The sequence below is a fragment of the Cibotium barometz genome, chromosome 12, assembly GCF_041138505.1.
Source record: "Cibotium barometz isolate CiBa-2024 chromosome 12, ASM4113850v1, whole genome shotgun sequence".
Classification (NCBI taxonomy): domain Eukaryota; kingdom Viridiplantae; phylum Streptophyta; class Polypodiopsida; order Cyatheales; family Cibotiaceae; genus Cibotium; species Cibotium barometz.
The window spans coordinates 61,073,939-61,218,117 of record NC_141057.1 but is presented as its reverse complement, the minus strand read 5'-3'; the positions used below and the strand labels follow the sequence as shown (position 1 = coordinate 61,218,117).

At 45.2% G+C, this 144,179-nt stretch overlaps 2 protein-coding genes across 2 annotated transcripts; both read right to left on the bottom strand.

The window, feature by feature from the left end:
• Positions 1-25,284: 25,284 nt before the first annotated feature.
• EMB2773 (PHD finger family protein) lies at positions 25,285-138,581 on the bottom strand. Its single transcript, XM_086806798.1, has 28 exons — positions 138,051-138,581; positions 137,763-137,875; positions 122,519-122,658; positions 121,759-121,867; positions 121,423-121,679; positions 113,927-114,034; positions 113,628-113,736; positions 113,431-113,533; positions 112,836-113,022; positions 112,278-112,706; positions 111,634-112,175; positions 111,340-111,550; positions 111,195-111,245; positions 100,677-100,835; positions 100,432-100,599; positions 94,299-94,598; positions 94,007-94,159; positions 93,709-93,878; positions 93,496-93,619; positions 91,871-92,032; positions 91,693-91,797; positions 91,244-91,477; positions 91,002-91,135; positions 90,624-90,908; positions 38,504-38,810; positions 38,295-38,387; positions 32,953-33,081; positions 25,285-25,888 (listed from the first exon to the last, which is right to left on the bottom strand). The coding sequence occupies exons 1-28, from the start codon at positions 138,260-138,262 to the stop codon at positions 25,544-25,546; spliced, it is 5,439 nt and encodes a 1,812-aa protein (XP_086662924.1). The 5' UTR covers positions 138,263-138,581; the 3' UTR covers positions 25,285-25,543.
• LOC147633647 (uncharacterized) lies at positions 40,556-42,483 on the bottom strand. The gene is made up of 3 exons (XM_086806799.1): positions 41,709-42,483; positions 41,304-41,625; positions 40,556-41,181 (listed from the first exon to the last, which is right to left on the bottom strand). Exons 1-3 carry the CDS (start codon positions 42,380-42,382, stop codon positions 40,930-40,932), a joined length of 1,248 nt encoding a protein of 415 aa, XP_086662925.1. The 5' UTR covers positions 42,383-42,483; the 3' UTR covers positions 40,556-40,929.
• Positions 138,582-144,179: the final 5,598 nt, after the last annotated feature.

The window sequence follows — 144,179 nt, the reverse complement described above, 5'->3', positions numbered from 1 at the left end:
ACTTGTCGTGGATGGGGGGATCTTGGCGGGATATTACTAGCTCAAGATACGACCCATCGCCCTGGATTACCCCTCAATCGCTCTTCTTGCACAAAATGCTGTTCATTTTACTATGGAGCATATAGACACTTGCATTTTTCAAGTGCATGCATTAGGCACTTATTTGTTTATACCTATGCACATACATATACACTTACTCTTGGCTTCACCAATTTCAACATCGACAACCAATCTGTACTACTCCATCATGTAGTTTTCTCAAAAACCTTCCAAATCTCTTATACTTCACAAGCCCTATTCATTGCCAAACTTAAGAAAGCTTAAGCATTAATTCAGCAATAACCCAACACTAAGGCCTCTACAACAACAACCCAATGATCTCTTCAGAAGTACGGCTGATCTTTAAATTTCCCCAGACTTTGATTTTCCATGCATAGGTCCAAGGACAGACCTACTTTAGGCGGGGGAGATGTTAACTGCATTTCCAATGGTAGCGGTTAACTGGGCAATTAGCTTAGGTGAGCCCACCAACATATTTTTCAAAGGCCATCTAAGCAAAGCAAGTGGTCGTCATTCATCAAGTTATTTCAAAAGGGTCACTTGTAATTTTTGAACCGGCCAAGGAGCATTGTAGAATGACCCTAGGGCTATTCTATTCTCCTTCTTCCATGGTAGAATGGCCTTGCCAATCTAGACAACTTTGTGCCATTCTAGAATGACCCTAGGGACACTAAAAATACCACTTTGTGCCATGGAAGATTGGCCATAGGGCATATCTAGATTGTCAAGAATTGTCCTAGGATAACTCTATACATTTTATGCATTGTAGATGCTCCTTGTGCCATGGTAGAATGGCACATGGGCCATTCTATGATCCTCATACAATGGTAGAATGCCCCTAGGGCCATTCTATACCACTTTGTGCCATGGTAGATTGGCCCTAGGGCCAATCCCTACATATTTTTGCCATGGTAGAATGGCCCTACAATATAGACCACTTGGTGCCATTCTAGAATAGCCCTAGGGCCACTCTATACCGTTGTAGCACTAGGGCCATTCTATTCTCCTTGTGCCATGGACAAATGACCCTAGCACTAATCTAGACCATGGTCTAATTGCCCTAGGGTGAATTCAAAACACCTAGTGCCATGGTAGAATGGTCTTAGGGCCAATCTAGATCACTTTGTGCAATTCTAGAATGGCCCTAAAGCCACTCGACCACTTTGTGCCATGGTAAAGATTGGCCCTAGGGTCAGTCTCTATAACTTTGTGCCATGGTAGAATGGCTCTACGCATAATCTAGACACCTTTGTGCCATTCCAGGGCCACTCTATAGTTTTTGTGCATTGTAGAATGGCCCTAGGGCTATTTGATCCTCCTTCTTCCATGGTAGAATGGACCTGCCTATCTAGACCACTTTGTGTCAATCTAGAATAACCCTAGGGCCACTAAATACCACTTTGTGCCATGGTAGATTGGCCCTAGGGCATATCCCAAAAACCTTCAGCCATGGTAGAATAGCCATAGAGCCAATCTAGACCACTTTGCGCCATATACAAATGGCCCTATGATTATTCTATGCTCCTTGTACCTTGGTAGAATGGCTCTGCGGGGCGGCCAATCTAAAACATGGTAGATTGGCACTAGGGAAAATCTAGACCACCTTTGCCATGGTAGAATGGCCATAGGGCCAATCTAGAGACCACCTTATGCCATTTGTGAATGGCCCTAGTGCCACTCTATACCACTTTGTGCCATGCTAATTTGGCCCTAGGGCGGCTAATCTCTACAACTTTGTGCCATGGTAGAATGGCCCTAGGGATAATCTAGACCACTTTGTGCCATTCTAGAAAGGCCCTAAGGCCACTCGATACTTTCTATGCATTGTAGACAATTTATGCTCATTCTTCCATGGTTGAATGACCCTAGGGCCATTCTATGCTACTAGTGCCATTTTAGAATGGCCTTAGGGCCAAGCAAGACCACTCTGTGCCATGATAAGTTAGCCCTAAGGCTGGCCCTAAGGCCAATCTAGACCAATGTGTGCCATGGTAAAATGGTCCTAGGGAAACTCTGTACATTTTATGCATTGTAGATGCTCCTTGATCCATGGTACAATGGCCCTTGGGCCATTCTATGATTGTTATGCAATGGTAGAATTGGTCTAGGGCCATTCTAGACCACTTTTTGCCATTCTAGACCACTTTGTGCCATGGTAGATTGGCCCTAGGACCAATCTCTATAACTTTGTGCCATGGTAGAATGGCCGTATGGCCAATATAGACCACTTTGTGCCATGGTAGATTGGCCCTAGGACCAATCTCTATAACTTTGTGCCATGGTAGAATGGCCGTATGGCCAATATAGACCACTTTGTGCCATTCTAAAATGGCCCTAGGGCCACTCTATACCTATGTACCACTAGGGCCATTCTATGCTCCTTGTGCCATGATAGAAGGGTTGTAGAGCTAATCTAGACCATGGTAGATTATCCCTAGGGCCAGTCTAGACCACCTTGTGCCATGATAGAATGGTCCTAGTAGGGACAATGTAAATCACTTTGAGCCATGGATAAATTGGCCCTAGGGCCAATCTATCCAACTTTGTGCCATGGTAAAATGGCCCCAAGGCTAATGTAGACCACTTTGTGCTATTCTAGAATGGCCCTAGTGCCACTCTATATCTTTTGTGCATCTTTTGCGCATGGTAGAATGGCCCTAGGGCCATTCTATGCTCTTTGTTCCATGGTAAAATGGACTAGGGCCAATCTAGACCATTGTGTATCATTTTTTATTGGCCCTAGGGCCACTTTATACCTTTTGTGTATTTTAGATTGGCCCTAGGGCCAATCTAGGGCCATTATGTGCTCCTTGTGCCATAGTGGAATGGCCTTGTGGCCAATCTAGACCACTTTGTGCCATGGTAGATTGGTCTTAGGGCCAATCTATACCACTTTGTGCCATGCTATAGTGGTCCTAGGGCCACTATATACATTTTGTGCATTGTAGATGCTCCTTTTGCCATGGTAGAATGGCCTTGTGGGCCTTTTTATGATATTTGTACAATGATAGAATGGCCTCAATACCACGTAGTTCCATGATAGATTGCTCCTAAGCCACTCTACACCTTTGTGCATTGTAGAATGTCCCTAGGGCCATTCCGTGCTACTTTTACGTATAGAAAAATGGCTCTAGGGCCATTCTATGCTACTTAGAATAGCCCTAGGGCCAATCTATACCTTTTGTGTATTGTAGAAGTGCCCTAGGGCCATTCTATACTCCTTGTGCAATGGTTGAACGGCCCTGGGCCCAATCTAGACCACTTTGTGCCATGCTAGAATTATCCTAGGGCCCATATAGACCATGGTAGAATGGCCCAAGGGTCACTCTATATCTACAGTCATTCTATGCTCCTTGTGTCATTATAGAATAGCCCTGAGGCAAATACAGACCATGGTAGATTGGCCTACGACCAATCTAGACCATGTTAGAATGGCCTGAGGGTTACTCTATACCTAGGGCTATTCTATGATCCTTATGCCATTATGGAATAGCCTTGAGGCTAGAATAGACCATGCTAGATTCGCCCTAGGACCAATCTAGACCACCTTGTGCCATAGTGGAAAGACCCTAGGTCCAATCTATACTACTTTGTGCCATTCTAGAATGTCCCTAGGGCCAATTTAAACCACTTTGTGCCATGGTAGACTAGCCCTAGAGCAAATCTCTATAGCTTTGTTCCATGGTAAAATGGTCTGAGGGCCAATCTACACCACTTTGTGCCAATCTAGAATGGCCCTAGGGCCACTCTATACCTTTTATGCATTGTAGAATGGCCGTAGGGACATTTTATACTGCTTTTGTCCCTAGGGCGAGTTTATCATGGCCTAAAGTATTCTTGATTGGCCCTAGGGCCATTCTACCATTGCACAAGTGGCATAGAATGGCCCTAGGGCCATTCAACCATGGAACAAAGAAATAGATTGGCCCTACAGCCATTTTAGCATGGCACAACGTAATCTAGATTTTCCTAGCATGGCACAAAGTGCTATAAAGTGGTCTAGATTGGCCCTAGGGCCAATGTACCATGGCAAGATGTGGTCTAGATTGGCCCCAAGTCCATTCCACCATGGCAAAAAAGTGGTTTACATTGTAATCGGGGCCATTCCCCATGGCAGAAAGTGGTTTACATTGTAATCGCGGCCATTCCCCCATGGCAGAAGGAGTTGGGCCAAAAGGTATAGACTAGCCCTAAGGCCAATATACCATGGCACAAAGTGGTCTAGATTGGCCCCAAGTGAATTCTACCAATGGAACAAGGAGCATAGAATGGCCTTAGGTCCAATATATCATGTAGAAAAGGTATAGAGTGCCACTAGGGCCCTTCTAGAGTAGTAAAACGTGGTCTATATTGGCCTTGGGGCCATTTCACCATGGCACAAAGTGGTGTAGATTGTACCCGGGGGCCATTTCCCCATGGCAAAAGGATCCAAAAATGACCCTAGGGCCATTCTAAAATAAACAAAAGGTATAGACTGTCCCTAGGGGCAATATACCATGGCACAGAGTGGTCTAGATTGGCCCCAGGTCAATTCTACCATTGAACAAGGAGCATAAAATGGCCCTAGGTCCATTCTACCATGTATAAAAGGTATAGAGTGGCACTAGGGCCACTCTAAAATAGCAAAACAGAGTCTATATTGGCCTTGGGGACATTTTACCATGGCACAAAGTTGCGGAGATTGTCCCCTAGGGCCAATCTACCATGCCCCAAAGTGGTCTAGATTGTCCCTACTAGGACGATTCTACCATGGCACAAGGTGGTCTAGATTGGCCCTAGGGCCAATCTACCATGGTCTAGATTAGCCCTAGGCCCCTTCAACCATGGCACAAGGAGAATATATTGGCCCTAGTGGTACAAAGGTGTCGAGTGGCCCTAGGGCTATTCTGGAATGACACAAAGTGGTCTAGATTAGGCCTAGGGCTGGCACAAAGTGGTCTACATTGGCCATAGGGCCATTCTACCATGGCACAAAGTTATAGAGATTGTACCTAGGGCCAATCTACCATGGCACAAAGTGGTCTAGAATCGCTCGGCCAATTCTATCATTGCATAACGATTATAGAATGGCCCAAGGGCCATTCTACCATGGATCAAGGAGAATCTAGAGTGCATAAAATGTATAGAGTTTCCCTAGGGCCATTCTACCATGGTACAAGGAGTATCTACAATGCATAAGATGTACAAAGTTGTCCTAGGACAATTCTTGCATGGTACAAAGTGGTCTAGATTGGCCCTAGGGCGAGTTTATCATGGTGCAAAGTGGTCTTAATTGGCCCTAGGGCCATTCTACCATTGCACATGTAGCATAGAATGGCCCTAGGGCCATTCAACCATGGAACAAGAAAATAGATTGGCCCTTCAGCCATTCTAGCATGGCACACCATAATCTAGATTGTCCCCATTCTACCATGGCACAAAGTTATAGAGATTGGGCATAGGGCAAGTCTTGAATGAAAAAAATTTCTTTAGAATGGCCCAAGGCCATTCCACCCATGGCACAAAGTGGTGTCGATTATCCCCTGGGCCATTCCACCATGGCACAAAGAGCACAAAATGGCCCTAGGGCCATTCTAAAATAAACAAAAGGTATAGAGTGGCCCTAAGGTCAATATACCAAGGCACAAAGTGGTCTAAGTTGGCCCCATGTCAACTATACTGTGGAACAAGGAGCACAAAATGGCCCTAGAGCCATTCTTAAATAAACAAAAGGTATAGAGTGGCCCTAGGGCCAATATACAAATGCACAAAGTGGTCTAGGTTATACCATGGAACAAGGAGCATAGAATGTCCCTAGGTCCATTCTACCATGCACAAAAAGTATAGAGTTACACTAGGGACATTCTAGAATAGCACAAAGTGGTCTAGATTGGCCTTGGGGACATTTTACCATGGCACAAAGTTGCAGAGATTGGCCCTAGCCTAGCACCATTCTACCATGCAACAAGGTGGTCTAGATTGGCCCTAGGGCCAATATAACATGGTATAGATTATCCCTAGGCCCCTTCAATCATGGCACAAGGAGCATGGAATGGCCCTAGTGGTACAAAGGTATAGAGTGACTCTAGGGCTATTCTAGAATGGGACAAAGGGGTCTCTCGATTGGCTCTAGGGCTATTCTAGAATGGGACAAAGGGGTCTCTCAATTAGCTCTAGGGCCATTCTACCATGGCACAAAGTTATAGATATTGGTCTTAGGGCCAATCTATCATGGCACAAAGTGGTCTAGAATGTCCCTAGTCCAATTCTTCCTTAGCATAAGGATAATAGAAAGGCCCAAGGGCCATTCTACCATGGATCACGGAGCATCTACAATGCATAAAATGTATACAATTTCCATAGGACCATTTTACCATGGCACATGGTGGTCTAGATTGACCTTAGGGCCAATTTATCATGGCATAGAGTGTACTTTGATTGGTTCTAAGGCCATTCTAAAATGGCACTAGTAGCATAGAATTGCTCTAGGGTCATTCAATCATGGAAGAAGGAGCATAGATTGTCTATAATGCATAGAAAGTATAAAGTGGTCCTAGGGCCACTCTAGAATGGCACAAAGCAGTCTAGATTGCCCCTAGGGCCATTCTACCATGGCATAAAGTTGTACATATTGGCCCTAGGGCCAAATTAGCATGGCACAAAGTGGTATAGTGTGACACTAGGGCCATTCTAGAATGGCATAAGGTGGTCTAGGTTGGCCCTACGACCATTTTACCGTGGCAAAAGGTGGTCTAGATTTACCCTAGCGCCAATCTACCATGGTCTAGACTGGCCAGAGGGCCATTCTACCATGATATAAGGGGCATAGAATGCTCATAGGGCCATTGTACAATGTAAAAGTTGGTGTAGAATTCCACTAGGGCCATTGCACATGACACAGAGAGGTCTAGATTTGCTCGAGGGCCATTCTAACATGGCACAAAGTGGTCTAGATTGGCCCTAGGGCCACTCTACCATGACTGAAGACTTTTGAGATAGGGCCAATCTACCATGGCGGGCAAGTGGTATTTAGTGGCCCTAGAGTCAATCTTAGATGACACAAAGTGATCTAGATTGGCAGGGCCATTCTACCATAGAAGAAGGAGCATAGAATAGACCTAGGGCCATTCTACAATGTGCAAAAAGTATACAATGGCCCTAGGGAAATTCTAGAATGGCACAAAGTTGTCTAGACTGTTTGTAGAGCCATTCTACCATGGCACAAAGTTGTAGAGATTAGCCCTAGTGCCAATCTACCATGGCACAAAGTGGTATAGAGTGGCCCTAGGGCCATTCTAGAATTGCACAGAGTGTTCTAGATTGGCACTAGGACCATTATACCATGGAACAAGGTGGTTTAGATTGGCCCTAGGTCCAATCTACCATGGCCTAGATTAGCCCTAGGGTTGTTCTACCATGGCAGAAGGAGCATAGAATGGCCTTAGTGGTACAACGATATTGAGTGGCCCTAGGGTGATTCTAGAATGGCACAAAGTGGTCTAGATTGGCCCTTCGCCTCGCCCACAGATATCCGGACAAGAGAATAAACCTTGGTTTGTTCCAAAACTGAACCTAGAAAAACTTCCCTCGCCTAGAAAGCACGGGCGATTCCTCCAGGATATTTTTATTCCAATGTAGTCACGAGCCTTAACTAACCAAACTGATCTGACCGAACCAGTAATCATATGGTCAGATCAAGGAAGAGACTTGCACTTGGATCATAGAGACCAACACTTTTTTCCTCGTCAAGAGGCACAGCCGTTGATTCTTTTCCATAGAATAAGGACTGTTTGGGATTTACTTCATCTATCATTGTAACATAACAGAATTGAGTCTCAGTTTAGGGATCCATTAGTCCATGGGTTAGCCAACTGCCCAACCACTGTAGTGATAGGATCTATTTAGGAATTTGGTTATATTTTAGCCCGTGTACCAAGGAAAAGAGTTCCCATGCCCCCTAGCCGGCGCTTCATGCAAACTTCAAGATAGTCACACCACTTACACACCCAATATGAAATTGCCTATTTCACAGATTCAGCTGTCTTTAAAATAATCTTTTAATAAAACCATAGTATCACTGATCATAATTCTCCAAAATATTCTAATTTCCAGTCACTCCTTCATCGGTGTACTTATGGCATCATTGGCAACCAGAACGCTCACCACCTGTCCACTCGGGGGCCTTTTCAATAGTTCTTAGATCATAATACCCGAAAATATATTCACTTATAAAAATCAAGATGGACTCTTCGTTGAAGATTAGCAAGATCAACCAACAGATCCATATAAAAGAGCCATGGACTCATTCGTTGAGGACCAGCAAGGTCAATCAACTAGATCCATGCCTGAGTTCAGAAAACAACTCTAACACCTTGTTCCATTTTCTTCCTCGATACACGTGTGGGTATCTTTGGCGATCCAGAGCCCGAGCACCGTATGGTCATCACCCTCTAGGATTCTTCATAGGTCACCTAGCGCTTCACTCATAGGCCGCTTCCTTGGTCCCTCATTCACCGTACTGGAAGCTCACCATCTAAATCGAACCGAGGCTGGTCAAGACCTCGGTCGACCTTGCTATGCGAGACGTCCTCCGTTGACTCTCCATCAGCTGTTGTAACTTCATCACTTTGGTCTCCACGACCTCATTCACAAGATGGTCAAAATACTTTCCCAATATTCTTGACATAAAACAGTCATTTAAAAACAGGTCATAAATGCAATTTCTAATGAACTCTCATTGTTCCACATCATTTCTCTTTATTTCACATTCTTCTATATCAATTCACATTGCTTAATCCACATTCAATCATATGTATCCCCGCCGTCCTTCATCCATTCTCATCCAATCACATTATATTACATCCCATCACATCTCATCCATTCTCATCTACCCATATTCACATCATGTCACATCACATCCATTCACAACTACCCTGATCCACATCACATCCATTCACATCACATCTCATCCATTCACATCTATCCCGATTCACATCACATCAATATCATTCATTCACATCTATCCCGATTCACATCACATCACATCTATTTCACATCACATCACATCTCATCTTATCATATCCATATCCACATCCATTTACATCACATCACATTCTTTCACATATCCTCACATCTCATTCTCATCTCTTCATTCATATCCACATCTATTTACATCACCTCACATCCCATCCACATTCATTTACATCACACCACATCTTATCACAACGTATTCTCATCTTATTCACATCGTATTTACATCTATTCACATTTAGTAACATTTTCTACTTTCGATAACCGATATGACTTTTTCTAAATTTATGCCAATTGCTTGGCCTAGTTAAAGGCACTTTTTCTCGATGGATATTTTCATATTCTTTCTCAAATTTCTCAAGTGAATTATATTCAATATTCTTCTTTTGAGTAAAAAATTCATGGGATTTACAAAAATCAATTATACCCATATTTCCCAATAATACTCAAAATTTCACTTTTGATGATTACTCATAATTTGAATTATGCTAAAAATTCCTCTTTTTTCCATTTAATTTCTTAGGTCGCAAATGTCATGGGAATTCCTCTTTTATCATAAAATAAATTTATCTAAAATTTCTCTTTTCTTTAATAAAATATCCATTATCTCAATTTTACCAAGAATTCCACTTTTACCATTTAAATGATTGAATTCCAAATGTCATGGAAATTAATCTTTTATCATTTAAATTTTCTCATGCATAAATTAAATTTATCTAAAATTTCTCTTCAAATTTAAATAAAAATATCCATTAATTCAAATATGCCAAGGATTCCACTTTTACTATTTAAATGATTGAATTCCAAATGTCATGGGAATTTCTCTTTTATCATTTGAACTTTCTCATGCATAAAATAAATTTATCTAAAATTTCTTCTTAAATAAAATATTCATTATTTTAATATACCAAAATTTCTCTTTTTCCATTACATGGATCTCTATTATCAATGGGAATTCCTCTTTTTGCATAAAAATAAAATTACCAAAATAACCTCTTTGGTTAATTATTTATTTATGTATAAACACTAAAAATTAGTTTTCCATGAATGTGATGAAAATCATTCTTTTAGCATAGGATGACCAATCCTAGAATATGGTAGAAAGTCCTCTTTTCACATTATATACAAAAATGGATTGGTAGAAAGTCCTCTTTTCACATTATGTACAAAAATGAATTATGTATTAATTTCTTAAAAATTTTACCATAGCTTCGCTCTACTATTACTGATAATTTTTAATATTTTTGAAAATAATAAAACTTTATAATACAATTATGATAGAATAACTATCATTGGACCTAAATCCAATATATAAAATTAAATCATAAGTTTACTATAATTTTATTAGCATAAAAGCATAAAAAAGCCATTTTCTAACCTCTAGCTTAACTAGCATAGAGTTTGATTTTTGAATTGAGAATTTATCAATGAGAAGCATCCATTTGAATGAGAATTAGTCATAGGAATGGCCATTCTTTTGGGAAGAGAGAGATATACATAAAAAGCATCCTAATTAAGCATAAATATAAACTTTTTGTGATTAATCATTAGAATTCTTTTGGGAAGAGAGAGATATACATAAAAAGCATCCTAATTAAGCATAAATATAAACTTTTTGTGATTAATCATTAGAATTCTTATAGAGAGCTTAATTTGCATTGAAAAATAATTCATTTGAAACTTCTTAAGCTTGAGAGAAGTTGAGAAGTGAAATCATTGAGAATATTAAAGAAAACCATGAAATTACATCTTACCTCTTGATTTTTCTTACTTCTTTATCTTGGAAGGAAGCCCCCAGCCAATCAATTGGTTTAGTGTGTTGAGAGGAAAGCTCCAAGGATTGTTGAAGAGAGAGAGAAGCTCCAATCTCTCCAAAAGTAGAGGATTTTTAAGGAATAATAGAAAAAATGCTTATTTTAATGTAATACTGGCATTATCTAGCTCATAGATGAGAATACAAAAGAATGAGGGTCTATTTATAGGTGAGGGAGGCCACTTAATGAGTCCAACTAAGTTCTAGAATTTTCCAGCTTCAGTTTGGCTGAATTTGGACAAGATTTGGACCAATTTAGCTCCCATTTTGATCTAGTTTGATTCAAGAGAGAGGAGAGATAAAAATATCTTAATATTTTTTAATTAAAAACCCTTCCACACATGTGAAGGAGGCACTCAAAGGTCTCCCCTTCCTTACCAAGGTGTCAAAAATTCATCATTCCTCCAAAATATCTCAATTTGTTTAGTAATATCTCATAATTTTTAACTAATAAACCTTGTACTCAGTCAACTCTTCATCTTATGTGAGCATTTACTCATTTTTGGGTATTTTCTTTTATTCATTGGATTTATCTCATCCCAACACTTGGATTAATCTTATTGGCTCATAGGAACCTTAATTGGACCATAATATAAAATTTTCAAAAATCTTGACCCTTAGGCTAAGGTCTTTTAAATCATTTTTTATTGATTCCTAATGCACTTTGGAGAATTTATTTTAAACTTCTGTTTCAGGGAAATATATTTTTGATATTTATAGAATTTTTATATCAAAAAATATCTCAATATTGAATTACCTCTCTCTAGGCCAAAACAGGGTAAAACAAGATCTTTCTTCTATTTCACAGAGGGGAATAATTAAGCGGTCTAGATTTGCTCGAGGGCCGTTCTACCATGGCACAAAGTGGTCTAGATTGGCCCTAGGGCCACTCTACCATGACTGAAGATTTTTGAATATTCCCTAGGGCCAATCTCCATGGCAGCAAGTGGTATTTAGTGACCCTAAAGTCATTCTAAGATGGCACAAAGTGATCTAGATTGGCAAGGCCCTTCTACCATACAAGAAGGAGCACAGAATATCCCTAGGACCATTCTATAATGTATAAAAAGTATACAGTGGCCCTAGGGAAATTCTAGAATGGCACAAAGTTGTCTAGATTGTCCGTAGAGACATTCTACCATGGCACAAAGTTGTAGAGATTAGCCCTAGTGCCAATTTACCATGGCACAAATTGGTATAGAGTGGCCGACGGGAACGTTTCCGATTCTTTAGCATGGATTATTATATGATAATCTTTGTTTGCTTTTTTACTGCTGACAACATTACGTGCAGGGGCAGGGTTCGAACCTGTAGTCTTCAGGTCATGAGCCTGACGAGTTGGCCAAAAGAAAAGGAAAGGAAAAAGATACTACATTTGAAAGAAAAATCAAAGGAAGAAGCTGAGAGAATCGTGGAATCCACTAGAAATGAGATCGAGTGGTCCTAGGGCCATTCTAGAATTGCACAAAGTGTTCTAGATTGGCCCTAGGACCATTCTACCATGGCACAAGGTGGTTTGGATTGGCCCCATGCCCAATCTACCATGGTCTAGATTAGCCCTAGGGTCGCTCTACCACCACAGCACAAGGAGCATAGAATGGCCTTAGTGGTACAATGATATCGAGTGGCCCTAGGGTGATTCTAGAATGGCAGAAAGTGGTCTAGATTGGCCCTAGGGCCATTCTACGATGGGACAAAGTTGTAGAGATTGGCTGTAAGGCTAATCTACCATGGAACAAAGTGGTCTAGCATGGCCCTACAGCCATTCTATCATTGCATAAGGATCATGGAATGGCCTAAGGGCCATTCTACAATGACACAAAGAGCATCTAAATGCACAAGATGTGTAGAGTTATCCTAGGACAATTTTAGCACGGCACAAAGTGCTCTAATTTGGCACTAGGGCAAATTTATGATGGCACAAAGTGGTCTTGATTGGCCCCAGGGACATTCCTTGATGGCACAAGTAGCATAGAAAGGCCTTGGGGCCATTCAACCATGGAACACATAGCATAGGTTGACCCTAGGGCCTTTCTACAATACACTAAAAGTATAGAGTGGCCCTAGGGCCATTCTAGCATTGCACAAAGTGGTCTAGATTGTCCCTAGGGCCATTCTACCATGGCACAAAGTTGTAGAGATTGGCCCTAGGTACAATCTAGAATGGCACAAAGTGGTATAAAGTGGCCATAGGGCTATTCTAGAATGGCACAAAGTGGGTAATGGCCCAAGGGCCATTCTACCATGGCAAAAGTTGGTGTAGATTAGTCCTAAGGCCATTCCTCCATGGCACAAGCTAGTTTAGATTGGTCATAAGGCCATTTTGCGATACATAAAATGTCCCTATGACCATTCTACAATGCATAAAAGGTATAAAGTGGCCCTAGGACCATTCTATATTGGTGCAAAGTTGTGTAGATTGGCCCTCAGGCCATTTTATCATGGAACAAAGCTATAGAGATTGGCTCTAGGGCCAATCTACCATGCATGGTACAAAGTGCTATAAATTGGCCCTAGGGACATTCTAGAATGGCACAACATAGTCTAGATTGGCCCTAGGGGCTTTCTACCATGGCATAAGGTGGTCTAGATTGGTCCTAGGCCGAATCTAGCATGGTCTATATTGGCCTTAAGGCTATTCTAGAATCGAATAAGAAGCGAATAGCCCTACGTATAGGGTGACCCTTAGGCCATTCTAACATGGTCTTGATTGGCCATAGGCCAATCTACCATGGTCTATATTTTCCTCATGGATATTCTATAACGGCACAAGGAGTATAGAATGGCCCTAGATATAGAATAACCCTCGGGCCATCATAACATGGTCTAGATTGGCCCTAGGACAATTCAGCATGGCACAAAGTGGTCTAGATTGGCCATTCCACCATTGCACAAGGAACATAGAATAGCCCTAGGGCACTTCTACAATACATAAAAGGTAAAGAGTGGCCATAGGGCTATTTTAACATGGAACAAGTAGCATATAATTTCCCTAGAGCCGTTTTTCTTGACACAAAAGCAGCACACACAGAACGGCCCTAGGGACATTCTAAAATGCACAAACGTATAGACTGGCCCTAGGGCCATTTTACAATGTCACAAAGTGGTCTAGATTATCCCTATGGCCATTCTACCATGGAATAATGTTTTAGAGATTGGCCCTACGGCCAATTTACCATGGCACAAAGTGGTATTGAGGCCATTTTATCATTGTACAAATATCATAAAATGGTCACAGGGCCATTCTACCATGGCAAAAGGAGCATCCACAATGCACAAAATGTATATAGTGCCCCTAGGACCATTCTAGCATGGCACAAAGGGGCATAGATTGGCACAAAGTTGTTTAGATTGTCCATAGGGCCATTCTACCATGGCACAGAGTTGAAGAGAGTGGTCGTTGGGGCCAATCTACCATTGAACAAGGTGGTATATAGAGTGGCCCTACGACCATTCTAGAATTGCACAAAGTGATCTAAATTGGCCTAGGGCTATTCTACCATGGCACAAGGTGGTTTAAATTGGTCGTAGGGCCGATCAACCATGGTCTACATTAGCCCCAGGGTCATTCTACCATGGCCTAAGGAGTATAGAATGGCCCTAGTGGTACAACAGTATAGAGTGGGACTAGGGCAATTTTAGAATGCCACAAAGTTGTCTAGATTGGCCCTAGGGCCATTATACCATGGCACAAACTTGTCTAGATTGGCCCTAGGGCCATTATACCATGGCACAAACTTGTAAAGATTGGATCTAGGCCCAATCTACCATGGCACAAAGTGGTCTAAAATGGCACTAGGGCCATTCTACCATTGTATAAGGATCAAAGAAAGGTCTAAATGCCATTCTACCATGGCATAAGGAGCATATAAAATGCATAAAATTTACAGAGTTGTCCTAGGATGACTAGGGCATGGCACAAAGGGGTCTAGATTGGCCCTAGGGAAAGTTTGTCATGGCACAAAGTGGTCTTGTTTGGCCATAGGGCCATTCTACCATTGCACAAGTAGCATAGAATGGCCCTAGGGCCATTCAATAATGGAACATGGAGCATAGATTGGCCCTAGAGCCATTCTAGAATGGCACAAAGTGGTCTAGATTATCTCTGGGGCCATTATACCATGGCACAAAGTTGTAGATATTGGGCCTAGGGACAATCTAGCATGGCACAAAGTGGTATAAAGTGGCCCTAGGGCCATTCTAGAATGGACACAATGGTCTAGATTGGCCCTAGGGCAATCTGCCATGGTAAAAAGTGGTCTAGATTAGCCCCAAGGCCACTCCACCATTGCACAAAGTGGCATAGATTGTCTTGAGGGCCATTCCACCATGGCACAAGGACCCTATAATGGCCCTAGGGCCCTTCTAAAATGCATACAAGGTATAGAGTGACCCTAGGGCCAATATACCATGGAACAGAGTGGTCTAGATTGGCCCCAGGTCAATTCTAGCATGGAACAAGGAGCATAGAATGGCACTAAGTCCATTCTACCGTGCATAAAAGGTATAGAGTGGCACTAGAACATTCTGGAATAACATAGTGGTCTAGATTAGTGTTGGGGCCATTTTACCATGGCACAAAGGTGTAGAGATTGGCCCTAGGTCCCTAGGTCCAATCTACCATGGCCCAAAGTGGTCTAGATTGGCCCTAGGACCATTCTACCATGGCACAAGGTGGTGTAGATTGGCCCTAGGGCTAATCTACCATGGTTTAGATTAGCCCTAGGACCCTTCAATCATGGTACAATAGGATGGCCCTAATGGTACAAAGGTATAGAGTGGCCCTCAGGTTATTCTAGAATGCACAAAGTGGTCTACATTGGCCCTAGGGCCATTCTGCAGTGGCACAAAGCTATAGAGATTGGTCCTAGGGCCAATCTACCATGGCATAAAGTGGTGTAGAATTGCCCTAGGGCCATTCTACCATTGTTTAAGGATCATAGAATGGCCAGAGGGCCATTTGACCATCGCTTAAGGAGCATTTATAGTGCATAAAATGTATAGAGTTGCCCTAGGACCATTTTACCATGGAGCACAATTGTCTAGATTGGCCTTAGGGCCAATTTAGCATGGCACATAGTGGTCTTGATTGGCCAAAAGGTCATTCTAAAATGGCACTAGTATGGCCCTAAGGCCATTCAACCATGGAAAAAGGAACAAGAAGTATAGAGTTGTAAGATTCCTCTCTTCAGCTGTTGAGGTGTAGAGGTGTAAGAACCTCCCCTTCTGTTCTACACCAACTTTTACATTATAGAATGGCCCTAGTGGAATTCTACACCAACTTTTACATTGTAGAATGGCCCTATGAGCATTCTATGCTTCTTGTATCATGGTAGAATGGCCTTTCGGCCAATCTAGACCATGGTAGATTGGCGCTAGGGAAAATCTAGACCACATTTTGCCATGGTAGAATGGCCATAGGGCCAATCTAGACAACCTTGTGCCATTCTAGAATGACCCTAGTGTCACTCTATACCACTTTGTGCCATGCTAATTCGGCCCTAGGGCCAGTATCTACAACTTTGTGCCATGGAAGAATGGCCCTAGGGACAATCTGGCAATTGACCATGCCACAAATTATAAAGATTGGTTGATTCTACCAATCTACCATGCCACAAAGTGGTTTGGAACAGCCCTAGGGCCATTCTTCCACTGCATAAAGATCATAGAATGGCCAAGGGACATTCTACCATGGCACAAGGAGCATTTACAGTGCATAAAATGTATAGAGTTTCCCTTGGACCATCCTACCATGGCACAAAGTGACATAGATTGTCCTTAGTGCCAATATATCATACAAAGGTCTTGATTTGCCCCAGGGCCATTCTACCTTAGCACTAGTAGTATAGAATGTCCCTAGGGCCATTCTAACCTAGAGGAAGGAGCATAGATTGTCCCTATGGCCATTCTACAATACATAGAAAGCATAGAGTGGCCCTAGGGGTATTCTAGAATGGCACAAGGTGGTCTAGATTGTCCCTAGGGCCATTGTACCATGGCACAAAGTTGTAGAGATTGGCCCTAAAGCCAAATTTGCATGGCACAAAGTGGTATAGAGTGCCACTAGGGCCATTCTAAAATGGCATACGGTGGTCAAGATTGGCACTACGACCATTCTACCATGGCAAAAGTGGTCTAGATTTATCCTAGCACCAATCTACCATGGTCTAGATTAGTTGCACAGGGCCATTCTACTATGGCACAAGGAGCATGGAATGCTCATACGGCCATTCTCATGGCACAAAGTGGTCTAAATTGGCCCAGGTCTATTCTACCATGGCACAAAGTGGTCTAGATTGGCCCTATCGCGATTCTACCATGGTAGAAGGTTTTTGAGATATTCCCTAGTGCCAATCCATCATGGCAAAAAGTGGTGTTTAGTGGCTCTCGGATCATTCTTAAATTACACAAAGTGGTATTTAGTGGCCCTCGGGTAATTCTAAAATGGCACAAAGTGGTCTAGATTAGCAAGGCCATTCTACCATGGAAGGAGCATACAATATCCCTAGGACCATTCTACAATGCACAAAAAGTATAGAGTAGCCCTAGGGACATTCTGGAATGACACAAAGTTGTCTAGATTATCCATAGAGCCATTATACCATGGCACAAAACTTGTAGACATTGGCCCTAGAGCCAATCTATCATGGCACAAAGTGTTATAGAGTGGCCATAGGGCCATTCTAGAATTGAAAAAAGTGGTCTAGATTGGCCCTAGGACCATTCTACCATGGCACAAGGTGGTTTGGATTAGCCCACGGGCCAATCAACCATGGTCTAGATTAGCCCTAGAGTCATTCTACCATGGCCCAAAGAGCATAGAATGGCTCTAGTGGTACAACAGTATAGAGTGGCCCTAGGGCGATTATAGAATAACACAAAGTGATCTAGATTGGTCATAGGGCCATTCTACCATGGCACAAATTGTTGAGATTTGTCATAAGGCATTACTACCATGGCACAAAGTGCTCTAGAATGGCCCTATGGCCATTCTACCATTGCATAGGTATCATGAAATGTCCCATGGGCCATTCTACCATGGCACAAGGAGCATCTAAAATGCACAAAATGTGTAGAGTTGTCCTAGGACAATTCTTGCATGGCCCAAAGTTGTCTAATTTGGAACTAGGGAAAATTTATCATGGCACAAAGTGGTCTTAATTGGCTCGAGGGCCATACTCCAATGGCACAAATAGCATAGAATGGCCCTAGGGCCATTCAACCATGGAACAAGGAGTATAGATTGGCCCTTGGGCCATTCTACAATACACAAAAAGTATAGAGTGGACCTAGGGCCATTCTAGCATGGCACAAAGTGGTCTAGATTGTCCCTAGGGCCATTCTACCATGGCACAAAGTTGTAGAGATTAGCCCTAGGTACAATCTAGCATATGGCACAAGTGGTAAGTGGTTGTAGGGCTATTCTAGAATGGCACACAGTGGGTAATGTCCCAAGGGCCATTGTAACATGGCACAAACTGGTGTGGATTGGCCCTAGATTAGCCCTAAGGCCATTCCACCATGGCACAAACTAGTGTGGATTGGCCCTAGGGCCATTATTCTATACACAAAAGCAGCATAAATTGTCCCTACGGCCATTCTACAATGCATAAAAGGTATAGAGTGGTCCTAGGGCCATTCTAGAATGGCACAAAGTGGTGTAGATTGACTGGCCCTAGGGCCATTCTACCATGGAAAAAAGTTGTAGAGATTGACCCCCCTAGGGCCAATCTACCATGGCATAAAGTGGTATAAATTGGCCCTAAGGACACTTTAGAATGGCACAAAGTAGTCTGGAGATTGACCCAAAGTTGTCTACATATTGTCCCATTTTATCATGGCACAAGGTGGTCTAGATTGGCCCTAGGGCCAATCTGCCATGGTATAGATTATCCCTACAGCCCTTCTTTCATGGCACAAGGAGAATAGAATGGCCCTAGTGGTACAAAGGTATAGAGTGGCCCTAGAACCAATCTAGAATGGCACAAAGTGGTCTAGATAGGACCTAGGGTCATTCTACCATGGCACAAAGTTATAGAGACAATGCCTTAGGGCCAATCTACCATGGCAAAAAGTGGTCTAGAATGGCCCTAGGGCCATTCTACCATTGCATAAGAATCATAGAATGGCCCAAGTGCCATTCTACCATGGCACAAGGAGCATCTACAGTGCATAAAATGTATAGAGTTTCCCTAAGACAATTTCTTTGCAAGAATCTGATCAAGAAGATCATGGACACTAGAACAGATCTTGGAACGAAGAGAAAGGCGATTGTGAAATCGTACTCTTTGGGAGTTCCCTGTAAAATGGAAGGACATCCCTTGACAGATGCAGCTTGGGAAACAGAGTTTCTATTTCGTAAGCGTTATCTCCTCAGTTTGTCATTAAGGACGATGATTCCTAAAGGGGGGAAAGTATGTTACAACCCTTACATGACGCGACAACATGTGGGACTTACACGTGTGACGCGTAGACACGAATACAAGGGATTTACAAGCCAGTAATGTGTGGGACACGCAGGCATTGTGTGGAAACCAATAGCAATATACTATTGCACATCATCGCTTATATTAATAAGTGTGAACGGGTAACGTTCGTGGGTGATGGTTTTAGGTTGAAGACCGAGTGATATGTAGCAGGGGGTACCAACGGGGACACAAGGGGCGCGTGAGTATGGTGTGTGATAGTGAAAGTACACACTAGACGCTCAAGGTCACTAATATATATTTTTGCTCTTTTTGAGTTCTTCTCTCTCACGTTTTTGTCAACAATTTCACAAACGGTCACTCCCAAAATTAGGGGAATACTTAAACATGTTTCATTATCACAGATGTTCAAAAAAGGTCTGTGATAGCCTAAAATTTTATAATACTCGAATCTATTATGTGATTATTGGCATAAAACTAGCACTCTAGTTTTCCATGGCGACTGGTTACTGATTCATAATACGATGCTTTCACTTGCAAGTTTTTGAATTCACAATAGCTTTGTTTTTTAAATATTTACCACAGAAATTAGTGCTTTCTCACTAGAAAAGCATTAAACGCTGACTAAAGCAAGGTTATTTACCTTACCTTCGAGAGGGATCTTATAGTTTGCGAAATGAGAATATATTGGAACTTCAAGTGGGGAAGAATATAAGATTTCTCTTCCCTTATCTTGGTAACTAAGAAATTCAATCTTTGATGCATATTTATAGTGAAAGAATATGAGGTTTTTCATTAGATGAGCATTTTTAATGAGAAATTTGGAAGAGTGAGAAATTGATAAATTAGAAAATAAATAAACAAATATATTCAAGCTTCAATATGTAAAAATTAAGTTCGGGATTTCTATGTGCACATATGCACCCCCCCACCTGCACATTAAGGTAAAAAAAATTAAAGAAAGAAAATAATAAAACTAGATTATGAAAACTTTGTTAGAAGAATTATTTCGAGATAAATTAATTAATGAGAATTATCTGTAAAATATATAAGGAGATATTTGTACATTGGCCTTGACCAAGGATAGGATGGTATGCACATTTAATTGAATGTAAGGGTGAATGGGTATATGAATAAAGTCTAAGGTTGAAGGTGAGTGCAATTGCCTTAGGATTAATTTTTAGAAGGAAAAATAGTAATTAATGTCGAGATAAGTAAAGCAAACTAATAGAAGACTCTAACCGTGCATGGACTTGTTAGTTAACTAGATGTATGGGTGGATGTATGTGAGGTGGTTGTGTGCATGAGAAAATTAATGGATGCATGTAGATTAAAGTGGAGTAAAGATATGATGGGCTACCAACTTAAGATGACTAAGGGTGTATGTAAGTCATGCAGCCACATTTTCAAGTATAAAATAACCCCCCCTTCATGAAAAAATCCAAGCATTTTTCTTGGAGGCTCGAATTTCAGTGTAGAACTTGTTAGATTATTCCTAGGTTACATTACCAAGTGCTAGAGTAGTTAATTGGGATATAAGAGGTAGGTTATTTAGATTTTGGACAACCTTGGGAAGAGCAAAAAAACTCAAGGAGTCTTAGACAAGAAAGAGACCAATTCTTTTGTCTAGTGGTCATTACAGAGTACCCTCAAGCTCGTTTTTGCAAGGTACAATATTCAAATGCTTAATAAATTGCAATTTCCTTATCATTTTACATTAAAAATAAGCAACTTTGATTAAAATAATTTTACAATGTAATTCATCTAGAGGTTCAATTCTTAAGAAATGTGAAAATGGTATCAAGGAAATTGAACTTCAAAAATCAAGATTGAAAGGATTTTAAGGGACGTTCAAGAAAGAGAAGTCTTTACGAATGACTTAAGTTACTTAGAGATTCTCAACATAGGGTAATGCCTAAATACGAGAACTAGACCAATAACCCTAGAATGATTCTTGTTTTTGTACAAAAAGGATCTTAGAGTGACTATCTTTGTACGCAAGGATCTTAAGCAAAGTTGATTGGATTAGTTATAGAATTCAAACTTGAAATGATCCCAAGAAGGGAAAAATCTTGAGAAGACCTTGCCAGGATATGTTGTGGCTAGAGGAACTCAAGTTGCTTAGAGTTTCGACTAGATTATCGTGTGGGTGCCATCCGATGCATCACATGAAGGCAGTCGTCCGAGACCTTGACCTCTCTTGGGCGAATGTGGATGTCCTCCTAGCACAATTAGTGTGAGGATAGGACGTGACTCTACGGTGAAACGGGCGGGGTAGTGATTGGCGGCTAAGCATGTGTGCTAGTACTGGACATACGTGGCTTCTGACACTGGCGCCTATAGTGTGCTTCTCAGATAGGTAATGACTAGTAGAAGTGACTCTTGGGATCATTTGGTGCTTGTATTGTGGTGGATGTGAGACATTGTAGGGCTCCTCCAATCATCATAGTGGTCCAAGAGCGTTTGAGCTCATTGGTGTGTATCGTCCTAATCTGAGGATCACGTTTGTGGTGCGAGGAGATTTATGATGATGAGGTGACTACTTGGGTATTTGTTATGTGATGTGTGACATGGACATGTGATATATGCATGATTTGAAAAGAACACTATGTTATATGTTCTCTTTTTAAAAGAGTGTTTTTATAAAGGAGAGTGTGTGTGTGAACTCTTGTTTTTAAGTAGTGTGTGAAAGTAAAGTGACAATTTTCAATTAGTAGGAGAATTTTTTTTGAATTTTATGTCTAAGTACCTTTTCCATTGATTGGTCTAGCGCGATTGTTATGGCCCCATCGTCTTGCATGATTGTTTTATGCTCGTAACATTCTCTCTCCTTTATTCTAAACCTCCAACTCATGTGTCGACGTGGTAACTAGTCGAAGCAACTCCTGAATCTCTCTGAACCGCTGTTTGAATCTCTAGATTAATCTTGTTCGAAGTGCAAATTGTTCTGGTTTTAATGAAACATACTCGCTTCACATGTAAGTAATATTTTTGCAAAAATCTTTCACCGTAAGGATCTAGAGACAAGCCAATCGACTGACCTTGACTGCAAGCTTAACTTATTTCTGAGCTATGCCATGACTCTCTCTCTCTCTCTCAAATCAAGCTATATCTGCAGCCACTACTCCTACATTCCATACCACAAGAGTCTCACTCGTTCAGGCATATGCAGACATAGATACACTTGGGGCTGCCTCAATGCAAAAGCGCCCGGCGCTTGTGTTCACAGCCACCACAAACGAGTTCATCGCACATAGCCACGAGCATCTCCTTGCTTGCTTCTTGCTTGCTTAAGGGATAGTTTTTTTTGTTCTTTACTAGGTACCTTGTAAATCTAGTAGCTTACAAGGTTCTAAATTTTTTTTAACACATTTACTAAACTCAATTTGGGAAAAGGGAAATAAGTTTTAACAAGACTATAGACCTTGTTTGGAGCATCACATATCAAATCAAATAAGACGCAACTTAGTGGTAGCATGCTTTGCATTGTTATCTATCTCTTGGACACATGTATGAAGCATAACCCTCTATGTTTGACCATCAGATGTTGGAGGAGCATCAAACTCATATTCAGTTGCATATTAAATTTCTTGAGAACAACTTACAAGAAGTGACTTGTGAACTTTGCACTGACAGTGTTCTCTAGCATATCATGTAATCTAAACAGCTTTTCCACAAACAACCAATCTAGTTGTGGAGTTATCAAGCTTCTTATAGGACTAAACTGCGCAATTTAGTCGAGCAATAGTTGTTATCCCAAGGAAGAAGCATTAGTGATTTTGGTGCGTAAAAAGAATAAGTCTATGGGGTTGTACATGTGTGTCGCAGCCGTGCATGCACGCGCGTGCGAGAGAGAGAGAATATATTATACTGTTGTGTGAGAAAAGTATGAAGTGAGGAAGCTTATAGAAAAAGCACCTTGTTTGTGTATGTGCACGTTTGAGTGAGTTTGATGAGTGAAACCGTTAATATGTATGAATAAGGCCGATAATCCTAAGGCATAAATATGATAGGTTAGAGAACTTTTATAGAGCTAAACTAATGCTGTTTTGGGCCTTAGACATGCTGGCTGAAAGAAAAGTGGTCACACTATTGACGCTTTGAAGCTGTGATAGGGGTATGAGGAAAAGAACAGTCTGGTAGAGTTATGAGGGAATGCCTGTGTCTCTGCTGTGTGGATCCAAGCTATGAACCGAAAGGGGAAGTGTAACTTGTTTTTTCAACGTCCAACACTGTTTTGGCAATGCTTTAAAGAGCTGGGCAACTTTGGTAGTGCTATAGCAAGCCGGAACTGGGTAGAACAAGTGATTAGAGCATGTATTGAGTATGGGAGAAATTCTCGATGCCCTAAGCCATTGAAGATTGTCTTGCTTCCAGGGCGATCAATTTGCACAAATCTTGCGATTTCTGGATACGGACTTGGCGCCCCATCAAAGCTTCCCTATGGATTCCCCACAGCACCCCAGTGTGTAACCTCCACAACCAGGTGGGCATCGACATCTCCCCAAAGCAGCAAATCGCCCCTGTTCTCTTGAGCATCTAGAGGACACCTCACTTCCGTGTGGTACATTACCTCATACTGGACCTCCTCTCATTGCTGCATTTGCCAAATCAAACGGCTTATCATGTACTTAGAAAATTGAGACGTCCAGACCAAGGTGGCCTGGAGCGTCATCATTCATCAACCCCCCCACATAGGGGCTGTGGGCATCATAGAGCTGGCAGTAGACCCCCGCTGTCATGGAAGAACTTTCTTGATCATGTTGCTGACCATACTACTTCTTGCAGCAGCCCCTGGACAACAGGCCTTCATTAAATCTTCTCTGGGGCCCCTATCCGCAAATTTGGCAGCTCTTTGAAGTCAACCGTGTGGCTAGTCTCTTCTAAGCCTTTGACCTTTTTCAGCCCATGGTATCTCAATCACCCCCCTCTCTCAACAACGAGCAGCTCTGTCAGCCCTTGGTTTGAACTCCAACAGCCTCCCATCCAGCAAAACCCTAGGCACGCGCACCCATGTTCTTTTGGACTGCCTGACCTTTGCCCCAACTGAATCGGTGAGCTTGTCAACCCTCTTCAAGTAGCTTCATATTCGACTCAGCCATTTCCCTGCAAAAGCAGATTCACAACCCCACCCCCCCCCCCCTCCCCGGGTCTAGATGGCCATCTTTGTCATTAGAGAGGATTGGCCACCTCTCCTTTGTGGTAGGCAACCACAGCCAACAACAACATCAACCCCTTCCCTCTTGAGGCCGTACACAACCCTTCATGGCAACTATGGCTTCGGGAAAGCCACCTTGGGCCCCTTAGTGGTTCTGGTGCAACCCCACTTCCCCATACTACCACCCTGTTTCTCCTTTCTCAAGTACCAGCACATTCAAATAGACAGCATCAATGGCACCTGCTAGAGCCGACCACCTGCAGGCCTGCGACATTTGACACACGACCCCCAGGGCTGAAGCCCCTTGCCGACTTCTGGAGGAGGCTATGGGATAGCTTCTGACGCCAGAAGGTCACCCTCTTTCTGTGGCTAGTCGCCTACAGGATCGTACCTGGCTTATGATTGCTAGTCGCCAAGTCAACAGCAGACAGTGCCATAACTGTCCAAGGACCAAGCGTCATTGTCTTTAGGATGCACAGCAGGTTTGGTGGCGGATCCTGGACCCACCCACATGTGAGGGGACTACAGCGTAGAGTAGCAATACAGTCCCCCGTGTGACTTTTTGCCCTCCCTCCCCCGATGTAGCTTCCCTCCAAGAGCGGCCAGCCACGGAGGAAGCGCACCCCCCCCCCCTTGCAGCGGCTTTTCTCTCTATTTCTGCTATATTGTATCAGATACTTCCTTTGAGGGTTGTAGTCCACCTACTTGTAGACGTTGATTTCTACTAATGAAGGACTAAATTAAATAAGCGTAATTATTTGTTCAACGTAGGATACAGTGACTGATGCAAGATTGAGTGACACCACAAAAGCAATTCCAGGACTGCAAAAACTGTTCATGTTATATATTCCAATATGTGAGGTTTACAAAGCAATTTTGCTGTAAAAACTGTGAATAGCATTCTATAGCAATCGTGTGTTACAAATTTACAGGAGAGCCCAAATAGCTCTTTCTGAAACTTCTCAATGGGATTTCCAGATTTGTACAAGTTATGTTACACAGGGAAGATTTCTAAACTATCTCAGCTATACCAACGTTTGTGCTCATAGACAGGCAAGACCTACATTACGAGTCATACTACAAGAACTGCTTTTTGCGAACTCGCCCAGTACTACTGCTCCGTCTGCGTCTTTTCACTTTACCATAGTGATTGTTGTCATCATCCTCATTATAATCATCATCAATAGCAGCATCATCATCACTATACCCATCATCCTCTTCCACAGACACAGTCTTACTGCCTATGGGTGCACTTTTCCTACGCACTGGTCGTAAATTAGGTACATGACCATTCCCTTGGATTTCCAGATCTTCCAGATGCTGCCCCCCAGAGGGAACAGAGGTCCGATTCCTTTTTCTTGATATGTTACTAGTATATGTAGAGTAGTCCATTGAATCTTCTTTCATCAACCTTTTGAAAGCCTGCTTGCAACAGCAGATATTACTGTCTCCTCAGAAACAAATCAAAACACGGTAGCACCAAAATGACCCAGGAATTTGAGCAAACAAAAAGCACCAAAAAGGATACATTATGCACAGAATGAAGTTGCAGACAAGGGTCGATTTAAAAAAAGCCATTATGTGCATCTTTGTGCTGCTCTTTTGTCAAAACAGCTTCAATCACCCTTCTTCCATCTCATACAGATAAAAGGGACATTGAGGAATTCACCATACTGACAACTTTTAGAATGTTTACTTGTGAGCTCTTCCACTTCACACAACACCCACACACACACTTTTTTTTTTTTGGTAAAACCAGTTGAAATTGCATTATATCATAAATGTACAAAAGGGTTTGACATCAAGAGGATGTCTAAACCCTAGAACTTAAAAACAATAGTAAAAAAGTTCTATGCAAGAACAGGGCAGTGCTCAAGAAAAGAGCCTATGCCCTATCCATCAGAAACAGTAAAAGAAAAGCTGAACACAAGAAACATCCAAATCTTCCTCATGTACGGCATCATATAAGGACTGCCGCAAAGAGGCTCGGAAGAACTCATAAGGGTGCTGAAGGGGTGAGTTTAGATATGCATGATTTCGCTGTAGCCAGAGGGTCCATAAGGCCCAGTATCTGATCCAATGGAAAAACAGAGATTACTGTGACAAAGAAGCTAATAACGTGCCAAACATCCAGAAAAACCTGTAGAACCTGTGTGCAGGAAATCTGAGAGATAAAAAATAGGAAGGTCTCTGGAATATGAACAAGACCACAATAAATGCAGAATACTCTCAGTAGTATGATGACATCTTGGACAAAGAGGAGAGGCAATCCTTCTTTGAGCCAATTTCACTCCCACTGGAAAAATACCGACAATGCATCTCCAAAGAAAGAGTCTCTGCTTCAATGGCATTTTCAGCTTCCATATCAATGTCAGTTTTCCTTTCCACCAAGCTAAAGACTTATCCAGATGCCAAAGAGAAATAGCATGATGAGCAATCCATGGAGGAGGTAATATCAATCGATAAGCCTGTATAGAAGTCAATAGATGCAAAGGCTGAGAGGATAATCTTGAACTTGAAGACTGAAGATGCCAATCTTGAAGCCTGTCTCTTACATCCAATGTTGGCATCCCAAGATTGTATTGTTGGCATGCTGCCGGAAAACAAAGAATTTGCCCTCGAGTATCTACCACGTCGTCAATGAACCGGATGCCCAACTTCATAAGATTGTAAGCTCTAATTGGTTGTTGTACAGCAAGGGGAGAGTAAAAAACAGCATTCCAATGTATGCTTTCCATTCGAAGCGAGGAAGCTATAGAAGCAGGATGGGGAGACCATTTGATGCGAGAGAGCACTTTCTTCCAATCCTGAATCAAGGAAGTAGAAAATGGACAACCAGGGATTTTACCTTGAAATTTGCCAAGTACTACTTCCGATGGATCAACTAACCAACGACCATAAGCATTTGTGCGCATCTGACCACACAAAATTGCCAACATGATAGACCAAGGCTGCTCTTGTTGAAAAAAGGTTTTGAGCATAGTGATCTTTCTTGCCAGCACATGAAATTTGATGCTTATAATATTCAAACCACCATGGATTCTTGGTGAGCAAAGCAGGTCCATTTTGAGCAACCTTAAAGCTTTTTTATGAAGCTTAGTTTTCCAAAAAATCTCCATGGCTTGAGACATAAAAGAAGAAAGATCTCGAGATGACCAATGTAAGAGAGGAAGGTAGAACTGGACATAAGCCAGAACAATGCACTGAACAATTCGAAGCCGTACATGCAATGGCCAAGTGGAGATCTTCCAATATTCTAATTTGTCTTTAATTTTGTTTAGCACCCAAGATATTTGTTGCTTATTTCTGATTTTCCAGCCAATGGGATAACCCAAATGTCTTACTATGCTTTCCGGATAAATAATCTGGCCGGGCCACAGGATAGCATGCCAGTCACAATGCTTGAGAGGTAAGAGTTTTGATTTCTGAAAATTAATTTTTAGACCAACTGCCAACCCGAAATCTGAAAGAGTATCCATCAATAGGCGATGCTCCAGAGGACTGTTCTTTGGCATGAAGAATGAATCATCTGCATAAGCCTGTGCAATGAAAGGCCGTGAACCAGAAATCTGAAGCCCCTCTAACTGTCTAGTATCAACCAGATGATCCATATAAAGAAGCAAAGGATGTGAAGCAATAGCATAGAACAAAGCACTGAGAGGGCATCCCTGTCGAACTGATCGTTCTAGAGTCCAAGACTCAGACAAATGTTTCCCTATAAAGCATTGAGCAGTGGAATCTGAGTAAAGCCAATATATGACATTAACTAGTTTTGGCCCAAAACCAAGTTTAGACATGATTTGAGAAACATAATCCCACTGTACCGTATCAAATGCCTTTGCCACATCCACCTGCATGACCAAGACATCTTGAGCAGAGTATTTTGCATATTCCATTGCAATGAGAGTATTGGAGATATTATCATGTATATGCCTTCTTGGAACAAAACCATATTGCCTGGGATGAAGTCCATCATGAAGGATATCCTTTATCCGATGTACCAACATTTTAGCAATAAGTTTATATATAACAGGCATCAAAGTGATAGGCCTCCAGTCATCCATTGTCTCACATAGAGGTTTTTTGGGCAGAAGCTTAACCAGACCATGCTTCCAAGCTGAGGGAAGATGTTGATGCTGCCAGGCTACATTAATGAGCTTCAAGATTGGACCCTTCAATTCATCACAGAGGGCTACAAAAAATTCAACCGTCAAACCATCCCAGCCTGGGGATTTATGTTTACCCAAATACTTGAGGGCTTCATCCAATTCAGTATCTGAAAAGGACATTTCCAACATTGAAGCTTTTTGCAAAGAAACAATAGGAGAAACAAGCTCAATAAATCTGCTCCGAGCCAATGCAGCCTGAGGTGTAGAAGAAGATGGTAGAGAAAAAAGAAGCTGAAAATGATCCAGACATTGTTTTTCTAGCTGCGATAAAGTCTGGGTCCAAAGACCATCGGGTTTCCTGACTCTCATGATAGATTGACTTTGTCTGTACGTGTGTAAATTTCGAAAGAAAGATTTCGAGGAGCAACCCTTATCTAACATAGGTTTAACTCTAGCCCTTGTCTGCTATTTGGAAAGCTTGCGTTTATCATTAGCATCAATTATGGAAGAAGCACAAGACAATGAATTCTGTTCACAAGCAGAAAGAGACCTTTGATGGCTAATCTGTACCAAAGACTGCTTGTATGATTTTGCCCACTGGATATGCTGTCTGGTTTCTGCCATGTACCATCTTCCATATTCCTTAATGACATTTTGAATATGATGTACAAAAGAGTTCCAAGCAAAATCCAGATCCTCCTGAGCATGGGATAACAATGGCTTACAAGCCAATCTGATCATTTGCTGGAATTTTTCATGAGAAAGATATAATTGATTAACCTGCAAATGTCTGACTAAAGAGAGCTGAATATCATCCAGAGGCATACCAAATGAAAGGTTGAGCCAAAGTGGAGTGTGATCATATAGTTGTTGAGAATAATCAATCCACATTTGACATGTATAATCATCATATTGCTGAGCATGAATAAGATACCATCTATCAAGCCTGGCCCAATATTCTGTAAAAGCATTATGATGATATGTGAATCCCAAAACCGAAGGTGAGTTGCTGTCCATAAATCTGCAGTATGAAGTGATGAAGTCATATGTTCCCATTGCTGGATTTCAGAGGGAAGCATATGGGATTTATGTGTGGTATTGTCCTTCCAGTGAGGAGAATTATTAAAGTCACCACAAAGTAGAGCATTTGAGGACCAAGGATATTGGTTTATGGAGTCCCACATTTGAGCTCTGGAAGCTGAAATTTGAGAGGCATACAAGGAGCCTATTTCAAAAATCTCTCCATTGATCATACATTGGATAATCATCCATCGGCCACAAAGATCATTCTGCAGATCATGTCTGGCTAAAATACACAACCTAGAGAATTGTCCAGATCCTGCATAAAATATATCATATCCTGAAAAGAACCCATGCTGGCCAGCAAAAGAATGCTGATTATGCTCTTACAGACACACAACATCTGGATGAGTATTATTTATATAATGCCATAGGAGCCTCCATTTATGCTGATTGCAGAGGCCCTGTATGTTATAAGAAAAACATTTAAGAGAAGTACGCATGAAAATATGTACAAGAGATGAGCAATCCTCAAAGAGAAAGGGAGGAATCAGGCCTCTGCCATTGCCACAAGGTCTTGCTGACCCTCAGAATCCAATTCCCTCACTAGATCATCTTCTTCACAAAGTGGAATACCCTTCTTAACTGCATTGACCCATGCCTTTGAGATGGGGCTGTCCGAAGAGGTAGAAGGTTGACCAGGAGATGGAGCAGAAGCATCCCAATTACGAGATTGGAGAGGTCTTTGTTTGAGAGGCACCGTCTTCTTTGCATTCTGCCAACCCTCGTGAGAAGATGAATTATTTTCCACTAGCTTGCTTTTTCCTTTATCCTTGTTTTGAGTTGAATTGGCTTGGTTCCCTGTATGAACTGAAGGCTTTGCTCCTTTAGCTTCGGTCTTTTCCACATAAGTCTTTTGACCTCCTTTAGTAGATGGCTGAGGAATGGCAGCTGGAGGAGGCGGATGAAGGATCGAGGGACACTCAGAAGCTAGATGCCCGAACTTGTGACAAGAGAAACAAGCTCCAGCAAAAATACCCCATTTCAAAGTAAAATATTTCTTTCCCAAATTAACACCCTCAATCTCAACTACAATAGAAGAGGGGGTTGGTCTATCAGTATCCCATAAGATGCAAAAACGATTTTTATTACCTGTGGGACGAGGGGGACAGATCACTTGTCCCAATGTCATTGCTAAACCTGGAAGCTCTGTTCTCATGTAATCTGGAAAATCAACGACTTCAACCCATACAGGGCAGTGATGTTTAATGAGATTCTGATAATCCTTATTAGGAAACCAAGGCATGATGTGTACCATTTGACGACCAAAAAATAAAGGGGACATTTCCAGCATCTTTTGTTTTGTCAATGCATCCACGAGATGAACTTCATAAAATCCTCTGGAGGCAAAATAGACTCCTTCTACATAGCATCCACCTAGGAGAGAATTCACCCATTGTCCCACATCATTAGCCGAGGGTATTTTACCTGGAAAAAAGATGATGACTACAGTTTGAAAGAGCTTCTTCAGAGGATGCACAAGAGAAGGCAACTTCATCTTGTAAGTGAGTTCCGGAGCAGGTAGTATCCATTCTCTTCTACTTTGTTGAAAATCCTCATTCAACATGTCAAACACATAGGAAGCATCTTCAGATGAAGGAGCTATGGGGGGCAGAGATTCCCTTGATTGTCTTTTAGGTTCAGGAGAAAGAGCTCTCTTGACATAATACTTGCTTGTTTCTGCCATCGAGACTATTCGATTCAGCAGGAAGACACAGATCAGAAAAAAAGGGGGACAGCGCTATTGGAATACTATCTTACACAGAAGGGAAAACAGAGACCTGTAGCGAGGCGCGCGCACACACACACACACACACACCGCACACACACACACACTCCTACACACGCAGACAGGTCGCGGAAGAGAGGAAGATAGGGCAGATTGACGATGAGAATACAGTGTTTCTGTGCGCTAAGAAGGGACCCTCAGAAGGTCGCGAAGAGGGCTGCAGGCCCGACACAGACCAAGAAGCAGGCGCGCCTTACCAGACGTGCTCACACACAAGGGGCGAGCAGGTCGAGCAGAACAGCAGGCGAGCAGGCGAGCCAGGCGAGCTCACACACCACCACACACACACACACCACTACATATACACACACACACACACACTTCAACACCCACACACACACACACACACACACACACACACACACACAAAATAGTGATGGGTGTTAGCATTTGATGATGTTCCTCCATCAGACCCCTCAAATGGGCATAAAATCTTGGACTCTCAACTTCTTTTTCCAACCACACAGAATCTTACCTCTTTTACACATCAGTAGAAGGGAGCGGCATTCCAAAGCCCAAAAAACATTGAACAATGTTTCTCATATGGGAAGAACCACAGTACTGTTAGGAACGAGTGCTGCATGGGTCCTGATTTAGAAATGGTTGTGGGCATTTCTGAAACGCCATTCCAATCTGGAAACGGCTGTTTCTGGTGACTTGAGCTTGTGTAAAACAGCCTCCAGTAGTACTTGATTACGGAAGGTATGCTTGTGCCCTCACGGATGCCCAAAGGGTAATAAGAGTCCCGTTATATTACGTACACAATCACGAGACCACCGTCGCATCTCACGATCCACTGCGGACTGCCACATCCTCATGCAGCCCACACACAGACAGCCCAAATCTTTTCATGACGAAGGGTAAAGGCTGTGTGCTCGTTAGACTGTGAGGCTGGCTCACAGTTACTGAATCTATCCCCTTCTAGATTGCTCATCAGGTTACAGCACAGAGCAGGCCATTAATAATCATATTTATTTTCTCTTTTAATTTTTCTTAAAACTCGTGATCAATTTTTATGTTAATCATTCATGACTTAAATGTATGAAAGATCAGCATGTTAAACAAAAAAGCTACGGGTGTTTGCATTTGATGATGTTCCTTAATCAGACCCCTCATACGGCCATGGAATCTAACTATGTGCATGCAAGATCTTTCCAAAGCATGATGATCCGGAACTGAAGATAGTGGAGCCAACAACAAGACAGGCTGTAGACTTGTGCCTATTCCTCATCTTTTCTCTGTGGAGATCCTATGATGCAATGGCAAGAGCACTATACTACATCAAACAAACCCGTGACATACAATCGGTATCTATTAGAGTTGAGTGCCACATTCATAATCTTTTCCTTTAAAAAATCTACTACTACTAAACAGACATGGAGTTTTCAACGACAAAAGTCGAACAATAAGCTGCCATAAACCAAAAGCATTTTGCCTTGACCCCCAACAGGCATGGAAATTTACACACAAAGAGACATCTATGAAAACAATAAGAAAATTGACTCTACCTGGTACTGCTCCAACATTTGCTTAATAGTTCTTGTAAAAGTTGTCGGGATTTCTTTGAAGTTAAAATCCTTCACATTTTGTTTGGACAAAGTCTCTCCTAGCTTGATAGGTTCTGTTGGAGTGAACGCCTGTTAAACAGTACCCCACATTTCTCTCTCTCTCTCTCTCTCTCTCTCTCTCTCTCTCTCTCTCTCTCAATATACACCCTATAGTAAATGCTGATGCATCAATGTGTACATGAGAAATCACATCCCATTTCAGTGCTCTGAGAATTGGAGCTGACACAATTGCTCTCTTTAGTTTCTCGTAAGACTCTTTACACTCATCAGTCCAAACAAAGACAATTAAAAGTTGGTATAGAGGATGGGCAATATCAGCGTACATGAATCGTTGATAGTAACCGACATGTCCCATAAATCTGTGTACTCCCTTAGCATTAGTTGGAGGTGGTAATTCCAAATTTATTTTGATTTTACTGTCATCAGTTTAAATACCATCCTTTGACACAACGTGTCCTAGGTTCACACCTAGCTTTACCATAAACTGACATTTTTCCGGAATCAAAGAGATCCTAATACCTTTCTGAGACAATCCAAATGTTCTTTCCAAAGAGATGCCACAGCTAGGTCATCCATAAAGATCTCGAGAAATTATATGAAGTAGTCTCTAAATGCTATACACATTAATCTTTGGAAGGTCACAAGGGTGTTGGTCCAACCAAAAGGCATTAACTTTATATGCAAAGGAGCCCCATTCTGTAATAAAAGCTGTCTTGCGTTGGTCTGTAGGGTCAATATGAACTTGCATATAGCCACCATCCAAGAAGTTGCAAGCTTCTTTTCCAACTACTCTTTCTAAAACATGTTCCATAATGGTCCTTTACACAGTTTCAACATTTTAATCGCGCTACCTTTCCACATAATGTAGCTGAGAGAGACCTCTCGGCCATACTCATTAGCCCTATGATATATATATTGGAGAGTGGTATACCATCTATTGGGGACTGATGCTCCTCTCATGTTTTACATTTCATGTTCCTTGTATTCCACGATGAGATTTTCATGGACATTTTTGTATCACTCCAGTGCGAGAGCTTTGTTTTGTTCTATTTTATTTCTATTTTCTTTTCTATTCAATGATGAGATATGCCATGGAGATTATTGTATCACTTTGTTCTCATAGGCCAATTGGGTTTAGTAGACGCTTAATACATCTATCTATCTATCTTTCTTTGTCTCTCGTTTGTGATCCCATAAGACGAAGCTATGCAAAGCCCCTCCCAGATCACTTGTGCACTGTTGCAAACACACCCCCCCCGGTGGGGGGCCCACGGCTTCTCGCGCTACGCCAAGTTTACCTGCGCTGCACACACATGGCTGTCGTCCCATGTTCATGCTGCACACCGCCACCTGTATGCCTTGTTCGACTGCGTTGCGTGCATTTGGCCGCCCATTGTTTGCACTACGCACCTTCGTTGCCAAGTATACTCTGCCCAACCCATCGCGCGCCTGTGACTGCCCCAATGTCACACTGCGTGCCTTCCCTGCCCAGTATACCCTTCAACCCATCGCACATGGCGTTCATCCCTCGCATTCTTTTCTTGAATTTCGTAAGTGCAGGTTCACAGCAATGACAAGATCAGCCAAGTGGAATGGATTGCAGGGAAAAATGACAGATACCTTGGGAACTGAATGCCCATGCTGACAATGGGAAGGTCACACGTGTGCTGGAAGCTCTTACTTGCATCAAGGAAATCTTGAGTCTCCAAGAGGATGCCACAAAAGGGAGACTGCCTCTAATGCAAGTAATTGAAAAACGGATTTCAAAGGAGTAATTGAAGCCATGAGAGTGGAATCGTCTGCCTCTAAGGAAAGCCTGACCAGTGGCCACCAATTAAGTGAGGCCAAATGCACAGAATCTAAACAAAAAATGGGGTAGCTCCAACAAGAGTTTGAGGAGCTTAAGACCTCTATGCAAGTAAAGGGGTTGGAGGAAGGTGGAGAAAAAGTGCAAAATGCGTTGGAAATGGATGTAAAACAATTAAAAGCTGGGCATGAATGCCCTATAAGAGATGACCGGTTTTAATATGTCTACCTCTATGGATGCATCTCAAGCCACCTCCACCAAGTCAAACCCCTCAAGCACCAACAGTTGGCACCCTTGTCAACCCAGAGCTAGAAACTACACGAGGAGTCTTTCACCAAATTTGAGTGTTTTGGCTACATAGGTGGACAGAAGGTGGTGGTTGTCTTTGACAATGGAAACACCAAGGATGTTATCACAAAACAGGCCACTGGACGCACTTGTTTTGAGCTGACCTCCATTGAAAGACAAATAACAAGGTTTGGCAAAGGAATCAATACATGAATCTGTTATGAAGCCCAAAATGCCACACTAGTGGTCTGGCAAGTGGAATTCAAGCATTTATTCTTGGTCACTCCCTTCATGGATGAGGACGCCACTAATTTTACCCATCTTGTCACAATTAAGGATGAAGCAGACATTTTGAAATTTCTGTGTGAACATTGTCTTCAAATGTACTTCAATAGACTAACATTCGAGCCAGTACTATGGATAAACACAACTTCTAATGGGAATACTCAGCCACCACACAGGAATCGCCCCCACACTCCTGCATGCGGCTTCTAAAAGCAGTTGTCCACAACTGAAATGCTTCCTCCCAAGGACATCAATCGTGTCTAGTGATGCACCTAATCAAGCAATATCCATCGTCGCATTGACATACTAGGCTGCAGGTATTCGCCCAATGATTCATGGCTACCAATGCAGTACAGAACTTTGCCAGCACAGCCAACGTAGAATTCTCCTACACATACAACCTTTCAAAAGCTCCCCCCCAGCCCCACACCCCCACATGGCTTCATATGGATCTGTAGGAATCCACAAAGCTTGAAGAGCACCCATACACATCATCACGATCAATACTTTCTTAGCCAAGAAAAAGAAAAACTTTATTTATGGTTTCCTTAGGCTTGAGTGAACCTTACAACCAAGACGATATCCCCTGCAAAACCGGCATCTACAATATGCTTACAGTCTGTTATGCATAATAGAAAGTATCCTCTAGCATTATAATGCCTTATTGAACGCATTGAGTAACACCTACATAGAGATCTATCCTTCTTGCACTTCAACTTTATTCAAGCATTGTGTAGTTATGTGGTCTTTGCTACCATATTTGAAGCACTTCCCTTCACACATATATTGCTCCTTCTCGGGTGTTAGCCCATAGTTAGGCCTTTTGTACCCACTCTTCTTCTCGAAGTTAGCTTCAGCTATAGACCCCATTTTTGGCATTATTTACATCTCTTTTAAGTGGCTGTCCGCCGCCAGTTTGCAGGTTTGGGACAGATTTGTCCTTCCCCTTTTTCATGTGGTCATGCTTCTCACTTTCCATCAACTTCTCTTGTAGTTGCTCGGTGGTACAAGGATGACAATTCTGAATGGGCATTTGGCGCAATCCGTACCTGGTGATAAATTCCGGCTTGCTGAAAATCACAGAGCTCATTGGCTGATCTAGCATATCGTTAAAGGAAACTTTTCCTTGATGGTGAGCTTGTTGAACGGCCACACAAGCGTATGCACCCGTCCTTCTTCTTGATCAAAAGAGCTCTGAATGGCAAGGAACTTGGCCTGACCAAACCTTCGGCAGCATCTCCTCCGTTGCTTGAGCTCTGTAAGCTCCATCTTGCACATCTTGTAAAGAGTCCTTAAGCGAGGCTCAGCACTTGGAAGTTGGAACAAGTTCAATGCACGCCATATGCTATCCTGTTTAATGGTGATATTAATGGTAAGTCTAACGAGATTGTGCTCAACCTTAACCAAGGGAATTACAGAAGATTGCATTTTGGACTTCTTTTGGATTGTTCAAATTCTTGGTGACGCCCGTTGGGTTGACATTTTGATCTTCAACAAATCCAAAGACGTGCATTAGCCCTATGGGTCATCCATGAAAACCAGTTGAAGCTTCACACCACAAACCACATAGGATTGAGTTGACCACTATGTTATGGCCAATACTAGCAAAGCCCAATCATCTTACATCAGCCTTAAGCCATTTTGACACGGTCTGTAAAAACAGCTTTTACTCAACAATATGGCAGTAGTTTAGGTATCTTATGTCTTCCACTTCTCGTTATATTCGATACCACTTTGGAAGGACACGTCTTACCTTGGATCCTTCAAAGTGAAGCCACTCTAACAGAGATTGAATGACCATTAGAGAGCCTATTAACCAATAAAAAACGTCCTATAGATGATATCAAGAACTAAGCTAGAAAGAACTTCACTTAAGTATAGCATAGCAAAGGCAACAGAGTCAAAAAACATCAAGAGGAAAACAAACAGCTTTATTTATTGCAAAAACTATATAAACATATGTTATGGTTGCTTTCCAAAGTGTCTCGAGCTTCAAAGCTACTAGAGGAGCAGTAGTAAAGATCGTGTAGCACAAAATCCATCAAAAGGAATATTGGAACTATCTTGAGCTTTGCATCCTGAGGTTTATCCCCGCAGTAGCACCCTTGCCTCCCGAAAGGGAGGTGCAGCATTTGAATCTAATAACTCCCATAGTGGAAACTGAAGGCATGTTATTCCAGTAACCTCCCTCACATTTATCTTGAGCTTCAAAGATAGGAGCAGAAAAACATGTAAAATATCAAATGCTTTTGACCTAATTTCATGAATTTTGCCATTTTTGGTGGTCTTGACTAGTGTAGACCAGTCTTGACCATGTTGATTAGACCTCTCGACATTGAAATTTGACTAGCATTTGACTTGCATTGACCAGCCTTCAACTTGGATTGAGCAGCCCTGGAAGAGAGTTCTATCAACATTTAACTAGCATTTGACAACAGCAAGCACTTGCTTTTGACGTCAGGATTGAAAAGCACGATCACTAAAAACAAAAGCATGCAAGAAGAGTTCTATATATTGCCCTGTGCTATTCTAGGAATAAAACCCTCTAAAAAGTAAGCACAAGATCCTCTTTCCCCAAGCACTAACCTTCTGATTTATTCTTCTTGAATTTGATTGACTGATTAAACTTGGGATCTTTCACTTGGTATTAATGCAGTTATTAGTAAAAGGTCTCTGCCTACTACGGTTCATGAGAGCTCACAAATAAAAGTATGGGGGTAGCCTGCCCAGTTCTTTGAGTCCAGAGCACACTGTATGCATATGCTTTATTTCTTTCGATTAAGAGACTGATAATTAGGTCTTGTGAGGCACTGCCTTCCACACGCATCTAAATAACTAGTGTGTGCCTCAAAGCAATACCAACAAGCGAGAGTTGAGATATAAACAATCAAAAAGCGTTTACCTGGCAGCGAGCATCACTCAGGTTGTAGACAATTTTCACATGACGCTTTAACCGCAACAACAATGCCAATGCAACTGCTGCTAGGCACTCGGCCTGAAAAAAACACATCTTTGTTCAAAAAATGAACTCCTTTGAATATCCATTAACCTGTTTGCAGCTACTCTAGCGCTGGCTACTGTGTAGATGAAATTAAAATGCACATTATTCACCTTCAGCTTTGAGACAGCGTCTTCTGGAATTCCATCAGTATCATCGACAACAATGCATTCTTCAGTTGTCTGAGGTTGTACTGCATCCAGGTTGTAGGCATTTTCACTCTCTTGTTGCCTTTGAGCTACCAAACATTCTGTAACTTGCTTTGCAACAACTCCAAGAGGACCCTCAAGTATTAATGTTTTAATATTTGATTCAACAGCACCTGCTCGGACTTGCACCATACGATTAATGGCATACACAAGATATAGAGGCTCGTCAGGTAAACTAAAAGGTAAGGAAGCAAGAACCTCTGTGCAGTACCTGAAAAGCCAAAGAAAAGATTAAGTTTTGACACTTTTAAAACTGCGAGCACACACACACGCACACTGCAGGTCGGCGCTCGGGTGAAGGGCTGCGTAGGTGGGCACGGTGGGTTAGGAAGGACAGGAGAGATCTGCAAACAGGCAGTGGAAGGCACTAGCAGCGCAGGTGGGAGCCAAGAGCAGGATGTCAACAGCACACAGCGGAAAAATATAAGCAGATGGTCGACGGGCGTTAAAAAACACCACTGGCGAGCGAAAAAGGCGCTCTGCCTGGCAAGGGCCTGTGGAGCCTAGCACTGCCTGCGGCTCAGCCGAGGTCCTTGCCCCCCCAGTCCACCCAGCCAGCACCTTATCATAAGGTCCGCCGGTATGGGTGACGCCAACAGGCGGAGGTGACTGAAACGGTGGTGCGATCCAGAGAGGGCGGAGTCGGCGCAAACAGGCAGAGTCGGCGCAGCTCACAGTAGCTCTGATACCAATTGTGACAATGGGGAGCCATGGGAGAGAGAAGAGAAAACAAAGGTTTAAGAGAGAGTGTTTGCACGACTCAATGCTTCATAGTTTGATTGATGAAAAAATGAAGTACAAGCCTTAGTTTTATAGGCTTTTCTTATACCAAACCATTTGACCCTTATTTAATGCATGCTTATCCACCCATAAGAGGTGGATCACATACAACTACACACTTAGCCTTTAAGCTCACACATGGCTACACACACATAAGCTCTGAAATAACACAACATGATCATCAACATAAAACCAGTCTATCTGAACCAAACTCGGGGCACTGGCATGCCAATTCAATATGGCAAAGTGCAGACTAAGGGGAGCCTTGCCAAACTCTGACAAGTGCCAGGCATTATGTCCCCCCAGCACAAAAAGCAGCTCCTAGGAGACAACGCCCCCAACCCCCACAATTGTGGTTTCAGTGCTGCCACTGCACGGCCTTCACCATGTCGAAATCTCTCCCCATGCACTAACAATCTGCTGGGGGCGTGAGTCCCTATTGTACCTATGTCCGAATTTCAAAACTCAGTCTTGTCACATGCCCCATTTGGGGCATAGATGTTGAGGAGACCCACATGGTCCTCCTCAAGACAAAGTAGAGCCCATTGTGATTGACCAGGCATGATCAACCACCTGGGCGAGGAGTTGGCTGCTAATAGAGAAACACCCTCCTCCCTGGTTCCCCTAGGGGCCAAAAGCTGGGGACCAAAAAGTGTGACTATGGAGAAAAGCTCCCCACACAGTGCATGGTCCTATCTGTCATCAAGTGATGCTCCTCGATCAGGAAAGCATATAGCACCCCCCTAGGAGGGCTCGCTAGAGTTCCTCGCACACCATCTTGGCCCCAATGCAAACAGTGCCACTGAGACCACAGAGTACCAAGAGACGATCCACATGGCTATGGAAGAAGTTTGTGGGATCTCCAAGACATCTCCTAGAGTGTGAGAAAGTAGAGGCTGGTTTTGATTCGAAATAGTTGAAGTCCATCTAGGGGTGTAAATGCTCCACGTGAGCCTGGTTGGGTAGAAAAGAAAATCTACTCGATGCTCGTGCTGGCCATAGTTGCCAGGCGTTTCAGAAACGGCAAGTATGAAACGGGTTTCATACGTTTTGAAACGTTTCATAAAAGATAAGAAACGGGTAAAAAAAGGTTTCATACAAAACAGAAAAAACATGTATATTTTTTACTTGAAATACACAAAAGAAAAAACTATTGGCATAACTTATAAGAGACCACATTGAATTCATTTCAATAAAAACAGAATACATGTAAGATATGATGATATCACAAATCACGTGGGTGATCACTGATGACTAAACAAAAATCAAAAGCATCACCACGTGGGTGATGATTCATGACTCAAAATCCAAGATCAAAATAAATAACATGTCCAAAGTTCAAACTAAATAACATGTCCAAATAAAATGATACTGGCAGCTGCTAGCTACCATCTGCATCCTCATCTGCATCTTCTGCCTCTGCAGCCTCACTCTCAAGGTCACTGCCGGTAGCCGAGTCCTCAAAGGCCTCATCCTCTAGAGGTGCAGGTGCACCACTAGTACTAGCCTCTCGAGAAGATCGTGTAGTGCGAGCCGGAGCCATGATCTCCTCATAGAGCATAGAATAGATGTCTCTCTCCTCCTGAGGAATGTCGGGAATCTCCTTGCACTTGGCGAGGCTCAATGGGATGACCCTTTTGTTCTAGCAATCGGAGATTGCAATGACAAAAGACAAGCCTCTCCAATTGTGCTGAGGACAGTCTATTTCTCTTTTTCGTGTGAAAAAGAGCCCATGTACTCCAGTTTCTCTCACAAGGCCCTGAACTGCAATCCTGGGAGAGAACTCTCAGTGCAATCCGTCTCTACATTGCACAAAAAAGAATGTTAAGTTGGAGTCAAAAAGAGAGTAGCATTTGAATGTAGATTTTGAAAGAATAGGACTCACGAGACAAAGATACAAGATTCAAGAATCAAGAAACCTTACCAAGTTGGGTGTCCCAATACCGTATTTCTCCCACCAAGACACTGGCTCCAACTGTGTCTCCCTGAGCAATGCAGTAGCTCGCCCAAACATATGGCTACCGTTGCGGTAAATGAGAAGCTCATCCTCGAGCTTTCTCATCAGTTGTATATCACCTCCCACTCCCACCAACTTGGTAATGTACTCGATCCATCCTGACTCTAGCTCCTCATTGAGGTATTGCTCCTCATTCCTCCAAAGGGGATGCAAAATGTGAGCAACAGCATGGATTGGCCTATGAAACCAATCCCAACGTCGATTCCAGATCTCCTTAATATCTTGAACTCTACATGTAACATGTGACATACATAAGAGATCAAGATTTATAAAATAACTCAAAGACTAAAGTTAAAGCCCAAGGGTGAGCACCTGTCACGCGACAAGGTAGTGAAATCATTGAGAGCTTCACCAATTCTGTCCATGAACTCATAAAGCAGCCCAATGGTACTTCCCTCCATGTCTGTGAGCCGAAGGACACTATACATGGACTGAAGTGCCTTCACAAGTCCCTCTGCATCCTGCCACCAAGTATCTCTCATGACCATACGAGAGAATGCTATAGACTTGGGCTCATCCTTGTCCTCCCATGCTGTCCATTCACGACACACAACAGTGCGTAATAAGCCATGTCGCACTCTCACTAGTCTCTCCACCACAATAAACATATATGCAAACCGAGTTTTGGAGGGCTTTAGAAGCTCAAGATCACTATTGGCCCTGTACATGCTCAAAACCTTTGGCCTCTTTGTGACAAAGTTCACCATGGTAGATGCAGCTGAAAATACATGGCTCACCCAATCAAGCTTTCCCACATCCTCAATCATCAAGTCAAGGCTGTGTGCTGCACAAGGTGTCCACACAATCTTGGGGAACTCCTCCTCTAACATCCTGCCCATGGATACACAATTGGACCCATTGTCCGTGATCACCTGCACAATGTTATCAGGCCCAATTTCATTGATTGCCTGGCGCATGTGGGACATAATGAACTCCCCTGTAACCACTATCCCTGGCACCGATGCATCTATGGCACGAATGAACATTGTGCCTTTGCAGGAGGACACAAGAATGTTGTACACATTTCTCTTCCGCGCATCTGTCCATCCATCACAAAGCAAAGTACAACCATACTTTGCCCAAGTGGCCTTGACAGGCTCCATCTCCATCTCCACAGCCAGTTGCTCCTTGCGAAGCTCAGTAGTGCGCAATGTCTCGTAGGAGGGGCCATCCCACTCACACCCAATGAGGGAGATAGCTCTCATTGCCTTCTTCCATCGAGGAGTCCTGACAATGTGGAAGGATAATCCACATTGAATAAACAACTTCATCAACTCCGCAGCCTTTTGCATCCCTGTCTGTACATGTCCTTTCTTGAGCACTGGAAGACTAGTTATTTTGGCTCGAGGTGCCGAGCTAGAATCACCTGCAACACCACCTGCAACCTCACCACTGGTATCTTCCTCTCTGATACTGCAAGTCCTCTTGGAGACACTTTGACGTGCTTCAGGCTCTCCCAGATTGGGGATATCCTCAAGGGGGATACCTAGCTGCATGGCCTTCCAAGCCTTGAGGCTATCATAGATTTCTTGTGGCACATGCTTACATGGCCCAATGCCGAAACCCTTTGTTTGTGAGAAATGTGCCTTCAACCTGGTGACACTGCCATGGTGCTTATCAGCACAAAAGTTGCATTTCCACTTTCCGGAGCCTGAGCCACCATATCTAGACTCGAAGGTCACATTGTTCCAAAGAGAATCACCTGTTCGAGGCATCCTACAAGACGAGGATAAATGCAGATTGTTGGCCCTGCAAGTGCGACACATAACATAAACTAATCTCAATAGAGCAAGGGTGGACCGTGGAAGATATGCCATAAATATTGATGGAAGAGAAAAAAGTGTGCTGTTTTGTGAGTTGTGCAGAGAAAACCAACTTAAAGCAAAACATGACATTACCCCTTTGGAAGACCTCCACAAGGAGGAAGGACACCAAGGAGCAGGGGGTCGACAGAAGCGATGGAAGGACAAGAAGGATGGCATGCAAATCGGCGAACTCACATGCGGCAGCCACTGGGAAGCGTGATAATCTGCGCCGTATGAATCCACGAAAGAAAACGTTTTTTAAGGTTTTTAAAAACTGCATGATGTATGAAACGCGTTTCATACTGTACGAAACGTTTCGAAATGTTTCGTACGTTTTGAAAGTGTATAAAACGCGTTTCTATGCAACACTGGTGCTGGCACGAGCTTCCCAGGGTGACCATTGTGTATATACTTCTTCCAAGACCCCTGTCTCAGCAGCGAAGTTGAAGTAGAAGAAGATGAACAACTGGACCTCTCAACAACTCGAAGGACTCAAGCTCCATCTCTTACCAAGCCAGCTAAATGGCCTCCTGAGAAGTGAATGGCCTAGCTCATAAAGGCGTCCTCCATCTAGTCGCATTCCCACTCCCACTCAGAAACCACACTGAGAGGAAAGGAGAAAAATCGGCACGCCAACATCTTTGACAGAGGAGCAAGAATGGTGGAGAACCAGGCACACTCAGGGAGGCGCCACTACCTCCGCCAAACAGCTGGCTTCTACAGGGAGGCACTTGAAGAAGGCAAAGTCCACCAAGTGTTCCATAATGCAAGGGGGAGCAGTCTCGGACATTGGGGACAGGGTGACACAAGGAGCACATGGCCGCCTCAATTTGGCTAGACTGCTGCCAAGATCTGATTCAGGGCTTGTGTGTGTTGCTTCTTTTAGGGGGGGGGGGGGGGGGGGAGGGGCGGCGGGGGGCGTTTGGCGGAGAGAAAAAAGGAAAGTTGTATTAACATCTAGAAATGCCAAAATGACCTACGAGACCAAAAGGTTACATCATGTCCATGAAATACATCATCATGGGGGTACTAGAAATAAAAAACCAAAGAAAGCAATAAGAGCCGAAATGTTAGATCTTATCCCAAAACAAAAAGTGTCCAACTCTCATATCACCCTAAAATATCCCGCATAGGACGCTGCAACATGGCACCCAATGTAGTAAAGCTAGGCCGGCCGCAGAAAGTCTTGTGGTGGCGGTAGATGATGGCTCCGATCCTCCTGTAGTGACGCGGGCGTGGGCAGGTACTACGAGGTCGAGGGCGCCGATATCTCCATAGCTCAATAGCTCTGTCTAGTGTCACTCCTCTCGGTCAAGCTTAGAGAGAGAGAGAGAGAGAGAGTTATACTAACGTCTACGGAAGACCCCAAAGGCCTATGAGACCAAAAGTAATACAATGGTACCATGCATATACTGAGCCATGGAAAACTAAAAGAAAAAGTAAAATGAAAACATCTGACAGTACATGTGATCAACAGATGATCTTGTGTAGAATGAGATATGCTGTGATCACCTAATGACGATACCCGCCTCGGCCAAAACCGATCTGATTGTGGAGTGAATGTCAGGCCTCTGTGATGGGTGTGACATGTCGGTGAAGAACCTCACGAATCCGTCTCTGTGTGGTGGAGGGTCCTCCTCTGTGGCTGCAATATGTAGGCATATGCTCACTTATGGTAGTGCTATGTGTGAACAGGGCTGACATCAAGTGTGAAAGGACACTTAACATATAATATTTTGTACTTCTATATTATATGGATGTAGCACACATGCAAGGGTTGACTTGCATTTTGTGGATACCACACTTTTGGCTCTCTCTCTCTCTCTCATTTCTGTGTGTGAGCTTCTCTACCCTGCACCTAACCCTAATGTGCAGGTTTGTGTGTGTGAGTGTGTGAGTCCAACACCCAACATTTGGTATCAGAGCTGGGAGCTGGCCCTGGAGTGGTGGCTGTGCAGAATCTGCTGAAAAAACTGCAAAATTCCGTCGACGCTGTGTTTTTTCCGTCAATTGCGAATTTCCGTCGACACTGTGTTTTTCCGTCGACGTCCGTCCGCCTGTTCCGTCCAGCTGCTCCACCATCCGGCCGCCAAATACGGGCGGCACTAGTGGGGAGCCCACCACCACCGCCCAGCTCGCGGGCGGCGCCGCCACCTACAGCCGCAGTTCTTCCATCGACGCCCGTCGTTCTTCCGTCAGCGCCCCAGCCGGCTGCCCAGAACGGCCGACGCTTACCACCGTTCCGTTCCGTTCCGGCGCTGCTGTCCTGTTCTGCCGGCGCTACTCCAGCGTAGTGTTCCGTCCAAGGGGTCCGTCTATTCCGTTACCCACGGCGCCCACGTCATCCTGCTCCATTCGAGCCAGCACGTCCACCCTCCCTGCGCCTCCGTCTGCTCCGTCCCGGCTGGTCCAGCCTAGCACAAGCACCGGGAGCCTGCGCCTGACTCGTCCGTCGCCTTTGTCCCGCCTGCTCGACAAGCGACTCCAGCGCCGTGATGCTCCCTCCTGCTGCTCGCCCGATACCTGCCGTCCTCACCTCACCGTCGCCCGTTACAGGCCATTCGCGTTCGCTAGCGACTCCAGTGCTGGTCTCTCGCTTGTCTGCCTACCTCTTCGCTAGCCAGCACCCGTCTGCTCCATCGTCGACTCCAGGCGCCCGCACTGGTCCAAGGCCGCCAGCGCACCTTCCTAACTATTCAAAAGCACCGTACTCGCTTGTGTCTCCCGCTTCTGGCTCGCTCGACTACTCAACATTCCGCCTGCTCGCCTGCCTGCCACCAGCACGCCTGCTCGACCCAACATATTGGTTTGACTCCCTCCAACGTCTCCACCTGCAACGACTGGCCACCTACAACGACACCTTGCCTGAAGGTATTTTTCTGTACAAATTTCTAGGTCAAATACAAAATCTGCAGCCATTGCAGGGCAGGTCATATGCCAATTTTGCAGACAATGAATCCTGTGCAAGTCAGATTGAAAAGAAAATTGCAGATGAAATTTGGGGGTTTTTGAAATTGAGGTCAAAATCAGCAAATTGAACCTCTTATTTGCAGAAATTTGGGGGTTTTCAAAATTGAGGTCAAAATTGGCAAATTGGAGCTCTTACATTTGCAGAAATTTGGGGCTTTTGTGAAAATTGGCCAATTAGATGCACATTGAAGCGATTGGAGTGCATAAAAATTGGGGATTTTCTGATTGGAGCATGTAATTGGGCATTACAACTGCGATTTGTCGCATATGTATACACATTGAGTGTAATTGGACAATTTGGTGCAGGTTTACACTTGCTTTGGTTTGCAGGCATACATTTGCACAGGACATTTGGTTGCCTGGCAGTGCACATTGGTGCTTGGTTTGCTTGCAGTTATACTTTGTTGACATGGCACAGAATGCTACGGATGTATTTGGTGTGCTCACCCAGGAGGACAAGCTGGATGGATCTAACTAGTCCCTCTGGAGTTTTATGATCCGTAATTTGCTGGTAGCCAAAGGGCTTTGGGACATCGTGTGTGGTGATGACACACGCCCACATACCATTCAGCCAGCCACGCCTCAAAGGGGAGGTGCTCAAAGAGCTCCTGATGTAGATCCTGCTCCCACACAAGAGCAGAAAAGATGGGACTCTAGAGATGCACAGGCCATGTCATTGATAGCCCTTTCAATGAAAAGGACTATTATTCCGCACATTCGTTCGTGCAAGACATCGAAGCTTGCATGGGACACATTGGAAGCAATGTATTAGGTACACAACGAGGCAAGGGTTGCCTACCTGAAGAGGCAATTGGATCTTCTTTCTATGGATGAGGGTGACTCCATGGCAGATCATCTCACCAAAGTGAAAGATTTGCAGGAACAATTGCTCAACATTGATGAGGTTATCCCAGACAGACAGATGGTCACCAACACTCTTCATTCTTTACCGCCTTCCTACTTGGGCTTTCACACCTCTCTCAACCTCTCAATGAGAGGAGGTGGTGATCCCGTCACTTTTGAAGAGCTCGTGGGTTTACTCTTGCAGGAAGAGCAAACAAGAGCAAACATATCGAGCAACCGTGGTGGAGAAAAGGCATTTACAGACAAGGATAAGGGTAAAGCAAAGAGCTTTAAGCATGGGGGACAACAGTCTAGCAAGGCTGGTCATGGACAGCCCTCTTCTAGTGGTGAAAAGTCTGACAAAAGGGATGCAAACAAGCCAAAAAAGAAGGGCAAATGTCACTACTGCCATAAGCCTGGACACTACATCAGTGAATGTAGGAAAAGGATTGCAAAAGAGAAAAAGAAAGAAGCAAGCAATGCAGTAGCAGACTCTTCGGATGACAAAGCACAGCAATCAGTTCATGTAATCCAGGAAGAGTACACTTTTTTGGTCACATGCACTAGTGACACACCAAGTGCTTCGGACACTGATATGTCTTGCATTGCATCTGACAGACAGAATGCATCATGGTATTTTGATAGTGGTGCTTCGAGCCACATCACTTCATGCAAAGATGTATTTCAGCACTTGGTTTATGCTTCAAATGGCCGCACTGTATCATACCACATATCCAGTAAAGGGAATTGGTAATGTCATACTTATTGCAGCCAATGGTGCCAATATATGTATGAAAAATGTATTGTATGTTCCAGGAATAAAGAAAAATCTGCTCTCCGTCTCAGCCATAAACGACCAAGGTTTAAAGGTTGAATTTGAAGATGGGAAGTGTTTGGTAAAAGACCCATCAAAGGGTTATGAAATAGTCACTTCTGGAACACGATACAAAGGCTTGTATAAGCTGGACAGCTATGACAAGCGCACTTATGATGCAAATACAGTGGCTGCCCACACTCCTGCTATGCATGATGCAGAGCTATGGCATGCTCGTTTTGGGCATGTAAATTTTCAGAGTTTGATGCTTTTGCAGAAGCATTATATGGTTGATAATATGCCGCCTCTTGAGTCTCCGCCAAGACATGTATGTGAGGGGTGTATTTTGGGAAAGATGCAACGAAAACCATTCCCCAAAGATGGAGCTGTTAGAGCTGAAAGTAAATTACAGCTCATACATGGTGATGTATGTGGTCCAATGCAGACACCATCCATAGGGGGGCATCTTTACTTCGTCACATTCATTGATGACTACTCCAGGTTTGCTTGGGCTTACCCTTTGAAAGCAAAAGAAGATGTGTTTACATGCTTTCGACACTTTGTAGCAATGGCTGAAAATATGTGTGCATGTAAAGTCCAAACACTCCGCTCAGATAGAGGTGGAGAATACATGTCAAATGCATTCAAGGATTATATGCTTCAAAAGGGCATCAAACACCAATGTACTGTGCCTTATACACCGCAGCAGAATGGTGTAGCTGAGAGGAAAAATAGATCTCTCATGGAGATGACAAGATGCATGGTGAAAGCACAAAAGTTGCCTCACAAATTCTGGATGGAAGCTATAATGTGTGCAACTCATGTGTTGAACAGGTGTCCAACAAAAGCTTTGAAAACCATAACACCATTTGAGGCTTGGTATAGCCGAAAGCCAACAGTGGATTATATGCGTACATTTGGGTGTTTGGCATATGCACATGTGCCAGAACAACTCCGAACAAAGCTTGATGACAAAGCAATTAAATGCATTTTTGTGGGCTACAGCAATGAAAGCAAAGGATACCGTCTTTATAATCCAACTACACGAAGGATTTTTGTGAGTAGAGATGTGGTATTTGCTGAAAATTCAGAACAGCCATTGGTAAGCTTGTATAAAAGCAATGATACAGGCTTACAGGACATGTTTGATGGACTTTTACCCATTGCAATTAGGGGGGATTCAGATCAGCCAACCCATACACAAGAAAATCCACATGTAGAACATGTGGAACAGCCAGCCATTCAGCCCCCTTCTGTGGAAGAAGTGGAAGATTTTGTCAGGGAAGAGCAAACAGCCATAGACACAACCAAGTCAGTGCCAAGATGGTTGCTGAAAACTTTGCAAGAAAGAAAACTTGCAGCTCCACTCACAGGTAGAACAAGGGCTAGTTCCAGCCATGCTTTGAATGTACATCGTGGAGAGTCTGCATTCGCAATGGGTGGTCTCTTTGATTCAGAAGAGCCTTCTTCTTATGAAGAAGCACATGAGAATGAGCATTGGTTGCAAGCTATGCAAGCTGAAATTTCTTCTATCATGAAGAATAATACATGGGATCTTGTGGAATTGCATGCTCATCTAACCAGCCAAGGTTATGAGAATAGTCCAGCTGAAAGCACATTGTATGTGAAGAAAACCGATGCCGATATTCTCATAGTCATCTTGTATGTAGATGACATGCTCATTACAGGTACTAGCAAAGCACAAATTTCAGATTTCAAATCTGATTTGAAAGCTGAATTTGATATGTCAGATTTGGGGCCTTTACACTACTATCTCGGCATACAGTTTATGCATACAGATGATGGCATTGTTATGCAGCAAACTAAGTACATAAAAAGTTTGCTAAAAAGGTTTCACATGGATGAATGTAAGCCCATTTCTACTCCGGTAGAACCAGGTGTACGGCTTACTATGCATGATATTGGAGAGCCTTTTGAGGCCGGCCTTTATAGCCAGGCAGTGGGATGCCTCATTTACTTGTGTAACACGAGGCCAGACATATCTTTTGGGGTGTCTTTGTTGAGCAAATTCATGCACAGCCCAGGCACAAAGCATTGGCAAGCAGTCAAACGCATTTTTCGTTATCTTAAGGGTACCCTGGATCTTGGTTTGTTCTATCCCGGGGGGGCAGCTTGCAGCTTTATGCATACAGTGATTCAGATTGGGCTGGTGATTACGATACAAGGCAATTCACCAGTGGGAATTGTTTTTTTCTTGGCAGTTCATGCATATCTTGGTTGAGTAAAAAGCAACCCACTGTTGCTACATCTACTTGTGAGGCTGAGTACAGGGCAGTCTTTACAGCTACAGTAGATTGTGTATGGTTGAGGAGACTATTGGCTGATCTTCGTGAGTGTCAGCAGACACCCACCACCATTCTCACTGATAGCCAGAGTGCTATGGCCGTGGCACGAAATCTAGTATTTCATGCACGTACCAAGCACATAGAGATTCATTATCACTATGTCAGAGAGAGGCTACATGCAGAGGAGATCAGTTTATCTTATTGCCCTACACAGGATAATGTTGCAGATCTATTCACAAAGGCTTTACCTCGAGAAAAGTTTGAAGCTTTCCGCAAAGCTTTGGGCTTACTCTCATACAGAGAGTGATCTGCTACCTTGTACAGGTTCACACTTCCACTGCAGGGGGGATTTGTAGGCATATGCTCACTTATGGTAGTGCTATGTGTGAACAGGGCTTAACCAAGGGCACTTTTTCCCATGTGGTTTTTTCCCTTGGACATAGTGTGAAAGGACACTCTAACATATAATATTTTGTACTTCTATATTATATGGATGTGGCACACATGCAAGGGTTGACTTGCATTTTGTGGATACCACACTTTTGGCTCTCTCTCTCTCTCTCATTTCTGTGTGCGAGCTTCTCTACCCTGCACCTAACCCTAATGTGCAGGTTTGTGTGTGTGAGTGTGTGAGTCCAACACCCAACACAATATACTCGGCCTCTGTAGTAGGATAAGGCAGTGCACTTCTGCATCCTGGATATCCATGACACCACCTCCTGTGAATGTAAACACATAACCGGTAGTAGACTTCCGGTTATCTGGATGACCGGCATAATCCAAATCCGTGTAACCATGCACTAATGCATCCTGTTTGCCAAAGCAAATGCACATATCCTGTGTGCCATTTAGGTATCTCATGACACCTTTCACTGCTTCCCAATGCTTCTTGCCAGGGTTGGCCATGTATCTAGAAACCACTCCCACTGCAAATGCAATGTCCGGCCTAGTAGCAACCATGGCATACATGAGACTGCCACAAGCTGAAGCATACGAAATCTTGGCCATATCAGCCCTGCTACTATCTGACTGTGGGCTGTCCATAGCACTGAGTTTCACATATGGAGGAAAAGGAGTACTAGTCTTCTTCCCCCCGTCCATATTGAACCTCTGCAAAACTTTGCCAATGTATTCCTTCTGAGACAAATACAACACATGCTGATTTCTGTCCCGAAGTATCCGCATACCCAAAATGTGATTTGCATCACCCAAATCCGTCATATCAAAGGTTTGATGCAGCCTCTTCTTCAAGGTATCCATCTCCTTACGAGATTCCCCGGCAATCAACATATCATCAACATACAAGATAAGGATCAATAGACTGCCATCCAAAGCTTTCTTGGTGTACAAGCAGTGATCTATGTCACTTCTCCTGAAATTCTGGGATTTCATGAATGTATCAAATTTGTGATACCATTCCCTTGGTGCCTGTTTGAGCCCATAAAGACTCTTTTTCAGCTTGCATACAAGCTTCTCCTTTCCACTCACTGCATAACCCTCTGGCTGTTGCATATATATCTCCTCATGGAGATCACCGTGAAGAAAAGCAGTCTTCACATCCATCTGAATCAAGTCCAGATCATCATGTGCAACCAAAGCTAACACAGCTCTAAGTGTGGTCATTTTGACCATTGGAGAGAAGATCTCCTCAAAGTCCACACCATATTCCTGCTTGAAGCCCTTAGCCACTAACCTGGCTTTGTATCTTGGCTTTGCATCTGGTGCAACTTTGAGCCTGTAAACCCACTTGCATGGTAAAACCTTCTTGCCTGCAGGCAAATGCACCAACTTCCATGTTCCATTTTTATGCAGAGAATCCATCTCTGACTTCATGGCACGCTCCCAAAGAGCCTTGTCTGCCCTCTGTAAAGCCTCCTTGTAACATGAGGGCTCCCCACAGTCAATGAGCATCAAGTAGTCAACCCCTGGAACAAACCTGTCAGGGGCTCTGGAGGGTCTTGTGGACCTCCGTACCCAATGACCATCATTTGCAGGTTGCCGTCCAGCCTGCATATCACCAATTGGTGGCTCGTGTTCCATGCCATAAGGCTGAAAAATCATGCCCGGTATCTCCTCTAACTGTGGTATATCCATAGGGATATCTTCTGCCATCTCTGGCTGTCCATTTGGACCATTTTCAGCACCATTTAAGGGCTGGTTTTGCTGCTGTAATGGCTGATTTACAGCCCTTGGTTGTTGTCCATGATGTCCATCATCATCAAAGATGGCTCTGCCAGGCTCCTGTTGCCTTGCAGGCTCCTTATACATGCATGTTTCATCAAAAATGACATCATTGCTGCGTATAATCTTTCTATTCACGGGATCCCAAAGTCTATACCCCATTTCACCTTTGTCACCATATCCTAGGAATATGCATTTGTGAGACTTAGGATCAAGTTTGGTGCGCATTTCCCTGCGTATGTGCACGTACGCAACGCAACCAAACACTCTCAAGTGCTTGTATGACGGAGGCTTCCCTGTCCATACTTCTTCTGGCACTTTCCCACCAAGCCTCGTGTTAGGTGACCTGTTTATAAGGTGGACGGCTGTCATAACAGCTTCAGCCCAAAAACCATGAGGTAATGCAGCATGTGACAACATAGAACGGACCTTCTCCTGAATAGTCCTGTTCATCCTCTCTGCTGTCCCGTTTTGTGGAGGATCATAAGGAGTAGAGAGCTCCCTCTTGATGCCTTTAGCATCACAAAAGTCCTGAAACTGTTTGGACATATACTCTCCACCATTGTCGGAACGCAAAGCCTTCAGTGTTTTGCCGGTTTGATTCTCAACAAGAGCAACAAACTTCTGAAACACTGAGAATGTATCGCTCTTCAAACGAAGAGGATAAACCCACACCTTGCGTGTGGCATCATCTATAAAAGACAAAGTATTTTGCCCCTCCCAAAGAAAGCTGAGGCATCTCACATACATCTGTATGCACAAGCTCTAACTGAGCATCTTTCTGTCCAAGAGCTTTCTTGTGGGGGCACTGGAGTTGCCTGCCATATATACAATGCTCACAAAACTGAAAACTTGAAAACATAGCTGGAGAGGAAAAAGCATTCGTCACCTGAGGAGGATTCTCACGAGGACAAGAATGAGGGCGAGGAAGAGGCCGATTTAGGACAGCACCTTAAATGTGCTCTGTTCCCCTTCCAAAGTACTGTACAGCAGTACTAAGTGCTCACCAATGATGTACCAAACCTGTACCGACAAGTACAGCAGCTGAAATTGAACCTTTTCCTCACTCAAATCAGTGTACAGCCATGCCAAAACTTGCACAAAGCTGTGCCAAATCTGTACCAGCAGGTACAGTAGCAATAAATGCTCTCCTGGCTGTCCAAATGAGTGAAAATCAGACTTTTACAGTCCCGAACACTGCATACAACAGTTCCGAACAGAAATTGGGCAAAAGCCCCTTGACTGCAAGCTGATTTCTGAGGATTCAAGGCATAAAAGTCTTGCCTGCTGCTTTGCCAACCTTAACAAGCATAAAATCTTGAAAAGCCCCTTGATTTAAGATCAATTGCTGATCATACATGGTACATTGACGCACATGGAGGAATCCAGAGTCTTCACGATGCTTCCCCCTGGCCACTTATACATCCAATACATGAAAGCCCCTTGATTTACAGGCACATTGAGTGCTTGACAAGCATCAACACATTGCCCAAAGCATCAAATGCGATTGCCTGCATGCAAATCAACTTAATCGGCACAAAAGCCCCTTGATTTGCACTGCAATTTGCTGCAATTTTGCCCGAATGTGCGATTTCTCACATCATACAGCATGTATGAGTGCTTAATTGCACAATTACATCAAAAGCCCCAAATTTCGACATCCAATTTCCTGCAAATTGATCAAGAATGTGACCAATGTCACCTAATTGTTGTCAATTTTGCTCAAAAATTAAGCAATTTGGCACCTGTACCTGCTCAATTGATGATTGTACTTGCTCAATTGCAAATCCCAAAAAAAAATTGAAGCAGAATACCTTGTAATTACTGATTTTTTGTTGCAGGAAAGGGGGGTTTGCTGAATTTGGTGCTGCTGCAGAAATCGTGATGCTGTTGCAGAAGGGGGGTGATGAATCTACTGTAGCTGTAGCTGATGTACGGATGACTGGCTGAGTAGCTCTCCTCAGCAGGCAGCGCAGTAGACGGTGCCTTGGAGAAGGTGACGTGGAGCTAAATTCTTGCCGAAGATGCCAGCGGGGTTCAAGGGGGGCCGGCCACAACGCGCTCGCCTTCGTAGAACAGGAAGACCACGAAACCATGGGTCAGACCGAGCGAGGCCAGCGGAGCCGAGGCGTCGGTCAGGTCCTGTAAGGCGGAGGCGGACGAGGCGTCCTTGGCCAGGAGCAGGGCCTGATTCCGCGAGATGATCTGCGCGGCCACCGGTTGAATGCGCTGGCCTCCTCGCTACCCCAGTTATCCTATGCTGTCGACCGACAAAGCTCTTACGGTATTTGCTTCATCACCATCAGCTGTCGCCCGTCAACGCCCTCTGCCTACATGTCCGCCTGAATTGGACGCCTGGCTGCTCAGCGCTGACACGCCTGGCTGCACGTTGACTCTTCGCCTTGTGCCTGGCTGTTGGCTATGGCGCTCCTATCGCGTATCAGCCCGAGCTTCTTACTCGTCCCAGATATGCTACCACGGCCTCTGCACCTGGTAGCGCTACACGCTTCTTGGACCAACGCCTCTTACTGTGCTATCTGGTGGACGCTGCTGCTGCTGCTGTAGGCGCCTGGTTGGCAGGTACAGTAGCGCTTTAGGCTTGGACATCAGCAGAGATGCACAAAGAATACGAGCCGAGTGTGCTGCACCGGAAAATGGCAAGCTCTAGGGCAAAGGGGGAGGATCAAGACAGCACTGGCTCTGATACCAGTTGAATGGGAGAAGAAGAATCCGGGTTAGAGTTCATGTGGGAGACATACACAGAGAAGCAAGGGAGAGAGAGAGAGAGAGAGAGTTGTGGGGATAAGTCAACTCATCAAGATGAGTGTGTGACTCCCCTATCACACATGTATATTGCACTAGTACACATAGTGCACTTAGTACATTAAAAGTACTAAGTGTACTATGTACTATAACTTATGGGCTTGTACACACTATAAGGGTGGAAATAATGCCTTTACCCCAACACAAACCTCTCTCAAGAAGGTTTCCTTGTGTCTATGGAGCTCAAGTAGGAAGAGGCCTAGGCAACGTTGGTCCTAAAAGTCAATGATCCTGGAGAGTGGACCAAATCCCTCACGAAATACACAGTGAAACCTCCCACGGATCTCATAGTATACAAGGTGGATATAAACGTTCGGTACAGTACGTTTCAAATGTGTTGAGTACGAGCACGAAAAGTACGTATCAAGATAAGATACGTTACGTACGTTCATATTTTTTTACCAAAAAAATTTTTTTTTTGAAAATCTGGAAATTGAGGAATTGGGAAAACTTGGAGAAATTGAAGACATCTGGGAAATTGGGGAGATTAAAAGAATGGGGGAAATTTGAAATATTAAAGATAATTTGGAAAATTCGGGGGAAATTGGAGAAATTGGAGGGACTCCGACAATGTTGAAGAAATTAGGGAAATTAGGCGATGGTGGTGAAATTGAGAGGAAAGAGAATTCAAGGAAACTGGAAAAAAAAAAGCGTAGCAAGACACTTGATGTTCAGGTCGTTAGCAATTTCTTTTCATTTTCAACCAAACAAGGGAGAGATTTTCTTTTATTTTTTCCATGCCCATACATAACATTCAGTCTGGTAAAGCATCGTATGGACCCATAAGCGTGCAGAATGCCACCTTGGGAGAGGAGTCCCTCACGAAGTTACAGAAGCCTGAAAGGGCAATGAACTTGGGATCAACGGAGAGGGCTCCACAAATGGGCTTGCGGCCGGGGGGGGGGGGGGGGGGGGGGGGGGGGGGGTGTGTGGAGAGGGGGTGGTGTGGGACTGTCGTGCTGCCTAGGGAGCAGTTGTCATGCCCATAACATCGGTACCTAAGCTTGCTTAAATCAGCTGTTGCAGGGTGAATGCTCATAACCAGTTTTTACATGTCGTATCCATAGGGTTGTCCCTCCCCCTACATTAAGGAGAGGGCGGAGGTAGACAAGGAGAAGGCAACGCATAAAAATGTTAGGCATAGAATGTTTCCAACATGTTCGGTACGAGTACAGGAAGTACGCATCAAGGTAAGGTACATTATAGTACGTTCCTCTTTTTTTATATATAAATAAAAAAATGAAACAATAGACAAGCAAGCAGTAACGACCCCCCCCCCCCAACTAGTCTGTCGCCCCCCTTCGAGCTTCCACTGAGCATGTGCCTCCCTCCACCATAGCCCCTATTTGCACACCATCGCCCTCCTTCCTGCCTCCACCACCCCCCCCAAACTAGCCTGTCGCCCCCGTTCGAGCTTCCACCAAGCATGTGCCTCCCTTCACCGTGGCCCCTCTTTGCCCACCCTCCCCCGCCCTCTTGCCTCCAGAGCACACCCCTCGCCCTCCTACCACCTACACGCACCCCTTGCCTTCTTGCCTCCAGCACTCCGACCTCCTTCACACAAGAAAAGAGCAATTAAAAAAAAACCACACAAAAGCACGAAAAGCTAAGACAAAGCTAGACCTATCAATTGAGGACAATTGTTTAATAAGTTGGAGGGATGTCACCGAAGCATCAAAATACACATTGCACACATGCAAAAACACAACGCCCAAAATAAATAAATAATCTAAAAGTTAAAAATTAGAAACTGTAGACGTAGCACTAATGACATGGCACTGCCATGAGGTAGGATAGTAGCGCAGGGCCACCTTACAGGCATGGAATGATGCGACTAGCTTTTGAAAAGCAAAAGACTAAAAGCTTTTTAAATACAAAAAAGAGGAGAGCTTTTATTATTAAAAAGATGCTTTTTGGGCTATAAGCAAGTTTTAAAGCGCTTTTCTCAACTGCTTTTGGGCAAGTTCTATAAATTCAGCTATTCTCTCATTGTTGAGACAAGTAAAAAGACATGAAATCTCTCTAGCTCTAAGAACTTGCACTCAAGACTCCTCCAAGGGGTTTTATCTAGTCTTCACCCCAGCAAGAGGACTCCATGGCAGCCGCAGCCGCAGCCGCTGCCGGCACCCTTTGCCATTTTCCGAAGCAGTCCTCCAGCCAGTGGCTTCTACAATATCATCACTTGTGGCTTCTTCTCTAGTGTGCTAGATTACCGGGAGCCGCCCATTACTCCAGGCAGCACTCATTCGCGAGCACTAAAAATCACATACACACATTTTCTTGGGCTCCGCTAAACCCAGATAAAGTTTGATTCATCGGTGTATCCCCCTCGAAGGCACCATGGTTCCGACCTTGCATCCAACTCCCTTAGAGGTGCATCTGGCTTCTCGATCACAGTTTGCTTCCCAGGACTCCAAAAGGAGTACCTTCCCCTCATTCGATTGATTGGCCAATCGATTGGACAGGTTCTAGAGACCCCGACTGCCGCTTCCGTGGTAGCCAGGGTAGCAGGAATCCCCACCATTCAGGTTTGCATAGCCTCTCCAGAGACTCTGCCCCAGTTCATTGCTAGGGAGCTCTCTTTCAGGCATGGCTTTGCTGCAGCAGATCTCGACCTAGGCCTTCGAGAGATCGGCTCTTTCTTGCAGAGGGCAGCCCAGGACCGGCTCATCTCGTTCCAGGAGCAGGAGTGAAGCACTTGCAGGAGAGAGTCGAGGATCAAGGGGGGATGTTGAAATGTCTGATCTTGAACCCTTAGTTTAAACAAACAGAAAGCATGAATCTTATGTCTAGGAGTACATTTATTTTCTTAAGGTCAATTGGTACTAAGGTCAAAGGTGCACAGATATCCGCTCAATTGACGAGAGAAGGGTGGATTTTTCGAGTACATTTATTTTCCTAAGCCCGCATAGAGATCCGGTCAATTGAGGAGAGAAGGGAGGATTTTAGGTACCATGCTATCACCTCTTTTTGGATCCAGGCAGGAGACAGGGTCACTAGGGAGTAGTGAAATGCCATCACCATCGGAGAGAGGGGGTCCCCAGGCAGAGTAGAGAAGGATAACACTCCCCCCCACCTCGCACCCACACCCCCCCCCCCTTCTTTGCCCACTAGATTAGAGGTGTCTTTGCATTGCATTCCGCTGCCCACAGTTGGGTCCTCATCCAAAAGGCTATAGAGGGGAGAGGTTTGCGATCTCCAAATCAGTTCGTCAGGAATGCCCTCTCGCCTCTTTCCTCTTCGCCAGATCAACAGCTCGCCCCCTTCTTCTGATCATTCAGAAGAAGCTCCTTTACTGGAGCACTGCATGTCTCTCCCTCCCCGGCCACGTGATTGTGGCTAACCAAGTGCTCATGGCTACCATGTGGTACATTACCTCTAACTGGGCATTAACCCAATCGTGTCTTGGACAGGTGCAGCGTCTGATCATGAACTTTCTATGGGCAAGGACATATGGCAAACCTGTGCAGGCCAAAGTGGCCTCAAGGGTGATTATCCACCTCGTCACCGGGGCGAGCTTGGCATCATTGATCCAGCTATTCAGAGCAAGCTGGTTGTGAAAGGCCTTCAGCCAGGTGGGCAGCCTTGGAAGGCTTTTCTCCTTGGATGGGTTTCACCCCGCACTCACGCTCTCAATGGACCATGGACCCTAGTGTGCGATGGATCTTAATGGGCAGAGGCCTCTTCTTGCAGTATCATTTCCTCTTTCGAGGACTGCTTTGCAGCCAGTTTGATCTAAGATTGGGGTCATCTCAAGCATGTCCTCTCCCAATTGTCCCGACCATAGTTGTCACAATACAAAAATATGATACCGTGCGGTACAATACCGTACGAGGATTTTTGGTACGATATGAAATTTTGGGATACCGTACAATAAAATACGGTTTTTTATTAACCCTTACAAACTACGGAGCTTCAAGCTTGAATATGAGGGAAGGTTGGGGAGGGAGTCGTCCACAATGCTTAAGGAACCAGAACATGGAGATATGTCTCTCCCGGTAGGATCTCCCAATTATCTCCAAAAAAGAGCCTGCATGGGTAATGAGATACCAAAGGTCTGCCAGTGTAGTGTTTATGACTAAGGGGCGGTCCTTGCACAGTTACGGGCAGTGCATCTAGGGTGATAGGTTTAGGGACTCCTCTGTAGATCAGAATGGCCCTATCCAAATCTTCTCCCTCGTACAAAACTCGAGGATCTGATTGTCTAGCCTACCTATACCAGGGATCTCCAAGTGATGTAGCAAGATTCTCTCATCCTACCAATCAGACCCAATGGAATACTGAGAACATAGAAACATGAGAGCAACATCAGCTCCGAGTAGATGGTATACCACTCTCCAAAATATCAAGCATGGGGCTAATGAGTATGGCCGAGAGGTCTCCCTCAACTATGTCGCGTGGAAAGGTAGCTCGATGGTGGTGGAGCGTGTCTTGGATTTGGAGCTGATGAGGTGATCATGGCCGACGGCCGGGGGGTCGGGGCGTCGGGAGTTAGGAACGAAGATGGCTTTCTATAGAGATCATCTTCTCCATACCACTGAGGACTGGTTCATCATACGCCCGAGATACCTGGACACACACCTCTCACGTGGCATTAGATGTGCTATTGGACAGATCCGCACGTCTTCCCACACCAGTTATTGATTGAGACTAGTAGATATGGACCACAAAGTTTTCTTGCAAAGGAATGCACCAATCTCTTGTGCAACATGGCGCCTGAGACAGAGGAGCACTATATATGCCATTATCTAGTCTACTTTGAGATCCGAGGGAGATTTCACTATCTCTTCAGAGAGGGTTTCAGACCCTTCTCCAGAGTGATGGACTTCACTGACCAAAGATGTATCAGACTTTTCTTATTGGAGCTATGCCGGCACCATAGTTGCCATGCATTTCATGAAACGTGTTTCATAAACATTTCATTCATTTCCCAGAAGTTTCATACAAACAAGGGAGGTACAGGCCCCAAAATTTATATGTTAAAAATATGTTGCCTTCCTTGCAAAACAGTATTAAACATGCATTATTTACACATTAAAACATGTTTACAAGCTAAAACTAAAGAATATGGGCAGTGGGTGACCCAGTTACAATGGGAACCCAATTTGAGTCACTACCCAATTGGCATAAATAAACTGGCAACACCAAGAATCAAGATGTGGATTCCATCATCAATAATGGCAACTACTCATTAATGGCACTCAAAGTGATCACAAAAAGTTTGAATCCTAAGCTAATACAAAAAAAAGTAAAATGAAGTATGAAATACACAAAGTAAAGCATGCTGATAGATGCAATCATGCATGACAAACAGTAAACTAGAGGAGCTTGATAGCCCCAAAGACTAGAGTCCTCAATCTGGAGTCTGGGCACTCAATCCTCAACATCCTCAATGTCCTCATCAGTAGTCTCCTCGGTAGACTCAACGTCACTCTCAGAAGAGGACGATGCTGCCTCAACTGCCGCACTCGTCTCAGCTGTTGCACTGGTACTAGCATCTCTTGATAATGCTGTTGTAGATGCTCGTGTGCCATGAGCAAGTGCCATCAACTCCTCATACAACATGGCATATATGTCACGCTCCTCATGAGGAATCTCTCGGACATCTTTCATCTTCTCAATGTCGATTTTATCGCCATTGGCCTAACGAGGCTCTATCGGATTACCAAACTACTCAATTAGGCAATGGCAATACACCAACCGCTCCAACTCGGCAGTAGACAACATGTTCCTTTTTTTTGTATGGAGGAGGACCCATGTGCTCCAGTTCCTCTAAGCAGGACCCGAACTGCAATCCTGTGAGAGGACTCGAAAGGCGAGGCGTTTCTGCGATTAAAATAAAGAAACTTTTACAGTACTAAGTATACTCATCATTGATTAATGTATTGTGTAAATAACAGACTTGTCTTTTAGAGTTGTACTCACCAAGTGAGGGCTACTGATCCCATACTTCTCCCACCATGAGACTGGCTAAAGCTGTCTCTCTCGCATGCATGTAGTCTCTCTACCAAATGTGTGGCTGGCATTCCGATACACTAGCCGCTTACCCTGCAAGCGTCTCATGAGCTCCACATCTCCTTCTATCCATTTCTAGCAATCTTGCCATCCATCTTCCAACTCTTCATTAATATACTAGGCTGAGCCTACACCACAGGTGCAATATGTGGGCAACGGCATGGATTGGTCTATGGAACCAATCCCATTGGTCGTTCCAAACCCATCGAATGCCCTCAACCCTGAAAATTAGCCATGAATGATCAAAGCTCTTAGTTAAAGCCTAAGAGCTTTAACTAAGAGCTTTGATCAACAAGAAGGCAACTAGCTGGAAGTTCAGTACATCTCATATGTCAAGAGAGTGCATCGGTTAAGAGCCTCTCCAATCCGGTCCATGAACTCGTACAACAAGGGTCCAAGAGTGCTGCCCTCCATGTCAGTGATGCGAAGAACACTGTAGATTGGTTGAAGAGCACTCAGTAAAGCCTATGCCTCCTTCCACGAACCTTCTTAAACCACTTTGCGTGCAAAAGCAACATCCTTCCGGTGCTCATGGTCCTCCCATCTCATCCACTCTTAACAGACCGCTATGCGCAAATGTCCCTGTTGGACTCTCACTACCCTGCAAACCTGGTTTGTGAGGGCTTTAGAAGATCAAGGTCACTATTGGCACAATACATTGCCAAGACCTTGGACCTCTTGGTAACGAACGTCACCAAGCTACGCGCACTGTAAAAGATGTCAGCAATCCACCTAATCTTGGCAAGATCCTCAATATGCAAGTCTAGGCTGTGGGATGCACATGGAGTCTACAATCTGTTGGAACTCATCCTCTAGCATCTGTCCCATAGAGACAAAGTTGCTACCATTGTCAGTGCCCACCTGCACTATGTTTTGTGGGCCTATCTCCATGATAGCCTCGCGGAGGTGTGACCATATAAACTCTCCTTTCACCATTGGCCTAGGCATAGATGCATCAATGGCACGCATAAACATAGCGCCTTGCAAGAGGACACCAAATTATTGTACACATTCCTCTTGTGTATATCTGACCACCCATCACATAGCATTGTTATACTTGCTCCAAGTGGCTTTTAATGACTCCATCTCCACCTCCACTGCTTATTGCTCTCTTCTGAGCTCTTTAGTGCGCAAGGCCTCATAGGAGGGTCCCTCCCACTCACATCCAATGCGGTTGATTGCCCTCATGGCCTTTTTCCATCGTGGTGTGTGCACAATGTGAAAAGACCAAGCGCATTGCATGAAAAGCCTAGTGAGTTCCCTAGTTGCATCTTTAATTGCATGCTTTGCTTGCTTCAATGCTTGCTCTCTTCAGAGAGGCTCTAGGTGCTACGGGCAAAGGGGTTCGTGTTGTTGTGGGAGTGGAACTACCAGCACCCCCGAATCCTTCTTGGCTCTGTGCATCTTCCTCTAAACCGTGTTCTCTTTGATGCATCACATGTATCCTCACTAGCCCCAATATCCTCGGGCACAGGCCCACAATCACGTCCTGCCAGTTGCTGTCTTTTCCATTCTTGTAACTCAGCTTTCATGTTTGCAGGCACAAGTTTGCATGCACCAATGCCTTCCCCGGTTAAACCTATCAAACACGGATTATACCCATCAAAAAAGCATTTCACTTTTGTGTGCCTGAACCACCATATTTAGATACAGGAGTGACATGGGCCCACATGGCATCCTTAGTGTGAGGCATCTTGACAAAGGCTGGGCTGGATTGGCACCCTGGCATGAAAACCCCCAAATTTCAAAATTTGTGTGTTTTCTGCAAAATCGAAGAAAAACAACACAAATCAGCTCAACCAACCTCAGAGATGCCAGACAGAGAACCTGGGAAGTGCGGGAGGAGCTGCTAGGGACTGATTTGTGCAAGGCTTGGGCTCCTTCAATTTGTTTCACAATAGCCTGTAGACATTTTATTTTTTTTAATCGTGCTCTCTGGATTAACAAACACTGAAATTCGTAGCTTTTCCCAGTTGCCATCAAGGAAACGTGTTTCAATGCAATGAAACGTTTCGTTTCATTCAGATGTGATGAAACGCATTTCATTGCAACTATGGCCAGCACAGGAAGGCGCTTCTACGCAGCAATTAACCCATGATCAGAGGACCATTACCAGACATTTTGCCGACTATTTCAGTGTTACTTTGCAGGTCACCACTCAACCCCATACTCCCTTACCATCTACACTGAGAGCCGTCTCTCGAGGAGTGACATGATCAGGCGCTACAGCTTAGAAGAGCCAGATGTCCGAGGCCAAGAGGAACCGACAGGAGATCTCATATGGACCGGAGGATACAGCTGATCATAGCCACGCACCAGCAAACGCCTACAAAGCACTTTATCTTGAATGAGATCGACCTCATGTTACAGGGTCCCATGCGGGAGTCTCTCTATCTCTCTCTCACCCACATTTCGCCCGCTTAATACCATTCGCCCGCCTGCACCACTGCGCCCCCTTTCTCTTCGCTTCTCTCTTCCCACCCGCCTTCTCTCTCTTCGCTTCTCTCTGCCTGCATTTCGGCCCCTTTCCCCACCCACATTTCGCCCCCTGCGCCCCCTTTCTCTTCGCTTCTCTCTTCCCACCCGCCTTCTCTCTCTTTGCTTCTCTCTGCCTGCATTTCGCCCCCTTTCCTCACCCACATTTCGCCCCCTGCACCCCCTTTCTCTTCGCTTCTCTCTTCCCACCCACCTTCTCTCTCTTCGCTTCTCTCTGCCTGCATTTCGGCCCCTTTCCCCACCCACATTTCGCCCCCTGCGCCCCCTTTCTCTTCGCTTCACTCTTCCCACCCACCTTCCCTCTCTTCGCTTCTCTCTACCTGCATTTCGCCCCCTTTCCTCACCCACATTTCGCCCCCTGCTCCCCCTTTCCCTTCGCTTCTCTCTTCCCACCCACCTTCTCTCTCTTCGCTTCTCTTTGCCTGCATTTCGGCCCCTTTCCCCACCCACATTTCGCCCCATGCGCCCCCTTTCTCTTCGCTTCTCTCTCTTCGCTTCTCTCTTCCCACCCACCTTCTCTCTCTTCGCTTCTCTCTGCCTGCATTTCGCCCCCTTTCCTCACCCACATTTCGCCCCCTGCGCCCCCTTTCTCTTCGCTTCTCTCTTCCCACCCACCTTCTCTCTCTTCGCTTCTCTCTGCCTGCATTTCGGCCCCTTTCCCCACCCACATTTCGCCCCCTACGCCCCCTTTCTCTTCGCTTCACTCTTCCCACCCACCTTCGCTCTCTTCGCTTCTCTCTACCTGCATTTCACCCCCTTTCCTCACCCACATTTCGCCCCCTGCGCCCCCTTTCCCTTCGCTTCTCTCTTCCCACCCACCTTCTCTCTCTTCGCTTCTCTTTGCCTGCATTTCGGCCCCTTTCCCCACCCACATTTCGCCCCATGCGCCCCCTTTCTCTTCGCTTCTCTCTTCCCACCCACCTTCTCTCTCTTCACTTCTCTCTGCCTGCATTTCGCCCCCTTTCCTCACCCACATTTCGCCCCCTGCGCCCCCTTTCTCTTCGCTTCTCTCTTCCCACCCACCTTCTCTCTCTTCGCTCCTCTCTGCCCGCATTTCGGCCCCTTTCCCCACCCACATTTCGCCCCCTGCGCCCCCTTTCTCTTCGCTTCTCTCTTCCCACCCACCTTCTCTCTCTTCGCTTCTCTCTGCAGCATTTCGCCCCCTTTCCCCACCCACATTTTGCCCCCCCTGCGCCCCCTTCTCTTCGCTTCTCTCTTCCCACCCGCCTCCTCTCTCTTCGCTTCTCTCTGCCTGCATTTCGCCCCCTTTCCTCACCCACATTTCGCCCCCTGCGTCCCCTTTCTCTTCGCTTCTCTCTTCCCACACACCTTCCCTCTCTTCACTTCTCTCTGCCTGCATTTCAGCCCCTTTCCCCATCCACATTTCGCCCCCACGCCCCCTTTCTCTTCGCTTCTCTCTCTTCGCATCTCTCTTCCCACCCACCTTCTCCCTCTTCGCTTCTCTTTGCCTGCATTTCGCCCCTTTTTCTCACCCACATTTCGCCCCCTACGCCCCCTTTCTCTTCGCTTCTCTCTTCCCACCCACCTTCTCTCTCTTCGCTTCTCTCTGCCTGCATTTCGGCCCCTTTCCCCACCCACATTTCGCCCCCTGCGCCCCCTTTCTCTTCGCTTCTCTCTCTTCCCACCCACCTTCTCTCTCTTCGCTTCTCTCTATCTGCATTTCGGCCCCTTTCCTCACCCACATTTCGCCCCCTGCGCCCCCTTTCTCTTCGCTTCTCTCTTCCCACCCACCTTCTCTCTCTTCGCTTCTCTCTGCCTGCATTTCGGCCACTTTCCCCACGCACATTTCGCCCCTTACGCCCCCTTTCTCTTCGCTTCTCTCTTCCCACCCACATTTCGCCCCCTGCGCCCCCTTTCTCTTCGCGTCTCTCTTCCCACGAACCTTCTCTCTCTTCGCTTCTCTCTGCCTACATCTCGCCCCCTTTCCCCACCCACATTTCGCCCTCTGCGCCCTCTTTCTCTTTGCTTCTCTCTTCCCACCCGCCTTCTCTCTCTTCGCTTCTCTCTGCCTGCATTTCGCCTGCTTTCCTCACCCACATTTCACCCCCTGCGCCCCCTTTCTCTTCGCTTCTCTCTTCCCACCCACCTTCTCTCTCTTCGCTTCTCTCTGACTGCATTTCGGCCCCTTTCCCCACCCACATTTCGCCCCCTGCCCCCCCTTTCTCTTCGCTTCTCTCTTCCCACCCACCTTCTCTCTCTTCGCTACTCTCTGCCTGCATTTCGCCCCCTTTCCTCACCCACATTTCGCCCCCTGCGCCCCCTTTCTCTTTGCTTCTCTCTTCCCACCCACCGTCTCTCTTCGCTTCTCTCTGCCTGCATTTCGGCCCCTTTCCCCACCCACATTTCGCCCCTTGCGCCCCCTTTCTCTTCGCTTCTCTCTTCCCACCCACCTTCTCTCTTCTCGCTTTCCTCACCCACATTTCGCCCCATTTCCCCACCCACATTTCACCCCCTACGCCCCCTTTCTCTTCGCTTCTCTCTTCCCACGCACCTTCTCTCTCTTCGCTTCTCTCTGCCTGCATTTCGCCCCCTGCGCCCCCTTTCTCTTCGCTTCTCTCCTCCCACCCACCTTCTCTCTCTTTGCTTCTCTCTGCCTGCATTTCGCCCCCTTTCCCCACCCACATCTCGCCCCCTACGCCCCCTTTCTCTTCGCTTCTCTCTTCCCACCCGCCTTCTCTCTCTTCGCTTCTCTCTGCCTGCATTCGCCCCCTTTCCCCACCCACATTTCGCCCCCTGCGCCCCCTTTCTCTTCGCTTCTCTCTTCCCACCCGCCTTCTCTCTCTTCGCTTCTCTCTGCCTGCATTCGCCCCCTTTCCCCACCCACATTTCGCCCCCTACGTCCCCTTTCTCTTCGCTTCTCTCTTCCCACCCACCTTCTCTCTCTTCGCTTCTCTCTGCCTGCATTTTGGCCCCTTCCCCACCCACATTTATCCCCCTGCGCCCCCTTTCTCTTCGCTTCTCTCTTCCCACCCACCTTCTCTCTCTTCACTTCTCTCTGCCTGCATTTCGGCCCCTTTCCCCACCCACATTTCGCCCCCTGCGCCCCCTTTCTCTCCGCTTCTCTCTTCCCACCCACCTTCTCTCTCTTCACTTCTCTCTGCCTGCATTTCGGCCCCTTTCCCCATCCACATTTCGCCCCCTGCGCCCCCTCTCTCTTCGCTTCTCTCTTCCCACCCACCTTCTCTCTCTTCGCTTCTCTCTACCTGCATTTCGGCCCCTTTTCCCACCCACATTTCGCCCCCTACGCCCCCTTTCTCTTCACTTCTCTCTTCCCACCCACCTTCTCTCTCTTCGCTTCTCTCCCCCTGCATTTCGCCCCCTTTCCTCACCCACATTTCGCCCCCTGCGCCCCCTCTCTTCGCTTCTCTCTTCCCACCCACCTTCACTCTCTTCACTTCTCTCTACCTGCATTTCGGCCCCTTTCCCCACCCACATTTCGCCCCCTGCGCCCCATTTCTCTTCCCTTCTCTCTCTTCGCTTCTCTCTTCCCACCCACCTTCTCTCTCTTCGCTTCTTTCTGCGTGCATTTCGCCCCCTTTCCTCACCCACATTTCGCCTCCTGCGCCCCCTTTCTCTTCGCTTCTTTCTTCCCACCCACCTTCTCTCTCTTCGCTTCTCTCTGCCTGCATTTCGACCCCTTTCCCCACCCACATTTTGCCCCCTGCGCCCCCTTTCTCTTCGCTTCTCTCTTCCCACCCACCTTCTCTCTCTTCGCTTCTCTCTGCCTGCATTTCGGCCCCTTTCCCACCCACATTTCGCCCCCTGCACTCCCTTTCTCTTCGCTTCTCTCTTCCCACCCACCTTCTCTCGCTTCGCTTCTCTCTACCTGTATTTCCTCACCCACCCACCCTTGCTCAGGCCACCAAGGCAGCAACATAACTCTCCCCTGCACATGTAGTAGCTGAGCATCTTGTAGATCGCATTTTTTGAGTCTCCCCCAAAGGGGAGAGGGTACCCTTGAGGGGGGACTCCTTCCACCAACAGCCCTCTCCTTTATCAGCAGCAACACATGGAAAGTAAGAAGTCTTTTGCCTCAGTCACCGCTTCACGACTACCGCCCATTCCTCCACCCGTGAGCAAGCCGACACCATGGGAAGCCTACCTCATGTAAGAACTGAAGAAACTCCAGGGAGAATTAGCAGCACTGAAACAGGAGACTATCAAGAAAGATGAACAAATCAACGAACTGAAAGTGAAAGTGCAAGTGCAAGCCATGAAGACGAAGCAAAACGAGAAGGACCCATACCTACAACACTACAAACAGAAACGACAAACCATGTTTCAAAGGTTAATTCAGTTAACTCACAAGATTTTGTTAAAGAAGTCATATCAGCGGTCAAAGAAAAGGAACGAATGGAAAGTAACAAAAAGGTAATCAGAGTCGGTGGTCTTCCTCAAGGCTGGGATAGGGCAAACATAGCTCAAGAGCTTCGAGAAGACTACATATTAGATACAGATGTACTTACAGCACAACTGAGCAAAGTAGTCCCCTTCGTGGACTTAGGAGACCCTATCTCTATTATAGTAAAGGGTACACAGGCAAAAGTCTCCTGTATGGACAACAATGAGAAAATAGCAGTGATGAAGCAAACAAGGTCTCTCCAAGGGACAAAGGTATGGATAGCTGATGAACTTACCCCGCTACAACTCAAGAACAAATCGGCAGAGCTGAATAAAGTTAAAGAAGCAAGAAAGAATGGCAAATGGGCAATATACAGAGGAGGACAAGCAATCATTAAAGAATTCCGTACCCCACCCCCCTCAAGAGCAAATCCATCCATGGATGAAATATAGCTATTTTTATTTTGAACCTCAATTTCGAACTCGATGCAATAGAACCCATTGTAATTTAAACTCTTAAGAGTCTTAAGAGTTCATTTTGAGTTATTTTTTTTCCAGTTTTATGCCTCTTTGGCATCGATACCCAGAGTGGAATGTAAATGCTCTCTCTCTCTCTCTCTCTCTCTCTCTCTCTCTCTCTCATCGATACCCAGAGTGGAATGTAAATGGATGTACCTGATCTGTCCCATAGGTCGGATTCGGCCTCCCATGGACGTTAATATAACTCTCTCTCTCTCTCTCTCTCTCTCTCTCTCTCTCTCTCTCTCTCTCTCTCTCTCTCTCTCTCTATCTATCTATCTATCTATCTATCTATCCAAAACTGTTGGTATGATGACGAATGTTGGGCCGCACGCTCCCGTCTTAAGCATGAGGTATGGATTGGGCAAATCACGAAGCGCCAAGCGCAACGGATTTCTCAACGGCTCACCCAACGCAAGAAACGGGAGTTCTATGCTCGGAAAGAGGATGAGTTATACCGACTTTTCTTAGGGCCGAACTGCAAAGAGGCATGGAGGAAACTCTGAGAACATCAACCTCCCACACCTATCACCTGCCTAGACACATGGCACTCCTATGCACGCTCCCTCTATCATATCCCCCATCAGCCACCCCTACCCCCACGACCAAACCCCCGCCCCACCACCTCCACCTTCTTCACAAAGGGCATGGTCCTCAAGGCCATTCGTAGACAAAATGGGTGAGCCCAAGATCATGATTCGTAGACAAAATGGGCGAGCCCAAGATCATGAGGGACTCACTACCGAGTACATCTCGCATGCCCATGATACCCTAGCGCCCCTACTAGCCTACATGTTCAATAGAGCCCTTTGTGAAGGATTTCCACCCTCTTGGTCCACCAACACCATCACCCCCATCCTCAAAGCCGGAGATCAACTTGATCCTAATAACTACAGGATGATCATGATTGGCCACACATTGGCCAAGCTCTATGTGATCAGTGCTAGAGGCGGAGCTCAGTTCATTTGCAGAGAGCCAGGGCTGCAGAGCCTCACGACACGCTGGCTTTCGGAGGAGCTACTCTACCCTTGACCACATCTTCACCCTCCGTGCCATCATCGAGGAGGGTAGAGCATGACACCAGAGGATTTACTGCTGCTATGTGGATTTCCGCAAAGCTTTTGATACTGTACCCCGAGCCCGCCTCTTACACCGTCTACAGGAGATCGGAGTCCCATCTGACATGGTTTGGAGCATCATCGCCCTCTATGAGTCCGTCACCGGACGAGCGAGAGCCCCAGGAGGTACATCACAAGAGATTTCCAGCCATTGGGGTGAAACAGGGCTGCCCTCTATCACCCACTCTTTTCGGCCTCTACATTGACGAGATCTCGAGCTTCATTGATGGATTAGGCGGGCCTGGTCCCACACTGGCAGGCATATTGATCCCCATACTACTTTATGCAAATGACATCGTCCTCCTCTCAGACTCAGCCGAAGCTTCATAGATAGTTGGATGCCTTACATGACTTTTGCACTCAACGGGACCTCTCTGTTAACCTTGGTAAAACCAAGGTAATGGTCTTCAATACCTCCCGTCCCGTCACATCCAGATTGAGCTTCACATATAAGGGGATCCTCTGGAGATTGTCTCATCCTATGTCTACCTTGGTGTCACTTTCAGTGGTCCACGCTTTACCATGCTTCCCGCAGCACATGCCAGAGTGACGCAGGGATATGCAACCTTGAGCTTACTTGAGCGGCAGTGCGAGCTTACTTGAGCGGCAGTGCTTCCAAGCACATTTCCAAGAGCCTAGGACGAAGAGCTGGCTTTTTGACACCCTCGTCACACCAACCTTGATGTATGGAGCAGCTTTCTAGGGGCCAGATTTATCCGATGAGGATTGGCAGCGAGTTGAGAGGCCCCAGGTCATGATGTTCTCCCGTATGATCTGAAGCAAACCATAAGTCCCACACCAGATTATCCAGGCAGAGTTTGCTGCAGCCCCGATGGTAGTGGAGAAACTCTTCGAGACAGTCACGTACCTTCATCGCATGAGTCACATGGATCCCCATAGTTACCCGAGGCTTGCCCTAGAGTCCTCCAGACAGCTAGCACTTGAAGGGCACTCTGGAGTATGGTATGCACTGGTTTCCACTTGGTTCTCAGTATACGGGCTCTGCATGGACCGCCTACCCCCCCTTCATTAGAGTTTGGACACCCCTTTTTTTCGGTTGTCTCACGAGGATACCAACCTGGTTATCCGGTCAGATCTTCTTAGCCTCTACACACATTGCACATGGATCACACCCCCAGAGCTCCCCACGAAGATGCACTTTTATAGAGACCACTTCCTCACTCTCACTGAGGATGGATTCTTCCAAGAGTCAGGCTACTTGAGTGTTCACATGTCCCATGCCATGCAGATTGCGATTGGCCAGATACGGGTTTCTTCCCACCGCCTCAGAGTGGAGATAGGTAGAGCTGAGCGCATCTTCAGAGCCGGGAAGCTCGTACGGACACCCAAAGAGGAGAGGATCTGCCCACTATGCCACACAGAGGTTGAGACGGAGGAGCATTACATATGCTGCTACCCAGTATACTATGAGATCCGTGGGAGGTTTCACTGTCTATTTCGTGAGGGATTCGGTCCACTCTCCACGATCATTGATTTCCAGGACCAGCGTTGCCTGGGCCTCTTCCTGCTTGAGCTGCGTAGACACAAGGACACCTTCTTGAAACACATGCCCCAGCCACCCCGCCCCGTCCCTCCGCAGCCAACCATCACCAGTTTCTTCCGGACCCAGGAGGTGGAGGAAACAGACATAGTGGATCTTGTGGAGCCTCCACGAGCTGCTCTGGACCTACCTCGCCGGAAAGGAGTTACCTCGGACCAAGCCTCTGCACTATAGCGTGCCCGACGCCCTCAACCCCCCCGTCGGCCACGATCACCTCATCAGCTCCAGATCCAGGACATGCTCCACCGCCATCGAGCTACCTTTCCACGTGACATAGCTCAGGGAGACCTCTCGGCCATACTCGTCAACCCCATGCTTGACATTTTGGAGAGTGGTATACCATCTACTCAGAGCTGGAGCTGATGTTGCTCCCATGTTTTTATGTTCTTAGTTTTCCATGGACAGTTTTGTATCACCCCAGTGAGATAGCTATATTTATGTTTTCATTCTGTTTTATTTTCCATTCCATGATGAGATATGCCATGGACATTATTGTACCACTTTGGTCTCAAAGGCCCATTGGGTCTTTAGTAGACGCTTAATATCTCTCTCTCTCTCTCTCTCTCTCTCTCTCTCTCTCTCTCTGCGTGTGTGTGTGTGTGTGGAGACAGCAAGAGCCTGAGCGCATCTTCAGAGCGAGGAAGCTCATACGGAGACCCAGAGAGGAGAGGATCTGGCGACTATGCCACACAAAGGTAAGACGGAGGAGCATTACATATGCTGCTACCCAATATACTATGAGATCCGCCGGAGGTTTCACTGTCTATTTCATGAGGATTTGGTCCACTCTCCAGGATGATTGACTTCCAGGACCAGCGTTCTATGTGGCTATCAATAAGAGGAACTATGGGGATGCGTTGGCTATTTGACGGGATATTATGGAGGCCATAAGTAGCTCCCAAGTGAAGGGTAAGGTGACTGCCATATCTCGCATCCTGTCCATAACACCACTTGCACTTAGAGTTAGCTCTAATAGATGACAAAGTGTAGCTGCCTATGAGGCTTGTGCTTTGTAGTTTAGATGCCAATGAGGGACGTGCTTTGTCACGACGAGCAGTGGTCATGTAGCTAGGCATGATCTACTACTAGATATAACCACTAGATCCTTGATAGAAAGTCTTTGGGAGGATAATCTTTGCACCTCACCAGTTTTCAAGAAAGATTTATGCAAGAGAGTCGCAAGAGGAGTGTTCATTGAGCACGGTGCTTGCTTTCTTAAAATGACCTAAACCGAGGTTTATTCTTATTTTATGGCATCAGCTTGACGACTCATGACTCACAAGTGATGGCACGTGCGGCCCCTAATATAGTTGTTATGGGTTGAGCTTCGGGAGAACTTGTGTGTGTGTGTGTGTGTGTGTGTGTGTGTGTGTGTGTGTGTGTGAGATATATATATATATATTCCATCCACAACAATTTTATTAAATTAACAATGTAAACATTCTATAGATTTATAATTTACTATAATCTTAATCAACTAGGAAATATTATTTTGATATTATTATTATATTGTTACTCTTATGTTACATTATTACTATTGATAACATTAATATATTAATTACTAAGAACAAAACTTGATATAATACTATTATTAAGTATTACTAAATTTATAACACAAGTATAATATACTAATCTTATTTTTATTATCTTATGAAGGCGCCTAGCTTTCTGTAGACTGAATGAAGAACTAAGCCCTATGCAAGCCTATTTATACTAACTAGGGGTTGGTCAAGTTGTCTGGTCATTTATTTAATAAAGTTTATATTTATTAATGACATTAAATGCTAAATAAATACCATAAAATATGAAAAAAATACCAGCTAAATCCTAGTAAATTCCCTAAGGCTTCTGGGATGTTCTAAATGATGCACAGGCATATGAATGCATATTATGCAGGATGCAGAGTGCTTTTTGATGCAAACCCTAAGGCTTCTACCGACTCTACCAGCATGAATGATTCTCTCCAAGTGGGTCAAGGGACTTGACTGACTGACTGACCCGCTAAGGCTGAGGAATGACCTACGTAGCTCGTGCCTGACTTATCTTGGACTGAGGATGTACAATGGGGTCACAGCATACGACAAATATCATCCTACTGGGTTCTAATAATGTACAAATGTTGCACTGCTGATGATGAGCCAGTTTGTCACCATGCACTGAGTGCACAGTGCATGTTACAAGATTGGGAGAGCACACGATCATGATGGACTCCTAACCGAGCACTTCTCTCATGCTAGGGACACGCTAGCCCCTTTACGGGTTCACATGTTTAACATGACTCTATGTGATGGCTTCCCCACCAGCCGGTCATCGAATACTATTGTACCTATCTTGAAAGCAGGTGACCCCATGGACCCCAACAACTACAGAACTATTATGATTGGTCACACCTTGGCCAAGATTAATGGTTCGATTTTGGAGCATGAGCTTAGTAGATGATCCGAGGAGCAGAGGCTTAGAGCACCGTGGCAGGTAGGCTTCAAGAGAGGGAACTCCACACTAGATCATATCTTTACACAACAGAGAATCATTCAGCGGGGGTGAGCTCACGGGCATCGGATATATGGCTGCTTTATGGATTTCCGCAAAGCTTTTGATACCATCCCACGGGCCAGACTAATCAGGAGACTCGAGAATATGGGAGTGCCAACAGAGATGCTTTAGGGGATCAATACACTCTATGAGTCAGTCACAAGTAGAGTACGGGCTCCAAGAGGTGATTCAGAGATCATACACAACACTATCGGGGTGAAGCAGGGCTGCCCCTTGTGTCCTACTCTATTTGGTCTATACATTAACGAGATCTTGGATTACATAGATAGACAAGGAGGACCAGGAGCACATTTAGCAGGAGTCCTGATACCGATCCTCTTGTATGTAGATGATATTGTTCTTATTTCTGATTCACCAAAGGGGCTGCAAAGGCATTTGGATGCATTACGGGCCTTTTGCGAGGACCAGGACCTCACTGTGAACCTTGGAAAGACCAAGGTCACGATCTATAACACCTCCTCACAGTAAATAAGTAGATCAGCAGTACAGTTTACATACAAAGGAGAGCATGTGGAGTATGTTACCTCATATGTATACCTTGGGATCACTTTTGCTGGACCTTAGTTCTCGATGCGGAAGGTGGCCAAAGCTAGATTGATGAGGGGATATGCAGCCGTTGGCTCGCTAGAGAGGCAATGCTCACAAGTACAATTTCAGGAGCCGAGGAGGAAGCTTTGGCTATTTCATACTCTCGTTACACCTGCACTACTATATGGTACCCCCATCTGGGATCCCAGCTTATACCATAGGAGGAGACGAGGAGAGGGCTGGCCGAGACAGATACAGAGGAGGTATATGATGGGTGGAAGCCGATGGAGAGGCCCCTAGTGAGTCGTGATGACGATCTCACACATGATTAGGAGTAAGCCATCAGTGCCACATGAGATTGTACAGGCAGAGATGGGGGCTACACCGATAGTGATAGAGGCTCTATTCCAAACAATGACATACTGGCACAGGCTATGGGAGCTTCCACTAGATAGATACCCCCGGCTAGCCCCGGAGTCCTCGAGACAGCTCACACTCGAGAGAGATACAAAGTGCTGGTATGCTCAGGTAGGCACTTGGTTTGGCATGCACGGTAAGCACATGTAGGCACTCCCCCCGTTCCGTTACAGCATAGAGGCCCTGTCATTTGCTCTTAGCCGCACAGAGTGGAACAAGGTTATCATGCACGACATTGTCAGACTACATACTTAGAGGACATGGAGTTCACTTAGTCGTCTGCTAGGGACGAAGATGGCCTTCTACAAAGATCACCTCCTATGCCTGACAGAGGATGGTTTCATCATTCACCCACGCTATAGGGACGCACACCTATCTTTTGGGGTGAGATGTGCGATCGGCCAGATTTGCACCTCGTGCCACCAACTGAGAGTGGAGACTGCCAGATATGGGCCCAAGGCTGCCGCACAAGAGGACAAGATATGCCAGCTCTTTCACACAGAGCTCGAGACAAAGGATCATTACATATGCCGATGCCCTGTATACCAAGAGACTTGGGGGAGGTTCCACTGCCTCTTCCGAGCTGGGTTCGAACACTTTCCAGGATCATGGACTTCTTGGATCAAAGATGCTTGGGACTTTTTCTCCTAGAGCTCTGCAGACACAGGGAGTCCTTAGTGAGATCCAGATTAATTGTACTTGCTCGAGAACTGGCATAGAGAGCCCTCACCGACTACTTCCATACCAACACTCCGAGGGCCGATCCACCCACCGTACCCGAAACACAGGCTGATGCTGCAGGAGCTTGACCGAGAGGTGTGACACTCGATAGAGCAACTGAGCTATGCAGAGCTCGGCGCCCCAAACCCCATGGCCACGCCACCACAGGAGGATCCGGGCCATCATCTCCCATCATCACAGGACCTTCTCGCGCCGGCTCAGTTTTACCACCTTGAGCACCATGTCACAGTGGCCCATGAGGGATGTTTTAGGGTGATATGAGAGCTCTCCGCTCATGTACCTAGATCAGATTTTATAGCTCTGGATTTTTGTTATATTTCTTTATTATTTTTTTGTACCCATGATGATGTACCTCATGGATATGATGTAACCTTTTGTTTTCATAAGTCATGTTGATCTTTTGAAGACGTTAATACAACTCTCTCTCTCTCTCTCTCTCTCTCTCTCTCTCTCTCTCATAAGTCATGTTAGCCTTTTGAAGACGTTAATACAACTTTCTTTCTTTCTTTCTCTCTCTCCCCCACAGTGCTATCACTCATCTGATTGTACCCCTCTTTAGTTTTGGTGCTCTTCCCCTATCTATTCTTTGAGGATTTACTTCAGTAATTTCAGCTTGCTATTAGCTTTCTTGTTCCACAGACAGCTTGTATCCGACCTTTGTATTGTAACATTTGTCTGCTAGGTCATTTTGGCCTTTTGAACACGTTAATATGACATTTCATTTCAGTTCTCAGGATGACAGAGTTTGCTGCACAGCACCCATGGAATTATAGGCACTCTTCCAAACAGTCACATAGGATAAGTGCCATGCCCCCCTGGAAACTCTCAAGGCTCACCCTACAGTCCTCCTAGCAGCTAGCAGCAGATGGGCACGAGTTATGGTATAGCCGAGTATGCATCTGTTTCAAAAGGCAAGGACTCCGGATGGATCGCCTCCCCCCACTCCAGTATGACCCGAACTCCCCGTTCATCAACCTCTTTCAGGATGACAGGAACCGGGTTATCACATATGATTTATTGGGACTATACATACAAGATACCTCGATCACAACACGTGAGGCACTTTCACACAAACGGTAGTACTACACAATATATACCTAGATGAATCCAAGAACATACCCAAATTCACTTTTTAGGAACATGCATGTTATATACTCATGGTAGTCAACCCATAAGACTATATAACTATCAACTCCATTATGCAAGGTATGGACTAGATACTACGACATCCCCACTAACGTCATCAGTGCCCAATAGTGGGTGTAGAACTCTGTATCAAGATATGCTCTCACACACACACTCCACACACACACACACACACACACACACACACACACACATAAGAGCATATATTGCTTTGCTTTTGTGGCTTTAAGGCCTTGCTTTTTGGCCTTGGAGCTTCTTTTCGAGAAAGCACCTTTCAGCTTTTTGGTCTGGCTCAATCTCCTCTTTCCAATGGCAACCTTGGCTCGCGGTCAACCCTGTTTAACTTTTTGCTTTTTCTTGCTTTTTGACCAAGAATGGTGCTTTTTCTTAATCAAACCTTATAGACCCTGTCCCCATGTCTTCTTCCACCTGTCTGGTGTCCAGGCATGGGTTTCATCATGTGAAATAGAGCAAGGAGGGCCAAATAGTTACAGCCTCCCGATTGCACTGTGGTTTTCCCCGTAGCAGTGCCGGCTCCACCATCGCACTGCCCTGCAATGCCAGTTACGAAGCCTCCGCCGCCCAACAACGCCAACGCCGCGCCGCCTGCTGCCCTTGAGTGCCGCACCGCCCAGTAACTCTGCGTGCCGCCTTCATCAACCGGAGCAACGCTGTTTTGGGCATCTAAATCTTTCCCATTTACACATACATCACCTGTGTTCCACGAATGCGATCTTGGTTACATTGGACTTGGAACTTGGACTTGGAGCTTGGACTTGGAATTGGGACTTGGGATTTGGGCTTGAATTTGGATCTAGACTTGGATTTGGATTTGATTTTGGATCTGGTACTAGCCAAGTAAGAGATACTTGTGGGTCATCCCCCTTGGTGTGCTCGGCATCAGAGATCTTGTGTCTCGACATCGACATCAACTTGGATATCCTACATCGGCATATCTGTTTATTTTGTATTCATTGATTGTATTGATCATGGCCAGTGAGCCCGTGGATTGTTCCTGAATAAAGTCCTGAAAGGGAGCGGGGAATGTTTCCCACTCAATGTAGTATACTGTGCAAGATCCCTGTACCGTTCTCTCTCTCTCTCTCATGTATTCACTTTGAGATGTATGATTGATCAGGCCAGAGTGAGGAAGAGAAAGCTCTATTGCTGCTTTGTGGATTTCCGCAAGGCATTTGACACAGTACCACGAGAGAGGCTCTTTCAGCGCCTGCAATCTCCTGGCATACCAGCAGATATGACATGGGGCATCTATGCATTATATGAGCAAGTTTTTGGGCGAGTCAGATGCCCAGGAGGTATGTCCGAGACTATTGCTAGCACCATTGGTGTGAAGCAAGGATGCCCACTTTCCCCCACGCTATTTGGGTTATACATGATGAGGTGGCTGACTTCATTACACGGGGAGGCGGAGATGGAGTTGATTTAGCAGGTACCTCAGTACACATTATGCTTTATGCTGATGATATTGTATTAGTGTCTGAGTCTCCAGGAGGTCTACAGCAACATCTACATGCACTCGATGATTTCAGCACACAGAGGGGTCTTACTGTGAACCTTGGGAAAACCAAGGTTATGGTCTTTCATACATCGAGACAGGGCAGGAGTCAGCTTGACATTCACTCTCGCAGGATGCCAGGTGGAGGTGGTGACATCATACGTGTACCTAGGGGTTACCTTCTCTGCAGCAGCCACACGCTTCACCATGGGTTCAGCAGCCAGAGCTAGATTGACACGGGGATATGCAGCATTGGCTATGCTAGAGAGACAGTGCCACCAGGCGCATTTTCAGGAGCCCCGGACGAAGGGGTGGCTATTTGACACAGTCACACCGACACTGATGTATGAAGCAACGGTATGGGCGCCAGGCCTTGCTACCCATTGCTGGAGACAGATAGAGAAACCACAGGCCTTCAGATGGCACACATGATACGAAGCAAACCGTCAGTACCTCATGACATTATCCGAGCAAAGTTTGTTGCGCCTCCTATGATGGTAAAGGCCATATTCCAAACTATATGCCTGCTAGACAGATTAAGAGAGATGCCACAGGACAGATTGTCATTCAGAGCTTTTGAGGCATCTAGACAGCTGGCTGAGGCAGGAGACAGAGGATCATGGTATGCAGAGGTCACACATTGGTTCTCACAGCATGGCCTAGACATGGATCATCTACCACCATTCCAGTATGACAAGGATGCACCACATATCGGTCTCTCTCACAGTGAGAGGAACAAAGTAGTGAGACAAGACCTATGGCAGCTCTATACACGAGAGACATGGATATCGCCTACACAGCCTCTTCCACCGAAGATGCTCTACTACAGAGATCACTTCATGAGTATCACTGATGATGGATTTATAGAGAGGCCTAGGTACATGGAGGGCTTTTTACCACACGGCTCCCGAGTAGCTATTGGTCAGCTTAGAGTTTCATCACATCGATTGGAGATCGAGACTAGCAGAGCAGCACGGATCCCCCGAGAGGAGAGGGTATGCAGATTGTGCAGAGAGGAGGTGGAGAGTGAGGAGCATTACGTATGCAGATGCAGAGCATATACAACCATGAGAGAGAGAGAGAAAGAGAGATCCCATTTTATTCAGAGAGCCACATTCCCTACGCAAGCTCTTTGAGGCAGCAGACCAGCGCATATTGGGGAGATTCATTCTAGACATACAGCGTCACAGAGAGACGTCATTACAGGCTCAAACAGCTCCATAGAGGGGACAACACACACAGATTACTACATTTTTTCAGAGATCCATCCCACTCCCAGCCCCTACACAACAGGGAATTACTCTCCAGAGAGCAGAGACACTCAGAGCCCGCAGGAGACAGAGGACACCTGGCTTTCGGACACCACGCCTATACCAGAGAGAGATGACAAAGATCAGAGCTCAGTTTCACAAAGAGGGTGCGGAGCGACTGGCTCGCTTCAGAGCACACCCAAGCATGTTCTTCAGGGAGCTCTGGACACCCCCTTCATTGATGTATACCATTTTATACCCCCAGTATGGTACAGGATGGAGCTAGCTAGGTTGCATATCATGATTGTATACTCCACGCATATAGCTTTGCATTCTCCTAGTAGTAGAGCTCCATCCCCTCCCCCACTCATTGTACTTATTGCACACCCAGATTCAACTTTTTAGTTCAGTACTTTTTCATTTTGTTGGGATGACACAAGATACCCCACACAGGTACACTGATTTGTCTCATAGGCCGAGCTCGGTCTTTCGAAAGACGTTAATAAAATCTCTCTCTCTCTCTCTCTCTCTCTCTCTATCTATCTATCTATCTATCTATCTATCTATCTATCTATCTATCTATATATATATATATATATATATATATATATATATATATATATATATATATATATATATATATATATAGGCCGAGCTCGGTCTTTCGAAAGACGTTAATAAAATCTCTCTCTCTCTCTCTCTCTCTCTCTCTCTCTCTCTCTCTCTCTCTCTCTCTCTCTCTCTATATATATATATATATATATATATATATATATATATATATATATATATATATATATATAGCCGCTGCTCCTTCATGTTCGCTGCCCACAGTGCGACTGCTGCACCATTGTTGTGCACCCCCCAGCTGGTCGACTCCACCCTCCGCCAACTCCCCCTCTCAATTCACTTCTCTCTGTTCGCCTGCTTCTCTCTCTTCGCTTCGCTTCTCTCTGTTCGCCCGCTTCTCTCTCTTCGCTTCGCTTCTCTCACTGCGCCCCCACAAGCTCTTCTCTTCTCTCTCCTCCCCAAAAGGACTCGGCCATCTCTCTCTCTCCTCATAGCCCCCTCCCGCCACTCTCTCTCTCTCTCTCATAGGAGAACTCGCATGCCACGAGTCTTACACGCGAGGAGAGAAGGCAAGAAGGCCTTCTATCGAGATGGTCGGGTCATCATTGATGGCCGGCCCATGGATTAGCGGTTTGGGGCCTATGGGACACAGACCAGGCCACTGACAGAGATACACATGGCAGTATGGAACTGTAATGGTTCCCTATGGGTGCAGCCTGGATGACTGGAGCATGTTATGGTAGGGAGAGACATCATACTTCTAACAGAGACACATCAGAGCCCAGAGAGAGGGCTACCTCGAGTAGAGGGATTCCAGTGGGAGTCAGCATACAGGAGGACCACACGCCAGGGTACCTCGATAGGGTCGGGGGGAATAGCAGTTCTATTCAGACGGGAGCTACAGGGGAGAGTGAGAGTGGTAGCACAGGATCCAGAGGCCAGATACATGTGGATCAGCTTACAGCTCTCACAGGACAGGGTTATATACATAGCTTTATGTTACTTTTCTCCATCAAGATCCTCCTATGTCATTACAGAGGACATGCCACAGGAGGAGACAGGAGCCTCGCCATACACTTGTCTGTCAGAGGAGATTATGCATTATTCTACACTAGGGGAAGTATTTCTTACGGGCGACTTCAATGCCCACACACAGAGTAGACAATGTGAGGTGTATGACTATGATGACATGGAGATCCTCCACCCTGTGGATCCAAAGGAGATAGGGGCTAGTCGGGCATCAGAGGACACTGGACCAGACAGAGGACATTATGGGGACCGCTTACTAGAGTTGGGAGCCAGGCATCGTCTCGTTATTTATAACGGGATGCTACAGTGGCCGGGATCAGGAGGGCTAACATGCTTCCCACATGGGGGTCATACACGGACCGGAGGCACAGTGGTAGACTACATTATGGGGTCTTTGGAGGCATCACAGCTTGTCACCTCATTCTCCATTCCACCTCGTCCTATTGGGGCAGATCATACATACTTGGCATTTTCACTAGCCAGATCACCACTATCACCAGCCCCCCACATACCGACGCCACACACTACCATCTACTTCACACATGACATGGCAGACATATACACTGGCAGAGTAGAGGATGGGCTCCTACTCATGGATCCCCTGCACCTATGGATACCATTACAGCCCAGCTGGTATCACTGCTACACACGGCTGCATTACAGAGCTTCCCACATCGTGCACACTCAGGAGAGCCTGCGAGACCTGGGACTATGCCCCAGAACAGATGGTATGATGACGAGTGCAGAGCCCTATACTCACGGCTCCGCATACAAAGAGCCTTGGGAGACATCACAGAGCAGGAGTCGAGGAGAGAGATGAGGAGACTTACTCGCCGCAAAAGGCGGGCCTTCGCAGAGATACAGGAGCTAGAGATCTTTCATTTCTTCATGAGTAGAGATAGCCCTGTCTCGTGGCGGCACTTCAGAGAGCCCCGGACACTGACACGCATTGCAGATCCACAGACATGGCACACATATGCAGAGGGCCTATACCACGCCCCATAGCAACCACCTATACCTCAGCCACATGAGCCTCGACCTACCACAGCTAGCTTCTTTACCCACTCAATGGTACAGGAAGCTATCCGCCGCCTACAGCATGGACGGGCCGCCGACCATATGGGCCTGCAGGGTGAGCATCTCATATATGCAATAGATTCTTTAGCTCCTTTTCTTGCACACCTATTTAACAGGGCACTAGCAGAGGGTTTGCCTGCGGAGTGGACGATGCACACCATTGTGCCGATTCACTCGATCCGAACAACTACAGGACGGTTATGGTTGGCCACGTGCTGGCCAAACTCTATGGTGCAGTGCTGGAGCAAGAGCTTAGCTTATATGCTGAGCGAGCAGGTTTACGCTCATCACGCAGGCAAGCTTCAGGAGAGCTTTCTCTACCACTGACCATGTATTCACTTTGAGATGTATGATTAATCAGGCCAGAGTGAGGAAGAGAAAGCTCTATTGTTGCTTTGTGGATTTCCGCAAGGCATTTAACACAGTACCACGAGAGAGGCTATTTCAGCGCCTGCAGTCTCTTGACATACCAGCAGATATGACATGGGGCATCTATGCATTATATGAGCAGGTTTTTGGGCGAGTCAGATGTCCAGGAGGTATGTCCGAGATTATTGCTGGAGGTCTAGAGAGGATGTGCTCACAGGTACAGTTTCAGGAGCCACGCACTAAGCTGTGGCTTTTTGACATGCTGGTCACATCGGCTATGCTATATGGAGTATAGATCTAGGGGCCTAGCCTAGATCGTCACAGTCGATCAAGACGCACATACGATGGATGGAGATCAATGGAGAGACCACTCGTGTCCATGATCTCCAGGATGATTCGGGGTAAGGCCTCGGTACCCCATGAGATTATCAGAGCCGAGATGGGAGCACCACCGATCGTAGTCGAGGCTCTTGCCAGATCAGTGTCCTTCATTCATAGCACCTGGGAGCTTCCCCGACACCGGTATGCATGACGTGCTTTAGAGTCCTCTCATCAGCTAGCCATGGAGGGAGGCACTTCATGTTGGTATGCGCAAATAGCATCCTGGTTTGAGCTCCACGGGTTCAGTTTAGACAGACTTCCACCCTTCCAATACTCTCTGGAGGCACCCTCTCTCACCTCGACACATTCTGAGATTAGTAGAGTCATCAGACACGACCTCATTCAGTTGGACACTAGGAGGACATGGCTAGAGCCCTCACAAGAGTTGGGGACGAAGATGGCTTTCTAAAGACACCATCTTCTGCGCACCACTAAGGATGGCTTTATACTTAGACCGAGCTACATGGATACCCATCTGTCTCATGGATTGAGGTGCGCCATTGGACAGATCCGCACCTCTTCAAATCAATTAGAGACAGAGACAGGTAGATTTAGAGGCATACCTCCAGGGGGCAGGATTTGTCAGATTTGTTGGATAGAGCTAGAGACGGAGGAGCACTACATCTATCGCTGCACAACATATTATGAGATTCGAGGGCGCTACCATTGCCTTTTCAAAGAGGGATTTGGACCATTGGCTAGAGTCATGGACTATTGTGATCAGTGATACTTGGGTTTTTATCTCCTGGAGATCTGCAGGCTCAGAGAATCCATTATCAGGAGCAGACACCCGACTGGCAGGGAGTCCACACACAGACAGATTAATGACCTCTTTAGAGGGACTACCCAGGAGGACACACAGCCGACAGCCCAACAGTGGGCACCCTGTGGGACTCTAGTTGAGATAGCTATCCAATTGGGCAGATCGAGACGCACGAGGGTTCGCGGATCCTCACATCGGAGACGGTGCCTACACCGAAGGGTTCAGAGCATCATTGCGAGGCATCGGGCTCGTCCGACCGGGCATCTCACTATGGCAGATATCCAGGCCATCCGGTAGAGACCCATGCTAGAGCTCCTAGGATGATTACCACTCCAGCCATATACTGTTGTACTCGCTGTCACTTTTGTACCCCCCCATATTCATGTATTCATGTATCCATGTACTCATGTACCCCATTTTGACTAGTAGCATTAGCTTCCCACTCTCCCTAGTTGCTACTTCCGGATGCTCCCTACTGATGTATTGTAGGGCTAGATACTTACCTTCAGTTCTTTCTTTTCTTTTCCATACAGTGTATCAGATGTCACATGGTTGTAACATTGATCTCATAGGTCACTTTGGCCTTTTGAAGATGTTAATATAACATTTCATTTCTCTCTGTGCCCAAGTGGTGATTGGCCAGCTCAGAGTGTCATCACACCAGCTTGAGATTGAGGCAGGTAGCGCAGCACGGATCCCCAGAGCAGAGAGGATATCCAGACTATGCCAGGAGGAGGTTGAGAGTGAGGAACATTATGTATGCAGATGCAAACAATATAGTGTCATTAGAGAGAGATAATACACCATCTTCAGTAGACATCCCTAACTCCCACAGATCATGGAGTCCGCAGACCAACGCAGATTTGGCCAGTTCTTGCTAGAGACACAGTGCCACAGAGAGAGACTGCTACGGACTCATACCACAGGGGAGAGGTGGGCGACAGCTCCAGCTCACTGATTTCTTCCAGAGATCTATCCCAATGCCTATTCTGACACGGGAGGGGGGTACAGTTCAACGCGTTGCGGACCTTCGAGCCAAACGGAGACCGAGAGCACCAGGCTACCAGACTCCCAGACTACATCAGAGGGAGATCACAGAGATACGGGCTCGACATCAGCACCATCTCCAGGAGCGGCTAGCTCACTTACACTCACACCCGGAGATCATGTTCCAAGGTATTTTTGCCTCGCCATCGCCTATGTATCACATATTACACCCCCATTATGGTACTGGTTGGAGCTAGACAGATCTGCATTGCATTCTAGCAATAGTGCTCCATCCATCACACCCCCCACTGGTTCAGTACTTTCATAGTTTATTTCATGTTCATTTTGTCCTTTTTTTTCTGGACATCCAGAAGACATTGACAGTTGTATATTGATTTGTCTCATAGGTCGAGTTCGGCCTCTAGAAGGCGTTAATACATCTCTCTCTCTCTCTCTCTCTCTCTCTCTCTCAGACACGTCGTTAAATCTGTCACAGCACGCCCTGCTGGGCTTACAGTGGTATCAGAGCAAGGATTTCTCTTGAAGAAACTTTCTTGGGGTGACAGAGCCATGTGGAGAGCAGAGGGAGACCAAGGGCCTAATGAAGGGAACAACTATGAGGCCAATACAGGACTTCAAGATAGTAACCAAGGCCGTCAATCTACTTCTCGTGAAACTACGGCCATGACATCAGCAGAGTACCGAGATTTTCAGCAGTATAGACAATTTTTTCAAGATGAAGAATTCCTAGCTTGGAGAGCCAAGAAGGAACAGGACCAAAGAAGGGCTCAAATATTTGAAGATTTCATCACGGATCGAGCCACCGAAGCCGAAGGAGTTAAACTACGAAAGCCTATCTTTGGGCCAAAGGAATCACCATTGTAGAAACATCCAGAGCCACCCGGTCTATTTCTCGTGGAGGAAACAGGAGGCTATCTCTAGGCCCACTCTCTCGGCTCCACATGGCGACCTGCTCAAGGGGATGCGCCCCCTGTCACACAATATTCCATGCACCACCCTTCACCTATTTAAAGAGGTGATCGCTTTTCAAAAATGCCAAAAGCAATCAGCAAAATGCATGCTTAAAAATATAATAATATTTTAAGCCTTCAAAGGGTTATTAAACCTTACAAACTTTAAAAATCCTTTTTGTCCCCTTTCACACTTGGGCTGGCCACCATATATGGGTTTCCTTTTCATATCCAAACTCATGCCTTTCACACTGACCATCCCGTGCCCGTGCCCACCTGCTTGTTGTCCAGAGGGAAAAACACAGGGTCGTAACAATCAACAATGATGTCTGGAAACTTGTACAAACATGCGACCAACCTATGTAGGTGTGCACGCAGCCATAGGCGGCTGTTTACAGCTCTGTCCAGCCCTGTGGGTTAGTGCTTAAGTCAAAAACAGCATGTAAGAAGGATGCTTCTCAGCCCAGCAGCCTCAGATATCAACGATCAGCACATGTGATCTTTCCTTCCAAGCGATCAGCTTTAAAACCCGCTAGCAGAAGGTGACGTTCTGGCGGTGGTAGACAATGCGCACAGGTGCAGGCTGCATAGAAAGTGCGTGTCTTTCAAAAGCTTGATGATGGTGATGATAATGATGAAGATGGTCTTCACACACTCGGCAATCTCCTTCATGATGCTACAAGAGAGGTTCAAGCCTTTTTATACTTGAAGAGGGCTGTGCTTCTTGCCAAAAGCTTAACCAAGCTTTTGCTTTTGCCTTTCTCCCTTTGCTTTCCACTTTATAATAAAATATTACTCAACTTTTGTCAAAGTTCTTTAACTTTACTTTTCTAACTTCAGGGCCTTGCTTTTTGGCCCTAGAGCTGTTTTTTGAAAAAGCGACTTATAGCTTTTTGGTCCGGCTCAGTCTCCTCTTGCCATTGGTGCCCTTGGCTCGCAATCATGCCAGTTTGACCTTTTGCTTTTCCTGCTTTTGAACTAAGCCTGGTGCTTTTTCTTGAGCAAACCTAATGGTCCATGTCCCCATGCCTTCTTCCACCTGTCTGGTGTCTGGGCAAGGGTTGCATCATATGACATAGAGCTCGCCTGGGCCAAATAGTTACACTTTCAAAGCTATGCATGAGAAAGAGAGCATGAGAGAAATGAAGTCTTTGTCTATTGTATAAGGTACAGAGACTCAAGACGGAGAGAGAGGAAGAGGAGTTTTAAATTTTAATGTTTGATGCACACTGTGACATGTGTAAAAGTTTCAAACTGAGAAAGAGAGAGAGAGAGAGAGAGAGAGAGAGAGAGAGAAGAGAGGGAAAAGTGACCACGCTTGTTGCCTTGCCTCACAAAGATGGAGTCCAAGTTTGAAGACAAGTGAGTAGCCCACCTGTGAGTCATGACTCAAGCTATCAAGCATGCAACATGCACAGGCCAAGTAAGTATGCTGGTAGGCCTAAGGCAACAAGCTATAGCAAGTACACTCATACACGGGCAAGCCTGAGGCGACAGCACTGAGCAGGTACATGATGTCGCAGGTATGCGGGCGGGTACACGAGCAGGCATGAGGCTAGGGCAGGTATGATTTTTCCTTTTTTTCATTTATCAAACCTCAATATCGTTCCACGTGGGGGGGGCGGCAACCAGGAGTTCCATTTCACCATTCCCCCCACGATCCACGCGTTCCCCCAACTCTTATGACTAGGAGGCGTTCCCCTCCTGCGTTCCGCCCATTTTGGGCACCTTTGCCATGGAGGAATGCATTCCACCGTTCCCGCGGGGGGGGGGGGGGGGGGGGGGGAGGGGGGCATTCCCCTGCTAATCTCACTGGAGCGCTATGTTCCTCATGCAGATAAAGGCAAGAGGAGCGCCGACATTGGTGAGGAGGATGTTCATCACGATTCACAGCAAAAGAACCCAAGAGTTCAAGGTAGTAGACAAATCTACAAAATTTGAGAACTACCATGGCAGGTATGACTCCACCAAAGCTTTATCTTTCATCTCCCAGTTTAAGGTTGCCTTTCATGAGGGAGAATTCACCCAGGGATCAAAGCTTAGACATGTTGGCATATATTTGAAAGAGATTGTCACACATTGGTAGTTGGCCGAGAAGCTTTCCAGCAACACCATTGCCAATCTCAAGAATGACTACAACCAAGTGAGAATAATGCGTCAGACATCCTTTCGCACATTTTTTGGTATCTCTAAGTATTTGGTTATGCCACAAGAATAAGGAGGAGCATCTGATAACTTGAGGAAATACAAGCTCACGATTAATGGAAAAAGAGTGAATTCATCCTCTTCTCGGAGATTCACCATCTTGGACACAGTGTCTAAAGATGCGTGCAAATGGATCCTGCAAAGATCCAAGCCATTAAGGATTGGCCAGTACTAAAATCCATACATGAAGTTGGCACTTTCTTTAGTTTATGCTCATTTTACATGAGGTTCATATTTCATTTTGCAATGATTGCCTCGCCATTGCATGAACTTACTAGGAAACGGGCTGTGTTTAGATGGTTTTGATGCTTTCTTTAAGCTCAAGAATGCCATTACATCAAGACCAACTTTGATGATTCCCGATTTACAAAAGCCACTTAGTGTTGAACGTGATGCATGTGGCAATTGCATAAAAGTTGTCCTAAATCAAGAAGATGTCGTTCCATATGAGAGCAGAAAGTTGCATGATGCCAAGCTTCCTCTTGGCGTCTATGAGAAAAAACTATCGGCTATAATTCATGTTTGTACAATATGGAAACAATACTGTTGGGAGCTGAATTTACAATCAAGACCGAAAGCAAGGCTTGCGGTGTTTTCTAACGCAAACTAAGCTTTCCGATAACCATATGAGAATAACCGATTTCCTCTCCATGTTTCATTTTCAGATTTTGCACACCCCTGGCAAGAAGAATGTGGTTGCAAATACTTACCAAGAAAGCCATTTGTGGCTACAATATCAATTGCCTCATATCAAGACTTATCTAGGATGCGAGACATCTATCATTTGGAGAGCCATTGCCACTGATTTTTTCCGATCCCTCCTTACAAGTGGCCCATTATCCCCACAAGTGATGGACGCGCGTGAGAGGGTCTGGTGGCACACGAAAGAGGTGGTCCCCCCCGCTCTCTGGACCTGCTTATTGACTCCCTCCACATCAGAGGAGCTAGCGGAACGGCTCTCCCTAGGGGCAAATGCCCGAGGGCGGTTCCTTCTTTCTTCATCATTGGGATCTCATGGAAGGCAGCCTTCGAGCAACCTTCAATGAGATTATGATCACAAGCGCCATGCCAGAGAGGCTTTCAGAGGCTCTAATACACTTGATTCCCAAGGAGGGTGGTGACAGATTCGAGATCCGGCAGCGGAGACCCATCACCCTCCTTGGAACCGCCTACAAGATCTTGGCCAAGGCCATCAGCTGGAGACTTCAACCTTCCTCCTTGACTTGATTCATGACACTCAAAGAGGTTTTGTCAAGATCGGAGCATTATGAAAAACATCTTCACTTTTTGGGAGGCGACAACTTCGGCAAGGATGCGGCAATAGGACCTCATTGTGCTCCTCCTAGACTTTGAGAAAGCTTATGGTAGAGTTGGTCGGGGTTCCCGGTGGAGTGGATCCGTGGTGTTTCAAGACTTTACTCAAGCCTCTCACAGTCAGGTTCTCATCCAGGGAGCCCAAGGTGATAGATTCCCACTTTCTCACTCGATCCGGCACACTCGATCCGGCAGGGGTGTCCTGTGGCACCTTACCTTGTCCTATTCAATGCCAAAGCCATGAGTAGTTTTTTGTCAGCTTAGGTGACGAGGCTCTAGGGATTGTGTCTCCCCCTCCGTGCTCAGGAGGAGCTGCTGGACTCAAAGTTTGCATGATGACATAGGAGCATACCTATCCGGAGATGTGGGGAATCTCCAGGGATTCGTTGAGGCGATCGAAGTCTTTTGTCGTGCATCAGGAGTGCAGATCAACTGGCACAAGTCGTGTGGTTTTTGGGTAGGCTCTGCACCCGCCTCGACTTGGCGCCCAGTTGAGGCTTTCCAGTGGATCCCTACGGACACTCCAGACCGCTATCTGGAATGCCTGGTGGGCATCGATATCTCCCCGGAGCAACAACTCACTCCTCTTCTTCTGAGCATTCGGGAGAAGCATTTGTACTGGAGTTCTGCGAGGCTCTACTTAGCTGGTGGAGTGGTGGTGGCGATTCGCGAACCAGGCCCTTCTTGCCACAATGTGGTACATTACTTCTTGTTTGGGCCTTCTCCCGAGCATGCATTGGTCAAGTACAGCGATTGATCCGGAACTTCTTGTGGGCCGGCAGTGATGGGAGGCCCGCTGGGCCAAGGTGGCCTAGAGAGTAATCATTAAGCCGTGACATAGAGGGGGCCTAGGCATCAATGACCCCACCAATTAGAGCCACGCCCTACTGGGCAACCTGATTGTTAGAGCACTCCTAGGTGGTGAGCCTTGGAAGGACTTCCTCTTGGCCCGGATTTCGGCCCGTACTCCAAGCCTAGGGGGCCCCTTGCCGTAGAGCACCAGATGGATCTTCACAAAGATGCGAGCCCGCGGATTTAGGCCAGCTTTTGAGGAGAGATTTGCAATCAGCCTATTCCGGGCTTGGAATCACCTCAGGCTGGCCCTTAGGCAATTAGCTTTGCTAGCCTCGGAGGAGCATCTTCAACAGCCCCTGATCTGGAACCCCTTGATCCGTTTACCGAGTGGCCATATGTTGGGGGCCCTACGTCACATATCATGGGGAACGTTCAGCATAGGACCTGCCAGGTCCCTTGGACATTAGCTTGCACACAAACAACTTCTCCCGGAGTCTCAGGAGAGAGGCCTCGCAGGGATCCGAGGTAGAGACAGACTCAACCTCGACATCGACTCTGCTATTCCCCAAGAGTGGATGGCCCCTATCCCAAACCTGACCCACCCCCCCTCCCCCTCCCCCCCAAATCTGAGAGACTAGTTCAATGGATCTTGTACCTTCATAAGCTCCCTTCAGGCAGCCAACGACCAAGTTCGGAAAATTCATGGTAGCAGTACAAGGATCAAAAAGAGGCAATAGAAACAAGAACAAGAGTACCACTTATACCATCATCTATCATGAGGAGAGTTTGTTTTGAGACTTACACAAGGAAAGAGAGTGATGAAGGGCCCCAAGTCCCAACATCAAACTTGCGAACAACAGATGAGATAAACTTGTTCCGCGAAACACGACTACCACGAATAAGCTTGTATGTGCGACTTATCCCTGACTTGGCAGATAATGCCAAAGTTGCTTCAAACTTGCTTCTTGAGTTACTGGAAGTTTTTACTGTGATTGATGTCTGGAAGGAGCTGGCAGCACCAGATTCGATAAATTTGAATGAAAGCTGAAGCCCATCCCCCAACCGACTTTCAAAAAAGGAAGGGTACCTACGACGAAAATTCAGTCGTAAGAAAGGACAAATCATGTAAAAGCACGAGCAAATGATAAACGCCCAGTAATATAACAAGAAAATTACATACTTCTCATTCATTTGAGTTAAGAGTCGGTGAGCAAGCTTCGAGTTTGACTCTTGCTGATCCACTTCAAGAGCTATTAAATGTGGTACACACGTCATCGGGTGAACTAAACCCTGACGCAAAACAATCTCAACCACCTATAAAACCGAGTCTTTCAGTCAACACATAAAGACTATGAGCTGTTCTCCAGCCACAATTTGTTGCCCCACTGCTGTAACCAAAAACGTCAAGTAAAGAATTCTAACCTTGACTGCAGCCTGCCGGACCTGATCACTGATCTCCAAGCACTGTTCTAAAATATGTTCCCAGTGCAGCTGAATGATGCCTCCACAAATGTTACTATCGCCTGCTCCAGCTGCCACTGGCACAACACCCAACTCATGCCTATTTCTATTTGGCATGTCATTTCCAGCTTCATCGACTCCCATTTTTTCTTCAACATCAGCTAGATAGTCATAAAAGTTCCTCAATGATTGTATCTATAAGGCAAGTCAGAAATCTGAGTTTCAAACGTCGCATGGCTTTTGTGACTTATCATCGCATGAAGCAAAGTTGTAGTGAACCGGTCTATACAAAGGTAAGTTTTTATACATAACCTAAATAAGCAAGCAAATTTTGTTCCGGCTACACCTCTGTATGTCACTGTCTTTCACAAACTTGATGTATTGACCAAACTTATGCCAAACAATGTTACCTTAATGCGTGAATCAGCAGTAGAAGAGAGAGTAGCCTCTATCATTTTTCCCATGTCTTTTTCCATCATAAACTCTGGCCTTGCAATGAAGAAGAATCCTAAAGCCTGCAGAATTAACATTTACAAGTATAAACCAAGAAGTGTTTCAAGATGATAATAAGCACAAGCCTTGTCTTACCTGTAACGAGCGAGCCTTGACATCAAAATCATCTGATAAAAGATAATGCTTATATAGAGAGAGCAGCTGCTCCATGGTTGTCTCCTTATCATCCATAGAATCTATCATATCGGCACCATATCGTGCTAGCAGACCAAGGCAAAATAAGCAGCGCAGCACATTCTGCCAGCAGAACAGGAAAAATTTGTCAAGTATTTTTGATAGCTCAAAACAACAAGGCCTGAACTGCATTTTAGAAATCAGAAATGAGTATCTTACTAAATTAACTGTACATGTACACTGAAACACCCAACACACTAAACATCTCAGGCAGTAACGCAGGGCCGCCTTCCTCATGCAAGGTGAATCCAGCATGGCTTGGCACTACAAGCCCCCATCTTGCCCCCCACCCCCCACCCCCCCCCACACACCTCCTCCTCCTCTCAGGCTGCAGATAACCCCTTGCGGTGCCTGTGGCTTTGTGAGAACTGCCCCTTGGCCCGCATTCAGTGAGAGATGGCAGAATGACACTGGCAGGAGCCCAAAGCCCCACCGGAGCACCCCTGCTTCTCTTTCTTCAAGTACTCCATCCAATTGGGCCACAACACACTCAGTCCCAACAGATTAATGGCACTCCCACCACAGTCGCTCCTTGAAGCGTCCTGTCAGGACTATGGTCCTACGGAAGTCGAACCCTAGCATAAGTTAATAGCTTTCGGAGTCTCGAGAGTATTATTAGTGCTAGCGGGGTTCAGGGGTTAATGGGCGTTAGGGTTTACTTAAGAGCCGTGCTAACTTAGATGTGTACACACATCGACCAAACCCTAACGCCCATTAACCCCTGAACCCCGCTAGCACTAATAATACTCTCGAGACTCCGAAAGCTATTAACTTATGCTAGGGTTCGACTTCCGTAGGACCATAGTCCTGACACGTCCATGGTATTCCCCCACCCTCTTACTTCTGAAACAGGCTCTGGAATAGCTTCCGGCCATGAAAGAAGCCCATAGGAGCCTCAGAGTGGGCACCTAGCTTGCCGGCCGCCCTTCACCTATGGCTAGTGAGGCAATCCTTGTGAGACACAACGGCGTTCCCAAAGGCACAATAGATTAAATGGTGGATTCTACTCTTCACTTCCGTCCCAGACTATCGCTTGGGGGACCTTCCCATGGGCCGTGGAGGTGGTCCCTGCTCTATGCTGCCAGGAGATTTGCAATGGTCTAGCGCTTTGGCTCACTCATTTTCGGATCACTGCTATGACCGCCAATGCAATTCCAGTGGCACCGTGGACCCCATGCCCACACTAATCCACAGTGGGAGCTTATCACAGCAACATAGCCTGGCCAAACGCTCCATCTGCACCGACCTTATCCACACACAACAAGTAACCTGGAGTGTTTATTGCACAACTCAAAGCTTACGCAGCAACGCAGGGTCCACACAAGGCATGGCTTAACACTACAGGCTCCTACACACACACACACACACACACACACACCCTTTTCAAGAAAACACTCCTTTTTGCCTACATTGTGTCGTAGTCCACATGCACAGGGATGTTCTTTTCTTTACTGATTGAATGAAAAAAAAAAAAAAAGAGCCTACACATCAAGGTCAAAACAAACGAAAGTGTTTAGTATTCTTACAGGCTTCTCTGAAGCTCCAAAATGACTTTTACGCCAACTATCTAGCAATTTAAAGAATTTTTGAACCAGGAATTCAAAAGAGGAAAGTCCTTTTGCGGCAACCTTCCCCAGTGAACACAGACACCTGCAAAAAAGTGGAAGTATCAAGTTATGGTGACTACATATAGATGCACTGCAGTTGGAAACAGACATGCGAAGATCCAGGAACATTACTTGATACACGCATGAACAACAGTAAGGAAAGAATAGCGAACTATCAGCTGTCTCAAGTCCCTCTCCAATTCTTCCACAAAATTCAAAGGGGGCCTACGTAGCAAGGGTAGAACTGTGTCTATTACAAACACAATACTCTGAAGTAATTGAGCAACATCTCTGTTGTCAATCTGCTCACCCAAAAAACATTAGATAGTCAGCAATCAACTGAATCTGAAACCAGCAACCTCCTGGGAAAATGACAGTGATGTTTCTAATTTGACTGATAGCTTTACCAATTCAAAAAAGTACACCTGACCTGTGTCTTCAGATAAGTCTGCAAAGTTACTGCATAGCGTGATGGATCAGCAGCAGGGGCACAAAGGGTTGGATCGACCATGCAAAAGGAATGCAAAGCAAGAACATATGGTAAAGCCCGTGTTTCAGCTTCCTCACTATTTCCCTCCTCAGCCTGCAAAAAACAAAACAAAAAAAAAAAGGGAAGAAAATGCCAAGTGAGAAAATCAAAACCAAACCTACCAGCATAACAAGTGCCTGCAAAACCCCCACCAACCACTCCCATCATATCAAAGAGAATAGAGTAAACTTGCCTTCAGAATATTCTCTATTAAGCATTTGCACATCAACTCACAGCGATTTCTCACAGTAGCTTGAGATACCAAGCTTGTAGCAGAATTTCTGGCAGTTTGAGGAACAAAGTCCAATGCCAAACTCCTCTTTATAATAGTGACCATTGCTTGAGGGTTTTGCAGACATTTGAGCACATCAACTAACTGCTGTGCACGCTCCGATATTTCAGAAGGAACACTACTACTATCTCCATTATGAAAAGCATGCTGATTAGCTGGTTCCTCAAACCATAACTCATAGAATGTTCTACATACAAGATCCTGTGCAGAAAAATGAGAACATCAGCTGCAGCATGCATTGCAAAGACTATGGCTTCCTATTTGTTTCACAAATTGGATTGAAGCATCATTTACAACAGCCTTGAATATTAAATTGTTGCAGTAACAAGTTTGTTTCGACTATGTTCCACAGGAGTGGGGAAACATATAAAGGGCCATCCATCTGAGCCTCACAAGGACTTGGTGGGTACAGTTCAATACAAATTCCCATCCAATTATGGACTGCTTTGGATTTAATACACAGAGTTTTGGAGATCCATTTAAGGGGGCGCAATAGTAAGAATGGGTATTTCTTACGTGATTTTTTTGAGATTGTGTTCATCAAAGGAGTTCTTGAAAACAGCATGCGCACAAAAACTCTCAATGAGAGATTTTCCAACAGGTGCTTGTAGAGGAAGAGTACTTCATCCAGAGATGCTCCATTGGGTGCTTTGTGGGGAGATAGAATTCCAGATTCTTGTGTTGACAAGGCATAAGCTTTAAGATGGAAGTCAGAATGGAATATCTCAACCTTGGGTGAGAGAAGACTGGAGTTTGTCGATTCTTTCTTAAGTGCCTATCTGAGGACTGTTGCACTCTTAGTGGGTAAGACTGTGACACCTCTCTCCCAAGATTATGTTCCAACTGTGCAGATAGGAAGAATTGCAGTCATCTAGACACAGACAGGCAGAGACAAAAGATCTCTATACACAGCATTTCAAAAGACATTGTAAACCATCATTATATCCCTCAGCAACTGTACAAAAAATCTGCTCGTAGATTACAAATGGCTGCCCCAAGTCTTGGTGGGAACACTAACCCAAATCTTTATATAAGGCTAAGGGGACAAATAAATGACTTTATTAGTGTGTGCATAATTCAACCATAATGGACACTCGTGGAATGCTCTCTTAAAAAAGGCTTTAGTTAATTCCTTAATGTATGCCTCAAAAGCATACAGATTGGCCAGCTTTGTACTCTTATCACCTGAGCCTTCTCAATTAGCTCAATCTCTTTGACCATCTTTTGCCCCACTAAATGCCGCCTAAAATACTTGCTGGCTTCTCTTGCTCGTTTCTACAAGGCATGTCACTTGCACACCTTATTGGTATACAAGTGACATGGCATTCTTAGCATTCAAATGCATTAAACATGGCATTCAAGCACTAAGCATGGCATTCAAGTATTAAGCAAGAACTTTGGGCAGCCGACAGGTGTGTACACAGCAGCCGACCAAAGCATTTGCAACAGCCGACTGGTAATAGTCAGTCGTGGAGATAATTCTGCATGCTGACTGGTAATAGTCAGCCGACCAAAGCTTTTCTCTAGCAGCCGACTCATTATCATATGTAGTCGTAGAGATAATTCTGCAGGCCGATAGCATTTACACAGCCCGACCAGCATTAAACTAACCTATAAAAGCATGAAGCATCATTCAGTCCAGGGTATCTCCAGCGTTTTGGTGGTCTTCAGCCCAAGGCTACGAGAAGTGTGGAGTAGCAGCAGTTCAGCATTCATAAGGCAGGCATAGTAGCAGTCAGCATACAGTCATCTCCTGCCTCCTTCATAGAGGAAAGCCAGCATCCCAAAGGGTGAACCTCAGCATTGGAGAAAGGAACATTCATCATCATCATCATTCAGCATCTCTCTCTCATCAAAAGAATGATATTTATCTAGGACAGGCATAGATCTATTTATAGATCTTCATTGTAACCATTGCATTAAATATAGCTGCATTGAATTGCATTGACGCCATTGTCTATCTCTTAAGTATAATTAAGTGAAGTTTAGTTAAGCCTACGGTTGTTTACTACGGTCAATCCCTCGCATGTCACAAGTCAACATGGCTTTTTTGTTGGAAGGCGTGTTTTGGTGAGCACGTTATTTGTTACGTCCCGACAAGCCTAGGGTTAGGGTTAGAGATAGGGCTAGGGATGTGGATGTGGATGTGGATGTGGATGTGGATGTGGATGTGGATTAACACAAATTAGGTCTATGAAACCTCGTTAGGGTTTCGATTCTAGGTCAGTTGATCCTTAGGCGTAGTCTATGGAGACCTTGCATTGGTTTCAGAGCCTAAGATCTGACAAGTGCTAGAAACCAAGGCATGGAGGATGTACAAGACAGTACCCCCATGCTTGTCCAATTGTTGATCGAACGCCCTGTGTTGGGATGTCATTCAGTGTTTTGTCCCCAGTAACATGGGTAACCTGCTCTATCCTTTCCTTTCCCTTCTGTGCAATGGGTGGGTCAAGGGAAGATCACAAAACCCTCCTTCTTTACCTTTATTCTTTCACGAATTTCGTTCCCTTTCATGACCCTTTGTTCTACCACATCCCCCCCATTCCATGAACTTTTGTTCCTTTCACTCCCGGAGTGGGCGCGAAGCTTTCCCGGCTTTACATGTTTCGACTAGGGAAGTCTTTATATGACCTTCAAATTTTTGGGGCTAAATTTGGCAAGAAAGCCATGGGACCTTAGCATGTATGTGCAAAGGTCACAAAAAGAGAGAAAAGCACCTACGGTGTGTGTAGGACAGTAGCCCTGAAGCGCACAAAGCCTACGCTTTTTTTTACTTGTGATGTTCCTATGGGCACGCACATTTAGTGTACACCGGAGATCTATGGAGTAATTCCGTAAAGTAATCCAGCACTTGTTGGCCCAAGGGAGCTAGAGTTACACACAAAAGCAAGCACGTACACAGTACACCAAGATGGTGATGGATAGAGAGATGCAAAGCTGTGGATTGCATTGGAATGTGACCCACAATACAAATAAACATAAAATAGGTGGGTGTCCTTTCACACCAAGTATGCTAGGGAAAAAAAACCAAAAGAAAAAAAAGCCTCTGGTTATGCCCTATTCACATGTGGCACTACAACCAAGTAATACAATCTGTAGTGGCAATGTGAACCTGTACAAGGTTGGTAGCAGATCACTTTCTGTAGGAGAGTAAGCCCAAAGCTTTGCAGAAAGCTTTAAACTTCTCTCAAGGCACCGCCTTTGTGAACATATCTGCAACATTATCCTGTGTAGAGCTGATCTCACATACATGTATCTTCTCCCTAACATAATGATAATGAATCTCGATGTGCTTAGTGTGTGCATCAAACATTGGGTTTCGTGCCACTGCTACAGTACTCTAATTGTCAGTGACTATGGAAGTGGGTGTTGTTGACACTCACTCCCATAGTGTGTGCATCAAACATTGGGTTTCGTGCCACTGCTACAGTACTCTAACTGTCAGTGACTATGGGAGTGGGTGTTGGTTGATCTTCGTGCCACTGCTACAGTACTCTAACTGTCAGTGACTATGGGAGTGGGTGTTGTTGACACTCACGAAGATCAACCATTAATCTCCTCAACCATACACAATCTATTGTGGCTATAAATGCTGCCCTGTACTCAGCCTCACAAGTAGATGTAGCAACAGTGGGTTGCTTTTTGCTCAACCATGATATGCATGAATTCCCCAAAAAGAAACAATTCCCACTAATGGATTGCTGTGTGTCATAGTCACCAGCCCAGTCTGAATCACTGTAAGCATGTAACTGCAAGCTGCCTCCCCTAGATATACCAAAGCAAAAGCTAGGGTGCCCTGAAGATAGCGGAAGTTCCACTTCACTGCTTGCCAATGCTTTGTACCCGGGCTACGCATAAATTTGCTACTCTGGGAAACGCCAAACTGAATATCCGGGCATATGTTGCATAAGTATATGAGGCAGCCTACTGCTTGGCTATAAACACTCATATCAAAAGGCTCTCCAACATCATACATGCTCAATTTGAGCCCTGGTTCCATTGGAGTAGAGATAGACTTACAATCCTAAAATCCAAACTTGTGCAACAGCTTCTTAATGTAGTTTGGTTACTGACACCAAGAAAGTGTTCAGGGACACAGCAAGAAGGCAAGGGGACAAAGTGGACCAGATGCGCAGATCTTCATCAAATTTGGAGTGGAATTGGAGAACACGGCAAGGTTTTCAGTAAAAAAGTTGCCTAGGAGGGAAGGATGACAAATTTGGGAGTCCATGTGGAGACAAAAGGATGATGATAGTCATCCACGGTCAGAAGATGGGATCCCGTCGTCAAGTTTAGCAAAAGGGTATGTCATGTGCATGACATGGACATGCTAATCTACTTGCTAATATTTAATAGACAACAAAAAAACACAAATAAATTAGGGCTAGCCAAGCTCATGTGTATGCAGAAGGACCCCAGCTTTACAAGAAGGCTGTCGACTATAGCTATTGTAGGTGGCCGATGTAAGTGCTCCTAGGGCTTGCCAAGAATGTACACCTTTTTGTACTATATTAATGTATAGAAACTGAGTTATCTCTCTCTCTCTTTTCTTCATCTTCTACTTGCATTTTGTATCAAGCATGTTCCAAGAAAGGTGTTTAGGACTGAAAGAAGACTCCCAGAGCTTCCGCAAGTGACAAATGGGTAGCCAATGCAATAACACATCTAATTGTGGCCACACGAGAAGTGGGTGCAAAAGTCTCATCATAATCAATGTCCTTTTTCTAGGCATACCCTTTGGCCACAAGCCTAGCCTTATACCTATCAATGGTAGGCATATGTTGAGGATGCATGTGTTAAATTCGTCTAATACTGCTGCCTAACGAGAGGTATGATCAGGGATTAGACATGGCACTGCGATGTGCATGTGACATCCCCTCTTGCTGATGACAAGAATCCAACTTTTTGTGTTTTTGACTTTGGATGACTGTCATCATCCCTTGACTGCTGTGGGATTCCAACTTCGTCATACTTCTTCCCTGGCACCTTAATTGAATCTCCTGTTTAGCCTCCTTACACTCCATGATTGTGCATCTGTTCCAATGTTGTCCCCTTGCATGCATACCCTTGTCCCTGAACGCACTGACTTATGATTGATAACAGAGGTTGATCAAGGTACCGAACTGAGGCGGCTGCTCCTATTCCCGGGAAGCCATTGAGGTAGTCCTTTGAGGACATAACTTCCCTAGGCTAAATGCTAAGGATTCACCTAATGCATGCCTAACCTTTCTGATGCTTCTTAACTGCTTGCGTTTACTTTGCTTGGACCTGTACACCCCTTATGACAATGCCCTTGCGGCGCAAGTATGACGCCCCTGGGATGGAGGTTGGTCCTTGCGCGATGAAGGTAGGGCGGGTGTGGCTTACCAGTCCTTGCAGGACTACTAGTCCAGGTATGGGAACTTTACATATTCTGATGTGAAGCTGTGGGACTTGCAATGCTTGGTGATGTGGGTGCACCTGATGCTCTGATACAAATGCGACATAGCAGAAGTCTTCATGCCTTGACATTAATGCAAAATGCATGAGAGCAGAGGAGAGAGAGAGAGAGAGAGAGAGAGGGAGACAGGTTTTCCAGTATATGTATTATGAAAATTGGACTTCCACAGCTGCCCTACGTGGACATCTTTTTGTACAAAACCTTGCACTTATATAGCTCCATCTTGATAAAAAACACCTGGAATCTTGGACAATAACCTGGTGCCCAAAAAGCATCAAAACTGAGGTATAAAAAAAGTGCTTCGGACAAGATGAGCGTTCCTTGCAAAAACCTTATGAATAATAACTCCACTAAGCTACGTTTCTATTGCATTTGCTTGTGGATCCACCAAAAGTAGTCTTTCTCAACCTACTTCACAAAAGAGATAGTACAGAGGCACAGAAAAAGCTTCCTATTAAAAAAAACGGACAAGACACTCCAGGTTATCCTTAAATGTTTTAAGTAGCATTGGACATAAAAGAACTGTTTCCTGCCTTTTTTTCCACTTTCCAGTACATTTGAGGAAGGATGCCAACAGAAAATGAGATCTCTCACCTGTATACTGGTTTCTTCATCATTGATACGAGATACAATGCGGACACAAGCATCTGTCGCTTTGGCAAAATCACACCTCGAAATGCATAGATCACGGATAATTTTAATCACGCGCTTACGAACACTCACACCAGTGTCCATAATACGCTCTGCTATCTTCTCAAAATACTGCACACACATGGTTATGATGTTATCAATCACAAAAAATTCTGAAAATCTTTCCAGTACTAATGATTTGTGTTTACTTTTACAGCAACATCTGGATGAGATGTTATATGCCTCCCAACAAGCTCCATCGCAGCTTCCCGTACAGATATAGCAGAGTCCAAAAACCTGCCTTCAACCGCCCGTTGCACTCGCTCATCACCTAAGACTCCAGGGTCTACTTCCACAATTGCACTCACCTGAAAGCCAATTATAGAGCACACAAAAAAAAGGCATATGGATGTTGGAAAGCATATCAAGTAACATAAGTAGTTATTTTGATGACATGGTAACCTGAGCCATCATAATCCCACCTTGAGTTTTGTTTGCAACCAAAACCAAAACCAAAAAAAAAAAAAAAGGAGAACTTCAACAGCTCAATTGGCATAAATGTAAATCACAAAATAAAAACAGCAGGTTGTCCTCCATGATTTGTTGATCAAGGGAAAGTAAGAGATCTCCAAATTATGCACTAGAGTATGGTCTTTTGCTTAAATGTAGTTTTGTGGAAAGTGAATGGTAAAAAGGAAAAAGGGAAGTCAGATGGAGTAGTCACATTGATTATATGGGTGATCACATGGTTTGCACTAGTCACTACATCCAGATGGGATCTAGAAGGTCCTATGGAGGGCTATATAATCATGCAATGGCTCTTGGTTATACAAGAGCATGATCAACAGGATGATTTGATGCTTTGAATTCCCTACTAATTATTGCCCCTTGCTTCATTTATTAGCTTTTTAGCTATAATTAGTCCCTAGCTATTATTTATAAGCCCACGACCAATCCACACCTCATCCTACTAGCACCATTGGCCTACATGTGAACCCTCCACGTCCCCATGCCCTACTAAGCCCTAACCCTAGCCTAGCACACGCCCCTTACCTTGGGTTAACCTAACCCTAGGCCGATTGAGACGTAACACTATCATTCCCAAAACGGACAATATATTTCTTATCGGCTTATCATTCCCAAATGGATGGACAAAGTGAGGCTGAAATTTTAAATGCGTTGGATCAACGTAAATCTTATGTAGAATGCAAGAAGACTTTGTAGCAAAAGTATTTGCCATTGGACTTTGCACAACATGATGCATTGTTCCACACGCAAGGCACCTCTTAACATTGTATCAAGAAAGGTGATATTTCCATCCATCCCTGGGACAAACGATGAAATGTTTGCTATGGATGAGTATGTACCTCATTTGGATGATGCCTTTGGAAATTACAAACAGCCATGGAAAACTCATCTTAGGAAGGGACCTACTAAGGAGGGAATAACCCCAAAACTTGCCAATAAGTATGCCCCCTTCAAAGTGATCGACAAAATCAATGATGTCTCATTTTATTTAGCATTGCCCATCATTGGAATGTCTACAATGTGTTTCATGTAAGTCTTTATGCGCCAAATTGCAACAACATGACCTTGTAATATTTCAAAACTATCTTGCCATGGATGCAAAATGATGGGATGAAGTCCACCTCAAGGACTACCCAAAACTTCTTAAAAACCTATCAAGTGGCTTTTCATTTGAGCCCAATTGTTTCAAAACCAAGGAAGACATAATTATTCGGGTCGTTTGTGATCCTTATGTTTGGTAGCTTAGTCATCATGACTTGAGAATTACACCCAGCTACATGCCTTTTTCCAGATGAGACCATGTCAATTCGCTAAACCTGAGCCTATGCGGTTGTGCCTCAACATTTGTGTGAGCTCAGTTAGAAATCTCTATGTTATGTACCTATAGCTAATCCTCGGATTATCCAAAGGGTTGAGGAGCCCTGGGATTAGGAGATAACACACTGATACAATGGGCTAAGGTTTAGAATTACTCAAACTAGACTACTAGCTATCCATAGAAGGTTAGCTACTTATAGCGGTAGTTATCACTATATAAGTGATGCCGTGGGTTATAATTTGTGAGTTAGTTGTGCTGCGTCCAGCGCACTTCTGATGGGTCTGTGCCTGGACCAGAGTTTCTACTCCTGCTATAGGCATGGCAAATCGCAGACAGTCTTGCCAAGGGTCCCTATGGGCAGGCACTAGTGGTATAGAACACTAGAGCTGACTGGCATATATATGTGGACTAGGACCTTAGCCCCTGGCTCGGGGGTGGATCGAAGTACTGAGCCTACGGTTGGGTGGATCGAAGTACTGAGCCTACGGTTGGGTGGTGAGCTTGCCTACACTCCTACTCCTATTATTTGGTTTTCTCTAACCTTGTGTTGGACTTTGTTCAGGAGATCTTGGTTGGACAAGCCTAGGAGGCCTCTTACACTTGGTATCAAAGCGACCTAAACGCAAAGTCTACAAAGGTTTGTGTGTCTTTCATGGTTTATCTTGCATCGGGGTTCCCACGTATTTCTCTCAGCACCACATTTGATTTTGTCACATGAGATGTATGCTTTCTAGGGTTACTGCAAGCAAGGTCACCACGAAACATTTCATAGCTGAAACGTTTTGCTATCGAAACGATCTCTTTTGGAATGAAACGTTTCAAATGTGGATGGGTGCACAATGAAACGGTAGATCGAAACGATATATGCATGACAATATGAAAATATATTGCTATAATATCACCATTGAAGAAAGGAGAGCAAAAGAGACATAAAAGAAGGGAAGTGAAAGGCTTAAAAATATAGAGAGAGGCTAAACCATAGAAAAAATCACAACTTCCTGTTCCACATGAAACGAAATGGTTTCAGTGATGTGCACGAAACGTTTCAACACCGAAAAGTGAAACGAGTTTCAAGGCCACCGAAACGAGATTCATGGTGACCATGACTGCAAGGTAGGCGTATGTGGATTCTGAGAGAGGGGGGAAAACAGGAGACTCATGCGTATGAAGAATGTGCAGAAATTTCTGAGAACTCTTGTTTACCCTGGTCGACTCTTTGAAGGCTGTGTTGTTTAGTGTTTTGTGCCTAGACATGTAAAGCAACATGGGGGTTGTACTCAGCCTGCGCACCAGACAGCAGGGCTGTAGCGCATGACGGGACATGGGCTGGTTGCGCAGCCACATGGTGGATCACTAGGAACAGCACATGACCCATAGGCACAGCATAACAGACGGCTGAAGGTGCAGAAGCATGGTGACAGGGTTGCACAACAGCAATAGCAGCAGAATCAGATGGCGCAACAGGATAGCCATCCTGTTAACATAGTACACAAGGCTGGATAGCGCAGCAGAACAGAGAGAGACAGAGAGAAGGGACCAGGCGGCCAGTTTTTTCCTTTAAAAACTTAAAAACAGAAAGCATGCTGTTTTCTTATTAAGGCAACCTTCTAAATAACATACTTGGCCATTTTTATGGAGTTCTAGAAAGGGGCGCCAAGATTTAAAGGGAAAAACATTCTCAGGTTTTTTTTTTTTTAAGCTTGGGCCACTACCTATTCAAAAGGGCACATAGTCCTTCTTAAACCATCAAACCTTGGACCTTCCTTACGTTTGGCGAGGGACAGAACAGCCAGACCTCTAGAGGTTGGCGTCCTCCTTCATAAGGTCTTTTGGCTATATTTTCTGCACTTTCTCCTTCCCAACTCCATATCCAAGCTTCTGGAGTTTGGTGCCCTCCTTCATGAGGCCTATTGGGTGGATTTTCTGCACTTTCTCCTTCCCAACTCCATATCCAAGCTTGCTAGTGTGTTTTTCAAGCTCCCAAGAGTGTTTCCAAGTGGTGTTCACTCTGTCACACACTTTCAATGACTGAAATTCAGCAAAACAACTCTTATATTTGCTGTAATTTCTGGTCTTTTGTTGAAACCCCTAATTTCAGCCTTCCTTTCTCAAGTTGAACCATAGGGAAAGTTTTATCCCGGGTTCCTTTCATCCTTTTGAAGACTTTTGTCGCGAAGGATCGCGACAGATTTAAGATTTCAACACTCCAAACACTTCCATCACGAAGACTTCCGTTGTCATCAACTCTATTTGTAATTCGTAAGCTTTGATGCTTGAATATGGAAGCAAGTAGCAGGAGGGCGGAGCAGGACTCCATGTTCACATACCCTATGTAGTGTTTCTTTGTCCTACATGCACTCTTACAAATTGTTGCTATCATGTGTTGGTGGAACAATAGAAAGCAGATGGTAGGGAACATGGACACTTGAGAGGGTAGTGTGAGTTGCAAGTCTACACCGACAACCACATTGTTTACAATACTGTATTCATAGCCCATGACTCTATGTACTTGATTCTCCCAAGATCAATATACTTTATTTGAGGGAGGGGTCTGCCGTTCTGGCTCTTTGTGCGTCTCTTGTCAATTCAGAAAATTACTTCTTCTATTGGGCATGTAAGAAAATTACTTCTTCTATTGGGCATGTAGTCCATCAAATCTTGGTGTATTGATTAGCATTGTGTTCAACCAAGTTACAGTTACCTGCACTTCTTTACCCACAAATGCGGCCTCCGCTTCTATTTGGGGTCCCATGTCCCCTATTTCAATACCCACAGTGACTGCCATATCCACAGAAGTGAAATTATCTGTGGCACAATCATCAAACATAAAGAGAGCTGGATGATCTTTGCGCTGTCCCCATGCTTTACATACCACCCTCTCTTTGTTGTCATGCTTTGTATTCCCTTGTACATCGGGAACGGCATGCACATTTAGCTCTGGTTGCTTCTCTTTTTCCTTCTTCTTACATTGCGGGCATTCCCTAAACATGTGATCTTTGCTACCACATGAGAGGGATTTACCCTCCTTGGAATATTGCTCCCTTTGCTCAGGAGTGATTCTAAAGTTGTACTTTTTCTAAGAGGCATCCTTTGGTTGCATATTTTCAGCCTTCCCACCACTCTTTACATCATTCAACACGTTGTCCACTCTTTTGCAGGTTATGACCAGCCCTCTCTTTGCCTTTGAACAGATAGTTTCCTTTACCAAACGCTGCAATTTATGCTCCAAATGCTTGGTGGCAAGAGCAACTGCTATATAGTCCTGCGAGGTAGTATTGTGGTGAGTACCAAGACCGGACTTGTTGACCAGCTGAAGTCCAAACTTGAACTTCCTTTTCTTCTCAGTCTCACCCACGAGCAAGAATGGCGAGACCTCCAAGTATATCTTCCAAAACTTGTTTACATATATGCTTGCACGGACTCATTGTCCTTCTGCTCAATCTTATCCCATTTGCTCATGATCTTCTCCATGGCATTGGGAGGCAAGAATTGTGCATAAAATCTCTCTTTAAATTCCTCCCATGTTTGAACGGGACTCCAAGAGAGCTTTTCCGAAGCAATGGGCAGCCAAGACCTTTAGAAACATGCTTACAGGCGAATCTTGAGAATTCCTCATCACTAAAGGCAATGTCAGACTAGGCTACAAAAGCCATTGCGTTGCTTGTATCATAATCTCTATGATAGGCTTCAAACTTCATAGATTTGTCACCTGCTTTAAATCCTTTAAGCCTCTTGGCATGGCTTCCAACTTTCTCTTCCCCTTATCAAATTGGGCAACAAACGGTGCATGCATCAGACCCTGACGAGAAACATGCAGTATGGAGGCATGTGCTCTATGCAACAGTGACCCGTGCAAAACTGGAGATTTGGTGAGGGGCAATGCAGGGGAACTTTGTGTGAAAGAACCCCCGCATGGGGAGATAGGCAATGCTATGTCTCGCAGGGTCAAGTCTTATGTGCACAAAGATGAGGCTTCCGTGACTTCCAAGCAAGCCTCCACTCTGCTTGGGTTAAGAAAAGAAATGGATGTACATGGCAAAAAGTGATAGGCATTTTAGCCGCCACGCTTTGCCTATGGAATTGGCTAGAGATGAGCCCCGTCATGGGCTGGAATTTGTGCATAATGTTGGGACAGCCAAAGCTGATTATGTATCACGTGCCGCTCATGCCACCGAGTATACCCATGGTGAATGAGTCTCATGCAAGTATTGGGAGGCCGCCGCATATAAGGTAATTGAGGGCTACCTCTCGGGGATTCATACCCAATTCCTTCGCCATAGAATCCATAGTGTGTGCCACCATAGACTCGGCCCTTGTGGCCTCCATGAGCTTCTGAACCTGCCAATTATCATAGAGCATCTTGAGCTCTTCTTCCTTGGCATACAACTACCTTTTGACATGCTCAATCTCTGCTTTCAATACATTTGGGTCATCCTCTTGCATCTTCTCTTTACCTCGAGAAGGCTGTCCCACATGTATTTGCTCCTCCATATGCTTATTTTGCCCAAAGCTAGAGGCATGAGTTGGTCCACTTGCATGCTAGCCATGTGAACTAGCCCCTTGACGACTTTGGGCATGGCTGTCCATAGTGTTAAACGGCTGTCCACACGGAGCCCAGTGCCCAATCGATCTTTTCCCCACTGAGAACAAGGAAACAACCATGCTCCGATACCACTAAAGCTACACCGGTTAGGTGTGAACATCCTTGGGCACTATCTCATGAGCAATATGCACGTCACACTTAATATGTAAAAGCCAAATTGCACATAACAACTGAATGATACATCAAGCGGCACAGCAAGTACATCAAGGTTTCCAGCAAGTACAACTAGTACAAGGCTACAAGCGGTACAACATGTACTGTAGGGTTTCCAACAAGTACAGTAGGTGGTACAGCAAGTACAATAGGGCTTCCAGCAAGGTCAGAAGGTAGTACAAGCAGTACTAGGGTTCCCAGCAGATATAGTAGGTACAGTAGAGTTCCCAGCAGTACCGAGGTACAGTAGGATTCCCAACAGGTACAGTAGGTACCAGCAATACAGTAGGTACAGTAGGTAGAATTGGGTTCCCAATAGTATAGCAGGTACAATAGGGTTCCCAACAGGTACAGTAGGAAGAATAGGGTTGCCAGCAAGTGCAGCAAGTACAGAGGTATAGTAGGTGCCCACAGCAAGTACAAGTACGCACAGCAGTGGGTAAGAGGAAATCCTGTGTGAGAGAGAGAGAGAGAGAGAGAGAGTCGACTTGCAAAAAGATAGCCAAGGAGAGAGAGAGGCGCCAGCTGCAATAATAATGAGAGAAATGAAAAGGGGAGCCAAATAATCGAGGGAGAGGTTGGTGGAAGGGGCTGAAGGAATAGGAAACATGGCACCCTCCCAATGGGCACCTCCATAAAGGTGCCCCCTCATTAAAAAGTCCCACACAGAGGTTTTAATGGGATAAAAGGGTGCCCAAGGGTTGGACAAGCCATACCTTCGTCCTTGGGCCGCCCCGAACACTGGCCAATGCCCAACTTAAAAGAATGTGAAAGGCTAAGGTTATAAAGTCTTTGAGAAATAAACAAAGGTCTAAATGAATACTTACCACCACCTGTTCACATGCCACAAACCATGTCAAAATACAAGGCATTTGCACAGTTCACCAATGGGCTTCCCCTACCCGTGAACTAGGCACGTCATAGTAGACTCGTCATAGCAGGCAGTCACAAAAACAAGTCACGCGAAAACAATTCAAGCAAGCAAAGATGCGTGCATATGCATTATGCAATGGATATATCTCCCATTCTTGGAACCTGTAAATAGCAAGTCTTCCCGAGCACGGAACTAGCTCAGTGGGAAGCCTAAACTCAGATCCTTGACAATGGGTTCCACATCCTCGCCACACTACAGGTGACACGAGGCCTCACCTCCCATAGGTGACGTGAGACCTCGCCTCACTATAGGGGACATGAAGCTCCCTGGCCTCCCATACCTTGGCACGAAATAGGGAAAGACCACTTGGGCGGCCAAATGGTGATAGAAAGACACGCTTGCTTTTGTGTTTAGGATTGCTCTAATACCAACTGTAAGACCCATCAAGATCTCCCTAAACACAAACAACCAAATTAGTACCAAACTAGCTAACCTCCCAACCAAAGATTCCATCCGGAATCACCTCCGAGCCAGATCTATTGTTCTGCTCTTCATAGACCAAGCCAGTCACCTCAGCAAGACCGCCTATGAATCGCCAAGTCCATGGTAGGATCATGACTACTCTAGTCTAGGATCAAACCAATAGTCAAGAGAGATAATAATAAACCCATAAGTCACTTATATAGTGACTATTGTTGTATAATTAACCATCCAGTCACAAATAGCCAGTAACCATAGATTTACTAATAATCCACCTTAGCCACCCGTATCAACCTGCTTTCCCTAATCCCAAGGCTCCTCTAACCTTGCCAGATAAGGCCACTAATCCCAAGGATTAGCGTTAGGTACACAAGACTTCACGTCTTAGAATCCCCACAATGTACCTGAGGTCCCCTACATGCTCCAAAGAACGGTTATATATCAAAATATCATCTAAGAATACCACAACACATTTCCCCAAACAATCCCAAAACAGATCGTTCATCATGTACTAAAAAGTAGCAGGAGCATTTGTGAGCCCAGAAAGCAATACGAGAAACTCGTAATGACCATATCAGATTCAAAAACCCAACTTAAAGACATCCTCCCCGACTATCCGGATCTGATGATAACCCGTACGCAAATCAATCTTCATAAAATACTTGGCCCCTGGAGCCTATCTATGAAATCTTAAAGACATCCTCCCCGACTATCCGGATCTGATGATAACCCGTACGCAAATCAATCTTCATAAAATACTTGGCCCCTGGAGCCTATCTATCAAATCGTCCGCTCTAGGAAGGGGATATCTATCCATGTAAAAGAAGAGAAGTACAAAGCCTACTCCTCGTTGTTTTATCCCACGCCAAACATAAGGAAGTTTCAAGGTTTGATGGTTTAAGAGGGACTATGTGATGGTTTAAGAGGGACTATGTGATGGTTAAAGAGGGACTATGTGCTCTATTAAATAGGTGGCCACCCAAGCTTTTTTTTTTTTTGTAACTTAAAATGCTTTTTCACTTTAAAAACTGAGCGCCCCTTCCATAAGTGGCCAAGCTATTAGTTTTAGAAGGATTCTCTAAAACAAACAGGGTGCTTTCTGCGTTCCCTTTTTAAAGAAAACCCCAAAAATATTAGTTGCTGTTTCTGGCCTGCTTTGCATCAGCGTTCAGAGCCTTGTGGCGGCCTCCTCTGCCAGCGTACGGCAAGTCTGCTGGCCGCCTCTTCCTCTGCCCCTGCCCCTGCCCTGACCCCACTTGATGACGGCCTGGTGTGACTCTCTCTCTGCTGTGCTAACCAGCCCTCTGTGCTGCGGGCCTGGCTGGTTATGTTGCACCAGGTGCTGCCTGCTGCTGCCCAACCTAGCCATGCCATGATTCTGCACCAGCAATCAGGTTGTCTAGCTGCATATACATCAACCAGGAAGTAACCCTAGAAAGCATACATCTTGACGAGTCAAAAAATCAACTATGGTGCTGAGAGAAATACCTGGGAATCCCAATGCAAGATAAACCACGAAAGACACACAAACCTTTGTAGACTCCGTCCATGTTTAGGTCGCTCTGATGCCTCCCAGGCCTATCCAACCCACATTGCCTAAATACATCCCTACAGAAGATTCGAAAAAACCAAAAAAAAAGGGGTGTAGGCAAGCTCACCACCCAACCGTAGGATCAATACTTCAATCCACCCCCGGGCCAGGGGCTAATGTTCCACTCCACAGATACATGCCAGTCAGCACTAGCGTCCCATACCACCAGTGCCTGCCCATACGGGCCCTCGGCAAGGCTATCAGTGTTCTGCCATGCCCACAGCAAGAGTAGAAACTCTGGTCCAGGCACACACCCATCAGAGGTGCACCGCACTGACTCCCAAATAATAACCCAAGGCATCACTTATATAGAGATAACTGTCGTTATAAATAGTTGACCTGCTATAGATAGCCGGTAGCCTAGTTTATTAATGAACCTTAGCCCACTGTATTTGCCTGCTATCTCCTAATCCCAGGGCCCCCTAACCCTCCTGGATTACGCCTGCTAATCCGAGGATTAGCTCTAGGTACATCAAAGCGGGGGACATCTTTCAGTGAAGTTTATAAAAGTTTAGTTCTCTTTGATAGTTGAGTGGTGTTTTTCTAGTAATTTCTAGGAGTCATATGTGAAAACATATCTGGATAAATATATGCATCTCCGCAATGAACAAATTCATGCACACACGCATACATTTATATAGAGATAGATACATAGGTAGATATGGATATATAGAAACATTGGTGGTTTTTCCAAACAACCTTCTGGCTTATTCCCAAGGTTTTATCATCTAGTTTATCAGTAGCTCGAGGACTTGAAGCAACTAACTATGTTCTTGAGCCCTGCAGGAGAGGTAAGTAGGGCTGTGAATCTTGTTTCTATTTGCATAAAGTTGGTATCTTTGGTTGGATTTTGTTGTAGGGTTGTTTATGATCAACCCTTGAGCTGCATATACCATGTGCCAAATTTACTGCTCTAACTCAATAAAAGTGAAGCTTATGAATGACACCTGATCTAGCTAGAGGGGTGTTCTCTTATAACCAGTAGTTTTAGGAGATATGTTTTTAGGAAGATAATTGCAGGATGCATTCTACATAAAAGATCAGAAGCCAGTCCATTGTTTCTGTCATTAATTGGTTTCTAGTTCGAACCCCACCCCCCCAAGAACAAGCACACAAAAAAAGAAGAAGAAGAAGAAGAAGAAGAAAGAAAGAAAAGAAAAGAAAAGAAAAGAGGCCTTACTGCCCTTAAGGCTTTTGCACGAGGTGTAGGCGAATTTTCCTGTAGACTAACCTGGAAATTTTAAAAAGAAATAACAGATTGTTACAAATTGCATTTCATCTCTTGTGCACAACACCAACATAGCAAGCCATGAGCCAAAATGTACCAGCAGCCTCTCAAGAATTCTGTCAAAACCACGAGCTAAAGGTCTTTGTTGACCCAGCACAGCAGAAATCCTTACAACCACTTCTCTTGTAAAAGGAGTGGGTACAATCCCTCTTCTATGATGGGAACTTTGCCACGTCCATCTTCCATGATAGTAAGCAAGATTTTGTTCGCCTTGACTATCATCTCGATACCATTGCCATAGGTAGAAACTGCAAACAAGAAGATTTAGCTCTGCTTGTATGCTTCATTCTAGATCTACAGAAGATTTTAGACACCTGAAAAGAAAGCTCACCGCCTTGCATATGCAGCCATACTATCACTTGCAGCAGCTTCGTCTAGATAGTTTAATAGCATCTGCTGAAGAATAGCATCTCCTGTCTTTGGAACAGTAATATCTTCAGGACTTCTGGACTCAATGACCCCTTTGTTTTTATACCTTAGCTTACCATCGGCAGCCTTCTCTTTCAAAAATGCCTCAAGAGAAACAAGTTGCCTTTTACAAAGACAACAATGGCAAAGCCAGCCACGACCAATAAAATCATGACCTGTAACTCCAACACAATCACCATGAAACCGACGGTGACAATTATCACAAGGAACAATAAGCTTGGAGCCTTTTCCACTACCACACACCACGCAAGTTTCCTTGAGTGCACCACAGTCAATATCTGGGCCTTGTGTCTCCTGAAAAACCCACAGTGTATCTCTGCTACATGCAATTGCATCTTGCTTTAGACGAGCTGCAATATGACCGAGAAGCTCAATTGCTGTGGAACGCACAGCAGCATCTTTGGACTTCAGGCCTGCCGAGCCAAACAGAAGTACACAGAGCACCTGCACAGCAGAACTGAAATTATGTGCATTGGCTAATCACACTGAATGCAATTTCTGATGCATGCATACTTGTGCAATATTGAAACAGAGAGTAATATATACCTGCAGCAAAACATTTGCAGCTGGAAATTCAGGTGCGTTTAGTGTTGTCAATAAATCAGTGACTAAATTCTCCACCAAGCACCTAACATCTGCCCCTTCCTGAGCTTTTGGCATGGTCCAACGTTGCAAAACATTTCTCCAAAAGTAAGTACTGGCATCCATGGCCGGATCAACACTCTTGAGTGCATTATTTGATCCATCATTAGCATCTGAACCAGTATTAGGGGCAGGACCTTCCAAAGCCTCTGGAAGACATACACTACATTGAACCAGTTGAAGTATCAAGGCCGTTAACATTTGAATCTGCTTTGATTCTTCATCAGGTAAATGATAAGCCCGGAGGTTCCTCTTTGAAGAAGGAAGTTTCCAAAGTAAAGAAAGAATCTCATCCAATATTACTGTCCGATGCTGCGGGTAGCAAGAAAACATCTGTAAAAATGAAAGAGTCAATCAAGAGGCTGGCATTCTGCTGAGCTTGCAGTAGAATTCATGCATCATCGAAATGGAAAAAAACCTTCTATCACGAAGCTCTGTGCAAATTTCAATGTTATATATTACCATACAGGCAACACCTATTGCCTTCAACTGTAGAAGCTGTATGTTTTCCACACCAAAAGTTGCTAGAACAGTCTTGATTAACTGAAGAACGCTACTGTCCATTAATCGCTCAGTGGATAGTAATTCCTTCATTGAACCAAGAATACTGCACAGTTTCTGCAACACACTGGACACAGGACCTGCGACCCTGCAACATACAAATCTCTTGGTTCTTAGATACTGAGTACCCTCACCCAAGCTCACCCAACTCCTCAGCAAGATGTTACAGCAGCATACTTATGAACCCAAGGCAAAAAAACTAACAAAAGTTTCCAAGGGGCTTGCCCAACAACCCCAACCCCCCCCCCCACACGCGCACCTCCACCCTACCCCTCCCCTCTCTCCTGGGGTCTTGCAGACTTTACCTCTTTGTGAGGTGTGATATCTATTTCTTCATTCAGATATACTTTCTCTTAACTAAAGGACGGATCTTGCTTTCAAAAAGAATCCAGGGGACTTCTTTGCTCCCTATCAGATTCATCAAAGAAAACGAATGGGAAATCCAAATCAAGAAAAAGAGATCAACAAGCTAGTTTTACCAGGAGTGGCAGCTTACTTATTGATATTAGATCTCTTGATCCTTTGCCCTTTACTCTTGCGACGTCCTTTCTTCGCTGACCCAGTTCTATTTTCGATATCAATTTCTTCGTCCTCCAGGTCTGCTTAAGCACCGCAAGTCATAATGTGTCTATGATCTGCAATAGTACTCCACAAGCAAGACATAAAATGCACTATTGAGGTAGATTGCCTCACCATCTTCCATTTCACCACCCTTGTGAAGTTTTCTATACAAAGGATCGTAAACCGTAAAGATGCTGTGCACAATCTGATACCGAGAAAACTCAACAATTCTATCTATAATCTGCCAACAGGATATACATGTAGGGCTAGCTAATCAGTGGAACCCCAAATTTTAAAGAAATACCAACTGGCACAGCTTTCACAATAATATATTCAAAACTATCCAATGCTAAGTAGAAACCTGGCAACAGCAAAAAAACTGTGAGAGGCCTTATCAGTTACTAAAAACAAAACCAAACAAAAGAGCCTACCTCCTCCTTATAAACTTGTTTTGGCATGCCCGGATGTGTCATGATAATTAAAGAGGTCTGGACAGCCTCCAATGCGGATGATATGATTACAAAGTTTTCAGAGTCACTCTGGAAGTAAATTACATAAAACATCAGGAAACTTTAAAAAATCTAATTTGCTGTCAATGTATCGAATAGCTACCAACACAGAAGACACAGCATGGCATATACACACTGCCAAGTATTTACTGACTAGATAGTTAACAATAATAAAGTTGAGTTTCCAACTTGTATAAGTAGAATAAGCACTCACATTTCATTAGGTGCTGCTAACCACAAGGGCTGTTGCCTTGACCAATCAATTATCATCTAAACGCTCCAAAAAGATACTGGTATTGTACTCCTTTAGTTCAACTAAACGATATCCTACAATATTCCACACTAAACTCCTCCAGATTTTCTTCACAGTAGATATTTGGTAGTTGTATCACGAGTATTTGGCACCTTGTAGCAGCCTCATTTCGAGAGCAAGTTAGAGCCCAGTTCTTTCCTGTAGGAATTTCTAAAAGGAAACTTGTGCAATTGGCAACTTGTATGACTCACTTCTAAAAGGATTTTGATAAGCCCAGATAATCCATTTAATTGCTAGCCTAACAGTTATCAAGCTCATGTCTAGATGTTCAGCCCTCCAACTTCCTTACGGGAAGAAAATATGTCCCATTTGACCTTAAATTTTCCTAGAGATGAAGTCTTTTCCCCAGAGAAAATTTTGAGTGATTTTGAGACTACTTGAGAAAGCCTCCAATAAGAGAAGAGATGACTGTGGAGATAAGGTAATGGTTGAGAACCAACACCCTACGTGCAAAGTTATGTTGCATTTATCACCCAAAGCCATTTTTGATGCATGGAGACTTCAAATCCCACAGAAATTCTAAGAAGCCTGAATAACACAGAGTGGATATCGTGATTTAAGTGAAGTGCGAGCTGTGAATACCCCCCCCCCCCTGCACGCCTTCGCTATCTCCTCCCCCCTCCCACTGTCGCCCTGGACCCTTGCGACCCCCCCCCTCCCTGCCAGCCACCGCCCCCTCTCCTCCCCTCTGCCTGTGCACTGCCTTCTTCCCTCCACCTTCTCTCTCGCCTGCACACTGCCCCCCCTCCCACTGTCGCCTTGGACCCTTGCGACACCCCCCTCCCTGCCAGCCACCGCCCCCTCTCCTCCCCTCTGCCTGCACACTGCCCCTTCTTCCCTCCACCTTCTCTCTCGCCTGCACACTGCCCCCCCTCCCTCACCTCTCACTTGCACCCCCTGCCAGAGTCTCCCTCTGCGTCTTGCCCTTGGCCATCCCCATCTCCCCCCTCTTTTTCCCCCTTTTTTCTCCGCCACCCGTCCGCCTCACCCTGGTTCTTTTTGCTTTTCCTCCTGGCTCCCCTTTTCCCATTCTCGCCTCTCCTCTTTAGTGCTTCTCAAGGCAGGTTTTCAGTTCTCGGGCAGCATTTTCTTCCGGCAAGTTTCGGCCCCTTCTAGTCTACAACCCCCAAAAGGATCCAAGGCAGCCGCTCCATCATCCCTGACCGAGGCCTCCGTCCCTTGCCTATCCTTTTCAAAAGCGGACCTCCAGCTCCTCGCTTCAACAGTCGCATCCTTAGAGGGCCCCACTTTGGTATGCAAGATTGTTAGTAGCCACCCAACGCCCACACAGCTCAGGGATCTTTTACAGGCTAGCCTCCTTAGTGCACCTAGAAAGATTACTGAAATTTGTGAAGTTTGACACATATCAAGGAGAATATAATGCATCAAAGGCACTTGCTTTTATTGCCCAGTTTGATATTGCTTTCAGTGATGAGGATTTCACTCAGAAATCCATGATCCAGCATGTAAGCATGTTCATGAAAGGCACTGCTGCACATTGGTGGCTCACGGAGAAGCTCTCACCGAATCCTATTAGATCATGGGAAGAGTTCAAGGAGAGGTTCTATGCTCAATTCTTGCCTCCCAATGCATTGAATGAGATAACAATGAAGTGGGATTGGGTGAAGCAAAATGAGGGAGGATCGGTAAATGCATATGTACAAAAATTTTGGAAAGTGCTTTTGGAGGTGTCTCCATTTATGCATGTCACCGAGGCGCAAAGGAAGAGAAGGTTTCAATCGGGATTGCAACCCGTGTACAAAGCGGGACTACAAATGTATCCTGATCATACCTTACACCAACTAATCGCAGCCGCCACCGCCACCGAGCAATTGGAACTCAAGCTGAGTCGATCCAACAAGGCTAAACCCTCGTTTCAAGGCAAAGAGAGGGCTGTCCAAAACCTGCAAAATAATGGACAGCCACCTAAAAAGGACCAAAACCAAGATAAAAATGGTCCAAAGGTTGGAAATAACACTACCAAGAAGCGTCCCTTCAAACTGAGAGACTATGGTCTCACTCCGGAGCTGAAAAAGCAGTATATGAGTGAGGGCAAATGCTTTACTTGTGGTAGCACCGAGCATATCACATGCTCAAACAAGAAGAAGCGTGATAATGCAAATGCATCAAAGCCTAATGTGCATATGGTTCCGGATGTGCAGGGCAACACTTCACATGATAGCAAAGACAGGGTTGTATGTAAGGCTTGGGGACAACTCAAGGATCAGCCCGCTTTGTTCATGTTTGATGATTGTGCATCTGAAAATTTCATATCCACACAAATGGCAGTTGCTTTGGGTATTGAAGTGGAGGACATGGGTCCTCATATTGAAGCAGGGGCTGCCTTTGTTGGTAGAGATTGTGCATCTGAAAATTTCATATCCACACAGATGGCAGTTGCTTTGGGTATTGAAGTGGAGGACATGGGTCCTCATATTGAAGCAGGGGCTGCCTTTGTTGGTAGAGAAGTACAAGTCATGCCTATTTTTGGCAAGTTGCGCATACACATTCAAGGCTATGTGGATCATGAGGATTTTCTTGTGGCGCCTTTGAATGGTTGTAATGTATTGCTTAGAAAGCCTTGGCACACGTATTGATCCGTGCAAGGCTTACAAGACCAACAGGATCACCTTCATGCATAAAGGCCGAGAGCATGTAACTGATGGTGGTGAAGAGGGAGATACCATTCCCCTTGTCTCTCATGTACAAATTAAGAAAGTAATGAAAAAGAGTGTTTTTGCGTACTTGATTTTTGTACGACATCGTGCTAAGGAAAATAATGTACATGTAAACACTCTTAGTAATGATAGGCTGAAATTTTTGCAAGAGCACAATGATGATGAGTTACCAAATGAGTTGCCACCTGTACGACCGGAAGATCATCGCATTGATCTTGTGCAGGGTAGCTCACCACCTCATAGGCCAGCCTATCATGTAAGTGCATCTCAAAAAGAGGAGATCATAAAGCAGGTGAATGAGCTTCTTGAGAAGGGTTTGGTTCAGCCAAGCTCTTCCCCATATTGTTCACCCGTCCTCTTGGTTCAAAAGAAGGATGGATCCTTTCGTATGTGTGTGGATTATAGAGCTTTGAATAAGCTTACCATCAAGAATCGGTTTCCGATTCCACGCATAGATAACATCCTTGACAAGTTGGATGGATCGGCATGCTTTAGCCGAATTGATCTCAAGAGTGGGTATCATCAAGTGCGTGTAGTGCCTGAGGATGTACACAAAACTGCTTCCAGGACAGCATTTGGGCTTTATGAGTATCTTGTTATGCCTTTTGGTCTTACAAATGCCCCGGCAACATTCAATAGAATGATGGATCGTATATTCCGTGGGTACAAAAAATTTACAGGTGTCTTCTTTGATGACATCCTAGTCTTCTCTGTTGGAAATAAGTGCACACTAGGTGTACTATTTCTCTAGTCTAGTTTCAATTCAGTCTTTACGTCTTGAGTCTAGTGCCATGTGGCACCTCTACATTTATCCCATAAGTGAGTCTACTCAATCTTGTACTTCTCACCTATAAATCGTAGGTGTCACATCAATGAATGTATCAATCTTGTGTCTTGTCTACACTCATCTCAAGGTATGTCTATGCTTTGTGTTTCCTTCTAGTCTGGCTCTCATTTCAGTTTCAGTTTATCTTTGTCTCTCCCCCATTTTTCCTACATGGTATCAGAGCAGGTTTGTTCGCCCTCAAGCTTCCTTTGCATCTACGCCTGCCCTCAGGCGCTTGGTTCGGTTCTCTTGCTCATGGCTCAACGGTTGACCACGTGGATTCGCCTACATTATTGGCGCACTTCACGCCGTTGCTCAGCGGTCTTCCTTGGCTACTGCCGAAATTCACACCACACCTGTTGTTTTTTGCCTAGCGCCCATTGCCACCAATTCATCTGGCTTGGCCTGCTGTTGATGGCTGCTGTGAGGGCCGCCGCTTTCACACCAACTCACTACGCTACCTATGTATGGGCTCAACCATTTTTTTCTGCCCGCCATACCAAACTGCCCGTCTTCTCATTCTTGCTGCTGCGGGGGTTCATCATGGTGCTGCCGCCTCTCTACTTGAGCTTACCGACATGTCTTCTAGTACTGCACATGCAGCAGCTACCCACGCACTCTCTTCTTCATCAACATGCCTTCTCAAGACGTGGACCTCCTGGACATTCAACTCATGCAACAACTCGTCATTTTTGGATCTCTGGTCTTCTCGACATCAGCTCAACACCTCCTTTTGTGAAGGTAAACTCCAATGCTGATTTTGGACCTGATTTGCAACATCTGTGCAAAAGGCATTTTCCCCTTTGTTATTTCCCATTTTCTCTTCATCTTCACATGTGGACCAGCCAGACCTGCAGCAGCAAATTTAAAGCAGAAATCAAGTGTATGTTGTGTTCTATTTTTAGTCTACTCTCTATTTCTTTTATTTTTAAAAAAAAAAAGAAGAAGAAGAAGAAAAAAAGAAAAAAAGAAAAAAAAAAGAGAGAGTTCTGAATTTCATTTACTTCTCTATCTTGTACAGGATTAGACACTGCCAAATCTGGTAAGACCTTCCCATCTCTCTCATAATTGTCTATGTTTTCATGCTATCTACCACCATTGATCACCAATGATGTAGATCATGGGATAATATCCTGTCTATTTGTCTACATGGACTCATCTTTGTCCCTATCCAAGAGGCACCCCTGCATTACCCACTCTAGCAGGAGGATTGACCTTGAGGAGGGATTATCTATCAAGGTCCATCTCTCTGTCTATCTACAATCAGTCAGTCTCTCTGTCTATGTGTCTATCCTGTGTGTCTATCCTGTCACATGTCTTTGACACTCTATCTATCAGTCTATATGCCTCTCTTTTGTGGATTAGCTACCCACATTCTCTTGGCATTTTTTTGTCTATGTCCCCATTTATCTTCTATTTGTCAGTCTCTCTCATGTCTATCTGAAAGTCTCTCTCTCTCTGGGACCACTCTACTGGCTGATTCTCTCTCTCTCTGTCTGTCTATGATCCACTCTTGTCCCTACCCTTGTGGACCCATATGAGGATATCACTTGAGGAGGGGTGTCTCAGGATCTTTGTCTGTCACGTCTTCTGTCTTGTCTCTCAGTCTATCTAGTCTCTCTGTCTTGGTTTTATCTTTTGTCATGTCATAGTCTTGTTTTTTTGTCTTCCTCCTAGTGTCCACTTAAGGAGGGTGTTGGAAATAAGTGCACACTAGGTGTACTATTTCTCTAGTCTAGTTTCAGTTCAGTCTTTGTGTCTTGAGTCTAGTGCCATGTGGCACCTCTACATTTATCCCATAAGTGAGTCTACTCAATCTTGTACTTCTCACCTATAAATTGTAGGTGTCACATCAATGAATGTATCAATCTTGTGTCTTGTCTACACTCATCTCAACGTATGTCTATGCTTTGTGTTTCCTTCTAGTCTGGCTCTCATTTCAGATTCAGTTTATCTTTGTCTCTCCCCCATTTTTCCTACATTCAAGAAGAGCATAAAGCTCATTTGGCCATTGTTTTTGAAGAGCTCCGTAAGCATAAACTCTTCATAAATGCAAAGAAGAGTGAGTTCTTCTTGTCAGAGATACATTATCTTGGGCATATTGTGTCCAAAGATGGAGTGCGGATGGATCCTGCAAAGATTGATGCAATTCGGAATTGGCCCGAATTGAGTTTAGTGCATGAGATCCATAGTTTTCTTGGATTATGCTCTTACTATCGCAGGTTCATTCGGCACTTTGCATGGATTGATTCTTCTTTGCATGATTTGACAAAGAAGAAGGCCGTGTTCAAATGAAGTAATGTAGAGAGGGATGCATTCCTCAAATTGAAAGATGCAACTACTCATGGTCCAGTGTTGATCATTCCGGATTTGCAAAAGCCTTTTAGTGTGGAATGTGATGCATCTGGAAATTGCATAGGAGCTGTCCTTAATCAAGAGAGACATACCGTGGCTTATGAGAACCGTAGATTGCATGATAGAGAGCTATCTGTTGGCATTTATGAGAAAGAGCTCTTGGTTGTAATTCATGCACTTACTATATGGAAACATTACCTTCTTGGGACTGATTTCACTGTGAAGACAGATCACCAGAGTTTGAGGTATTTTCTTACCCAAACTAAGTTGTCAGAGAAGCATATGATGGCACATCAAGAGAGCTCAAAGCAGCGAAGCCATCGAAGGCACCCACACTCTGTCCACGGAGTCCATTAGTACCATCTGGCTCAACATCATTCATACCCTCCCGGGCAATGGGTGAAGCTTCAGGGTGGTTTTGATCATATGCGGAAGCATCAAGAAGCCTTCTTGAGACTCTGGCGACCTAATCCTTTTCTCACAGACAGTGGTCGTGAGCCCACTTGGCACTACAGACCACTTGTGTAGTTATCCCTTAGCCTTCTCCTCATAGAGCGGCCAGCCAGAGAAGAAGTGCATCCTTCCCCCTTATTTTGTTCTTTGATCCTCGCTTCGTACATGGAGGCGGGTTTGTATCTAACCTTTGAGGCTGTTTTTTGTTAAATAATAGAAAGATCTTTTTTCCAAAGAAAAAAAAGAGCCTATTGATAACACTATTTGGTATTATTCCATAACGTTGTTTAATGATGAATTGTGGTGGAGGCTTATATTGGATGTTGACTCTAGTTTCATTATGGTTGATATATAAACCAGAAGCTTTGTAAACAGCCATAGTTCGATAATCTAAATAATTTTGAGACAAGTGCACAGGGCTTTAATCTCGCAGCTTTAGCTTTAGCTTTGGCTGAGTCAAAATTTATGATTGTTAAAAATACCATAGAAACCTGAGGGTAGTTCAACCTCAACCTGAGTGTAGTCACATAGCTTTGAACCATCAACTTCATCATGCATAGCATACACTACATGCCACATCAGCACCCCAAGGGTATGTAGCAGTTTACTTAATTAAAAAAATGATCATTTTTACCAAGATGAAGAGCAGACTCAATATTTATGAATTTTTCACTTCATTTTGTCTGAATCATTGTGTAGAAAAATGATGTTTTCAAGTTCAAATCACTGTTTGAAATTTCAGTGAACTACTTTTAAATACATTAACCAAACGTTTCCACACATGAATACTTACCTCATCATCATCATCAACGTTCCGTCCACAAGCATGTTGAACATGGCGATCTAGTAGATTCAATAACTTGACCAGATGACCAGTGGAAAGAAGCTGCAACACATTCTTTGCATGTGCTGTAGCGATTTCTTCTGCAATAAATTTGATTTCAGAGAGAGACAGAAAAGTCCCCCCTTCCTCCCCTTCATCTTCTTCAGGTAGTTCCACCTTCTCAAATATCCCATCCAGAACTTCACACAGACCACCCAAAACGGCATCTGCAATTTGGAAGCTTGAGAAACAAATTCTATATAGCTGGAAAAAACTGTTGTTTGAGGTGAAAAGGAAGCCACTCACTGTGCTCGGAATCTAATTGACCCTGCACAGATGCCAAAGATTCTATCCCATTGAAATCTCCTTTTCTTTTCATTTTTGGCTTTTGTACTGATGGAGAATGCCGCAGATCCTGCCAAATAAGGTAAAATTTCATCTCTGAGAATGAGAAACATACTGGAGAATCCAATCTCAAAAACTGATCAATCTAATAAAATTTGAAAACAACCAGGGAAAGTGAAGAAAGTATCTCAAAAAAAAAAGGACAGAAAAAAGAGGAAAGGGGGGAAAGGGAATCACTCTTCACATGGCCAATCTGTAGGTGGCACCACGTCAGTGACACAGACAAAACCACAAAATCCAAAGGGCAAAAGATTGTCCCAACCATTCAACAATTTGCCCTCTTGAAACAAGCTGCCCAGCATCAGCAAAGAGCACATGACCAAGCTGGGTTATTTTTCTTGTAAGAGGCAAAACCTGACATGTATTTCAAAGGTCCATCTACCTCACAATAGCAACCGTCTGAAAAGGGCAATAAGCAAAGTCTTTTTCCTTTCTTAGTACTTTCCTTTCTCTATTTAACTTTTCATTGATAATGGCATGCATGAAAACTTAGCACCAATAAAAATAAAACAAAAAGAGAGTACAAACGCTCACAGCGGACCAATATGCTCCATGCAAAAACTACCAAAACCATGAATGAAAGATTAACGAAAAGAGAGTGCTGCTCCATACAAAACAAGCAAAAAAGACTTAACAAAAGGCCTCGCTTTAAAAGTTGTACCTCAAAAGATGGGGGCAAGGACAGTTTAGAAGCAATTCTCGACACGCTTCCTTCAGGCACCTCTTCTGCAGCATTACCCAATGGAAGCACAGCTCTCTTTTCAAGACTGAGGTTTCGCCACCCTCGCTGATCAACTGGCTCTGCAATGAAAAATAAATGCAGAAATGGATTTCAAGAACGTCATAACATCCATTAAAAATTTCAGAAATAAAAATTCCTTATTAAATCAAACATGCTATTAACTGAAATCTTTCAAGAACATTCAAATACCCAGCAGACCAAATGTAAAAAGAAGCACAGAGTTTGACCTTAAGGATAAGAGAGACTACCTGCTGTAACTTCAAAAACCTTAGTATTAACCTTGAATGACTGAACTTGATCCTCAACCTCACAAAACATAGAGATGAATTGGCCAGAACTGACGTGTTTATGCATTTGAAATATGAGAAAAAAACAACAAAGGCCCTTTAGAGATACCGCGCTACAGATCTCCACATAGCAGCCAGCTCCCTGCCCACCTGTCGTGCTCGTTGCTGCAGTTCACCCCTCCTTTGTGTGCATACCCCCTGCCCGCCCCTCCCACTTGTGCGCCTTCGTGCCCCCCCCCCCCCCCCCGCGGGCCCACTCTCGGAAGTGTTAAATGTCCGAGATCGACAAGATTTCCCCAGGGCCAGATGCATAAAGTGGGAGTCTACAGGGCCATTGAGGTGGCTAATGTGAAGAGGAAAGGCCTAGAAGATGCCCAAAGGCATTAATTGAAGTGTTAAGGTGAAAACCCCAGTAAAGATTTAAGCCTTGGAGGATTATTGGCCACAAGGTAAGGGGGAGAACCCTCTAGCACACGTAGAAGCCATGATTTGCAATAATACCCAGTGCGGGTTTTGAGGAAAGAGCCGTGAATAAGACTCATTCTATGGTTGGGTGGAAAATAGAGAAGAAGCCCTCTGTTTTGCTTGGAGTTTTGATGTTCATCACCTTATCTACTAAAGTAGATGGTTCAAACTGAATTAGGGTTTAATTGGTTGCATCTCTATTTGGGTGATGCCTAGGTGAACCCGGCCACTATTCACGCCCTTGATTTTGCAGCCCGTAGTAGCTCTTTTCGCCTTGAGTTCCTGAGGCGGAGGATGAGTTTGATGTGGTGTCCAAGTTTGCAAACTTGGATATGAGGAACATGCCTTTTGACACGTACTTACAGAGCCAAGCACATGGATGCTACGACTTTGTGTGGTTTCTTTATCCATGGGCTATCTCAAGCGCACAAGCTCCACGTGAGGAATAATCATAGCAAAACACTCGAGAATGCCATCCGGTATGCTAAGATATATAAGGAAACCATGGCTAGCCAAACTCGTAAGAAACCTCAGAACACAGGTGCTTCCAAACAGGGTGTAAGTTCAGGATGGCTTCACAAAACCAAACCCAAACCCAGACTTCAGGTGATCCCAATCGAAGAAAGACAAGAAGAACCAGCACAACCTCCAGAACGCTCCGGAGGGCTGGTGTTTAATTGGCTGTCTGAAGGGCCATATAAAGGCGAGTTGTCCCCGCAAGCAATGAAGCCCAAGGCAACTCATGTGACCAAAGTGAAAAATTACAGTTCTAATCATAGGGCCTGAATGGAATGTAACTTCAACATCGCAATTTTTGGTCCCAACGATCTAATATGGATGTATGGATCGTTGGTGGGGAAGATTGTGCACATTCTTTTTGACCCTAGCAATACTCACAACTTGATTAATGCAAAACGGTTGGTTCTTTGCCCACGGACAACTCGGCTTCGGCGCAGTGGACCGACTCCCATACGGGTCACGAGTTGATCAATAGAATCTTGAGGAAGAGGTTTAGTGAAGAGGTCATCTAGGTTCTAACTTCTTGGACATGTTTGAAACGTTTCGCCTTGTATGAAACGCGTTTTTTTCCATCCCAATTTTAATAATGCTTTGGACCACGTCGCTTTTGTTTCATACACTTTTTTCGTGCACGTTTTCCAGAGGTGGTTCCGTGCACATTTCTCAATGGTGTGTGTACCACCTGGCTAGTGATTGTGCACCCGTAATAGCCCGGTGTGCTCCTTGGTGTCCTTGGGCCTATTCGAGGGGTGAGAAGCAAGTTTTTTACTCTCTGCTCAATTTGTAAGAGACCCTGCTATTTGCCAAAAAGACTTCATGCTTTTGCTTTGCCTTTTTATTCTTTGCTTTTCTTTTTTTGCCTTTGCTTTTGCTCTTTTTACTTTTATTAATCAAATATTACTCAAATTTTGGTGCTTTGCTTTTCTGGCTTTAAGGCCTTGCTTTTTGGCCTTAGAGCTGCATTTTGAGAAAGCGCCTTTTAGCTTTTTGGTCCGGCTCAGTCTTCTCTTTCCAATGGTGCCCTTGGCTTGCGGTCAACCCTATTTGACTTTTTGCTTTTTCTTGCTTTTTGACCAAGAATGGTGCTTTTTCTTAATCAAAACTTATGGACCCTGTCCCCATGTCTTCTTCCACCTGTCTGGTGTCCGAGCATGGATTTTATCATGTGAAATAGAGCTAGGAGGACCAAATAGTTACAAGATAAACCCGCCAGGTTTGAGAACAAAAATTATCCGGATAGTGGTGTATTTGCCTATTGGGGAAAAAGTTTCCTCATAGTCAATACCCTCAATTTGAGAATACCCCTTTGCAACCAATCTGGCTTTGTGTTTGTCCAAAGAACCATCAACATGAAACTTGGTCTTAAAGACCCACTTGTCCCCAATGATCTGCCTATGCAAAGGCCGGTCCACAAGTTCCCACAGTCACATGTACCATTCCTTTCAATGGAATCAATCTTGGCCTCCATGATTGCCTGCCACTCAGGAAGAGCAAGAGCCTCTTTAGCTGTAAGGCTCATATGACTGCACCACTTTACTAATTAAGGCGAGGTTACAGGAATGACGAAGCTATTATAATCGTCGTGCCCGTGTCAAAGGTGTTGCTAAGGAGTCAGCAAGCTAATGAAGATCAACATGTGAGAGATGAGAGTCACGAACAATGGCTTCTGGCCACATCAGAGAATCCTGGGAGCAATCCTCCATCGCACAAAAGCAGTAGTAGTAGGAGAAGCTGAGTGCACGAAGAAGCTGAGGGTGTAGAAGCTGAGGGGGTGGGGGTGCCGAGGAAGAAGAGGAAGAAGCAGGCTGATGAGGAACTTGTATGGTAAGCTCAGGAGTCAGGATGAGACCGGGAATCATCGGACGAAGGTTCAACAAAGTGAACATCACGGAAAATCACTAACGACTTCTTCTCCAGATCCCATAATCTGTAAGCTTTGGATTGAGAGCTATAACCAAGGAATTTGCACTTCCTACATTTGGGATCAAATTTAAACTTGGTAGAATCAAGAATATGAGCATAGGCATCACAACCAAAAACCCTACGATGTGAAACTAAAGGTTTTTGTTGTGTAAAAGCCTCCTCCGGTGTCATATTAGCAACCGCCTTTGTGGGAGAAAGATTGATGATGTAGACAACAATGGTAACAGTTTCTCCCCAGAAAGAGGAAGGAAGATCGGAAGAAGAGAGCATGGTACAGACCATCTCCTGAATAGTCCTATTTTTGTGTTCAACCACACCATTCTGCTATGGAGTGCCAGGTGTGGAGAACTGACGGGCGGCCAATACCCTTACGGGAACAAAAGTTGTGAAAGGCTTTGGAGATGGATTCTCCTCCATAGTCCGAATGGACTTGTCGAACCTTCTGTGTGGTCGCATTCTCGACCAGAGCCACCCACTCTTAAAAGCGGGAGAAAGCGGGAGATTTTTCTGCCAAAGACTTAACATGAGAAATCATCAATAATAAGCATGAAGTACCTGGCACCACCCTAGTTAGTAGTCACGCATGGGACGGCGCAAGTCTATATGTATAAGCTCCAAGATGTGAGAAGCCCGATGAGTATAAATATGCTAATATCATCTTATAACTATTGGCCAGTACCTTCACATTTTATGTATATGATTATTTCGGTCCAACATTTCATTGTCCACCTACCTGGTGTTGAAACGTTTTGTTCCAAAATAAATCATTTCAGCATCGTTTCGTTTCGATAGTGAAACGTTTCACGGTGACCTTGGTCATGAGTCATGTGAGTAGTGCACCCATTGTCAACCACCCAATCCGTAAGACGTGAGGTGGCACGAATAGGTGAGTCCACAGGAAGCTCCTCAATGCCGATGAAGACAATCTCCTTGGTGGAAGACGATCTCTGGGATTGGTTAGTAGACGGAGAGGTTTGATCGATGGACTTCTTTGCAAAACCACCTTCTCTCTTCTTGCGACTGTCACGCTGAATGTGACCTTTGTGACCACAATAATGGCAAGTAAGATCCTTATGAGCAAGAATGTTAGCACGTTTAGAGTCAACTTTGTTGTTGGTGGAACCCTTAGACTGCCGTTTGCCTTTGCCCTTGACCTGAAGAAGGGTCTCGGAAGCACCCTGGCTTGTTTTCTTTCTCACAGCTCTATCCTAAAGTATGCCAACAACAATATGCAGATCGGGAGTAGCAGGAAGAAGCGAAATAGTATCGGAGATGAGAAAGTTTCGAACAATATGGCGAGGAGCCAATGAACAAAGTCTTCATCAGTAGCCTTGCCCCCAAAGAGACCAACTGCTTCTGGACAATAACAAACTCCGTGACAAAATCCATGATGTTCGCAGTATCGAAGATCTTCAGGTTCGCAAGCTGATTCCCTAAGGCAATCTTCTGAGTAGTGTTCTCTCTACGATACCTCGTTTGAATGACATCCCACAATCTCATCATCAATATCATCAAATTGACCAATGACGAGCAACAAATGGTTTAATGTTGAAGATGATGAACACATGTGCCCGAGCATCCTTATCAAACTAGCATCAATCTAAGCCTAAGGAGAAGTCGCAGTTGGCTCGGCATCGACCCCGGTCCTGTCAGAGTCACGCAGCAGCAACACGCACACCATCCCAAGGCACTCAGCAACGTTAGTGGCTGGGCTCCCATTTTCCAGTCGTTGCTCCCCCAAAAACCCGGCCGAAGGAGATATCTATGACAAGGTGCCACCACACCCTATACATGGCTCTTCAACTTCCTATGCTCTTGCATATGGGATAATCCACCACAACTTCCAGTCATCATGCGACAACCCGACAGTAACTAAGCGAATTGCCACTGTAAATGGAAGGGCAACTATACACGGAAATCTTATCAATCATGAAAACTGAAAATACACAAAAGCATGCTAGATAAAATAAGATGACAAACCTGCACAGTACACCACACTAGGGACCAGAAGATGGACTAACCCCCCCCCCTCTTTTATGGTTAGATACGAGGCCATGGATCGCATGATAGAGAAGTTGAAAGACTTCGTGCCTGACGAAGACAGATACGAGGAGATCCATGCCTTGTGTCTAGGAAGGTGGAATTCCTACTACTCTCCATTGCATGCAGCAGCTTATGTGGTGGACCCAGAATTCCAAGGCAACAAGCAGGAGAGCAACCGGGAGGTGAGCGCTGGATGGAGGATCATCTTGGATCGTCTTGTGCCTGATGCATTGGTTAGGCGCAAGATTAGGGACCAGCTTTCGATGTACAGGTCATTTCATGGCTCCTATGGCTGTCATGATGCACAGGTTGACCGCTCCAAAGTTGGTGCTGCTCTATGGTGGGAGGACTTTGGTTCAGATGGACCGGAGCTGCAGCAGCTTGCCATCCGCATACTTAGCCAGGCCGTCAACTCCTCTTGCTTGGAGCAACTTTGGAGTACCTACAGCCACACTGCCTCTAGGAAGAGGAACCGACTCGGGGTAGAGCGTGCCAATGACCTTGTCTTCGTCAGCGCAAACTTGCGAATGCTTTGCAAGAGCGTGACCAAGAAGGCAGATTCCTTCACCGAGTGGGAGATGAGTCAACAAGAAGAGCAACAAGAGGATGAGGTGCAGGAGCAGCATGCCAGTGAGGATGAGACTGAGGATGAGCTTGATGCTTCTTTGGCACAAGCTACCCATGACCATGAGGCGAGCACTTACGTGGATGATCATTCATGGATCATGATTCATGGGCCTTACTACTTAACTCTAGCCTCTAGCCTCTAGTCTTCAGCACTTTTTTGTCATTGACTCATTTGAGTCCGTCCATGTATTCTGCCTCCTTAAGGCTTAGTCCTGACTCCTGACTCTTGAGTCATGACTCATTTTGTATCTACTTAATTATTAATATGACTCAAAAGCTTACCATTTTAGTGTAAATTTGTGCTCATTTTGATGTACTTCCAAAGTAGAATAAGTGTAGAGTAGAAAAATTTTAAAAAAAAGTATTTTTTGAGTGCCGTTCCCTCCCCCATCCCCGTCCCCGTTCCCCACTTATGGCCGTCCCCCGTCCCATTCCCGTCCCCATCCCCTTCCCCATCCCCCGTCACCGTCCCCCGTCCCTTGTGACTATGGCACCTGGGCTCGCCACCTCCACATGGTCTCAGATAGAGAGGCCTCAGATTCTCATGCTCTCACGGATGATCCGCAGCAAACCCTGCGTCCCACATAACATTGTCCGGGCGGAGTTTGCTGCACCTCCTATGCTAATAGAACACCTATTCCAGACGATCTGCTTCATACAGAGAATCAGAGATATGCCATCAGATCGACTCACATAGAGCTTGAGGCATCCAAGCGGCTTGCAGAGAGTGGAGATAGGAGATCGTGGTATTCACAGATGATGCAGTGGCTCACTCAGCATGGTCTCAACATAGATCACCTCCCACCTTTCTAGTATGATATACATGCACCACACATACAGCTCTCTCACAGTGAGAGGAACAGAGTCCTTTGACACGATTTATGGCAGCGATACACTCAAGAGACTTGGATTACACCCAGTCAGCCTCTACCGCCGAAGATGCTATACTACAGAGATCAGTTTATGCGTATCTCAATGGATCGATTCATTTAGAGCTCTACATGGATACATGGATACATCCATGCCACACAGGGTCAGAGTGGCCATTGTTCAGCTTAGAGTATCATCACATCAGCTTGAGATAGAGGCTGGTCGGGCATCACGCCTCCCCCGCACTGAGAGGATATGCAGACTCAGTTAGAAGGAGATAGAGAGCAAGGAGCACTTTGTATGTAGATGCAGAGCATACAGCACTGTCCAAGAGAGAGAGACCCCACTTTCTTCAAGGAGCCCCACTCACTCATGGAGTCGACAGACCAACGCCGATTCGGGCAATTCCTGATAGAGATACAGCGACACAGAGAGACACTACTACAGACAGACGACACAAGGAGGTAGGCAGCAGTCCCAGATTACACACCTCTTTCGGAGAGCTACGCCACCACCCCCACCACCACCACAACAGGGGGTCACACTTCAGCGCGCAAAGGATCTCCGAGCTCGACGGAGACAAAGAGCACCAAGCTACCAGAGTCCAGACCCCCAGACTTCATCAGAGAGAGATCACTCAGATCCGGTCTCGCCACCAGCTTTATGTCTAGGAGAGGCTCACACATTTTCGATCAGATCTAGGGAGGATCCTACAGGAGGTCTTTGCCCCTCCCCCACTGATGTACACCATCCTACATCCCCAGTATGGCGCTGGATGGAGCTAGCTAGATTTGCATAGCATGATTGTATACCCGATGCATACAGTACTGCACATTGAGCCCCTAGTGATAGAGCTCCATCCATCCCTTGTCAATTTTGATGGTCCACTCTCCCATCGATCCTTAGCTTTTCAGCTTTGTACCTTGTACCTTTTTCTATTATTTGGATACCCAAAGGACATTGACAGTTGTATATTGTTTTGTCTCATAGGCCGACTTCGGCCTCTAGTAGACTCTCTCTCTCTCTCTCTGTGCTATGCGTTATCTTCGTCGCGAACGATTGCTGAATTTCTCAGCATTGAAGTTACCGATCTTTTCCACCGAGCTTCCGCATGTTACAATTTCAAAGGGGTGGAGAGGCCACCAGGACCCGAGGAACAATCCAGCATTCCATTGTTTTTTTTTTTTTGTAGAAGTTCTTACAAAGTTTTGGGGGGCTTCATATATCAGGCAAAATTGCTAGGATTGATTTTAGGGTTAGGGCTAACAGATTTTTAGGGTTAAGGTTTTTTAGTTTTTTAGTGCTAGGGTTTAGCTGTGGGCATCCTACAAGTTGGAGTTTGTTTGCTTTGATACCATTGTTAATCTTTTAGCTTAATTAAACATTACTAAACATAATTAAAGAGATTAATGCTGAAGCTTTCGCCCCCCTGCTCGAGCTGCCTTCCCCTTTCCCCGCCTGCTCGCACCCCCCTTCCCCGCCTTCGAGCCTTCGCCTCTCCCCGCCTGCTCGCACCCCCCTTCCCCGCCTTCGAGCCTTCGCCTCTCCCCCCCTCCGCGCCCCTGTGTTTTTCGCGCCCCCGCGCTCCCTTTCGCGCCCATCGCCCCTGCCCGCCTGCCCCCGTCTCCTTCGCGCCCCCCGCTCCCCCCTTCCTCCGCGTCTCGCCCCCCTGCCTGCCCCCGCCCCCCCCCTTGGCGCTTTCCCCGCTGCCCGTTTTCCGCCTCTGCCTTCCGCCCCTCCCCCTCTGTCTTCCGCCCCTCCCCCTTTGTCTTCCGCCCCTCCCCCTCTTCCCCTCCCGCTTCGCTTTTTCGTGCAGCTTGGTTCTTGCAAGACCCTCCGTTTTTCACTTTGCCCTCGACTCAGCTTCAGACTCTGATGGAGGTTCCTCCCGCCCCACCTCAGAGGGACTCTTCCGCAGCCCCCTCACCCGCCCCTGAGGAGACCCCCATCAGGCTTTCTCTTTCGCCAGAAGAGGAAGCGAGCCTCGCCGCAGAGGTGGAACGCCTCCAGGCACACTCCACCATTTGCCGTATAGTTGGCACTCGCCCAGCAGAGGGGAGATCCGGGATCTTCTCCAAGCCTGCCTTCTTGCAGATGTGGGCAAGATCCTGGACGTTCAGTTATTGGGCCGCGGACATTACCAAATTGAGTTCGAGACAGCCCAGAGCGTGGCCCAGGTCCTAGCCATGAGTCCCCTTGACATCAAGGGCGCTCGGGCCTTCTTCAGACATTGGAAGCATGGTTTCGACGCAGTAGCGGCCGAGCAGGGAGAGCGCCTATTCCATGTCACAGTTTGCTTTCCTGGACTTCGCCGCGAGTACCTTCCGCTCCTTTCTAGGATAGGATCATTGGTGGGCTCGGTACTTGAGACTGGCCCCACAGCAGCTTCAGTGGTGGCTAGAGCAGCTGGCCTTCCTTCGGTCAGAGTTTTGATTCCTGACATCTCCCCCCTTCCGAAGGTCATTCAGTTACCTAGGATAGGGGGGGGATGGATCGATCAGAGAGTGGAGTTTTCGGGGCTCCCGAACCAGTGTTTTATATGCAGGCAGGTCAGCCACCTGGCCAAGGCCTGCCCTCGCAGGAGACCCCGACCTTCACCGCACCAGCAGACCTCCGATGGCCCGCCCACAGATGCGGCTCGGCACAGGCAGCCTCCGGGACACCTGCTCAGCCCACAAAGACCTCCGATTGGCAGCCTAGACAGGGACGCCGTAGAGGGAGACAGCCACAGCAGCATGCCCAAAGACGAACGCAGCAGCAGACACAACCTCAGCATCATTGGGTTCCAGTGAGGAACAGCTTTGCTCCCCTCCAGGAGGAGACCCCAGCGCAGACTGAGGATCAGGAGATGCCAGCACCCCCCCTTCACCTCCACCCCCCTCCCCCGTCCCCCCCCTCCGGCCTCGCTTCCACCCTCGCCTCCTCCCGTTCCCGCTCCCGCATTTTCAGCGGCTCCTTCCCCACCCCCTTCTCCTCCCCCTCCAATCGCCTCAGCTCCCCAAGAGGCACTGGCAGTACCCTGGCGCTCACCTGCAGTCCGGCGGGCACTGAGCACCGACCTTGCTCGTGCACCGCAGAGGAGACCTACCATGCCGATTTGTGCTTCACGGATATCCTCTATCCGCAGTCGGCTGAGTAGTCTCGACACTAGACAGCGCTCGGAGGCTTTCGACTACTCCTTTACACGCCTTTTTGGAGCGGAGGGCCCCCATGAGCCAACACCCATCAGAGTTCATGTGGTGATACCTCCGGCCTGAGGGGAGGAGGCACTTGATTCAGCGGTGGCCTTCTCCTTCCCTCTTTGCAACACTAGCGACCGGGAGTGGACTCTGGATCTCGCTCTTAGTATTTTGAAGACACAGGCAGTTGAGTTTTCTCACCATGTGAGCGATTTGGAGATGACAGACGTAATAGGCCGACTCTGGGAGTTGGCACATTTCTTTGATACCGGGAGTGCGGATGCCTCCAGGAATCGACATTTGGTGGTTCGCATAGTAGCAGACCTAGCGCGAGACCCTGGCTATGTATGCATACATGAGGTTTCTCTTTCCGAGCGGGAGGCAGTCACTATGGGACACAGCCACTGGCGCCTGGTCCGAGACTCTTGCAACACACCGGGTGGGCAGATTCGTAGCCGCTCGGATGGGGACTACTCTCCATCCAAGCCGCTTGCGAAGGCCCGCCGTATGGCTAAGACAACCTCCACCTCAGCAGGTCATCAATGAGGATCATCTCATGGAATGTACAGGGCCTTGGCAGCGCACACTATGTACGTTATCGTGGTTGCTTGAGGCAGGAGCTTCAGAGATGCCGTGGTTGGGGGCAGTATTGATATTCTGATGATGCAGGAGCACCATTTGAGTGAGAGCAGGATTCGGAGATATGGTTCAGTGATGCCTGGTAGATGGGACACATTTTGGTCTGCAGGTTTTGGCCCCTTGGGTGGGCAGGGAGGAGTATGTATGGTCATTGCGGATGTATGGCGGCAGGCCATTGTGGATCACATGGTCATTGTGCCTGGTAGAGCACAGTATGTTATTCTGAGGATGCACGATGAGCACTTTGGTGTGCTCAATGTCTATGCGCCCAACCATGCTAGTGCCAGAGCAGAACTCTGGACCCTTGTTACAGATGCATTGCCCGAGGCCGCACATTGGTGTGTCGGGGGAGACTTCAACATGCTTGAGGACCCAGCCGATAGGGTGGGAGGCACAGTGCACGGCACGGAGCTTGCAGCTTGGGAGCGATTTTGTATGACACTGCGGATCACTAATGCATGGCAGCATGAGGCTTTCTCCCGTTCTCAGGACAGTCTTAGTTTTTCTTGGTCGGATCGCCGGCAGGGAGGGACTAATCTATCACGGATTGATCGCTTCTATGTGGGCGACAGGTTCGGGGAGCGTGGTGGCTCCGTTGGCATTCTCGCTGGCACCTCTTTTTCAGACCATGCGCCAGTTATTTTGACACTTGAGGAGAGGACACGGAAGACCAGCTTGCAGTTGAGAAATTCAGCCTAGAACTGAGCCTCGAATTCAGCCCATGTAATCGGCTTATCCATCAGTTCCGTCCACCAGGTCAATGCCTTCTCCTCGAGGAACCCTCATCACATCTTTATCTCCCATTATCTGGGAAAGGATGGAATTCCAAGTGAGTATTCCATCGGTTCAGCCAAGAATCCTCAAACTCCTCGGAGTGCGTCCTCTTGTCACCCGCATAAAGCTCTAGTGTGAAAGAAGGACCACCGATCTAGGTATCACGGACGATGGGTTCAAAACCACCCACTACAAGAGAGTTGACTACTTTATTGGGAAAAACCATACCTAGCCTTTCTGAAGCCTAGAGAGCGTCTCTTTTGGATATTGCAATGCACATACTAAGGGCAAATTTCAACCTATAGCATTTCTCTTTCCATCGCCGAGCTTTTGCCCACTGGGCAAGGTTTGAGCATACATAGAAGCTAGACAACACACACACTGTCATCTGTAAGCAAACCCCCCCCCTCTTTGTCACTCATTTTCCAATAGTAAGACTACACATTGAACCCCTAGCAAAAGAAAAATACCTAGGATTTTCGACATACCTGCAACAATGCGTGACATGCAAACCTTGCTTTTCCACCTCCACGTTTAGGTTCGATCTAATACCAACTATAAAATCCTCCTACGAAATCACCTAAATCACAGGCCAAACTCTATAAGTACAAACAACATAGAAAAGTGCAAGCAAGCTCACCACCCAACCACCGTCTGCATCCACAAACCTCCCCCGAGCCAGGGGGTAAAGCTCAATCCCACAAATCTATGCCAAATCAGCCCTCGCGTCCCATACCATCAGAGCCCTAAGCCTTCCCGTACAGCCCCTCAGCAAGACCACCAATGATCTACCATGTCCCCAGTAGGAGTTTGACTACTCTGGTCCATCAATAAACAATTATCCGTCCCTCATGAGTCATGATAATAAGCCACGCCTCATTTATATAACTGCCGCTATATAAATAACCATCCAACCATAAATAGCTAGTTCCAGATGGATTTATTACTAATGAACCTTAGCCACCCGTATCCGACTGCTTCCCCTAATGTTAGGGCCCCCTCTGTTGGAAGGTTGGCGATTTCGAACTTGTGATCTATGGCTAGAAGGTGCCTTGGATTATAAGCATGGGAAGTTGAAGAGCCATATATAGGCTAGAGTGGCACCTTGTCATAATCATCTCCTTCGGCCGGTGTTTTGGGAGGCAGCTCACCGGGAGATGGGAGCCCGGTGGAGGGATGCTGCAGTGCCCGTTGGGGGTGTTTGTGGAGCTCGATGGTGATGCATCTCCTATGTGCGTTAGTCTTCCGCTGCGCATTCTAACATGGTATCAGAGCCCGGGCGGCTCAGGCGTGTGTGGTCCTGGGCGACCCCCTCGCGCCTCGGTGGCTTGCGGAGCTCGAATCGAGGGAGGGTGTTGGAAGGTTGGCGATTTCGAGCTTGTGATCTATGGCTAGAAGGTGCCTTGGATTATCCCATAAGTGGAAGCATGGGAAGTTCAAGAGCCATATATAGGCTAGAGTGGCACCTTGTCATAATCATCTCCTCCGGCCGGTGTTTTGGGAGGCAGCTCACCGGGAGATGGGAGCCCGGTGGAGGGATGCTGCAGTGCTTGGGGGTGTTTGTGGAGCTCGATGGTGATGCGTCTCCTACATGCGTTAGTCTTCCGCTGCGCATTCTGACACCCTCACCCTATATAAATAATTAACCTTAGCCACCCGTATCCAACTGCTTTCCCTAATGTTAGGGCTCCCTCACCTTGTCAAATTAGGCCCTAATGCAAAAAATTAGTATTAGGTATGTCGCACGTACTACCTACACACTTGCACATAGAAGTAGTAGCCTCTAGACAGGCAACTCAAGATGAGAGGAGCTAGAGGTTCCATTCAAAAAAGGGTGGCATGGTTGGAGAAGATGGATCAGCTCCCATGGTGTCTAGCCTGAGATGCCCTCAAAAGCTGAATGAAAATCAACACAAGCATACAAGAAACCTCAAGTGCGAGGGGCGCACAAAGGCAGGAGAAAATCAAGGGGCAAAAGAGAACGGGATGGCCAAGCAAGAGTGGATAGAAGGGTGAGAGCAAGACGAGGGCGAGAGCTAAGGGCAGATAGCATAAACAAAGGGGAGCAAGAGTGAGCACAAAAAGGAAAAGTGGCAGTAGGGATTGGCCAAGGTGGAGGAAACAACCGTTGGATGTGGACTCTGGAGACCAAGAAAGGGGAATGCACAAGGAAAAAGAGGAAGGGGAGACTTGCAGAAAAGCGCACAAGCTAGGTGAGACATTGGGCATCACTCAAACACACATATGCAACCCTAATAAATCTTTGTACCAACTACATTAGTAGAAAAGGTTATTTACAACAAAACACTAAACACAACAAAGGGCTGCTTCTCTATTTTCCACCTAACCAATGATCTCTCTCCAACAAAACTCTTTCCTCAAAACCCCAATTGGCCATTTCAACAATTCGTGCTTCCACGCGTACAAGACTATCCTAATTTCTTCCCCTCACCCAGCACTTACCATGTGGCAAGAGAATCCTCTGAGGCCTAAACTCCTCTTTGGTCTTTCACCATAATACTTCAATAAATGCCTTTAGACATACCCTAGACCTTTCCTCTTCACATTGGCCACCTCCATTTAACATTAATGATTTACCACTCTAGACTTCTTGTTTACACACCCGTTGGTAGAGGAATCCCGTAATCAACACTTCCTCCCCTTAGAAAGGTTTACATCATCAAAAAGATCAAGAAATCTCTTCATTGAATTGCTTATCTTCCCCTAGGTGGAGCTTTCGTCTATACTGTTCTTCCACTTCACCAAATATTCTAAATACTGAGATATGTGTAATACACTTGATCTTGATCTTTTTTGATTCATGTAGGACACTACCCAACTCTATAAACTCAATGTGAGCTTCATCATCTACCACAATATCCTCGTCACCTGGTATTGCTCTAACTTCTTAAGCGACTTACATGACGCACTATATGCACTTTACACTTCCTCTTGCAACTTTAACTTGTAAGCAACCTCACCTATCTTTCTAAGTGTTGTGAATAAATCACATCACATAGGTCATAGCTTTAGGGCACTTGCCCCTTTATCAAGAGTCACCTACATTTCAAGAAAATTTTATTGTCCTTAGTAAATTCTATTTATCCTTGGTATAAGTCTACATACTTTTTGCTCAATCTTGAGCCATCTTAATGTTGTCTCAAGCCAACTTGACCATTTAGTTGCTATCCTCAAAACTTTAGTTGATTGTACTCTTTCCTTTTCTAACCCTACTTCCAGTGAAGCTATAAGTTCGAAAGCCTATAACACAATAGTTACACCGTTATAGGCAAGCTCTAAAATTGCCATATACTCTTTCCAATTAGTAGAACCTTTTTATAACCTATTAATTGACCTGGATCACCATCTCATGTGATGCTGGAAAACATTGATACATGGTGAAGTTGATATTTTGAATAGACTTGGGATACACCAAGAGTAGATGATTGAAAAATAATGATGTCACATGACATATCATACACGCTTCCATGTGGAGAAAATGCATACTTGAATTTGTATTCTATATTTTGAGCGTGGACACCTTTGTTCAACTTGCTTTTAGAGCCTAGCAAAAACTAGATGGTGAAAGTTGGGTAACCTTGCTAGAGAGCACAAATTAGGCCCAAAAAAATTTGGTGCCGTCATTCACAAAAACCTTTAACCTTTGGCACCAAAATGATGCGTTCAGATAAAACAAAAAACCCTGAACTAAAGAAACTGGCTAGTTTCCAGAAAATGCTTGCAATGAGGAGCGAAAAGAATAATATACAAGCCCAAAACAATAAAAATACATGTAATGCTGTTGAAGCCAATACCACTGGGAATTGAGACTTGTACCTGTTCTGCTGTAGCTGAAAGCCTCGGGATCATGAAGAAGGACTGCAGCCAAAAGACTCCCAGGTGTTGCAGAGATAGAACTGATGCCATCCTTAAAGCCATCCCTGACAGACCTATGACATAAAACGCAGCGGCAGAACAATGGTTGGACATGGTGACCATAAAAATGCACAAAATGCCAGGTCTAGTGTAAATGAGAGTCATGGTTCTGGCAACTTTGAAATTTGTTGTGACCAGTATAGGTTACATATAAGAAGATTAAGGGGGACGGTATGGGAGGGATATTACAAATAGCTGATGTCAGTGCCCGCCAGAAGCTCGGCAATTTTTCCGGCGTGTGCGATCAGAGGCGAGCCGTCCCTCGCCTGCACCGCCTCCACCGTAGCCCGGTCTTCGAACAGAACCAAATCCTGGATGGCTGCTCCAAAGCAAATCGGCAGGCTAGGCAGTGGTAAGCTTGGTGCTACCTCCGTATGCGTTGTGTTGGTAAGCCTGTACATGGTCCCTCCCTTCACATCAAATCACATCATGGTCAAACCCTCCCCAGCGACCTGCTTTCGTTGGCACGGAGGCTACAGCTTCGCCTTTGCCGAATTCGGTGTCCAAAACCTGACGCGGTGAATGAACCCTGAGGCTGTGGCGCACAAATTGGAATACGTTGCCGCTGTTTTTCTGTGAGAGAACAAGCTTCCCCTGATAAGGGGAGAGACCTTTTAACAGTTTTTCCCTCGCGCAGCTTGTAGGTCACATAACAGTATGTATCCCGCAGCGTAGATGTCACATAACTACATGGTGACATAACATGTAGTGAACGACGATAAATACAAGTACAAAAAACATTGGACAAAATCCCCCCCCCCCCCCCCCCCCCCAAAAAATTGGACTTTTCTTTTTTTATATTGATCACCCAAAACTTGTCATTTTGGGAGATTTTTTTAAAAATGGCTCTATGAACGACGATAAATGGTTTGCTTGGATCAACTTACAAGTACAAAAACATTGGACAAAATCCCTCGGGAAAATTGGACATTTTTTTTCCTTATTGATCACCCAAAATTGGTCATTTTGGGAGATTTTTTTTAAATGGCTCTATCACTTGTTGTTTGACCTCACGAAATATTTTATGGGCCCCTTTATTTTCCTTGGACCAAGTGGACACTTTTCATTAGCATATTCTCGTCCATCATCTAGTAAGAACAATGTAAAAGGATGAGAACGACTTAGGCCCAATATTGCCATGACTGCGTGGGGGTATCAAGATAGAGATCAATGCCATAATCCCCCATATCAAACTCTTCGAATATGCCCAATCAACATTGTCCAATCCTACAACTAATCCTAATGCTAGAATACTACACTAATCATGCACCACCCACCATAGCCACCTCGAATCGCATGTGCTTATAAAAGAGATGAATTGGGATAGGGAACATGGAATAACCACTCTTAGACTGCTATAAAAACTGATATTGGAAGTATCACTTGTTTAATATATTTATGAAATATATTTTGGGCCCCTCTATTTTCCTTAGACCAACTGGACACTTTTCATAAACATATTCTCATCCATCATCTAGTAAGAACAATGTAAAAGGAAGAGAAAGACCTAGGCCCAATGTTGCCATGACTACATGGGCGTATCGAGATAGAGATCAATGCCATAATCCCCCACATCAAACTCTTTAATATCAAGTGCCAAATTGACATTGCCCAATCCTATAAGTAATCCTAATCCTATGCTAGAATACTACACTAACCGTGCACCACCCACCATAGCCACCTCCAATCACATGTGCTTATAGAAAAGATGAATTAGGATACGAAACATGGAATAACCACTCTTAGACCATTATAAAATCTGGTATTGGAAGTATCACTTGTTCAATATATTTATGGTATATTTTTTGGGCTCCTTTATTTTCCTTAAACCAAGTGGACACTTTTCATTAGCATATTCTCGTCTATCATCTAGTAAGAGCAATGTAAAAGGAAGCGGAAGACCTAGGCGCAATGTTGCCATGACTACGTGGGGGTATCGAGATAGAGATCAATGCCATAATCCCCCCACATCAAACGCTTCTAGTATTAAATGCCCAATTGACATTGCCCAATCCTACAACTAATCCTAATCCTAATGATAGAATACTACACTAACCATGCACCACCCACCATCCCCAATTAACATTGCCCAATCCTACAACTAATCCTAATGCTAGAACACTAACCATGCACCACCCACCATAGCCACCTCGAATCACATGTGCTTTATAGAAGAGATGAATTAGGATAGGGAACACGGAATAACCACTCTTAGACCCCTATAAAATCTAATATTGGAAGAAGTCACTTGTTTAATATATTTATGAAAATGACGTGTTCTAGTCTATGTGCCCTTAATGTAACAGGATTAGGATAGAGATCATGGAATCAGCACTCTTGGACCCCTATAAAATCTGATATTGGAAGTATCACTTGTTTAATACATTTATGAAAATGACATGTTCTAGTATACCTACCCTAAATGCAACAGAGAGAACAAGGACCGTGATACCATTGGAGTGCTACCATTGCCAAGGTCCAGGAAAGTGCATGTACAAGCATGTAGCTCCTATAGTCTCAAGACAACCCTTGGGAAATTAATGTCAAGATTGATGGCGGCCAAAACACACATATAAGGAGTACCCAAGATTTGACCACACCAAGAGAGAACCTCTAGTAGTCCTATGCCTAAATCAATAGCTCCAACTGCAACCTTGAATTTGCTATGAACCTTGAGGGGAGAGATGGTAACGATATCCTTCATGCCATCACAAGCTTGTAGGAAATAAAAGGCAGTCGTAAAAGACTCTTCCAAGAATCATGACACCTCCAATAAGTAACCAACTAATACTCAAACGATGAAGAAGTAAAAAACAAAAAAGAATAGCACTACAACCAATTGAATGAGAAATAAAGGGCCAAAGAAGCGTGAATATGAGGGCTATAAACGACCTTGACTCCAAATTATAGACTCATAAGGCAAGACAAGAATGTAATTGTGTAGGTAGGTATACATAGGCATCAATGAGGAAAGCAAAGTTCTAGCGACACTTAGAGGTGTGGATAAATATCTAGGCCCATAGAGGAAAATAAGAGACTACCAAAAGCCTTGCCCATGTGGAGGAATATTTGAGAAACACCACAAAGCACGTAAGGGACTAAGACCTCTCTCAAATCCCAAGATGTCACCCTTGGAAAACCTCAAAGTGAGCAAGGGACTAAGATTTCTCTCTCGATCCCAAGATGTCACCCTTGGAAGACCTAATACAATCCAAGGATGTCCAAGGATGAGATTGATGTTACTTTCCAAAATAACCAAGCATAGGAATCAAAAGCCTCTTACGACCAAGGGAAACCCTCCCATGGCCTACGACAATAGGTTTAGATAAGGATAAAGTTATATATATATGAATACTACTTTTAGATTTTCTTTTGTTCAAAATTAGAATTTTATATGAATACTAATTTTATGTACAAAAAAACATCTCAATTTCTTCACTGTAAATATTGTAAGTGTAATAGTGAAAAATTAACCAACATCCATGAAATATAAATTTAGTTTACTAAAATTAAAGTGCAAAGAAAGTACTAAAAACATCCCAATTTCTTAAGTGTAAATATTGTAACTATAATAGTTATATAAAAAACCCAACATCCATGAAATATAAATTTAGTGTACAAAAATTAAAGTGCAAAGAAAGATGTACATTGAACTAGAGTTCTTCTTTAGAGGTTGCAAGAAAGCTTCAATATTCCTTATGAATCAATATCCACAGCCAAAGTGTCATGTAGCTTGTATAACGGGTTATGTAGGACTTGACTGGATATGGAGCCCAATCGTCGGAGCGTGATCGACGAGAGTGTCCTGGGTTTAGGGGTGAGGCGCCCAGGTTGGAGAACCATAGGCAGCCAAGAAAGTGTGGGCAGGAAGGCCATTGCATGAGCTTGGAGAACCATAGGCAGCCCAGAAAGTGTGGGAAGGAAGGCCATTGCATGAGCTTGGTAGTGTGGAGCTTATTCTCAATTCCTTGACAGTTGGGTCCTCCTCTCCTCCCTCATCTTGGGTGGGTGTGGTGTCTTCTTGGTAGGTAATGCAACATAAGTATCAGAGCAGATGATGACCTCGCTTTTTGCGCTCCAAAAACAAGATAAGATTTGTTCAATGGTGGAAAAATTTGATCGTTTTGTTTCTGGTCTGTGTGGATAAGGTTTACACATATCTCTTCTCTCTCAGAGGGGGGAATAGCAAGACAAGGCTTCTCTCTCTCTCTGGTGGTAGCACAACACGCTGCTTATAGCCTATACACAAAGAGAACTGAGCCGTGAGTGAATTCTTTGTGTAGAGCTTGTTGGCCACTAGGCAGAGAACCCTGTGAAAAGCCCACAACGCACGCACAGCAACATCCACACAGCCCTCCAACCTGACACCTAGTCGTCGAATACAAGGAGCCAACAACAAGTCTAAGGAGTCGTTGTGAGCAACTGTGCGAGTTTACGCACAACTTCTTGGCACACTCTCGCCGGGACAAGCAACAAATCGAGTGAAGAAGACCACCGCACACAGTCGTGCATGGCATGACCAGCACCACCCAACAGAGAAAGGAGACACAGAAGTCTTCGACTCCTCGAACCATGGCATGACCAGCACCACCCAATAGCAAACAAACAGTGACCAGCATCCTGCTCACAGAGGCTTGCCGGTGTGTGTGTGTAAGCCTTGTGGGTATCAAAACTTTAGGAGAGAGGGCAGCAGCATGGCAACGATAGCACATAAAATATAAACACGGCCATTGTACCAGTGGCAGTAGACCAGGCAAGGCAACATTAGCATCCCCCAAACTGACGAAGTCAATGGCAACACCAGTGTGTGAAGTTTGGAAGTAAATGAGAGCAGGTGGATCATCATCAATGGTGGCAAGCGACAAGGTCGCACGGTAGTAGTAGCCAACGCCGTCCATTAAAAGGTGACGACGATTACATTGGCGTCATTTTTTTAACGCTCTTATCCCTTGTGTGCGTGCCTAAGGGCATCTGGGGGGATACAAGTGAGCTCGAGGCGATTGCGGCGAAGTTCGGAGCGCTATTAGCTTTGAGGTTCCATCGGCGGTAACGTAGCACGCCATCGGCTTCGAGCTTCGATCAGCGGCATACTCTTGGACACCGGTAGTTGGCTCCATTTGTGCACTCCGTAAAGTTTTTTTTTACATTTAAGTTTTACATAGCTTTTGCAAATTTTTTTATTTTAAAAATGGCTTTGAGCGAGGGTAACGTACTTGTATCAGGGAGTTCGGGGAGGATTTCTCGAGTGTTATCACTTGTTTTCAGCCTTACACAGGCCGAGCTTGCCTGCATGTGGCAAGTTGTCCTTGCATGCCAAACGGAGGCCGTTCGTCCTCTGTCCATCTCACGACTTGACACACATGAGCTAAGTGGTGTAGGAGGCACATCCCTAATCCCGTCCTTGTCCGTAGATGACCCATGATTTCGTCTACATAGACTGAACACAACCCACTGATAGTCAACCAATTCATAGAGTCTGGTAATACATCGTGACCCAAGCGCACAGATGATGACCTCTTGAATGAGGATAAGTTCAATGACGGAGATCCCGATACTCGATTTGAGGCTCATGTCTCACACTAGGAGGCTTCATGCATTGCAGCTTTTTGCCAAGAGCCAAACCTTAGAACAAATTTAAAATGAAATTTTGACCATCCTTAGGAGTTTGCACCAGTGTTTGGACTCATGATCGGCCAATCCTATTACTAGTGTTGTGTCTCTTATGCCCATGCACAGAAGAGTATAATTTACTTCTTCTCAATAGAAAGTTGGGACTTCCACATGACAACACTCCGTAGAGTCTGCCAAGTAGTCCATAGCGTTTGCTAGGATCTTCAAGGATCTCAAAGCGCCAAGCTTTGGGGGAGAGGAGAAGGAACACAACAAAGACGCAGTCAACATTTTCTTACAAAAGTGGTCAAACTTACATAACCTCAGGTATATGCCAGAGGATGTGAGGCCTATTGAGGCAAGTTTATCCTTGACGAGCAAAGCATATAAATGGTGGATGAGTTTGGCCAATAGATCAAAATTTGGTCCTAGGCAGATGACGATGAGAGTGGGGGCACAAAATTTAAAAGAAAAATATTTCAAGGTGACAAGGGACATGGTCAAGGTGAGCAAGGGGGACATTGGTCTAAAAAACCACGAAAATATACAAAGAAAAATCCTATGAAACTCCAAAAATAGCAGCAGTACGAGAAAGCAAAGAAAGAAAATATGTACTTTAACTACTTTGAGGCAAGGCAGCTTGTCCCAAGTTGGGTACTAAAGCTGAAGGTAGTTCTCATGACGCCAAGAAGGATGGTAAATCCTCTT

Excerpts from the sequence above, each read along its gene's own strand:
- LOC147633647 (XM_086806799.1), bottom strand. The coding sequence starts at position 42,382 with ATGTTCATTCGTGCCATAGATGCATCGGTGCCAGGGATAGTGGTTACA. Across the intron at positions 41,626-41,708 it reads ACTACCTTGTCGCGTGACAG|AGTTCAAGATATTAAGGAGA; the intron begins GTGCTCACCCTT and ends TGTTACATGTAG. Across the intron at positions 41,182-41,303 it reads GTATTGGGACACCCAACTTG|AGACGGATTGCACTGAGAGT; the intron begins GTAAGGTTTCTT and ends TGTGCAATGTAG.
- EMB2773 (XM_086806798.1), bottom strand. The coding sequence starts at position 138,262 with ATGTACAGGCTTACCAACACAACGCATACGGAGGTAGCACCAAGCTTA. Across the intron at positions 91,798-91,870 it reads TCAAGGCTCGCTCGTTACAG|GCTTTAGGATTCTTCTTCAT; the intron begins GTAAGACAAGGC and ends TTAATTCTGCAG. Across the intron at positions 90,909-91,001 it reads TTAACTCAAATGAATGAGAA|GTACCCTTCCTTTTTTGAAA; the intron begins GTATGTAATTTT and ends TTTTCGTCGTAG.